The 135581-nt window shown below is 40.2% G+C and overlaps 10 protein-coding genes and 1 long non-coding RNA gene across 17 annotated transcripts; 6 read left to right on the top strand and 5 right to left on the bottom strand.

Annotated features, from left to right (window-relative positions):
- Window positions 1–15839: 15839 nt before the first annotated feature.
- On the top strand, window positions 15840–17651 carry LOC133726846 (FKBP12-interacting protein of 37 kDa-like). The gene is made up of 6 exons (XM_062154493.1): window positions 15840–15846; window positions 16329–16387; window positions 16792–16859; window positions 16919–17018; window positions 17296–17386; window positions 17542–17651. Exons 1-6 carry the CDS (start codon window positions 15840–15842, stop codon window positions 17649–17651), a joined length of 435 nt encoding a protein of 144 aa, XP_062010477.1.
- A 9775-nt stretch (window positions 17652–27426) lies between these two features.
- On the top strand, window positions 27427–30117 carry LOC133707899 (uncharacterized). Its single transcript, XR_009845402.1, has 2 exons — window positions 27427–29107; window positions 29508–30117. It is a non-coding gene; the product is annotated as an uncharacterized LOC133707899 (long non-coding RNA).
- A 3925-nt stretch (window positions 30118–34042) lies between these two features.
- LOC133707877 (ankyrin repeat protein SKIP35-like) lies at window positions 34043–38442 on the bottom strand. 3 transcript variants are annotated; one of them, XM_062133347.1, is made up of 5 exons: window positions 38310–38442; window positions 37838–38091; window positions 37106–37764; window positions 36307–36739; window positions 34043–35142 (listed from the first exon to the last, which is right to left on the bottom strand). In XM_062133347.1, exons 3-5 carry the CDS (start codon window positions 37741–37743, stop codon window positions 34336–34338), a joined length of 1878 nt encoding a protein of 625 aa, XP_061989331.1. In that variant the 5' UTR covers window positions 37744–37764; window positions 37838–38091; window positions 38310–38442; the 3' UTR covers window positions 34043–34335. The 3 variants fall into 3 exon arrangements, with proteins under 3 accessions (XP_061989331.1, XP_061989332.1, XP_061989329.1); XM_062133348.1 differs by lacking the exon at window positions 38310–38442 and having other exon boundaries at window positions 37106–37754; window positions 37838–38276; XM_062133345.1 differs by lacking the exon at window positions 38310–38442 and having other exon boundaries at window positions 37838–38275.
- A 20337-nt stretch (window positions 38443–58779) lies between these two features.
- On the top strand, window positions 58780–59448 carry LOC133726895 (uncharacterized). Its single transcript, XM_062154529.1, has 2 exons — window positions 58780–58943; window positions 59138–59448. Exons 1-2 carry the CDS (start codon window positions 58824–58826, stop codon window positions 59393–59395), a joined length of 378 nt encoding a protein of 125 aa, XP_062010513.1. The 5' UTR covers window positions 58780–58823; the 3' UTR covers window positions 59396–59448.
- A 4410-nt stretch (window positions 59449–63858) lies between these two features.
- LOC133707871 (guanosine nucleotide diphosphate dissociation inhibitor 2) lies at window positions 63859–68506 on the top strand. Its single transcript, XM_062133338.1, has 13 exons — window positions 63859–64082; window positions 64606–64668; window positions 64807–64890; window positions 64995–65102; window positions 65202–65374; window positions 65693–65804; window positions 65915–65995; window positions 66084–66146; window positions 66293–66394; window positions 66752–66876; window positions 67645–67855; window positions 67940–68014; window positions 68192–68506. The coding sequence occupies exons 1-13, from the start codon at window positions 63996–63998 to the stop codon at window positions 68240–68242; spliced, it is 1335 nt and encodes a 444-aa protein (XP_061989322.1). The 5' UTR covers window positions 63859–63995; the 3' UTR covers window positions 68243–68506.
- A 1425-nt stretch (window positions 68507–69931) lies between these two features.
- LOC133707859 (MLO-like protein 1) lies at window positions 69932–76664 on the bottom strand. Its single transcript, XM_062133331.1, has 14 exons — window positions 76228–76664; window positions 76078–76135; window positions 75721–75995; window positions 74622–74738; window positions 74390–74450; window positions 74183–74277; window positions 73636–73710; window positions 73386–73474; window positions 71886–71935; window positions 71691–71731; window positions 71141–71350; window positions 70971–71038; window positions 70737–70797; window positions 69932–70577 (listed from the first exon to the last, which is right to left on the bottom strand). The coding sequence occupies exons 1-14, from the start codon at window positions 76339–76341 to the stop codon at window positions 70272–70274; spliced, it is 1620 nt and encodes a 539-aa protein (XP_061989315.1). The 5' UTR covers window positions 76342–76664; the 3' UTR covers window positions 69932–70271.
- A 22412-nt stretch (window positions 76665–99076) lies between these two features.
- Window positions 99077–106010, top strand: LOC133707806 (histone-lysine N-methyltransferase ASHH3). 4 transcript variants are annotated; one of them, XM_062133297.1, is made up of 14 exons: window positions 99077–99277; window positions 99664–99793; window positions 100110–100224; window positions 100693–100792; window positions 101303–101381; window positions 101479–101650; window positions 101737–101817; window positions 101985–102111; window positions 102889–102916; window positions 103046–103142; window positions 104778–104826; window positions 104973–105056; window positions 105652–105707; window positions 105807–106010. In XM_062133297.1, exons 1-12 carry the CDS (start codon window positions 99080–99082, stop codon window positions 105042–105044), a joined length of 1248 nt encoding a protein of 415 aa, XP_061989281.1. In that variant the 5' UTR covers window positions 99077–99079; the 3' UTR covers window positions 105045–105056; window positions 105652–105707; window positions 105807–106010. The 4 variants fall into 4 exon arrangements, with proteins under 4 accessions (XP_061989281.1, XP_061989277.1, XP_061989290.1 ...); XM_062133293.1 differs by having other exon boundaries at window positions 101985–102159; XM_062133306.1 differs by lacking the exons at window positions 105652–105707; window positions 105807–106010 and having other exon boundaries at window positions 103050–103142.
- Window positions 106011–106931: 921 nt separating this feature from the next.
- Window positions 106932–111716, top strand: LOC133707796 (methylenetetrahydrofolate reductase (NADH) 2-like). Its single transcript, XM_062133285.1, has 10 exons — window positions 106932–107600; window positions 107688–107748; window positions 107841–108097; window positions 108761–108934; window positions 109043–109143; window positions 109253–109364; window positions 109632–109712; window positions 109805–109982; window positions 110907–111241; window positions 111324–111716. Exons 1-10 carry the CDS (start codon window positions 107196–107198, stop codon window positions 111405–111407), a joined length of 1788 nt encoding a protein of 595 aa, XP_061989269.1. The 5' UTR covers window positions 106932–107195; the 3' UTR covers window positions 111408–111716.
- Window positions 111717–112132: 416 nt separating this feature from the next.
- On the bottom strand, window positions 112133–115766 carry LOC133707849 (uncharacterized). Its single transcript, XM_062133323.1, has 3 exons — window positions 115209–115766; window positions 114187–114393; window positions 112133–112481 (listed from the first exon to the last, which is right to left on the bottom strand). The coding sequence occupies exons 1-3, from the start codon at window positions 115668–115670 to the stop codon at window positions 112338–112340; spliced, it is 813 nt and encodes a 270-aa protein (XP_061989307.1). The 5' UTR covers window positions 115671–115766; the 3' UTR covers window positions 112133–112337.
- A 219-nt stretch (window positions 115767–115985) lies between these two features.
- Window positions 115986–119502, bottom strand: LOC133707832 (bifunctional protein FolD 2-like). Of its 2 annotated transcripts, none has more exons than XM_062133318.1 (5): window positions 119305–119502; window positions 118892–119211; window positions 118542–118778; window positions 118300–118467; window positions 115986–117278 (listed from the first exon to the last, which is right to left on the bottom strand). In XM_062133318.1, exons 1-5 carry the CDS (start codon window positions 119435–119437, stop codon window positions 117108–117110), a joined length of 1029 nt encoding a protein of 342 aa, XP_061989302.1. In that variant the 5' UTR covers window positions 119438–119502; the 3' UTR covers window positions 115986–117107. The 2 variants fall into 2 exon arrangements, with proteins under 2 accessions (XP_061989302.1, XP_061989297.1); XM_062133313.1 differs by having other exon boundaries at window positions 118892–119214; window positions 119305–119500.
- Window positions 119503–127260: 7758 nt separating this feature from the next.
- LOC133707787 (E3 ubiquitin ligase BIG BROTHER-related-like) lies at window positions 127261–132953 on the bottom strand. Its single transcript, XM_062133276.1, has 7 exons — window positions 132529–132953; window positions 131703–132033; window positions 131552–131592; window positions 130232–130273; window positions 130029–130150; window positions 129845–129953; window positions 127261–127538 (listed from the first exon to the last, which is right to left on the bottom strand). The coding sequence occupies exons 1-7, from the start codon at window positions 132778–132780 to the stop codon at window positions 127491–127493; spliced, it is 945 nt and encodes a 314-aa protein (XP_061989260.1). The 5' UTR covers window positions 132781–132953; the 3' UTR covers window positions 127261–127490.
- Window positions 132954–135581: the final 2628 nt, after the last annotated feature.

Genomic DNA, 135581 nt, shown 5'->3' with positions numbered 1-135581 from the left:
TCCGGAAAGCTTGAGGCATCTACCACCACCACCGTTGCCACAGCCAGTACAGAATATTCCCCCGGTAACCGACGCAAACACGGCATTACTTGTGCAAATGAGCAACTCTTTGCATGCTCTGCAGGCAAGGGTGCAGGCCACAGAAAACAGGGACACATGGAGGGCCCTGGCCACCTACGAGGACCGCCCGGGTCCTTTCACCCAACAAGTCAGAGGAGCCATTCGAGCGGATATGTCGAAGCCACTGAAGATTGACTACACGGGGGTTGGAGACCCCTATCAGCACCTACAGGCCTTCCGTTCGCAAACAAGCGCCAAGGGATATACGGATGAGGTGTGTTGTAATATGTTCCAAGAAACTTTGTCAGGGGAGGCTTTGAGTTGGTTCTACGAACTGCCGGTCGGTTCTGTAGGGAACTTCAAGGAGTTAGCTGACAAGTTTGTGGCTCGATTCATCTTACGCACCGATGGGATACACACACCAAAGGGCCTGTTAAAGGTCCAGCAGGGAGAGAATGAGACTTTGAAGTCTTTTGTAAACCGGTGGCAGGCGGCTACCGCCAAGTGCCGGGACCTTAATAAGGAACTGGCCGAGCTGGCTTTCAGGAGAGGCTTAAGGCGCGGAGAATTTCTCTATGGGATTAACCATAATCCTCCAGCCAACTACGACGAGCTGATGGCCACTGCCATCAGACACGCCCAGGCCGAATTCGAAACCTACGGAGACACCCCCAGACCAGAGCTAAGGGTGCCAGCCCCGGCTTCAACTGTCAGGGATGAGCCACGAAAGAGGGAGTGGGCCCATAGTCATGACAGGTGACCCCATACCTCGGGCAAAAGAAGCAAAGAGTCCTCGTCAAGGACTAACAGTTATGGAACCACTCACCATCAGCGGGAGCCAGGGGTACAGCAGGCCCCGCGAACACCACCACCCCCCCCGGTATGAGGTGTTCACAATCCTTAACGCTTCATACGAGACTATTTGGAACGAAAGTAAGGATGAGATACCGGGCCCACCCCCAAGGAAGTTCCCGAAGAGTAAACTTACCCAGCAAGATACCGGAAAGTTTTGCACTTATCACGAGGATGCTGGACACAATACCAATCTCTGTGTTGCTTTAAAAAATACTATCGAGTCCCTTATCCAAATGGGCAAGCTTCAGCGGTACCTGCCTGCTAAGGAGATAGGAGCGGTGGACGTGTACGGCCAAATCTTCACGATCCACGGTGGGGGCCCGAAGGAATTACATCCCCAGAGGAAGAGGCGAAATTCTAGTTTCGGTCATCCGGAAGTTTTCAACTTCCACAAGGCCCCGCGGCAGGACGGGGGTACCGGATGGACATCGGTGACATTCCTGCAAGAGGAGGAGGCCGATCTGAAAATGCCCCATGATGATCCCTTCTTAATCACGCTCCAAATGGACCATTATATAATGTCCCGGGTTCTCGTGGACACCGGGGCCTCAGTTAGCGTATTATTCCGCGATGCGTACAAAGCTTTGAACAGAGGGAGAGCCAAGCTGTCACAGGATAATGAGCCCCTTATTAGCTTTTCAGGGGATATCGTTCAACCACTCGGATCAGATTACCTATCGATCACGGTAGGCGAAAGCCCAAATTGTTCAACCATCCAAACAGAGTTCATCGTGGTGGACTGCGTATCATCCTATAATGCTATCCTAGGCCGTCCGGCACTTTGGCGTCTGAAAACCTTCATAGCAGGTCACATGCTGATGATGAAAGTGCCAACCCCGGTCGGCATTGCTACGATCCGGGGTGACCAGGCCGCAGCGAGGAAATGCTATTCATTAACCGTATCTCGCGGTAAGGGAAAGTCTGAGATGTTGCCCGTGGCTACTAACCCTCTGTCGGAACGGTACGAGGATCCCAGGGACGATACCGATTCAGACGAAGAACGGCCCGGTGCCGTAGAAGACATTGAGGAGGTGGTGCTATCAGAGCAGTTCCCGGACAGGACTGTTAAGATAGGTACTAAGCTCTCTCCGGTTATCAGAGAAAGGTTGATCTCGTTTCTCCGCTCAAACTCATCTGCATTCGCCTGGTCATATGAGGACATGCCTGGTATACCAATGGAGATAGTCACGCACAATCTTAGTATTGTCCCTTATTCAACACCGGTAAGACAGAAGAGGAGGGCCTTCACACACGATAAGTACCGGGCTATCCAGGCTGAAGTAAAAAAGTTGATGGCCATCAACTTTGTCAGGGAAGTCACGTATCCCCGGTGGTTAGCCAACGTGGTCATGGTGCCAAAGAAATCTCAGGGATCATGGCGCATGTGTGTGGACTACACAAACCTCAACCGGGCATGCCCCAAGGATAGCTTCCCGCTCCCGCGGATTGACCAATTAATCGACTCCACTGCTGGGTACCGGTTACTCAGTTTCATGGATGCGTTCAGTGGGTACAATCAAATTCGAATGAACCCGGCAGACGAGGAGCACACTGCCTTCACCACAGACAAGGGTCTCTATTGTTACCAGGTCATGCCTTTCGGATTAAAGAACGCAGGTGCCACTTATCAGCGACTCGTCAACTCTATGTTTGAAGAGGTTATCGGTACTATCATGGAAGTTTACGTGGACGATATGCTGGTAAAAAGTTTAACTCCGGAGGACCACGTAACCAACTTGTCAATCGTTTTCACCATCATATTACGCAATGGTATGCGGCTTAACCAGCAGAAGTGCATCTTCGGGGTCGAGGTAGGAAAGTTTCTCGGGTACATCATTAGCCACAGGGGAATCGAGGCCAACCCGGAGAAGGTGCAGGCTATATTAGACATGGTATCCCCAACTTACCGGAACGAGGTCCAATCTCTTACAGGCAAGGTGGCCGCCCTGTCAAGGTTCATCTCCAGGCTGACGGACAAGTGTACTCCTTTCTTCAATCTGCTAAAAACCCAACACGTCGAGGTAATAGCCTGGACAGCTGAGCACGAGACTGCTTTTATTGGCTTGAAGGCGTACTTATCAGCGGTACCTCTACTTTACAAACCTGTTCCAGGAGAAATGCTCTACATATATCTGGCGGCATCTTCGACGGCTGTAAGCTCAGCTTTGATCCGGAAGGACTCCGATTGCGAGTACCCGGTGTACTATGCGGGGAAGGGGTACACTGGTGCAGAATCCAGGTACCCGGACATTGAAAAAATAGCACTGGCCCTCCTGGTATCGGCCCGGAAGTTAAGGCATTACTTCCAAGCACATTCAATCACCGTTTTCACTAATCACCCGCTGAGGCAGGTTTTGCAGAAACCGGAGACATCGGGCAGGTTAATTAAGTGGGCCATCGAGCTGGGAGAGTTCGATATCAAGTACCAACCCCGGACAGCTATCAAGGGCCAGGCAGCGGCAGATTTTATTTCTGAGGCGATTCCCTCCCATAACCCTTCCCGGGAATCATCTGAACCTCCAGCCCCGGATCCGCCTCCACCGGGCACTTGGCGATTATATGTTGATGGCGCATCCAACAAGAAAACAAGTGGAGCCGGTATCTTGCTCATTAGCCCGGACGATCAAGTGTACGAATACGCCCTCAAATTTGCCTTCAAGGCATCCAACAACACTGCAGAGTACGAGGCACTCATAGCAGGTCTGCAGATCGCCCGGGAACTAGGCGTGCAGCACCTTAGTATTTTCAGTGATTCCCAGTTAGTCGTAAACCAGGTCAGCGGTAACTTCAAGGCAAAAGAGCCCCACATGTCCTCTTACCAGGCTCTGGCTCGGGCATTAGTGCAGAGGTTCACCTCCTACATCTTTACCCAGATACCGAGGGCAGAAAACGACAAGGCAGACGCCCTTGCTAAGCTTGCATCAACTTCCCCAAGTCCTACCTATGGAGCCACTAAGGTCGAAATACTCGAGAGACCTAGCACCTCTAAAACGGTGTCAGAAATATTCGCTGTGGATCACACAGCTTCGTGGATGGACCCAATTTTGAAATACATGATCGACGGCCTGGCACCGGATGATAAGGTCGAGGCCAGAAGACTGCAGTTAAGGTCAGCTCGATACACGATCATGAATGGCAAGTTATACCGGAGAGGCCACTGCTTCCCCAGTCTGAGGTGTGTAACACCGGAGGAAGGTCACAAAATAATGAAGGACATACATGCTGGTGTATGCGGTAACCATGCCGGAGCCCGGTCTCTTGCACACAATACCCTAAGGGCAGGATATTTCTGGTCAACCATGTCGGCCCTAACCCAAACAATATCCAGTTCTTGCCACAAGTGCCAAATGTATGCAACTATCCCAAGGGCACCGCCCATTGCTCTCTCCATCCTCCTGGCACCGTGGCCGTTCTGTCAGTGGGGTTTGGACTTGATTGGTAAACTTCCCACTGCAGTGGGACAATTCAAATACGCCATAGTCGCTGTGGACTATCAAACAAAGTGGGTTGAAGCAGAACCTCTTGTCGCCATCACCACGGAAAAGGTAAAAAATTTCCTGTGGAAGAACATCTACTGCAGGTTTGGAGTCCCGGACACCATAATCACGGACAATGGTACCCAGTTTGACAATGATGAGTTGAGGGCTTACACAGAGAACCTGGGCACCAGGATTCTATATGCATCTCCGGCCCACCCCTAGACCAATGGTCAGGTCGAGGCTGTCAACAAGATTATCAAAAAGATACTGAAAAAGAAGCTCGACGATGCCAAGGGACTTTGGGCTGCTAAACTCCCGGAGGTGTTGTGGGCTATCAGGACCACGGCAACAGAGGCCACCGGAGAGACCCCATTCTGCATGGCTTTCGGGACAGAAGCGGTACTCCCTATTGAAACACAGGTCCAGAGCCCCCGGATTGAATTCTTCGACGCGGGTACCAACTCGGAAGGTCTAGAACTCGATGCCGATTTACTAGAGGAACGAAGGGATGTGGCACACATGCATAACTTGGCTAACAAGCGGAGGATAGCTCGCTACTACGATGCCAAGGTACAATCCCGCACACTGAAGTTGGGGGACTGGGTCATGAAGCAGGTCTACCCAGAGCCCCGGGGACTGGATCCATCCTGGACAGGCCCTTACGAGATCATTGAAGAGGTAGGCCCCGCAACCTTTTTCATCCGGGACATGGACGGAGTCGTATCTCGGCATCCATGGAATACCCAACGCCTGCGGTACTATTACAAGTAGTTCCGGGAGCATCTTGTCCTAGCTTTTGCTTTTTGGCCATACAGCTATGGCAAGCTACCCATCGGGTACTCATTCTGTATTTAACCACCATGTGGTATTTGAATGGAAAAATGAATTATTCAGACCATTTCTAGCCTTTTTTTTTACCTACTCCGGCCATGCCCGGACATAGCTATTGTCAGTTACTCTATTCCGGTAATAAGTGATGCAAGTAAGTGCTTAAGGTACAAAATCCTAGAAATTTTAATTCCTTTCCAATTCCCATTCAAATTCAAAAAATTTTAATCCACAAAAGCCTGGACTACCAAGCACAGGAATTACGCCATTGTTCAAGGCAAGGGTAACTTAAAAAAAAAAAAAAAAAAAAAAAAGGAAACATATACAAAGAAAAGGGTATCCAGGTATTACTGCCCCCCACCGGTACTCTGGGATCCACCGGCACCAGACCTGGCCGCGGCATCCTTGTCTTTCTTCTTCTTCTCAAGAAGGCCCCGCCTGAATTTGGCCTCGTCCAGGTACCCGGCCGCCACCCATTCCTTGAACTTCATGATAACAGCTTTGTCTTGGGCAGCAGCCAGCATGGCAATGAGCTCTTCGGAGGCCTTGTACTCCTCTACAGCCTCGTGCTTCTCACCGGGAAGACGCTCCTCCAGGTAGTCTGCTTTCTCCTTCCAGGATATGGCAGACTCCGCAGCCTCTTTTTCGAAATCTCGGGCACTTTTCACCTCTTCCCGGGCCTCAGAGATTTCAGATTCAAGCTCCGCGATCCGCTGCTTGGCCGCGTCCATCTCGGCAACCAGGGGAGTCAAAGACTCAACCTTCTTCTTCAAGGAGTCCCGCTCCTTCTCCAGCTTGGCCTTCTCGCCATGAAGAAACTTCACCTGCCCGGAGAGATTGCTAACCTCCTCCTTCAGTTGAGTATCTTCCTCGCTGGCATCCACCGCGTACACATTGAAGAGTGCCTGCAAGTGCACCGATTAAAATATATATATGGTAATAAAAGGCTACAAGGGTAAAGCAAACTCGTACCCGCATCATGGATTCCCGGGCAATGCGGCGATTCTCTTTGGGAGTATTGTCTTTGGCCCGCACCCGGTCGAGATCAATATCCTTCAGGTCACTAAGCATGGCCCGCACGAACTTCTCATCAGCAACCCCGTACTCACTCAGCAGCTGCTTGATGGGCTTTTTGGGGATTACCGGAAGAGCGGGGGCGAACAGGGCAAGCGAAGGCGACGACTCGGGTACCGAGTGATCCTTCTTCTGTCTCTTGGCACCGGCTCCCTTAACGTCCCGGCCGGTGTACGTCACCTCGTGCTTCTCACCTCGGTGCCGATGCTTGTGAGATCTCTTCTTCTCACCCGGAAGCAAGGCCTCATCACTCCCAGTGGAGCGGGAGGAAATAGATACGGAGGCCGGCGCTTTCTCCTTTCCGGTATCAGCAATTGTAATGACGTCAGCAACTGACGGCTGTACGACTTGGGTCGCGGGAGCTTCAGGATCAGGTTCCCCGTATCCCGCATCAGTAAGCTCCAGCAGGGTCTCTTCAACGGACCGACCTGTAGTTTTCGACCCTAGGTCGACTTCGACGTGAAGGGCGTCTTCTCCCTGCCCCATCAGCATATCCATCAGCTGATTATCATCCATCTTGTCCTCCTCTTTGCCTTTCCGGGGTTTCCTCTTCGGTGCTTTCACTGCAATCAGTTCGAAGTTAGTCAAGGGAAAAGGATAGGGTGTCAAAAAAAAAAAAAAACACAAAAAAAAAAAACCCTTTCAGCCTCACCGGGAAGCCATCCTAGTCCTAGCCTATAAAGTATAGAGTGCCGGATGAATCTATAAGAGCTCCTCTCCTTCTCACTCCAAACGGCATATACCCGGGCTATCCTCTTCCTTTCTACCTCAGACAAACTGTAGGCCTGGTCCCCGATGGCTTGGAAGGTACCGGTCAGCTGCCACTTCTTATTTTTGATTTGCCACCGGCCCCCGGCTAGAAACACTTTGTTCCTCCACCTTTTGCTCATCGAGGAAGGCATATCGGTAACTAGCGGTTCGTAGTCCCTAGCAGCAAATGTCACCGTACCCGCACAGGACAGCTTCCTCGAGTACAGGACCCTGTGCACCGCGCGGAATTCGTTTATGGAAGGCCACCCTTGTTGGCACAAGTCCCACATGGCCAACATACTGTATATTTGACGAATAGCATTCGGGGTCAACTGCCCCGGTGACAGGTTCAGCATCCGCAGCAGATACTGTAGGCACCGGGGTAGAGGTAGCGATAATCCTTGGTGGAACTGGTTCTCGTGCAGCGCCACCCACCCCGGGGCAGGATTTGCGGCCATCTCTCCATCCTTGAGAGGCCTAAGCTCCACTGTATCCGGTATTCCCCACTTCAGTCGCATGGCGATGATCTCCTTCATCGTCATGCTTCTCCGGGGTTCGTCGCATACGGTCCCGTCCGCAAGTGTATACCTAGGCTTCGGTATGCCCTCGGGAATTGCCACTGTGACTACCGGGGCCTCAGCCGACCCTCCCTCGCTCTCACCCTCGTCGGACTCCTCACTGCTCTCCGAGAACACCCCAGTCGAGGATCCGGTATTCTCTGCTAATTGACTTACTTGCGCTAAGTACCGATCGATGTCCACTTCAGCTTGCCTGGCGGAGGACTGGTACGACGATCCCGCATCCCCACCCTTGGTTTCTGATTCCATCCTAACTACGATACCGGGGACTTCAAACTCGATGTATCTGGAATCAGAAACACAAGGGTTAGCCTAGCCAGATCTAAGACCATGGTGAAGCGCGGATAATTCCCCACTTCAAACGAAAAACCCAGAAAAACCAGAAAAACCCAGAAATTCAAGCAAAGTCCATAAACACCCAATCGGCTGTAGCAATCCCTACCCACTTACACATATTGCTTTTCTGAAAAACCCAGAAACGCAAACAAACTAAAACCCAGAAGCGCAGCACCAAAAAAAAACAACCCAAGAAAAACAAAAAAAATCATGCCAAACGAAAAACACATTCTCTTACCTCTTTTCCTGCAGTCGCTAATCCGGCCAAGGCCTTCTCTGTGATAGCACCTCAAAGCTTTCGTCTTCACTCCTCACAACAACAGAAGCACACAGAGGGAAGGTGAAAAAGCAAACTCGCAAATTCTCAGAATTTTGGAAAAAGTGAGAAGGGAAACAGTCTGTTTCCCTCTTAAATTCAATCTCCAAAGCATCAGGGCCGTTGAAGACAAAAGGACCTCAACCGCAAGATCACTACACGTGTCCCACGTCTCGAAAACCGTCAGTGGAGGGGACGGGCATTTATTGCACTCAATCTGCCCCACGTGGCTGACATGCACCGCCTACCCCATCGGGTACAACGAAGCCCCTCCTCTACCCCATTGGGTATCGGAGTCTCACTTCCTCTACCCCATCGGGTATCAGAGCCAAGTCCTCTCTGTACCCCATCAGGTATCGAAGTCTCACTCCCTCTACCCCATTGGGTATCGGAGTCTCACTTCCTCTACTCCATCGGGTATCAGAGCCAAGTCCTCTCTGTACCCCATCGGGTATCGAAGACTCACATCCTCTACCCCATCGGGTATCAGAGCCAAGCCCCTCCTCTACCCCATTGGGTATCGGAGCCTCACTTCCTCTACCCCATCGGGTATCAGAGCCAAGTCCTCTCTGTACCCCATCGGGTATCGAAGACTCACATCCTCTACCCCATCGGGTATCAGAGCCAAGCCCCTCCTCTACCCCATTGGGTATCGGAGTCTCACTTCCTCTACCCCATCGGGTATCAGAGCTAAGTCCTCTCTGTACCCCATCGGGTATCGAAGTCTCACTCCCTCTACCCCATTGGGTATCGGAGTCTCACTTCCTCTACCCCATCGGGTATCAGAGCCAAGTCCTCTCTGTACCCCATCGGGTATCGGAGACTCACATCCTCTACTCCATTGGGTACCGGAGTCTCACTCCCTCTACCCCATCGGGTATCAGAGCCAAGTCCTCTCTGTACCCCATCGGGTATCGAAGTCTCACTCCCTCTACCCCATTGGGTATCGGAGTCTCACTTCCTCTACCCCATCGGGTATCAGAGCCAAGTCCTCTCTGTACCCCATCGGGTATCGGAGACTCACATCCTCTACCCCATTGGGTACCGGAGTCTCACTCCCTCTACCCCATCGGGTATCAGAGCCAAGTCCTCTCTGTACCCCATCGGGTATCGGAGACTCACATCCTCTACCCCATTGGGTATCGGAGTCTCACTTCCTCTACCCCATCGGGTATCAGAGCCAAATCCTCTCTACCCCATTGGGTACCGGAGGCCCAACCCTCACCCTATCGCAGCGTGTAGATTAGCTACCTACTACGTAACCCGCTCAAGATATCCCTTGAACGGGAACTTGGGGGACTCCCTATAGGCACACTAGTGCCAAACTTCCGAGACAATAATAAGTCCCCACCCAAGAAACATCTTGAACGGGAACTTGGGGGACTTGTACATACTAGGGAAGTCTCAACTAAGTTTGGCACTATCTGCTGGGCCCATCGGTACTCCCATGTACTATGCCATGGGCCGGGTTCACGACCCATCATGGCGGGGCTCATTGGGGATGCCACCCCGGGCACCCAGGAGGACCCTGGGCAAGGTCAGCACAGCCCAATTATTTACACACAGGACTGATATGGCATCAGAAGAACAGCTAGTGTCCCACATCGAAGATGGGGGAGACTTCCTTCACATGCTCGAGTATAAAGGCATTAGCACAACCACCTTTTACGGGTAATAACTCCTTTGTCTACTATTTACTTACTGTACACCTATATTAGCTTCTCACTCAGGCATCGGAGAGGTGTAAACCGTCCGGTACGGTTTACCCCTCTAAGCGTGTGTTCTTGGTACAGGATTTAGGAGGTGCATCGGTACCCCAGGCGGTATAGCATTCTGTGTGAGGTACCCGGAGAAAGCCACCAGAAACAACAGTTTATGGGTGGGGCTGTTTGTTGGGCTCTCTGTGGATCGGATACTGGGCTGCCTAGGTGTCTTGCTGGGCTGAGGTTGATTGATACTTTTCCTTTTGGGCGGCTCTGATGAATGAAGACGGAGTGGATGGTGATACATCATCATCTACTCCAAATACTGTTTAATTTTTTATCTTGGTCGCAAAGACTAGTTTCTCTGAGGGTTTTTTTATTCTGCTTCGGAGTTTCTAGGTCTTTGTTTGAAATAATGGTGCGTGGACTTTCTAAAAGGTGGGTGTACTGGGGGCATCCTGGGTCTTATTCTTGTTTTCAGAATAGGTTTTAGGGTTCTCTAATGAACGATTCTTTCTGTCGACCCCTTAGGGGTGTTTCGTTTTTGTACTGCTTGCTGAATCTATATAATGGGCTGACCTCTTTTGATAAAAAAAAAAAAAGGCACTAGACTAGATCAAATTAATTGACCAACCATATCTGTCAAACATGAACCGTTCATATTCATAATTGAAAAATGGAAAATGCTTGGGGTCCCAAAAATTTTTGCCAAATATCCATCCCAAATGATGTGGCATTGACCACGTCAGCACTTAAACATCCAACCTGTTTTTTTTTTTCTTTTTGTTTTTGTTTAAACATATGTCGATATTAATTTGCTCATTTCTAACAAATAATAAAAAAAGAAACTTATTTAGTTAATCAATCCTACAATTGCCCAAACTCATGTCTTGAAGAAAACCTAAAATCTCTAAAACTCATCCTCCAACAGCCACCATATCCATGCCACCACCACTAAATTCTTTGTCTTCTGTTTTAATTTTTGGAATCATTCCAAAGGATGTAAACATGTTGGTCAGACAAGGTTCTAAAAAACGCTAGGCGCTAGTCGGGCGGTGACTCAAGGCCTAGCTCCCAGGGGCCTAGGCGGGAGCCTAGACGGGGACTAGGCGGTTTTTATTTTTATAACATATAATTATATAAATAAAAAATATAGATAATCTTTGAAAATATAAGAATGGCATGGACCAAGACATAGCTCATTGATTCGGGTTGGGCCTCCACCTAATTTGTTGGTTGACATTTTTCTCCTAAAAAAAAAAAACAAATAATAATAATAAAATTGTTCAGTTTTCCTTAAACACGTTATCAGCACGAGCCCTAACCTTAGTTTCAAGAAGCCAAAAACCCAAAATCCTTTTTCTTGTTCGCTGCCATTCGCCGTGCACCTCTCCTGCGCGCCCGTGCGCCTGTTCCTGTTGCAAGCTTCTGCCGCTACTAACCTACACACAAGTTTAGTCGCTTTCCCTTGCAGCACCACATCCACCTAGCACCGACTTCGTCAACTGCCTTGACCAGGATTGCAAACCAATTGCAATCCTAACTTAGGATCGATAGCACATCTCTGCAGCCCAACGTTGCAAGCCATCACGCACGCTAGCAGCACACCGCGCCTGCCCAGCGCGCAACCTGTTAGCAGCAGCCCCGCTTGCGTCTTGTTTGCTAGTTTCAGCAACTAGGATTGATAGCAGTCTGCAATCCTATAACAAGGATTGAAACCACACTGCAATCCTACAAATCGGTTCGCCTACACTAGAACTGAAGTTCGTCTGCAATCCTACAGGTTTGATTTGCCTAGAACTGAAGCTCGTCTGCAATCTTACAACGAGGATCGAATACTCTCTGCAATCCTAAAAGGTATGGTTTACTAAAAGTTCCCGTTTTTGAAGTTTTTATTCTTTTTCTCGGGAACTTGCAACCTCCCTTCTTCTACCCCATTTTCTTCATCATAGGGGAGACCTAATTAAGTCGAACTGTGGGGGTTTGTGCTCACTCCAAGCTTGGAGCTTGTTGAGATCTCCTAACTTAGAGTTTATAGAGAATTTATGATCGACCACTTACGTCATTGTTTCGATCTAATCCAATACCTCTTGGAATTGAATTTCTTGGAAGCGATTACGCTCAGAAATTTTATATGTTTTCGTGGTAGCATTTTACGCTCCGAAACTAACCCTAATTTCTTGCTTTCAGGATGAATAACCTGAACAAACTGGACTTTGCTCCATTAGGAACAACTGGCTCTGGATATCACAAGTGGGTTCGTGATATTCGCCAGCATCTCAAGGCCGATGGAATCCTGGATACGATTCTCGAGCCTAGCCAGGACGTGCTAACTGTTGAGGAAGCTTAAGCTTTGAAAGCAAATAGAGCAGCCTTAGAGGCAAATAAGGCGAAGCCATCATCCTAATGACTCGTCATATGGATGATTCGCTCCAGTACGAGTATATGAATGAAGAAGGACCCCAGAAGGTTGTGGGTCTCACTCGAAGAAAGATTTGGTAATGTCCGTGACTCCATGCTTCTTGAACTAGAAGTGAGATGGCATAGCCTCCGCTTCTGTGATTTCAAGTCAGTTCTTGACTACAACTCGGAAGCACTTCTCATTAAATCCTTAATGGAATTCTGTGATAAAGAGATCACAGATGCAATGTTGATTGAGAAGACTCTCTCTACCTTCCCCGTCTCTGCATTGATGGTTGCTAAGAACTATCAAATCGATGTTACTGCAGGACGAATCACAAGGTTTCATGAGCTTATTGGAGCTATGAATGTCGCTGAAAAGCATGACAACATCCTTGTGAAGAACTATAATTCGAGATCCGTGGAAACAGAGCATATTCTGGAATCCAATTATAGTCACGCCCCTAAGAGAGGGCGCCAAGAGCAAAACCCTATCCTTAGGGATAATTCTGGACGTTCTGGTCCATATAATCGCTCTAATTGGGAAGGTAACCGCCAAAATAAGCGAACACGGAACCAAAGAGGTCAACGTGGAAAGAGAGAGGGAGGCAACGCCTCTGGCCATGTTGGTGGCGCCACCAACACTAAGAGCCATCTAAATAACACTTTCAAAGCGCCTCAATCAATGGAGTCTGAACAAAGAGTTGTATGTTCTCGATGTGGAGTATCCGGTCATTGGGCACACATTTGTAGAGCTCGTGAAGAAATTTTCACCGCCTACAAAGCATATTGTGAAGCAAGAGAAACTCACTATGTGGAACAAGAAGATCAAGAAGATAATCAAGAGTGAAGGGTTGAAGACTACAAATCTGGTTGGGATTAATAGATCGCCAATTCTGTTTAAGTCTTTATTTTTCCAAGAGATGTAATAAGCAATTGCTATATACTTTGTAGTAAATGCCATTGGTTTAATTTTTCTTCACATAGGCTCATCCAAAATGAGTATGATGTTTAGAAAGGTTTTGAGATAAGTGGTACTTAAGCGAGCTTTGCTCCACCAACATCTCTCTACTCACCTGGTCATATTTATTTTGGAGTTACCGAAAGAAGTCAAACGACTACCTTTGTTTTGCATTAGCTAGCATTTGGATTAGATTCTCCTAATGGTTAAGAGACAATGATGTACTCTGTTGGCTTATGAATAAAATTTCGAGTTCTTTTCATTATAACTCCATTTTGATTCTGAGCATATTTCTTTGTGACTACGATGGCTGGGCCATCAGTATTAATTCAAGGACATGGAATAGCCCAAGTTCCCCTTGCCAAATGGTACCTTGATTACTGTCACAGAAACTCTCTACGCTCCTAAGGCAAAATCGCACATATGAATAGCCAACGGATTCCATGCGAAAACTCATGTAGAGAACGAAAATGGGTTCCTTTGCAATACCTCTAACGATTGCGAACAAAGGCGCATCTTAGAGAAGCTTATGTGTCTCTCTAGTGGACTCTATGTCACTATTCGAGCTATTAAATCCAATAAAGTTATGAGAGAATATTTCTTGGATTTAGACACATATTGGCTTTGTCACGATAGGATAGGTCATTATAGTCATGATATGATGATCCGTTTACTAAAGACTTCACATGGACATCTTTTCTCTAGAGCGAAACGAAGCATGAATCAAAAGTTGATTCCTAGACTAAGTGTGACCGCCGCTGCTGCCTCTGGCACCGCCACTGTCCACCACCAGCCTAAGGCTGGCACAGTCCCTATCCATGATGCCATGGTTAGCGTCCATTATGGTGATGGCGCCCAAGGTGATGTTGCAATCACCAACTTTGCTTCAAATAGCGTCTCAGACGCTTAGGCCCAACCAAAATCCTCATTGGTTGCTTCTAAGGCCTCTCGCTCGTTTTACAAAGCCTGTTCCTTAGAGAAATTAGGACTGAGACCGTCCTATACAAAGGATATGAAAATACTCATTTTGTTCTTACATAGAATCCATGGGGATTCTGTGGACTAATTCAACCAACTTGCGGACGTTTAAATATCTCATGATGTTGGTTGACACGCAAACACGCTGGTCACGTGTTGTGCCATTGTCCACCTGTAAATGCTGCTTATGCTACACTCCTAGCACATATCATTTGACAACGGGCTTACTCCCTGGATCATCATATTCAGTCAATTGGATTTAACATTGCTAGAGAGTTTACATCGAAGTCTTTCGATGGTTATTGCACTGGGACTGATGTTGGACATCATATTCCCATGTACACACCTAAATGGTCTCGCGGAAATGACTACAATGGTAGTCCAGACATTGGTAATGCGCACCAATCTCCTTATATCCGCTTGGGGTGATGCAATATCGCATGCAGCTATGCTAATTCGTTTACAACCCACCGTCACTCAATCTACCTTTACGTTACAGCTAGTGACTGGGTACAAGTATCGTTCTTACGCATATTTGAGTGTGTCATTTATGTGCCAATTGCGCGGCCATAACGCTTTTTGATGGGTCCTTACTAGGGCTGGCCTGGCGAACCGAAAAACCGAAGGAACCGCACCGAACCACACTTAAAAACCCGGTTCGGTTCGGTTTTAGGGCATATATATTTACATTTTTCTCGGTTCGGTTCCTGATGAAGTATTATCGGTTCGGTTCCGGTTCTTGTTTTTAAAACCCCCTTGGAACCGAAATACAGATGTCAGTGTATAAGTGGATATAAGGGCCGAGCTTATTTTTGTAAAATAGACCCATTCTCATTTGATCAGGCGCCAACATCCGATCTATCCATTCGATCAAAACCCTAAAATTTCTCTAGTTCTCTCTATCGCTCACTGCCTCTCTCTGTGTGTCCAACTCTCCATTCTCTAACCCAGACGACCAAGACGATCAAAACCCAGACGAGCAAGACGATCGCCCTCAAAGATCGGATGCAGCCCCGACGAGCAAGACCATCGCGTCTTCGATTTGTGTTGGGCTGTTAGCCATCTGCGAATTGGTTGATGCATCCCCGTCTTCGACCTCCATCAATGTAAGTCTGGACCCCAGTCTCATGCTTTTCTTTCACTCCCTCTCTTATCCTTCTCCTTCATCTTCTTCTTCTTCTTCTTCTCTCTTCAAGTTTCAGTCTTTGATCTTTCAGCCGTCTTCTTGAAGTCCGAGGCCAACCCGGAAAGCAGGTGCAGGCGTGCAGCTATTGGAGTCCGAGATCCGACAACTCTGCTCTGCCTCTAAAGATATCTTCTTGCAACAACCCAATTTGTTAGAGCTTGAAGCACCCATCAAGATTTGTGGTATAAAAATTCAAACTTTGTTCTTGTTTGTTTCAAAGTTTCAATTTTTGATGGTTTTTGCTTACTGGGTTTTGTTTACTTGGTTGAATTTGGAATCCTATGTGGTTAATTTGGCAACCCATTTATTCGATTTGATTAGGCAATTACTTGGTCATGGTTGGTACTTTGATAATTCACAAAGATCATATAATAATTTGCTGATACTAGTTTACCGTGGTCTAAATGGATATTATACCAGAAAAGGAACTGTAAGTTTACCATGCACTCGAGCTAGTACTAAAGTGTTAACTCAGAAAATGTCCTTTGCAATCATTATTTTCTTTCTGATACCTAATGAGATATGGATTGATCATACAAACAAAAAGCAGGTCAATGTTTGCCAAAATCTTGTTTTCTCTGAACATTCGCTTTTCTTCTGTTGTGGTTGAATATTATCATGCATTGATATCTGTTTTCTTCCTTTTAATGTCTGCATTTTTTATGAGATTAGTGCTATCTTCTTGAGTTATACGTAGAGAACATTCCTAACGCCCCCAACTCTTGCCTTTTTTTAATTTCGCTGTGACCAAACACTGGCTCTTAATGTGTGATTGAATTTGGCTATTGATTTCTGTGTTCTCGTTTTGATGTGTGGAAATTAAGGTAACAAGAGAAGCTTTGGGGAGATTGAGGACGAAGATGATTTCTTTGGCTCAAAGCAGGTATCTTTATATTCATTCATGGCATTCATTTGGAAATTTGAACAATTGTGTGTGAATTGTGTGAATCCATTGTTTCCATTACTATCTAAGGTGGACCTATATGATACAATGTTGCGAAATTTTATTCGTTTTCGATTTACAATTCAGACATTAGGGTTTTTGTGGAAGGCATAACTTAGATGATAGTACATTAGCGCACTTCAACAAACCATTGCGTAAATTTTATCCAACGTAAATGTATAATGTTATAAGAGTAGGGTTTATGGTGGAGTCCGAATTTGGATAGTTTTTAATAGGATATATAGGAAGGGAACTTTAACAAGTTACATCTGATATATGCATTGCTTATCGTTCAGTTATTGTTTAGTCCCTTAGAGAAAGATAGTGATTTATTTACAATGTAGGTTAAAGCAAAAGTCGAAGAAACTGCTCCCGGTGTTCCAACAGGAATGATTTTGTCTCTGCGTGAGAGGTACTCTGAAATCTAGAATGGTTTATAGTTTACTGATCAAACTTCTATACCTTGGGCAGTTGGTTTTGCATTGAATATTCAGGAGGGCCTAAATTGATTATTACAATGAATTTGTTTTGCAGTCTTCAGACCTGTAAGGATGATCTTGCAAAGTGCCAAGTATGTATCATATTTCATTTTCCCTCGTTTCTATCTCTTCATTATCCTTCTACAGTTAGTGATATATCACTCATGTGACATCAAATTCCATCTAGTTGGAAAATCTAATGCTTACTAGTGTGTAATTTTAAAAATCATGTCAAATGTAATTCCTTCTAGTCACATGCTTGATTCATGGCACCTCCTGATGCATGCACCACCATTATATGTGTTATATGGTTGTACCTACATTCTAATTCTTCTCTCATATATTAAATTATGATCTTCTTGGTTACAGATAATGAAATATGATGCTGCAAAATCTGAGGTTCAGAAGTGGCATTCTGCATTTCAGAATGAACCCTTTATAAATCCGGGGACTTCTCCTGGTTAGTTTCACAATATCATCAGTGTTTTCCTTCTTTGCATACCATTATATTATGTAATTTACATTATACTTGTTATTCTATGAGAATCAACTTACCTTTTTTAAAAAAAAATTATCCTAATATCATTGATTTCAGATTTGTTATTTTGTATGCAGATTTGGTATTGAATCTATTGATGGAAGGCTGGAAGCCTTGTTGCATTGGTGAAGAGGAACTGAGGAAGCCATGCTGGAAATGTTTGATTGTTTGCAGTAATGCACTTTGATGAAATATTGATCATTCATGAACTTTTTCAATTTTAGTTGGTTTGTTTCAGTTTGTTTCAATTTTAGTTGGTTTGTTTCAGTTTGTTTCAATTTTAGTTGGTTTGTTTCATTTTAGTTGGTTTGTTTCAGTATTTTAGTTTGCTGCAAATTGATGCAGTTTCAATATTTTGTGTGTTTGACGGTTTAATGCTTTGATCAGTTTCATGCTTTGAGAGTTTGGGAGTTTGCTAGAAATTTCTAATTTGTTATGTTGATGTTGATTGTTGAGTTTTATGAGTGAATGGTATTTGCAATATTGAATCATTTGAATGTATGTATGGAAATCAGGAAAACTGGAAGCTGCAGACTAGAAAATGCTGAAAAACAGTTTTTCTGTATGGAAAAACCGAGGAACCGAACTTGGAACCGAAAACCGAAAAACCTTCACAGGACCCGAACTGATCTTGGAACCGAAAAACCGAGAAACCGACCCGAATATGGTCGGTTCGGTTCTATATCGGTTCTTGATAAAAAAAAACAGCATACCCGAACCGATTATGTCATCTCGGTTCCGGTTCCGGTTCCGGTTTCTGGACTTGAAAGTGTAGAACCGACTCAGGCCAGCCCTAGTCCTTACAGATGAATTGGCAACTACGTTGGATTTGAGACTCCAACAATAGTTCGCCACTTAATGCCCATGCAAGGCGATCTCCTTACCGCTAGATTTGCGGGTTGTCACTTTGATGAGACAGTTTTCTCATCGTTAGGGGGAGATAAGAACACGGATGTTCAGCAGGAACGACAGGAATTGTCTTGGCCTGTCCCCACTATGTCTCATCTTGATCCTTATTAAAGTGACGAGATCACACATCTGCTGCAAATATGTCTGCAAGGAAGGACGTCCCGACGAGAGGACGTAGCACCACCCAACATGGAGGTAGGCATGGCGCCAACGCCAAAGAGAGTGGCACTCAGGCGTTATAGGCCATGGCTCCAACTAGGATGCGTGGGAGACCCGTGGGTTCGAACGATACTTTGGCACAACTCAATCCTTGGATCATCAACACTCAAAATCCGTCTCATGAGAATCTTCTGGATTATGGTTATCGTTGAGGGACGCCTCAATGTCAAATCATATTCCTGAGAATATAGAGCTCTTTGAAAATTACACTAGTGTACATGAGACGTGGGATAGAAACTCCATCATAATTGATGATGTAGTTGCGCATGAGTTTGTTGAGTCCGATGATATCGAACCACGCTTCGTTGATGAATGAATGCCAACGTAGACAAATTTGGCCTAAATGGAAATATGTGATCTAGCTTAAGTTGGATTCTCTAACGAAGAGGAAAGTTTTCGAGCCAGTGATGCCAACACCTCCTGACATAAAACCTGTTGACTAATGGGTCTTCGTTAGAAAGCGTGATGAGAAAAAGAGATGGCAATCTCGCCTTATGGCGCAAGGCTTCTCACAAAACGCCCTGAAATCAACTACGATGAGACATATTCTCTCGTAATGGATGTCACTGCACTCCACTACCTTGTCAGTTTAGTAGTTTCCAACTAACTGAACATGCAGCTTACAAATGTGGTCAACACGTATCTCTATGGGGATCTAGATACGGAATATACATGAATGTTCATGGTGGACTTCATTTACCCAAGTCAAGTGGCTCTAGACCATGGAGCGCGTTTGCAATAAGGTTGAAACGCTCACTAAAGTGACTACTTGATTGGGAAGGGATATGCCCGCGCGTTTTCATAACAAGTTTCGGATTCTATCGCGGTTCATGTTGGACATGATCTTCTATGGAAGCCCTTAAAGAGTTAAGGGAAACCTGATGTGCTCATATTATCCTATATTTCTATGCCTCTTAATCTTGATTTTTATGTTTAGGTCTCTTTATTTATGATTCATTTACGTCTTTTAGTGTTTTTGTAGGTTTGTTCCGTAGAAAGAAGAAAAGAAAAGCCAAAATGAGCTAAGTAGGATTGAAAGGCGATTGCAATACCATGTTCCAGAATCTGCCTGTGCAGAATATCCAACTTCACCGAATTACTGGGAGTTATCCAGATCGAATCAGATAATGAGCCTTATATCATTGGAAAGCTACGGATGTCTACTTTCTGTAGAATTTTACAGATATCGATTTCGATACTTCTGGAGAAAGTTATGATTATTTGAGTGAAGATAGGTCGGACAGTAAATCTGCTCGGGAGTTCACTAACATTCATGGAGAACTCAAGTTTTGCGATGCAAGATTGTCAATCCTAATGTTTCAAGGAAGTTAATTCAGTTGAGGATTCAATGAGAAACTTATTCCTACTTCTACAAGAGATATTTCAAAGTTTTCCCATTCCAAATGAAGAAATGAATCTAAATCCAAGTTTTACAATGAAACATGAAGCCAAAGATGAGCAGAAATCTTCTCTATATAAGGGAGCACGAATTTACATGAGAAAGGAGTCTCGGGAGCACAATGTAGATGCCTAAGGAGCAGAGACGACTCATCCATCTTCCCCATCTTTTCCCTTCCATTCTTTTTATGTTCTTTCTATGTTTTACTTAGTTATCTTTTGCTAAACCTTTTTCTAGGGTTAAGATGATGCTCTATCATGATTGTTTATGTACTTTGATATTATATTGATGGATTTATAGTTTTTTTATGATGAATTCTTAGTCACTATTTGAATTGATGCTTTATGTTTAAGTTCTTTGATTGATCACCTTAGGGCTTTGCATCTAGTAATTAGAAGATGAATTTGAGGCGTACCTGCAATATAATTCAAATTAGCTTCTTGTGATTAAGAGTTGTGAATTACATTATTGTCGTACCTGATGTAATGGTTTGCATGATTCTCTTGTTCTTTAGAACGTAATGAGTCTTATGTGTTAAATTTATGCCGTACCTGGATAAACTGCATGTTAGATATACGACATCTGCCGTACCTGGAGAGAATCATACACTTAAGGAAAACTATGGTCTAAGTGCCGTACCTGGACTTAGATACGAGAATTGTCATTAAAAGAAATAAAAGAATCTGTTAATTGCATCGAAACATAAATAGGATTGTTAGTGGTTGATTTAGAAACCCTAGGTTTTATCATTATTTGTTTATTTGTTTGCTTCTTTAATTCTCAAATTATTTGTTTATTAAAAAAACCCAAAAATCAATATCTTCTTTTGCTTGATTGTTTATGTGATTTTGTGTTTGGATTAATTGAGTTAGGGTTTACATTGATTATCAATTCTCAGTTGGAACGACCTCGTACTTGCACACTATACTAACGACGATTCGTGCGCTTGCGAGTTTTAATTAAAATTTCACAACAAAACCGCTGAACACTTGAAATCCGATTTTGAGATGAAGGATTTTGGGAGAACACGATTATGTCTCGGTTTGGAACTTGAGCATCGCGTTGATAGATGCTTAGGCATTTTGACAATGTCAAACCTTCAAGCACCCCCATGATCGTCCGTAGTATTGATCCTGAAAATGATCCTCTTCATCTGAAGGATGATGACGAAGATGTACTAGAGGCAAAAGTGCCTTACTTGAGTACAATAGGCGCATTATTGTACTTAGCTCAATGCACAAGACCGGACATCTCATTTGTAGTGAACTTGTTAGCTAAGGTATAGCTCTGCGCCAACACAACGCCATTGGATTGGTGTAAAAGATATCTTTTGATACTAGAGATGTATGACTGATATGGGCATGCTTTATCCCTACAGAGAGATGATGGATTCGAACCCATCACACACCAGGAACGCTGCCACCACTGGCCTGCGTCTTCTATCCTCATCCCAGAACGACATGTGTTTTGGAAGGTTTTGCTGATATTGGGTATCTCTCTTACCCACACAAAGGTCATTCCCGAACTGGTTAAGTGCTCACCATGGGTAAAGACCGTGATATTTTGGAGGTTTACAAAACAGACCCTAGTCGCTATATCTTCGAACAATGCAAAGATTATTGCTCTTCACGAAGTGGTTCGTGAATGTATATGGATTGGATCCATAATTACGCATGTTCGAACAATTGTGGTTTGAAGTCTACCACAGATGAGCCTACGAGCATTTAGAATAATACTGCTTGTTTTGAACAAATGAATTAAGGCTACATCAAAAGCGATAACACCAAACATAATCAGCAACAACAGACTCTCCTCAAGATCAAAGTGAACTAGGTTCAATCTGAGAACAGTGTGGCAGACTTGCTCACTAAGTCATTGCCTAAATTCCACTTTCGAGAAACATGTTGGTAGCAACATTTGCGGAAGTTATCCGAACTCCCATGACCGTAGTCATCAGGGGGAGATGCAGATATCAGGGAGAGATGTCTACATGTACGGTCTCGAAACGTGAAGGATGTGTTGTGCTCTTTTTCCCCTTCGACCGAGGTAATTTTTGTCCCACATGATTTTTGTTACTCGGCAAGGTTTTTAATGAGGCAACGAGAGGAGCACCACGTTTGGGCGACAGAAGGGGGAGTGTTCAAGTAAATCCAGAATATGTGTCTGGCCCAAACTATAGGTTACTTGACCTAGTTGTAATAGGGTTTTGAATTAGAGATATTCTCGGAGATATTCATAGATATCCAATTAATTGTACGATTATTTTTCCTTATACAACTCTGATTCTATGTCTTGTAATGCTCTATATAAAGAGACCCCTATTATCAATGAAAACACGACTCAATTCTCTCCCAATTCAGTTTTCCTTAAACAAAAATAAAATTAAAAAACCCCAGCTTGAGACTTCAGCTCAATTCCAACCTCCCACTAAACCAAACCAACTACTTCTACTCTCTCTCTTTCTCTCTCTTCCAGCGCTCTCTCTCTCTTCCGTTCCCTGCTTCAAAACCCAAGGCATGGCCACTGCAGATCTGAGACCTCCATGATCTCCACCTACCTCAACCTAATTTCCAATCTTTAACATGTAAGCTACTACTCTCTTTCTCTGTTTCGTTGCCCAGAAAATGTGTTCTATTGAAGATTTTGCTTTTCTTGAACCAAAGTGCAGAATCCCATGTTTTCTTTGCACCCAAATAGATGATTTTGATTTTGAATTGTGATTTGGGATTTGTGTGCTTAGAAAATAGATATTTCAGTTATGGGTTATCGGTGAACAGAGAATGAGAGGAGAATTAGTCGATTTGACGAATGATGATAAAAAAAAAATAAAAATAAATCAAGCGCCCAGCGCCCTGCCGACTCCGCCCAAGCCGCCTAACCTCCGCCTAGCTCGTCTAGGCGGGCGCCTAAGAGGCCAGCGCATAATACTTTTGCCCAGGCCAAAATCGGAACAGTACGCCAGCGCCCTGGGTCGTTTTTTAGAACCTTGTGGTCATATATGATTCTTCTATGTATTGTAATTGCTCTAACAAATGACAGGACCCGCTCCAGATTTCACCCTAAAATCCGAAGTGGCCCTGCGGGGCCTACCTTAAAAGAAATTCTACCAAAAATTTGGCAGAACTTTCCCTAAAAATGGACTACCAAAAACCTGTAGAAAGACTTTTACACTTCTAAACCATCCATTCTTATTCTCCTGGAGCCACCTTGCTCCCCAAATCACAACATTCTCCAATTCACATTACACAATTCCCAACTTAATAACATTAATTCCACGGTTATCAGAGCAATTCTAAAACAAAAGGTATAACAGAATAAAAAGTAAAGAGGGTAAATGATCAATAAATCCTACAATGCGGAAGCAGTGACAACTATGCCTCAACTCCATGTACGCCCGACCTCAACTAATCTAGCCTGCAAACTGGGCATTTGAAACCGAAGGGCCCAGGGGAAAAGTATTGAAAACACGTTAGTGTGAGTGGACAAAAATAAATAATTAAGATGATTTAAATGAAGCAAACTTGAATACTTTCCCACTTATTTAAATTTATAAAATCTCGATGCATGCAACGTTTATAAAACATATTTCTTTAAACTCAAAATCTCGTGAAAACATATCAGCCCCGCTGGTTAAGAGAAATCATACTAGCCCCGCTAGTCAAGTAATAATAGGATATGGGGAAGAAATATCACCATAAGGGTAAAGGAGCCCCTTAGGCTCTACCTACCCTCGACTGCCACTCACACATAGATTGTGTGAGGATGAGAACTAATAACCTCGACTACCACTCACGTGAGGAGGAGAATAAATCACCTTGACTGCCACTCACAAACACAAAGTAATTGAGGAGGAGACACAATCCGAACGACCCGAGTATGGTGAGGAAAACAATCGAAAACTAGTAAATCCATAAATCCATAAAGCTTCCCCAATATCTCACGAGAAAAATAAGTATATTCCAATGACGTGGCCCCGCACGCCAAAATATTCTCAAAATCATAACAAATAGGCGAGATCAAATTATAAATTGTAACTCAGAAACAAAACCAAATCCACAATCATCAATAAGGCATTCCCAATGCCAAAACCAAAAGTCGATGAGTAAATAAGAAAAATATCTCCATCGAAATCTCATTTCGAAAATCTTTTAAAAATCTCAAATCGACGAATAGAAATATAATATATAATTCTAGAAATCACAATGGAAAATAATTCGTCGAAAAATCATTATAAATTGAAAATTCAAATTCGAGCGTAGAAAACTCTCGTTCTAAAATCATGATGGAAAATCCGATCAATATACCAAATATATATTCCAAAACTAAAAATAATATGCTCGACAAAATATTATGATAATTAAATAAAGCATTAATTCAAGAAACAACGCATGCATCAACATTTAAAACAAAAGTCCACTCACAGTATATGGCTAAGCTTGCCGTTCATTCAAAGTTTCCCCGTGTCGTTCCTCCTCACGTCCTGTATAATATAAAGCTCGTAAATAAATAATTACGGGACGGAAATCTAAATTTACAATAATTATATGTCGAAATTCTAAACGTTTCCCTTAACCTCAACTCCTTCAATTCACTTAGGATTCCATCCAAACTTCATCAATAATTTCTATTTGTCGATTTACAAATTCTAAAGTAAATTCGAGAGAAATGCGACTGTCGGATTCTCGTAAATCGATAACCGAAATTCTAAATTTTCAGGAATTTATAATCGATTCAAAGCTTCCCCAATCTTCACCAAACTTCATATATAAGCTCTACAACATTTATAGGATTTAATAGGCTAAAAATTGAAACTAAAAAGCTGCCCTACGCGCCTCAACGCGCGACCTACAGTGGCAGCGCGTGGGGTTCACGCGCCACCGGCCACCACCTCCGATGGCCACCAAATTTTGGCAACACCACCTACTCAACAAACCCAACATTTTTCCCAACTACAACAAATTCCAATTTTACCTTGAAGACCTCCAATTTGACCGTTGAACACAAGCCCAGAAATTTCAAAACCCTAGTTTCGAAATTTCTTCGATTCTGTCTCCACACTACAAATCGAGGTAAGAGGCTTGGGGGGAAATGATCCACAGCTCACGGCGCTCCGATTAGACCCGGTTTCATCGCCGGAGATGGCCGGAATTGGGAGAATTGCCAGAAATTGACGAATTGCTACAGTGATCTTCCATAGCTCGTATCTCTCTTCTCCGGCCAAATTGTCGTGAACCACGACTACTAGCGTGTGCGGGAGGAGGAGGCGCGTTGATGACGACTGGTGGCTCGTTGTTTGGTCGTCGAACGACGGAGAATCGACGGAAACAAAGGAGAAGGCCGAAAGGAAAGAGAGAGAAGAGCTCGGTAAGTTTCCGAAAATGGAAACTTACCACAGTAGTTCCCACCTTTTATAGAAACTTACTATGAACAGTAACTTTCGTATTTCGCTCATAACTTTCGCATACGAACTCCGATTTTTACGTACCACATATGCACGCGCTCGGTTTAACGTCCTCTACAATTTTCATGAAGAAAATTTCCTCAAATTTTGACCCGATCAAAAAGTCGACTTTTAGGACCACTAAAAGTACCGAAACGACAGTAAAAGTGAAAGTAAAGGTCGTGTACTGTCCAAATGACTAGTAGACCGGCAAGTTCAGGTTCAAGACGTTACAACAAAGCTATGATCTTTGGAGATGATGATTGACGAAGATTAGATATAAAAGTGCAGAAATAAAGGATAAATCTTAATTCCTCTCAACTCACAGTTGTTTATCATAATTCCTAGAGATTCTGATTTTCAAAGCCATTGTATACCTTGTAGTTTCTGTATCTAACAGTCATCTTCTTTATTTTGGATTTATTTTGATACACTGCAATTTATTTTTATTCCAATCTCAAGTGATGATGGTTTTAACAACCCAGATATTCAGGACCTATCTCAAGAACAAAAGCATGTTTAGAGAATTTGATCATGGGATTATTGAAGGGCTTATGCACCAACAACCATTTAGACCAAGTTTCCTCAGTGATTACAAATAGACTTTCGCATACATCTGTAGATGTTGGTGCCGCATGCGACAAGGGCGATGGCGGTATATGAAGATCCATGATGTTGTAGATCAATTTTGGGATTGCAGATTCACAATATTATTTTTGTCAATTTTTCTTAAAAATAATAATATAGCAATTAGTTGCAACTGTAAATCAAAACTAATTGATATAAAAACATGTTAGAAATAATTAGGGATGAGGTGACAAATGCCACATCATTTGGGATTGCAATTTGGTATAGTTTTTTGGGATCTCTAGCATTACTCTGGATAAATCATAATTATGAATATCTACACATAAATATCTAAATATCTAACGATTGATTTATGGAAATATGGTCGAAAAGTGAATCTAACACAAAAGTCATCAATTAGTCTTCATTTTAGTAATCATCAATTTAATAATGTTAGCTAAATTATCTTTTCATATACCACTTATTTCACCTTACAAAACAGCTGATATTATTTAATGTCGCAAGTCGATTTACGTATCATTGGTATGTGGGCAAGTTGTGGCTTGTAGTGGTGGATTTGTTTGCTAAAAGCCTAATAGGCTGTGCTAAGGTGGAGAAGGGAAGTGGGTGGAGCATGGAAGTGGCTGCAAGGAATCCAATCCTTGAAATTCAAATTGAGAATAAAAGATTGAGAGTGGCAAAGGGGGTGTACCAACCTAGCTTTACGAGGAAATAAATTAAGGATGTGAATTGGGAAGAATGGAAGGGAATCACAAGTTGGCTTAGGCCTAGCTCTAGGCTTAGCTAAATAATGGAATTAGAATGAATTGCATATACATTGTATGCATGAATGGCATTTTGGTGGAGGGATGAATGAAGATGCATTAAATTGAATTGAATCCACGAAAAATTCTTGCGTACGGCAGCCGCACGGCCACTCGAAAAATTCTTGCGTACGGCAGCCGCACCGAGTGGCCGTGCGGCTGCCCAATCATAACCCACAAAAATTTTACTTCATTCCGAAAATGTCCCTGATTTTTAAAGGTGAAATACCCAAAATACCCCCCTGCTAAGGGTCTGATTGGTCAGCCCGTACCACGTGTACTTTACGTCTGCCGTACGCAAGACTTTCTCTTGAATTGAATTAGTCAATTAGCCGGTGAAGAGAAGATTAGAGATTAGAGAAGGTCCACATCACATGCCACATGCCGGTATGCCGCTGCATAATGATGCATCTGACATCCATCTCCCTGGCGGGCCTGTTGTCACATAAAATGCACTACACAATCCGGTCCACTTTATGCCATTTGCCCTCACCTCCACTCCATTGTTTTCTCATTATTAATTGACTTATTTATAGGCATCCTTCTTCCTCTTTTCTTTTTCAAATTTTTAAACAAAATTTAATTGTATATAATTGTTCAGATAATAAATAATATTTTATGTTCGAACAATTTTTATATTAACATACATCTAGATGAGACAATTCGAGTTCTTTCTTCAAGTAAGTATCATTTCTCTAATTCAATTATTAAGGTTTTAGATTATGAATTTTTGGTGTTTGTGGTTCTTTTCGGCACAAGTATGAATGTTGCCGGAAACCTCCCTATTTGGTGGGGGCGGCCTCGCTACTTCCCTACTTGTGACGAGGCTGGCCATTGAAATCTCACCATTCGTGCTCCACTATCATTGTTGTTCTTCTTCTTCTGGTCGCTCTTATGCACCTGCGTAAAAAAAATTAGTCCAATGGATTTGAGTGTTGTCTTGAAAAAGATATTGTTGAATAAACTGTAATTGAATGAAAAAAACTCATTAAAAGCTTATGACTTAAAATTTGAATTCTTGGTATGAGTTCTTTGAGTTACGTGTTCAACTATTCTCAGAGGAAAATGAAATTAGAGAGTAGTATAAATAATCAACATATCACCAGTCAAATAAATAAAGCACTTGAATCCCAAAGCAGGTCAAATATATTACTTTTGCTGCCTTTGTCTGAATTAGAATACAGTTTAAGTTATTCTTCATGATAAGTATCATTTCTCTAACTCAATTACTAAGGTTTTACCGTTTTAGAAACTGAATTTGTGGTGTTAATTTGTAGTTCTTTTTGGCACAAGTCTGAATGTTGTCAGAAACCTCCCCATATGGTGGGGGTAGCCTCGCTACTTCCCTACTTGTGATGAGGCTGGCCATTGCAATCTGAGCCTGCTTCGTGCTCCACTATCATTATTGTTATTCTTCTTCTGGTCGCCCTTATGCACTTGCGTAAGAAAATTAGTCCAAATGATTTGAGTGTTGTATTGAAAAAGACGTTGTTGAATAAGTTGTAATTAAATAAGAAAACTCATTAAAAGTTTATGACTTAATAAAATTTGAATTCTTAGTATGAGTTATTTGATTTACGTGTTCAACTATTTATTCTTAGAGAAAAAAGAAATTAGATATCAGTACAAATAGCAAATAATCAAGAAATCACCGGTCAAATAAATAAAGGACTTTGAATCCGAAAGCGGGTCAAATAAATTACTTTGGAGCCTTTGTCTGAATTAGAATACAAGTCTTAAAAGTCTTAAAAGGTAAGATGCCGAAGTTGGGCTTTGTCTAGAGAGAGAAAAGGAAGAGGCCAGGGGTGAAGAACCTGGGGGGACACATCCCTGATTTTCCAAAACCAGCAACTTGCATGTCAGCAAACCCCACTTGATTCTGGGATTCACTGAACCAAACCTTATTTCTCTCTCTGGCTATACATAACATAATAATGAATAATGAATAAAGTACACTGCAACAACCCGGAACCTATCAAAATTCATCCCATAATTCTCCTTCCTTGGATTCATTTTCTCTGTCACTCGCTCGCCCACACCTTTCAAATTAAACTTGTGGTGCATTGAACTTTGAACCAACCAAATTCTGAATTCAGATTCCTCTCATGAATTTAATCTGCCATAGGCCGGTGAATACAGATCATCTTTCACTGATCATCAGAGAAGAAGACAGAGCCTTTTGTGGCTGAAATGCAACAAGCGCACAAGGAGACCTCTCTTTCTTGCTGCCTCATTTGGAAATTCTCTTACCAAGATCACCCAAATCAAGCACGAAACAACAACAGGTATCTAACTCTTTGTGGCTTCTCCTAATTCTCTTCTTCAACTTGATCTCAAGTCCCTAGCTTTTCTATTATTGATTTGTCTCTAAGAAACAAGAAAAGCAGAGACTCTTTATGGATTAAAAAAGAAGAGTAGAAATTTGTTAATTAATTGCAGGGCTCGTCCTTCTTGTCTCTCTGTATCTCTTTACTTATTATGTTGGTAATTAGGCTTGTTTCAGGGCAGAAAGCATAAGCTTTAAAAAGAAAAACTTGCCACCTTCATTTTAGGATTGCTGATCACCGCTAAAGTTGATATCTGAACGGATCGGAGCATGTGTTGTTTGCTGCACCAAATGCATGAGTCTAATTTTAGGATAATTTCGCTTTCAAGTTTTGGTTTTGATTGAACTTTTATCTCCAGTTGGCTTATTGGGGACGGCGTCTCATGGTTTGTTCATTGAGGGATTAGCTAGTGACGTTTTCTTTCGATTTGGGGTTTGGATCTGGTTCACGTGTTTCGTATCTTATAAGTTTGGGCGTGCTTTTGGAAACTGAGGTCTTAGAAGCATCAAGAATCAGTTTGATCCATATTAGCAAAGAGAATTTACGGTTCCTTGTTGGTCGAAATTAATCGAGTCTCTCAGGTTTGGCCAATCGATCACTGATCGCTGTGTTGCCAGTGTTGGCACTTGTTTGCTGTGATTTTGATTTGGATTTGGGGGGAGCAAAGACATTAATAAATGAAATTTGAAGTTCCTGAAGCAGACGTAAGACTTTCAAAAGGCTTTATTGACTTGCAAGCTCATTGTTCAAGTTGCCTTAATATGGATGTCAAAGCAAGACCCCAAGGGGATGAAGGACATAAAATAGAGCATCAGCATTACCATCAAAGATCATCTTTGTATCATCGATCACTATCACACGGCAGAGGTAGTGGCAGAAGACTGCTTCCAGCAAGCTACTTTAGCCTCGAGTCGTTGCTTTTGCTTGTATGCCTCACGGCGACTCTGCTGATCCTGCCGTTGATACTTCCACCATTGCCTCCCCCGCCTTTCATGCTGCTGTTGCTTCCCATTGGCATTCTAGCAGTGCTTATGATCTTGGCTTTCATGCCTTCTAATGTGAGGGATTTGACTTATACATACGTGTAAGTAAAGTAAAATGGTGGTTTCTTTAGATTATGCACATCTTCTTTAGTACTATTAATGTCTTTCTTTTGATCATTATACAATTTTTGTAATTCACTTCTCACTAAAATGTTCAATACAACAACACTTCCTTATGACCTGATTATGATCGAGTCGCTGAAATTCCTGCTTGTAATTCACTTCTCACTATTAGCTCCATGTTAATAAGACATGAATAGATTACATCGTGACAATATCTCCAGACTCCGACACCTCAGATGGTGAAGACTTTCCAGAAATAGGCCGCTGCTAAAACATTTTTAATGCAGGTCTTGTGAGGGGTGATTATTTAATTTCCAGACAGGCAGCATTTGATATTTTAATAATAGGGGGATATACGGCCTTCCTTAGTGAGGATGTGTGCATATTAATTAATATTTTCATTTCGATAATGAAAGTATGAAACATAGATTTCAATACCCGCGTAGTTCATTTGGTTAATTTGTCTATAATGATGAACTCTGCGAATGATTTTTTTTTTTTTTTTGAGGGGAATGAATTATAGCTAGTTTGGAATTGCGGTGACTTTTAAAAAAACTGAATAATCAACTGTGAATTAAAACAGTTTTATGTTTGGTAAACAATACTTTTAAAAGTGTTGTCAATACATAGAATAATTTAAAAGCGTGTTTTGATCGAAAGCAGCTTCTAAAAGTAACATTTTGGTTGCTTCCAAAATCTATTGCTACTTGTAATTTTCAGTTAAAGCTGTTTTTTATTTATTTACCAAACACAATAAAATCTAAAATTTTATGCAAGAGCTGATTTTTTAAAAGCGAAACAATCTCAAACGGAGCTTTAAATTCTTAGATCTAGGAAAAAAGTAATAAAATAAAATAAATAATCAAGTTTCAAAGCTTCCTCCACAAACGTCACTGCAAAACTTTAGTCATGTTAGAAACGGTTTAATCATGCCGCCTTCTTTTTCGGCTGTGCCTTAGCTTTGGCGTTGGCTTCTGGCCTTGCCGACGCACGATGAGTGCAGTCAAACATGATTTTGTTTTCTTATACTTGTCCGGCGCTCAGAGGCTGGGGTCGGGGATATGTGTTTCTCTTCTCCCTTAGTTGCAAGGGGAGACTGCATCAGGGCAGATCTAAGCCTGATACATGGGTGGATCCACGACGATGGGCTTGGGCAAGCAGTCGAGGCACCTCGGGTTGGTGGTGGGTGGAAGGAGATCGATGATCTTTTTAGTTTGATAGACATATCTGCTGTCTGATCCGGAATCAGACAATATAGGTTTAGGGGTGCGATATCCTTATTGGTCCGACGGGGGTGAGGGTTCAACATTGGAGGTGGTGTGGCGGGTGTGGTGGCGCTACGATGGTGTTAATGCTAGTGCGACCTTGGGTTGAGGGAGGGCATAGACTCCTCATTATCTGGGCCTATTGGGCCAAGACATTGTATTTGGGTCCCATGTGGGCTTGTGCTATTATTTTTTTCATTCGTGTTAGTTTATTTGTTGTTTCCAATTAAGTCCCTATCAAAATATGGTAGGCAATAGTGGGCTTAGTCTCGGTGGTCTGCACACTCAGTGTGCCTTGCCTAGCATAGTGAGACAGCTATCTGTTTTAAAATATAAACAACTTTCTAATGGCAAGATAAAACAGAGTGTCGCCGGATTAGATTTCGTGCGGCAACATATTTGGAAAGCTGTGTTATTTGTTTTGATGTTTCTCCCTAGTAGATTTATGTTTCCGTTATGTCACCGCTTTGTCAAAGAAAATAAAGTAGCAAGTTGAGTACTCTTTGCTAACTGGTACATGTTAGAATACATTACTTATTATAATATGGGGTTTAGGCTCTATGTCTCCCCCTTGTGTTCTATGGTTTCATTAATCAAGATTTGAGGGCAGCCACATCGGTCTTCCTTATAAAAAAAATACGGTTTAATCATTCAAAATTGCAATATCATTATATACACACACAAATCGTGAGATGTATAATTTTGACTACCAATTTATTTATTATTAAGTGAGGGCATTCTTAAAAAGTATGAAGAGTGGATGAAGTAATGAAAGAAATAAAACACCAACATGCGGTTTTTTCAGTTAATATGGGTGTGCTTGTGGTTAAGCCCCAATCCAAATTCGAGCCCCGCTGGCAGCAGTTCTGTGTTGGGTCGAGCGATCAGTAAATCTCCTGCGGAAATCCATATCTAGAGGCTGTGGTACAGGTACGTGTCCCACGTCAGTCCTTCATAGTTAAGATTATAAATTTGTCCTGACGCGGATGTGTAGGATATCCTTCCTCTCTCTAAAGTTTTTTTTTTAACCAAAAATAATAATACAAAGTGTGTGACAAAGAAGGTCTTGGGTCAGACAAGAGTAGCTGTGTGCGATGAGTGCCCATTTTATTATGGGTCCTTGACCCAAAGCCCCAAAATGAGTAAACATTATCCCACTTACCCCAACAACAGATTTTTGTTCCCACATACACAATTTCACATCAAATAACCATTTTACCCTCAACTCAATTAAATAATTACAACCACTGCCACTATCACCACTCTGCAATTTGCAGTCTGCACGAACCCGACTCTCTCTCTCTCTCTCCAGACGCCGGACGCCGGAGCTGGAGCCAAAGCCGGCTTTCTCTCTCTCCTCGTCGCTCCACTCTTCGTCGACGATGGTGTCGAAGGTCCAGGAGGCCACTCGTGGCCTTGATGGCACCGACAACCGCTGTCTCCTAAAACTGGTCGACCTCAACTTCTCACCGGATTTCGAGACTCCGGACCGTCAAGTTGGCCGGGTTAATAGGTTTTCAACCTTTCTTCGACGGCGAGGAGCGGACAGAGTCCGAGATCCGGCTTGAGAAGGATTAGTTGTTGCCGGTGGCCCTAACTGACTGGATGTCAGAAGGCATTTTTGCCGGCCGGGTCGACTCGGGACCATCAGGTGGTGAATGTGAGTGGACCGAATGCGGTGGAGCTCTGTTCGATGCTACCTGAAGGCGACGAAGAAGCTTCGCTCGAAGCTACCTCTCCGGTTGAAGCTCCGATCGGACCACAGGCGAGGAACGCAGCTCTTGACGTGGGTGCTCAGAGCATTTTCTGGGTGCCCAAATCATTTTTGTTTTTAAGTAATGGGGCAAAAGGAAATGAAAAAAAAAAATTGAATGTATATTAGGGGCCAATAGACGTCTATTGGAGGGCAATATAAGTTTTGAATTGATGTAATCTCCTTATTTTTTTTCTGTAATTAAACTTTTATTTGTCTAAATTTAGGGAGATTAGTTCCCATTCTGGCGACTGAAAGTCCTATTGGAGGGCAATAGACTTCTATTAGGGGGCAATACATGGCTGATAGACGTCTATTAGGGGCAATAAACTTTTCCGGTGAGGTTTTCAGAAAAAGTCCTGCGGGCAGCGGCCGGTGACCGGAATCCAGCGAAGTCTCCTATGGTTTCTCTCTTCCATTTTCTCTCTCTCTCTAAGTTGGCCGGATTCTCGCGGCCAGTGACCAGGCTCCGGTGAAGTCTCCTATGGTTTCTCTCTTCCATTTTATCTCTCTCTCTAAGTAACAAAGGGGTGATGATAAAATTGTATTAAAAAAAATATAAAAAAATCTTAATGGGGTATTAGTGAATACTTCCTTAGAGTGTTTTAGACTTTTAGGTAAGAGGGAATTAAAAAAACTTAATGGGGTAAGTGGGAAAAAAATATCTAGAAATGGGGTAAATAGACAAAAACATCATGGGGCAGCATTCCAATTGAAGATTGAACTTGGGGCCCACTGTCCTTGGAATCCTGCCATAACTAATTGGAGATTAACAGGAAAACAAAGAGGGGCTGACAAAGTGAATACATATGATAAGAGTAGTCAGATATACAGACCATGATATTTCAACTGTTTAGTTGATACAGCAATGATAGATCAACACGCGCTCCAGAATCGTAGAATATGTTCATGAAGACGTGCAGTAATCTAATTGCATATACGGAAAATTGGCAAATCTCAGCTTTGTCACCTGACCCCGCTAACATGTTATTATCCATTACATATGCCAGATAGTGACGGAAAATACAGAAGCGAAAACCAAAACATTGGGGAGAAATCTTGCTACACAATGCTCGGCGGTTCAAGTAAAAACGGAGGAAGATGGTGCTCCAGAAAAGCCAAGAGCTCTTTGCACTGGCTCACCCCTTCTAAGACCCCACCACCAAGCGCTCTCACAGCTTCAATAAGCTGCCCTCTCAGCCTTTGTGACAACAAACAGCCACCTGCCTTAACACACTCCCTATACAGTGGCAGGTAAGCAATTGTTATCCTCAGTGGGGATGGAAGATCTCTTAAGCAAATTGGAGATCCACCCCACTTTAAAATCCTCACAAGGTTCAGGTAATGTTCTTGTTCTTGTCTTCTTCCTTCCAAGAAGGCTTCCTCGGACCAGTGCTCTCTAAGAAAAGCCCTTAGCTCATGAGCTACTCCCTCATCATCAGACCGAGCAATATTGTCAGCAACAGCATAAGTAGCTGCAGGGTCTCCTAAGAAGTCAGAATGGAGAAGAAATGCAACACCATCAAGAGACCCACCACTTCGTTCACCAGCAGCCTTCAGAATTTCAATGCTTAGTGCTGCAAGAACATGATGAGGAACATGAGGAAGGAGATAGGCAGCAACATCAACTTGGCTGCTAGATGTTGCAGCTGTCAGAGCAAGGCACAGCTCCATGTCTCGGCAACCCCTTTTCACAAACCACTCAACAACCTGCATACAGCCCCTCTCTGCAGCTCTCATCAGAGGGCCCAAGAAGGCTATGGCATTACCCTCTTCCACAAGACATTCCATAGTACCAATTTTGCAGTAGTGAGACGCAAAACCCAACGCCAGGTCAACATCAACATCCAAACTGTTCCGTTGGGCAATCTACCAAAACAAAACCCAGATACCAAACAGATATGAGACAAAAGATGCCACTAATAATATGTCAAAAAGTAAATTTTCAACAAAGATCTTCTTATCAAATTCCCCAAGATTTGATACATATGCATTTCATAGTATCAGATCCGTTTCAACATAATGCGAGCAACAATAAAATTATGTGTTTGTGGATGAATATTTCAATCTTCCAGATCTACAGAAATATTGGTAGAAATACAAAAGGAAAATAATAAACCTGGACTTGTTAATAAAATCTAGGCAATGTTAAAACAAACAATAAGGCATAGATATGTAAGGGAAAAACAGTACGCACCACTAACCCATACAACAAAGTAAACAATAATGATTATAGGCATTCATATAGTGACTATAGGAAAACAGCCATTTATATAATAATTATAGAATCTAATATTATCATCTAATTAAGGTTTATACTAGCCACTGAATAAGTTCTATTAGAGAGTGGATATGAATAAGCATATTTCATTGGTTACAGAAAAACTGTAATGTTTAGCAACAAATGTGTTTCTACTTGGAAAAAAAAAATATATATATATAACTATACATATACATAAATATATAACTTCATTCATAAGAACTTTTGTTTCTACTTGCCCGTTGACATTCTAATTCTCTCCAGTTCTGATTAAGAGTCAGAAAAATCACTAACAATTCATTATATTACACTAAGAAACCACTTCAAGAGAAATGACCTTAACCCATATATAATGGAGATTAAGGGAAAGAAGCTGATAAAGTGTCTAGATCACAAAGTTTTTAAAGACCTTTTGTCATCAGACTGCGCAAAACAAAAGGAAACACCTAGGATTGCTAATCTAGACTATGCCTTTATTCAGCTTCAAGCGAAAAAAGATTCTGCAATGAACCCTTACTGACCTGAGGTTCCTAGGGTTCTTACTTCCATTTTTAGCTTGTGTGGCATTGGCATTCTCATAAACTAGCTCATGATAATGCCAATCTTTTCTCTAAGGTCACCAGATGGTGTGTTATAGTGATATACTTTACAGCCTTTTAGGTTCAAAAGACTAGTATGACAACCATAACATCAAAGTGCTAGAGGAAAAAGTAATATCCAAAAGCAAGGGCAACTTAATATATCATGGAGTTTAGATGAAATACTAATATCACCTGCAATAAGATGCGCACAAGCTCTGTACTCCCAAAACGAGAGGCTTCAAGGAAACACTGATTAACATTGTCTGCACCCCCCTCCACCAGCATACCCAGCAGACCTTGAATTGCAGTTGCTGATATCCCAGATGCCCAGCCAGGATAGAACGAAGTAGAGAAGAGAGTTAGGGGAAAGCAAGCAGCATCAAAGGCCTCCGTGAAGTCTTTCCCAGATAGCTGGTTACCAGCAATATCTAGGAATATCTTAAATGCAGATAACTGGAGTTGAATTTCAACACCTGAACTGTTATTAACTCTATCTTTATTACCCTGACAACGAGAATGGAAGCCTATACATTTCAGAGCCCATTCGGTAAACTTTTGAACCTTGGCACCAGCTTCTGCCTTTAAGACCTCATCTCCATTGCATTCCTGGAGACGCTCATGCAACCTATCAAAACAAAAGGCAGAAATTAAGCAAAATGGTAGGTCATTGAAAGGATCAAGAGAAAGATGCGCATTACACCATAAATAATTCCTTGATATACTCTTACTTGAAGGAAATAAATAAGATGAAAAACGACATTTACAAGGATTAACATTTGTAGGGCCAACTGTACAGAGGTTTTCAACATGATTTTTGCTTATAGAAGGGAACTGTAAATTTGGTTGCTGAGGTCCTATCATTACAAAAGATATCAACACAAATAGTTTCAAGTATCTCATTAACTATAGTTTTGCAGGATTTGTAACAGAGAGATGGTAAAAGTGGAATTTAATCTTGTCATAAAATTGCTACACTTGAGGAGGTTCTTACCTTTGGGCCATTAGAGTGACTGTATCTGCAAGACTCATTGTTCGGCTCTGACAAGCAGAAACACATGAAGCAAGAAATGAAGTCCTCAAGGCAGCTCTTGTAAAGTCATATGCACCATTGACAATGATTTTCTTAATCAACCCCGTTATCCCATAAAGCTCTTGTTGTGTGGTCAAAAACCAAATTGAATCCAGAGTAGTGCACAAAGCATCATTCAGAGTTTGTGGATCGGCTAACAGGATCAGACTCTCTGCAAGTTCCCAATCATGGGAACTCACGGCGCTCTGAAACAAGCGGCCCAATTCAATCCTATCTTGTCTACTGAGCTTTTTCTCTTGCCCAGGTTTCTCCTTCTTCTCCGGGTTGGAATCCATCATGGCAACGCGAGATTTGAGTTTCTTGGTACTGCTGCAACTACAGGTAGTGGACATTCTGGACTCTTTCCTTACAAGGGGTGGTCCTTCTCTAGAAAATACCACATTACTTGCTTCCGCTTTGTCTGATGTAAAACCTTCAAGTCCATTCGTTGCACCATCAATCCCAATCTCTTCGGCTTCCATATCGATATAGACGGGGTCTTCGGAGTTAGTCTCGTCCGCCACCACAATCAAACCACCGTTGCCCTCAACAGATACCATCGTCTCACACACTATGCTCCCCTATTTACTTTGTTTTTAGTTTAGTACAAAAATTAAAAGATAACAAAATAAACGAATAACCCTGTAAACATACCTAGCAAAATTATTGCTCGAAGATTCTAATTCCATCAAATACCAACTGGTAAATGCACAACTGGGAGCTCAATCTCGATTTCCTGTACATGCTGGCATTGAGCAACGATCGAAAACAAGCAGACCGGAGAACCCTTGACAAGCTCAAATCCACCGATCGTAATCAAATGTCAGTAACACTGGAAAACCCTTGAAATCCTCCTTCTAGCGAATCCAAAGGGATTCCAGCAACATACCAGGGATCGAGGACCAACCCTACAACACCCACAACCTCTTTTATCAACAATTCACAATTTCTCTATACAACTATCTATAATCTCAACAGAATCTGTTAGAGATGTGAGGAAAATAGAGAGGAAAGGAAACAGTGGGCGTGTATGGAAAATGAGTGCTTAAATAGTAAGAATCATAAGAGGCGAGGAGTAAAATGAAAAATGAAAAGATATGGAAATGAAAAAATAGGTAGTCGCTACCTCTGATTAATTGTGGTGGAGGAGAGAACTGCTCATCCCAGGGCAATATTATTCATTCTCTTCACTTTTCTTCTTCTCTTCTTTTTTTTTTTTCTCTGTACCAAAATAAGTGTTTTCGTTTTCGTAATTATTGACATTGTCCAATAGTGTATCTCAACGCAATTTTATTTCTAATTTTTTTAAGAGAGGAATCTGCATAATTTTCTTTTGTTCTTTTCATATTTTACTAGCTAAATAGGCTGCGCCATGCTGCACTTTTAATTTTTTCCTTAATTTAAAACGTAATAGATAATTCTCATATATATTTGAACAAATTCATAAATGTTGTAGAGAAACTGAAATTGAGATAAATTTGCTGTGTATTCTCATTGATAATAGGGGCCTCTTTATATAGAGGATTACAATGCATAGAATCTCAATCATACAAGGAAAGTAATCGTACATTGAATAGGAATCTAGATCCTTCTAATTTAACCCTATTACCACTAGGTCAAGTAACCTAGAGTTTGGGCCAAACACAAATTAGGGTTTACTTGAACACTCCCCCTTATGTTGCCCAAACGCGGTGCTTCTCTCGTTGCCTCGTTAAAAACCTTGCCGAGTAACAAAAACTCAATAGGACAAAAATAACCTCGGTCGAAGGGGAAAAAGAGCACAACACACCCTTCACGTTTCGAGGTGAACATGTAGACAACTCCCCCTGATGTCTGCGTCTCCCCCTGATGACTACTATCATGGGAGTTCAGATAATTTCCGCAAGCCAATTCTTGCCACATGTTTCTCAAACGTGGATTTGGGCAATGACTTAGTGAATAAGTCTGCCACATTATCCTCAGATCGAATCTAGTTCACTTTGATCTTGATGAGCTTCTATTGTTGCTGATTGTAGAAGAATTTAGGAGATATGTGCTTGGTGTTGTCGCCTTTGATGTAGCCTTGCTTCATTTGTTCAATGCAAGCAGCATTATCCTCATAAATGCTTGTTGGCTCATATGTGGTAGACTTCAAACCACAATTGCTTCGAACATGCGTAACTATGGATCGAAGCCATATACATTCACGAACTGCTTCGTGAAGAGCAATAATCTCTGCATGATTCGAAGAGGTAGCGACTAAGGTCTGCTTTGTAGACCTCCAAGATATCGCGGTCTTTCCCATGGTGAAAACATAACCAGTTTGGGAGCGACCTTTGTGTGGATCAGAGAGGTACCCAACATCAGCAAAACCTTCCAAAACACTTATATCGTTTTGGGATGGGGACAGGGAACGCAGTCCACCATATGTGGCGTCCCTGGCACTTGATGGGTCCGAATCCATCTTCTCTCTGTAGGGATAGAATAAGCCCATATCGATCGTACCACTTAGGTATCGAAAAATATCTTTAACACCAGTCCAATGGCATCGTGTTGGCACAGAGATATATATAGCTAGCAAGTTCACAGCGAATAAGATATCCGGTCTTGTGCATTGTGCTAAGTACAATAATGCGCCTATTGCACTTAGGTAGGGCACTTCTGCCTCTAGCACTTCTTCATCGTCATCTTTTGGATGAAATTAATCCTTCTTTGGGTCAAGACTACAGACGACCATTGGGGTGCTTGAAGGCTTAATCTTGTCAGTGTTGAAACGCCTAAGCATCTTTTGGGTATAATCTGATTGGTGAATTAGGATACCATCTCTACGGTGCTCAAGTTCTAAACCGAGGCAAAACCGAGTTTTCCCAAGATCTTTCATCTCAAACTCGGATTTCAAGTGTTCAGCGGTTTCCCTTAACTCTTTAAGGGTGCCAATTATGTTCATGTCATCAACATAAACCGCTACTATTCCAAATCCGGAACTTGTCCTTTTTATGAACACACATGGGCATAGTTCATTGTTGACATATCCCTTTCCAATCAAGTAGTCACTTAGACGGTTGTACCACATCCGTCTGGATTGTTTCAATCCATATAGTGAGCGTTTCAACCTTATAGCAAACGCGCTCCGTGGTTTAGAGCCACTTGATTTGGGTAACTGAAGTCCAACTGGGACCTTCATGTATATTTCTGTATCTAGATCCCCATATAGATACGCAGTAACCACATCCATAAGCTGCATGTTCAGTTTTTCGGAAACTACCAAACTGACAAGATAGCGGAACGTTATTACGTTCATTACGGGAGAATAGGTCTCCTCGTAGTCGATTCCAGGGCGTTGTGAGAAGCCTTGCGCCACAAGGCGAGCTTTGTACCTTACAATCTCGTTTTTCTCATTACACTTTCTAACGAATACCCATTTGTGACCAACTGGTTTGGTGTTGGGTGGTATTGGCACAACTGGTCCGAATACCTTTCTTTTCGCTAGAGAATCAAGTTCTGCCTGGATCGCATCTTTCCACTTTGGCCAATCAGCTCTATGTTGGCATTCATCAACGGAGCGTGGTTCGATGTCATCGGTCTCAATAATCTCACTGAATACGCGAATACATCATCAATGATGATGGAGTTTCTTTCCCACGTCCTATGTACACTAGTGTAATTTACCGAGATCTCTACGTTCTCAGGGATATGTTCTGACATTGAGGCGTCCCCCAATGATGTCTCTTGGACATAACCATAATCCGGAACATTTTCATGGGACGGATTTTGAGTATCGATGATCAAAGGATTTGTTTGTGCCTCATTCGCTCTCTTTCTAGGGCGAGTATCCTTCGAACCAATTGGTCTACCGCGCTTCCTTGCGGGACCTACGGCCATAGATGCCACATCATTGCCATGCTGGGCAATGGCGCCATCTCCTGGTGTCACAGGAGTGGCGTGATGTCCAGTATTTGGAACATCAATCCTTGCAGGCACGTTTGCAGCAGGTATGTGTGATCTCGTCACTTTGGCAACATCAGAAATCGCATCAGGCAGAGTGTCTGCTACGTTTTGGAGGTCGATTATTCGTCGCACTTCAAGTTCGAACTGTGCGGTACGGGGATCGAGATGAGACAAAGTGGGGACAGACCACGACAATTCCTGTCGTTCCTGTTGAACATCGGTGTTCTTATCTCCCCCTAACGATGGGAAGACTGTCTCATCAAAGTGACAATCCGCAAATCTAGCGGTAAAGAGATCGCCTGTCAAGGGTTCAAGGTAGCGGACGATCGTTGGAGATTCATATCCAACATAAATGCCCATTCGTCGTTGTGGACCCATCTTAGTACGCTGTGGCGACGTAATAGACACATAAATGGCACACCCAAAAATGCGTAAGTGCGAGATATCAGGCTCGTACCCAGTCACTAGCTGTAACGCAGAGTAAGATTGGGTGGCAGTGGGTCGTAGACGAATTAGTGTCGCTGCATGCAATATTGCATATCCCCAAGCAGAAACAGGGAGATTGGTGCGCATAACCAATGTCCGTGCTATCATCTGTAGTCGTTTGATAGCGGCTTCTGCGAGACCATTTTGGGTATGAACATGGGGAACTGGATGCTCTACATCAATCCCTAGTGACAGGCAATAGTCATCGAACGTTTTCGATGTAAACTCCCCAGCATTATCAAGTCGAATTGACTTAATAGAATGGTCGGGGTAGTGAGCCCGTAGACGGATAATCTGGGCGAGGAGTTTAGCATAAGCAGCATTTCGAGTGGACAACAGCGCGACATGTGACCAGCGTGTCGACGCATCAACCAATACCATAAAGTATTTAAAAGGTCCGCATGATGGTTGAATTGGTCCATAGATATCCCCTTGGATTCTCTGTAAGAACGGAATGAGTATTTTGGGATCCTTTGCGTAGGACGGTCTCTGTCCTAATTTCCCGAATGAACAGGTTTTGCAGAAAGAGCGAGGGGCCTTAGAAGCAACCAATGAGGATTTTGGTAGGGCCTAAGCGTCTGTAGCGCTATTAGAAGCAAAATGTGTGACTACATCTCCCATCATGGCGTTGGAGCCATGGGAATTGCTGTTTATGGCGTCATGGCCATTGGGAGGAACAACCATGGCGTCATGCTCATGGTTGGCGCCATTGATGGCGTCATCACATGGGACTTGGGCGGCCCTATGGCGCCCCAAGACGGTTGCAGCGCTAGATGCTGCAATTGTTGCGGTCTTGCTAAGTCCAGGAATCAATTTTCGATTCTTGCTTCTTCTCACTCTGAAGAATGGATGTCTGTGTGAAGTCTTTAGTATACGGAGCATCATATCACGACCAGGATGTCCTAGTCGGTCATGCCAAAGCCAATATGTGTCTGAATCCAAGAGATCTTCTCTTATGACATTATTGGATTCAATAGGTCGAATTGTAGTGACATAAAGTCCACTAGATTGACACATAAGTTTCTCTAAGATGTGCTTTCTTCCGCAATGATTAGAGATAATGCAAAGGAATTCTATTCCGTTCTCACTATGCGTTTCCGCATGGAATCCGTTGGCTCTAATATTTTTAAAGCTCAATAAGGTTCGATTTGCCTTAGGAGCGTAGAGAGCTTCAGTGACTTTAATCAAGGTGCCATTGGGCAAAAGGAATTGGGTCATTCCATGTCCTCGAACTAAACCTGATGACCCAGCCATCGTAGTCACAGATGAATATGTAGGCAACATCTCCAAGAATAATTGCCTATGTCGTAGAATGGTGTGCATAGTCGCACTATCCGCAAGACATTGAAGTTCATCCATTCCTAAAAGAAAAGCTCGTAATTAAAAAAAGGAGTCATAAAGAAAAGAACTCAACTTTTATTAATAAGCCAAACGAAATTACATCATCGTTTCTTTAACCAAAGAAAATCTAATCCAATAAACTAGTTAATGCAAAACAATGGTAGTCGTCTAACTCCTTTCGGTAATTCCAATGTAAATGTGACCAGGTGAGTAGAGAGATATCGGTGGAGCAAGGCTCACTTAAGTACCACTTATCTCAAAACCTTCCTAGACATCACACTCACATTGAGTACGCCTACTTTGAAGAAAGACTAATAGCATTGGCATCTACTACAAAAATAATATGGCAATTGCCTACATCTCTTGGAAATAAAAAGACTTAATCAAAATCGCCAGTTTCTGGGTCTTGATCCTTGTAGTCTTCCACCGGCCCTTAGATCGAGATCTCCATCTTGATCTTCTTGTTCCATGTAATTTGCCTCCCTTGCTTCACGATACATCTTGTATGCGTTTGCAACGTTCTGGGATGCAGTACACTTCTTTGCCCAATGTCCACTTGATCCACATCTGAGACAAGCATCATTATGGTCAGGTTCCCTTGATCGAGGCGCTCTGGGAGCGTTATGAGGACGGTTATTGCCTTTGGTGGTTTTACCACCATAACCGAAGGCTTGGCCTCTCTCTCTCTTCACACGTTTACCTCCACGATTCCGTGTACGCCTATCTTGGCGGTTTCCTTCCTCTTTAGGGCGAGAATATGAACCAGAACGTCCAGAATTATCCCTATTCTTAGGGTTTCGCTCCTTGCGTCCTCCTTTGGAGGCACGACTATAATTAGACTCCGGATTTGACTTGGTTCCCACGGGTCTAGAGTTATAGTTCTTCACAAGTATGTTGTCGTGCTTTTCAGCTACGTTCAAGGCACCAATTAGCTCATGAAATCTTGTGTTGCGTCTAGCATTGACATCAATCCGATAGTTTTTGGCTATCATCAATGCAGAGACGGGGAAGGTGGAGAGAGTCTTCTCGATCAACATCGTATCAGTGATTTTCTGTCCATAGAATTCCATCATAGACTTGATACGAAGTGCTTCTGAATTGTAGTCAAGTACAGACTTGAAATCACAGAAGCGGAGGCTATGCCACCTCACTTCTAAGTTTGGAAGCAGGGAATCACGGACGTTGCCAAAACACTGCTCGAGTTCTACCCATAGTTTTCTTGGGTCTTCCTCATTGAGGTACTCATTTTGGAGCGCGTCCTTCATGTGCCTTGTCATGAGAGTGATGGCTTTAGCTTCATTCGCCTCTCTCGTAGCTCTATTTGCTTCAAAATCAGCAGCTTGTTGAGGAGTAAGCACGTCCTGACTTGGCTCTTGGATCGTACTCAGGATCCCATTAGCCTTAAGATGCTGGCGCACATCACGGACCCACTTGTTGTATCCTGCGCCTGTTGTCTCTAGTGGAGCGAAGCTCAACTTGTTCAGGTTACTCATCCTGAAAAACAACAAGAAAATAGGGTTAGTTTCGGAGCGAAGAAGGCTACCACGAAAAACTATAAAATTTCTGAGCGTAGTCGCTTCCAAGAAATTAGGGATTTTCTGAGCGTAGTCGCTTCCAAGAAAATCCGATTCCAAGAGGGGTTTTGGATTAGATCGAAACAATGATGTATGTGGTCGATCGTTTTATTCTCAACAAACTCTAAGTTTGGAGGACTCTACAAGCTCCAAGCTTGGAGTGAGCACGAACCCCCACAGTTCGGCTATTGGTCTCCCCTATGAAGAAGAAAGGGGGGGTAGAAGAAGGGATGTTGGAAGTCCCCGAGAAAAGAAGAAGAAATTGAAAAACTTCAAAAACGGGAACTTTTAGAAAAGTTTACCTTGAAAAGATGCCGGAATTCTTGACTGGAAAAGATGACGGAGGTGGCCGGAAAAAGGTCGCCGGAAAAGTGGCCGAAAACTAGTGGCCGGAGCTAGCTAGGCAGGGTTGCTGCAGGGGCTGTGCAGGGCTGGCAGGCAGATGCTCGGCAGGTGCTAGGCAGCTATCGGCAGATGCAGGCACAGGGGTGCGCAGGTGTCGGCAGGGGCTATGCGGAGCTTTCAGCAGATGTCGACAGGGGCAGGCACAGGGGTGCGCAAGGTTCGGCAGGTCTCGGCAGAAGGCTTGCAGGGGCTGTCGGCAGGTCTCGGCAGATGCAAGCACAGGGCTCGGCAGATCTCGGCAGGGCTTGCAGGGGCAGGCACTGGGCAGGGGCCGGTCCGATTTTTCCGATGGCCGGTTCAGGGGTGTGCAGGTCTCGGCAGGTGTCGGCAGGGGCTATGCGGAGCTTTCAGCAGATGTCGACAGGGGCAGGCACAAGGGTGCGTAGGGTTCGACAGGTCTCGGCAGGAGGCTTGCAGGGGCTGTCGGCAGGTCTCGGCAGATGCAAGCACAGGGCTCGGCAGATCTCGGCAGCTGCTCGGCAGGGCTTGCAGGGGCAGGCACAAGGCAGGGGCCGTTCCGATTTTTCCGATGGCCGGTTCAGGGGTTTTCCGACATGTTCTGATGGTTCCGCCGCAGGTTCTGGGCTCCTTGGGAATAGGGCTTCGATATGTGGGGCGGCGGTTGCAGGATTTTGAAGGTTACGAAATTAGGGTTTTCAGGGTAAGGGCTTCGTGCTGATAACGTGTTGTAGAGAAACTGAAATTGAGATAAATTTGCTGTGTATTCTCATTGATAATAGGGGCCTCTTTATATAGAGGATTACAATGCATAGAATCTCAATCATACAAGGAAAGTAATCGTACATTGAATAGGAATCTAGATCCTTCTAATTTAACCTTATTACCACTAGGTCAAGTAACCTAGAGTTTGGGCCAAACACAAATTAGGGTTTACTTGAACAATAAATTATTATTATACGCATAGAGTCAAAATTAGATCATTGAATAGATGATTGTTGGGTAACTATTATACATCAACAGTTTCTTTTAACACAAAAGAAAAAAAAAAAACTACAGATCAAACAAGAGTTCTTTGGCCATCTCAACTTCAACTTCAACAATTCCGGTATCACATTTCATAAATATCATAAGTCAAAAGTGTTGTATCCTAAAATAGAGGGCAGTGCTATATACAACCGATGTTTTAAACAATCATTTCTCATTCTAGCCAAGAGCCAAACATATAGAACAACAATTTCATAAAACCTAAAACTCATCACTTCTTCAAGAGTTCCTTGGTAGAGCTTGTGGCATAAAATTTTGTGGCTTGAACCACTTCAACCAAGGTAGCATGAAAAGGCCCCTTGAGGGCTAGAGATGACACATGTTGGTTGTTGAATCTGTGGAACTGAAAGAGCAGATTGAATGTTATAATAACATAAATTCAAGGGCAAAATGGTCCTCTCACTATTTATTCAACAGTACCACCCTTCATTTTGCTTTAGTGTGTGTGTATCTATATGTATAGTATATAATTTTCAATTATGATTTTTTTTTTTAAGATAAGAGAGATTTCATTAACCGACCGAAGCCAACATAGCACATACAGAAAGATCTCTATACTTGTACCTAAATCAGTGGTCAAGTACATAAGAAGGACATACCAGCATCATCTATATATATATTTTTTTAATCGGCCCGAGGGGCAATAATATCATTCATCACAAGCCAGAATAGGCCGTTACATACCCTTCCGCTGCCAGTTAAGCACATAGGTAGACAAGAAGATAGTAGTAGTACCCACAGTGGTACATAGAAATAGACATACTCATTAGACATCAAATACGTAGAGATAGCGAGGATCCTCCATTGGTACTACGCCGGAGGCGCTAGAGATCTAGGTTCCTAATACAAGAAACATTATTGTAATTAGACAAAAACTAAAAACATAGGGTTGGGCCAAGGGCCTAAACCATAGCCCAACAGGGGTAGTCCACCAAGGAAGCTTGCTCCAGGCCCAACTGCCTGATTCTGGCCCAGTCCACCATCTTCTTCCATTCCCTATTCGTCCGTCACCTTCCGACAGTGTTCCAACCGATCCATACCGCCGACCCCCGTAGACGCAATCCACGCCGCTGACCATTGTCTTCCCGAGCCATGTCGTCGATCTGCATCATCATGGAACAACCCCGTCCTCGTTCTGGGTTCTCACAACCCTACACCACCGTCGATTGAAACTCCAGGCGGCGCTGGCGATCCAAGAGACCCATCGCAGGGACCGGTTACAGACCGGTAACAGCACGATTTGATCCTCCACCACGAGCTCAGCCAAACCGAAACTGACCAAACTGGGATCACGACCCCTCCGACAAAATCCTATGGGTGTTAGATATTGATCTCCCGTCCGGCAACAACCCCATGACGGTGGGGAGGCCGGAGGCGACCCAAATGTAGAGGCGCCGCCGGACGAGCACAACGTTGCACTAAACGGAGAACTCCCGGCTTTAGGGTTTCTCTAGGGGAGAGAGTTGTGAATTTTTAATAAAAAATTACCAGCATCGATCATCTATTGAAAAAAGCTAAAGCTCACTTATTCAGAGAGCTTATTAGACAATGACAGTTTCCTACACATAATTAAAATATATTAAATCTTCTTTCGCCAATATCTACTCGGATCATCTCCCACGTTGTCTCCAGTATCTTATCGTCCGCTCTAATGGTTACTCTTTTATCTGGTGATGGCATGCTCTCCGATCGTGCTAACCGTGGGCTACCTTTTTTTCTTTTTCTCTTTTTTTCAATAGCACGATTTCGTATTTATAATTGTCAATTGTTTTTTTTTTTTTGTAATTTACGTGGTTATCGCTGCTTGATATTTTTCACTTAAGTTGAACTGTTCTGTATACCATGGGTAATATGGGGACTTTCAAAAATTAATGAAGCCTTTGACACCAAAAGAGGGCCTGCCTTTATAGTAGTAGAGATATATATAATATATAATTTTCAATTATGATTTTTTTTAAGATAAGAGAGATTTCATTAACCGACCGCAGCAAACACGGCACACACATAAATATCCCTATATTTGTACATAAATCAGTGGTCAAGTACCTAAGAACATACCAGTATCATCTATTGAAACAAGCTAAAGCTCACTTATTCAGAGAGCTTATTAGACTATGACAGTTTCCTACACATAATTAAAATATAATAAATCTTCTTTCGCCAATATCTACTTTGATCATCTCCCACGTTGTCTCTAGTCTCCGATCGTTCGCCCTGACGGTTACTCTTTTATCTGGTGATGGCGTGCTCTCCGATCATGCTAACCGCAGGCTACCTTTTTTTCTTTTTCCCTTTTTTTCAATAGCATGGTTTCATATTCATAATTCTCATTAGTTTTTTTTGTATTTTACGTGGCTATCCCTTCTTGATATTTTTCACTTAAGTTGAATTGTTTTGTATACCATGGGTAATATGGGGACTTTCAGAAATTGGTGAAGTCTTTGACACTGAAAGAGGGCCTGACTTAGAGATATATATAATATATAATTTTCAATTATGATTTTTTTTTTAAGATAAGAGAGATTTTATTAAACGACCAAAGCCAACACGGCACATACAGAAAGATCTCTATACAATGGTCAAGTACTTAAGGACATACCAATACCATCTATTGAAACAAGCTAAAGCTCACTTATTCAGAGTGCTTATTAGACTATGACAGTTTCCTACACTTAATTAAAATATAATAAATCTTCTTTCGCCAATATCTACTCCGATCGTCTCCAGTATCCGATCGTCTGCCCTGACAATTACTCTTTTATCTGGTGATGGCGTGCTCTCCGATCGTGCTAACCGCAGGCTACCTTTTTTTCAATAGCACGATTACGTATTTATAATTCTCATTTGTTTTTTTGTATTTTACGTAGTTATCCTTGCTTGATATTTTTCACTTAAGTTGAATTGTTCTGTATACCATGGGTAATATGGGGATTTTCAAAAAGCCTTTGACACCAAAAGAGGGTCTGGCTTTACAGTAGTTATATATATATATATATATATATATATATATATAATTTTCAATTATCATTTTTTTTTTTGAAAATATTATAAATTTTTTTTTAAGATAAGAGAGATTTCATTAACCGACCGAAGCCAACACGGTACATACAGAAAGATCTCTATACTTGTACAGTTGTACCTAAATCAGTGGTCAAATACCTAAGGGCATACCAGTACCATCTATTGAAACAAGCTAAAGCTCACTTATTCAGAGAGCTTATTAGACTATGACAGTTTCCTACACATAATTAAAATATAATAGATCTTCTTTAGCCAATATCTACTCCGATCATCTCTCACGTTGTCTCCAGTCTCCAATCGTCTGCCCTGACGGTTACTCTCTTATCTGGTGATAGCGTGCTCTTTGATCATGCTAACCGCAGGCTACCTTTTTTTCTTTTTCTCTTTTTTTCTATAGCACAATTTTGTATTTATAATTCTCATTTGTTTTTTTTGTATTTTACGTGGTTATCCTTGCTTGATATTTTTCACTAAAGTTGAACTGTTCTATATACCATGGGTAATATGAGGACTTTCAAAAATTGGTGAATGTTGAAGGATATCGACATTGAGTGTGCCTCTTCAAACTAGGGTTTAGTTCTAGAGTTGTAATAGGAGAGAAGGTTCTAGATTTCCTAATTATATTCGGATTCTATTTCCTTGTATGACAAGATTATGTACTCTGTAAATCCCTATATAAAGGGCTCCTATTATCAATAATAGAACACACACAATTCTCTCATCAATCTCTCTGCAAATCATATTTTCCTTAAACACGTTATCAGCACGAGCCCTAACCATTTAACAAATAACCAAAACCCTAAAACAAGTCGAAACCCTCAAACCCTAGTTGCCTCCGCCTCCCAACTAGTAGCCCCCGACCCAAGGAGTCCGAAACCGGCGGCAACACAACCAAAACCGGCCGGAAACTTACCGAACCGGCCGCCGGAAGCCACAAACCATCCGCTGCGATCTCTCCACCGGTTCACCACCTTCCGGACACCCAATTGCCACCAAATTTTGTCAGCATCACCGTCTCTGTCCTAGGATTCAGGAACCTGAAGCAGAACACCAAGAACCGATCCAGAAGCCCCTGAACTGGCTCTCAAACAAACTGGTCCTCCTGCAGAAAAATTGGCAGAAACGACTTTTTGCCAAGTTTTTCCTGTTTCGGCCAATACCAACTGCCGCAAGCTCCTAGCCTTAGCTATCCATACCGTGCGCTGCCCCTGCAGCCCTTGAGCACCCGTGTGCCGCCTACTGCCCCTGCAGCATCGTCGCACGCCTACTGCCCTTGCAACACGCTCTTTCCTGTGCAGATCAGCCTGTTTGCACGCCCCGAAACGTCTTGATTGGGACCTCATATCAAAATCCTTCCTTCATTAAAGTTGTTCGTATATGTCTCTTCTATCTGACCTCAAAATTTCAGCCCTATTAGAGTCGTTTTGAGACGTGTACACCATTCGAAGTGGGAGCTATTCAGAAGCGAATCTGCTCTGAATTTCAACAAGTAAGTTTTAAAGATTAAAGTTCCTGCTTTCTTGTCTTTTCAATTTCTTTATTTTATTCAGGGATTTGCAACCTTCCCTTCTCCTCCATCCCACCTTTCTATAACGTGGGTTCGATTATTCAATAAGCGGAATTGTGGGGATTCACGCTAAACGGACTAAGAGCGTTCGTAATCAATGAACTAAGAGTGTTCATAATCTTCGGACTAAGAGCGTCCGCAAGCATCAATTTTTGACCATATTAAACATCATTATTTCAGTCTAATCCAAATATTCTTGGAAATTGATTTCTTGGTAGCATAGCTCGGAAATCTTATTATTTTAGTTTTCGTGGAAGTTTAGCTCCGAAACTATTTCGTTCTTGTTTCACCCTTTTTCAGGATGTCAAACACGAACAAACTCGATTTTGTTCCATTGGATTATGCAGGCAAAGGGTATTTAGACTGGGTCATTGACATTGAGATCCATCTTAGTGCCTGAGATTTATTGCATACAATCCAAGAGATTTGTCCTATAGAAACAGCTCCTGATCCTCAAACTGAGAAAGATAATTCCAGGGCACTTGCCTTCATGAAATGTCACATGGATAGTGACCTCCAATTTGAGATCATAAATAAGGATAGCGCCATAAAGCTTTGGCAAGCACTTCGTGAACGTTATGGCAATGTTCGTGACTCCATCCTTCTGAATATAGACGCATAATGGAATGATCTTCGCTTCTATGTCTTGATCACCAGGATGCGGCTACCTTCTTAGGTACATTGCAAATTCGGGTCCATTGATCAGACGTTCCATATCAGAAATAGACACCATAAAGAGGATTCTCCCTTGATTGAGGCGCATTGGCGCAATTTGCATGGTCCCTAGGATCGGTGGCATTCGAAAGTGATGACCATGGCCAACGTTGGCTCCATAGTTTCCAACCCTTCTTCCCTCAAAATCACGGCTCCTACGGTCGAGTGATTGTCGCCTTGGGCGATTACCTTCTCGAGCATTTCGATCGTATGGATCATGACGTCGATGGCGACTTTCTCTAGCCATGGGACAATGCTCTTGATGGCCATCTTGAGGCCTATCAATTTCTCTGTTCATAGCTTCAATAAACTGTTGAACACTTGTGATCCGTCTTGCATTTACATGAGTCTGGAATAATTTTGAGGACCTCATAGCATAGACAGGGAAGGTATTGAGGGTTTTCTCAATCAATTGGTCTTCTGTGATTGTCTTTCCACAGAGACGCATCATTGATCTGATGCGAAGAGCTTCCGAATAAAATTGCATGACCAAAAAGACTTTAAATCTGGCGATGAAGACAAAATGCCGCAGATTTTTATTTCGAATAGTCTTTTATTTTTCTAAGAATTATGTAATGGCAATTATGCCTTAATCAATAAATGACAATTTTGTATTAACTCTTTCTCAAGTGGCGCATCCAATGAAGTATGATGTCTAGGAAAGTGATTAAGATTAGTGGTACTTAAGAGAGCCTCGCTCCACCGACATCTCTATCTACTTCCATATATGGTCATATTTGATTGGAGTTACCAAACGGATTGAGTGACTACGATTTGTCTAAGTTTGATTTTTATTTTGGATTAGACTTTGGTTAAGAAACTTTGATGTAATCATTGGCTATTAATAAAGTGTCGATTGTTTTACTTAATGTCTTGGACATACCTTAATTCGAACTTTATTTGAAAGATATAAAAGCCAATGGTTTTCATGTGGAAACACATTGTGAGAATGAACAAGAGTTCCTTTGCATCACCTCTAATGACTAAGGACATAAACGAGTATTAGAGAAACTTATGTGTCGCTCTAGTGGGTTGTATGCAACCACTATTCGAGTCATTGAATCCAACCATGTCATGAGAGATGACTTATGGGATTCTGACACATATAGGCTTTGGCACGACCGCTTGGGACACCCAGGTCATGATATGATGATCTGTGATACTAAAGACTTCACACGGACATCTTTTCTTCAGAACGAAGAGAAGTGAGAATCAAAAGTCGATTCAAAGAGAGCATTGCATCGCCGCCACGCCTTGGGATGCCGCCGCCATGCACCACCGGCCGGCCAACGCCGGCGCAATGATCCCCCTGCGGCAAAATCATGGCTTTGACGCCATGTATGGAGACTTGGCTCCTCTCTCTACATCTCAAAGTAAATTGTGACATTGTGGCTCAACCAAAACCTTCATTGGTTGATTATAAGGCCAATCTTTCGTTCTGTAAAGCCTACTTTTTTTAGGATCAAGACCATCCTATGCAAAGGACACTAAAGAAATAATTCCATTCTTACATAGAATCCAAGGGGATTTTGTGGATCGATTCAACCAACTTGCGGACTGCTTAGATGTTTAATGGTGTTGGTTAATGTGCGGACACGCTGATCACGTGTCGCGCTATCATCCACTCGTAATGCTGCTTATGATGAACTCCTAGCCCAGAACATATGGCTACGGGCTCACTACCCAGATCATCACATTCAGTCAATTTGACTTGATAATGCTAGAGAGTTTACATCGAAAATTTTCGATGACTATTGCATATCATTGGGTATTGATATCAAGTATCATATTCTCATGTACACACCCAATTGGTCTCGCGGAAAAGCCACCGTTAAAAGACTACAATGGTAGCCCGAACTTTGGTAATGCACACCAATATTTTCGCTTGGGTTATGCAATATCGCATGCAGCTATGCTAATTCGTCTACGACTCATAGCAGCCACTCAACTTTTATTTGCGTTACAGCTAGTGACTGGGTTCGAGTCTAATATCTCGTACTTATGCATATTTGAGTGTGCGGTTTATATGCCAATTGCGCCGCCACAACGCATCAACATGAGTCATTGTAACGAATGGATATATATATATATATATATATATATATATATATATATATATATATATATATATATATTTGTGTTGGACATAAGTCTCCAACTATAAGTCTGCTATGTAGAACCCTTGACAGGCGATCTCTTTTTCACTGGATTTGCGAATTGTCACTTTGATGAGACAGTCTTCCCGTCGTTAAGGGGAAATTAGAACGTCAATGTTCAACAGGAACGACATGAATTGTCGTGGTCTGTCCCCACTATGTCTCATCTTGATCCCCTAAAAGTGACGAGATCACATATACGTGCTGCAAACATGTCTACAAGGATTGATGTCCCCACAAGAGGACATGGTACCACCCAGAGGAGATGGGTACGACACCACTACCATGGATGGTGGTATGGTGACGCCACAAAGGTGGCATAATGATGTCACAGGCCATGGGTTCCGCTAGAGAGCGTAGGAGACCCATAGGTTCGATGGATTCTCGCCCTAGGAAGAGAGCGAGTTTGGCACAACTTGATCCATTGATCATTGATACTCAAAATCCATCTCATGAGAATATTCTGGATTATGGTTATGTCCAAGAGACATCGTTGGGGGACGCCTCAATGTTAGAACCAATTCCTGAGAATATAGAGATCTCTATGAATTACACTAGTGTACATGAATATGTGGAATTATTGAGACCAATGACATCGAACCTTACTCCGTTGAAGAATGTCAACGTAGAGAAAATTGGACTAAATGGAAAGATGCGATCCAGGTTGAATTGGATTCACTAACGAAGAGGAAGGATTTCGGGCCTGAGATGCCAACACCTCCTAACATAAAACCTGTTGACATTAATAGGTCTTCGTTAGATAGCATGATGAGAAAAAGAGATGATAATCTCGCCTTATGGCTCAAGGCTTCTCACAAAACGCCCTGGAATCGACTACGAGAAGACATATTCTCTCGTAATGGATGTCATTGCACTCCACTACCTTGTCAGTTTGGTAGTTTCTGAATAACTGAACATGCAGCTTACGAATGTGGTCACTACGTATCTCTATGGGGATCTAGATAAGGAATATAATGAAGGGTCTTGTGTACTTCATTTACCCAAATCAAGTGGCTCTTGACCACGGAGCGCGTTTGCAATGAGGGTGAAACGCTCACTAAAGTGACTACTTGATTGGGAAGGGATATGATGAACTATGCCCCTGCGTTTTCATGACAAGTTATGGATTTGCAATTGTCACGGTTTATGTTGATAAACATAATTAAATGGAACCCTTGAGAGTTAAGGGAAACCGTTGAACACCTGAAATCCGAGTTTGAGATGAAAGACCTTGGGAGAACACGGTTTTGTCTAGATTTAGAACTTGTATGCCGTGTCAATAAATGCTTTGCATTTTGATAAAGTCAAAGATGCACTCCCATGGTCGTCCGTAGTCTTGACCCTAAAAGAGATACGTTTCGTCCCAGGGATGATGACGAAGACGTGTTAATTGGCAGAAGTGTCTTACCTAAGTGCAATATGCGCATTATTGTACTTAACACAATACAAGACAGGACACCCTCATTTGTTATGAACTTGTTGGCTAGATGTAGCCTTACGCCAACGCAACGTCATTGGACTGGTATAAAGACAATCTTTCGTTACTTAAAATGTACGATAGATATGGGCTTGTTCTATCCCTGCAGAGAGAAAATAATGACGGAAGAATGAGAACAGATCTCATTAGCCCAAGTGGCACCGTCCAAGACGCTGTGATCGGCAAAAAACCGCCGGCCACCCATCCTCCTCCCTTACATCAAAACGATGATGATGTTTTGATGGATTTTGCTGATGTAAGGTATCTCTCTGACCCTCACAAATGTCATTCCCAGACCGGTTATGTCTTTATCATGGGAAGCACCGCGATATCTTGGAGGTCTACAAAGTAGACCCTTGTTGCTACTTCCTCAAATCATGCAAAGATTATTGCTCTACATAAAGCCGTGCGTGAATGCATATGGCTAAGGTCTGTAATTATACACATTCGAGGAGCTTGTGGTTTGAAGTCTACCACAGATGAACCTACATGCATTTATGAATTAAGCAAATGAAATTAGGTTTCATCAAGGGCAACAACACCAAGCATATATCGCCTAAGTTCTTTTACAATCAACAACAACATTAATCACTTCTAAAGATTGAAGTGAATCAAATCCGATCAGAGGATAATGTAGCGGACTTATTCACTAAGTCGTTACCTAAATCCACCTTCGAGAAACATGTGAAGAGCCTTGGATTGAGAAAATTATCCGAACTCCCATGATTGCAACAATCAGGGGGAGATCAGGGGGAGGAATGATGTCTACATGATCGATCTCGAAGAGTGAAGGACGTGTTGTGTTCTTTTTGTCCTTCGACCAGGGTTATTTTTGTCCCACAGGGTTTTTGTTACCTGAAAAGGTTTTTAATGAGGCAACGATCAAAGCGTCATCACCAAGTTTGAGCGGCACAAGGGGGAGTGTTGAAGGATATCGACATTGAGTGTGCCTCTTCAAACTAGGGTTTAGTTCACTACTACAGAAAAGGCTTCACACGACACCTCTCATACGACGCCACACTGTTTTCCGTGGTGTGAATCATTTCTCATTTTTGAGACGACGGTTTTAAAATTTCCGTCTTCTAATATGAATTCAACCAACGGGTATTTTTCATGCTGAAATTATGAATTATTTCAGAAGACGTTTATAAATAGAAGCGTGGTGTGAGGTTAAAATGGTTATAGGGGCGGCAAGTTTCCCACCATTTGGCACCACTTAAATTTTCTCAGCATGTAGTGGTTATATGACGGTTAGTTTAAAACTGTGGTATGACTTTATAGATTTGCAAGTGCGGAACATGTCCACCTACATTCTCCCCAACTATTTCCCCCCACTCTCTCTCTCCCCAAACCTGATTCCCTCCACCCAATCAACAAAAGGAGGCAAACTGAAAATTTAAAAGTGACATTCATACAACATTTATGTGGAAAACCATTGTGTGATGGCTTTGTACGTATGCATCAACTAATTAATGTCTTATACATGTATCCTCAGCGCTACTACTAGACAATATGATTCAGACCAAATTTGAAACACTTAAGAAGAGGCCCTTCACACAATAGCATTCACTCCACAGCTACACCCACTCTGACACATCACTCGACCCCGACTCTCTCTTTCCAAATCTCCTACGCCGACCCCGACTCTCTCCCCCCACTCCGAACCCTAAATCCATCGCCTTCCGAAGCCCCGACTCTCTGGTACTAATCCGAAGCCCTAAACCAGTCCGAAATCCAAGATTTGTCTTCGAATCTAGTAAGTTCGCGTCCTCTAGATTGGGTTTTTTATTTGGGGGTAAAAATTTGGGGGTTTCGGGTTTCTCTTCTTCTCGCCCTAAATCTCCGACACTCACTTTTGATTTTGGGTTCTTCACACTTTTAATGCCGAGTTCTTTACTTTTTTGATATGGGGTTCTTCACAAGGCGGCTAGGGTTATGGCGAAGAGGGTGTTCAGGGAGCGACGGCGGGAGAGGGGGATGAGATTGGGGTTGGGTAAGGGTTTGGGTGGTGGCAGAGACGCAGAGGCGTCGGCGGAGAGAGAGACTGAGCTTGGGCATGAGATTGGGAATGGGATTGAGCTTGAGGGAGGGACATGGAGCAAAGAAGGATTTGAATTTGGGGTTGGACTGTAGCTTTACTCTAAATATTCTTCCATGCTTTTCGATCATCTTCTTCAGCTCAAAATCGATAGACTGGATTGCAGCAAAGATTCTGGTACCACCATGTGGAGCCTCATTATTTGATGCTCGTCTATTGGATTCCCAAGTCTGTTCATACTCTCCCTGAAAACACTACACACCGGCTCAAAATTGGTGCTTTTGTAATCAATCAAAGCAGAGAGGTATACCCTATAGATAGTTGCATTCATAATATTAACTTTAATATCAATATTAGTATGTAGTATCTTTCTCTTTTATCATCCAAACAGGCATTTATTCTTGCCATGTCTGCTTAGTAATTGTGTTCCACATAAACTGATAGTAAAGCAAACCATCAGTTTGTAGTCTTGAACAATTCAAAATGTTAGGAATTACATGTTAATGTTGCCTTTTGGTTTGGTTAATGAGTGAGGAATTTATCCTAAGGAATGATATGATTTTGCGCAAAATAAGTGTTTGTACCTATTGTTAGGAGAGAATTTTAAGCAAAAAGGAGGAAAGGCATATGTTAGATAGGTGCTTTGTGTAGTTTTTTAAAGTCATGGAGTTGCAATGAATTCATTTAGGAATTGGTTCTGGTTTTGTTTCTATTTCGATATGCTGTTGAATGACAGTCGGAAGTCTGGAGAAATGGAGGATGTTATTTTAGCTCTCGGTGATGACATTATAGTTTCTAGTGCTGCATTGACACTTAACTTTAGCTATCGTGTTAAATCCCCACTCAATTTCATGTCTTGCATTGACATTGTAGTCTCAAGTGGTATGGTTGCATGTGTTCTGGACTTTCATGGTCATTTAAAAAGCTTGCTCACACTGACCAATTCCTAGATTAAGTGTTGAGGTAAACTAAAGTTACTTTAGTAAGTTTTAAGTGTTTATGTTTAGTAGACCTTTGCATTTTGTATTTGGTATATGACAAAAAGTTTTTTATTTATTTTTATGGTTGATATTCCTTACCCAGGTTTCATTGTTAATGCCCAACACATTGTTTAAGATGACTTGATTAAAGCTTAACCGCATATGTTCATAGGATCATCTTTCTGGCTTTCTCACTCTCTCTGGTTCTATCTGGTTGATGTTCAGTTTTTATCTAAGTTTTGTTGCTAATTGATAATTGGGTGGTTTTTGCAGAAGTAGAAGATTGTGTGTTCTTGTTTGAAAGCTGGCATATGAAAAGGGCTGCCCCTGTGGTGTGGAAACCTCAATTTGAGGTATAATGTGCTGAACTTTTACATAGAGGAAGTGGAATTACTATAGTAGTTCCTTCTAATTGAGTTTAATTGTCTGCAAATCACATTAGATGGAGAGTTGGAGACTCAATTGGCAAATTCACTAGCTTGTTATACTCTATGGCTTTTTGTGCAGAATTCACTTGACTATGCAACCTTAGGGGCATCATCGAAAGTTGCTGCCATACCTCTATCATATCCATTCCAGGTGGACATATATTCTTTGCATTCCTTTTTGTGGGACTGGTTTTGCTTTCAGAATTTGTGATCTGGGCTGTATGATTTGTTTTTTTGTAGCTAACTGCATATAAATTATTATTTTTTGTAGTTTTAATCACAGTTCTTTTCTAGTAACCCCTTCTATCTTGCAAGAAAGTGGTTTGCTGCAGGTAGAACAAGTGCAAGCTGCTGGAATCCCTTGTCTTGTCTCAAAAATCAATAAATCAACTCCTTAAAAACTTTGTTTCTATTGAAAAGTATGCTCATGGAAAATTCTAAAGGCATTATGATTGTAAGGAGATTGTTTCTGTAGCTTAGATGCTTTTTTAAAGTTGTTTTGCAACATTAATCTGTTTCTGATGGTTGATATGAGTGCCTTCTGCATCAGGCTATGTCAAGAATGCCAAACTTTGATTGAAAACCATGATAACATAAAGCTTCTCAGCAATGCGAGGAATAACTTGAATACAACCTTAAAGGTTTGTGAACTTTGTTCTTATGAATTTTCAATTTTCTTAGTTGCTACCTTTCTCTATGTGTGGACCTTTAAGGACTCCAATGGACTTTATTTCTTCCCTGTAATGTTTCTTTATCTCTCCTTTGTTGTATCAAAGGATGCATCAGTGAAGATGAGAGCATGGACATGTCATTACCTTTTATATTTCTTTTGAAGGATGAAGTCCCAACCAAGCCAAGATTGCCATCAAGTCCATACCAAAAGCCTCTGAAATCAGTTGTGCCACCACTGATTCCAACTGAAGATGAGCAGGAGAAGCAAGAAGAAGTCTTCATGGGAACTCTTGTAAAGCTTTTAGTCGACGCCTGTGCATCTGTTTTGAAATTCTTGGGGAAAAGCATTCAAACTATCAAGAACAAAGCCAGCAGAAATAGCAGCATAAGAATTCAATTGGGTTCATGTTTAAACCCTTAGAACAATAGAATACATGTTTCAGTGTATAATGTACATAGCTGTTTTAATAAAACAAGCCTAGTTTTGATGCATGAGATTTGAGTTAATTGATATCACAACATGTACATATAATTTTCAGTCTTCACACCACATTACTATCAAAAGAACTGTCGTATGAATAAAATATGCACAACAATTACAAAACAAGAACCGTCGTATGTATATAATAGATACGACGGTTACAAAATAAAAACTGACTTATGAATCTCAAACAGACAACAAATGTTCATAAAAACCGTGGTATGAATAAATGTCACACCACGGCAAATTGCTGTCGACAGCTTGTCGACAGATCTGCCGATCCCATCAGACGACGGAGTTAGCTGCACACCGTCGACCCAATGATCGGTATACGACGGTTGAAAACCGTCGTCTGACAACGTTTCATCAGACGACGCCTCGATAGACCACGGAAATGTATAACGTGAGACGACAGTTTTAAACCGTCGTGTGAAGCATTTTCTGTAGTAGTGGTTCTAGAGTTGTAATAGGAGAGAAGGTTCTAGATTTCCTAATATATTCGGATTCTATTTCCTTGTATGACAAGATTATGTACTTTGTAAATCCCTATATAAAGGGCTCCTATTATCAATAATAGAACACACACAATTCTCTCATCAATCTCTCTGCAAATCATATTTTCCTTAAACAGTGAAGCCTTTGACACCAAATGAGGGTCTGGCTTTATAATAGTAGAGATATATATATTATATAATTTTCAATTATGATTTTTTTTTTTTGAAGATAAGAGAGATTTCATTAACCTACCGAAGCCAACACGGTACATACAGAAAGATCTCTATACTTGTACAGTTGTACCTAAATCAGTGGTCAAATACCTAAGGACATACCAGTACCATCTATTGAAACAAGCTAAAGCTTACTTATTCAGAGAGCTTATTAGACACAGTTTCCTACACATAATTAAAATATAATAAATCTTCTTTAGCTAATGCACGCAATTGTGGTGCTCTAAGAGATTCTTTAACAAAGTGTACAATAGTAAGCAAGCAAAGCAGAAAACAAAACTAGCTATCTAACTTCTTCTTGCCTGTACTCATGCTAGGAGTCTTCAGTGGGTTGGTAAGACGCAAATTACCAACCACCTCTTTCTTCTTCTTGTCATTTGGAGAGTTTTGTTCTTGACACCCAACGGAAAGTAAGGGAGAAAGAAGGATGCTCAAAACTAAGGCTAGTTTTATGCTTAACAGATTCAAATCGTAGAACTACCACTCATAAGGACAATGAGGTTTTGATCCCTAGATATTAATAGCTTTTAGTGATCTATGCCAGTAGATGGAAAGCTAGTAGCAGTCTCAACTATAGGGCGAATCTACTCTTCGTAGAATCAACCATAGGATATCTTCTTTTTTCAGTATATTTGCATCAGGCTTAGCCCCTACTAGTAAGAAGGTGTTCCCGAAAGGGGTGGAAACCTGTCTAAGATCCATAAGTCCCCATCATCATCGGAGTCACCCCATTCATGATTTGGAACATTCCATCCTTGAGTTCTCCCAACTCTTAGAGAAAACACCATAACTCAAACGACCGCTTGTCTTATCATTAACCACATCACCATCATTAGCAGCATACGACACCATAACACCTTTAGATGTCTCAACTAGGCCTAAAGAATTAGCAGAAAATTTGGAACTAAATTCCAGTAACTTTAACTTTTTAGGTTGAAGTGACAAACCTCTCTTAGCATCAATTAGCGGCGTCCCATTAGGAACCTTCAATTTCTCTGGTGAAGCAGTTAGAGTGGTAACCCTACCAGGCTTACCTAACTGTAGATCTTCCTCTGATGCAACCACAACAAGAGCCTCGCTCATTTCATCCAAATTCTGAATCACTACAACTCTCTTATCCTTCCTAGGAAGCATGACACGCTATAGGTTAACAAAGGTAGGACTCAGAACAAGATTAGGTACTTGCGAAGAGAATTTAAAGGAGAAGTCCTCTATACGAAACAATCCTTGCCCCAAAATCAAAACTGGCCTTATGCACGGTTGAAACCTTCGTCATTTTACTGACTGCCAACCTCTATTCGCACTCCCCATGATGATGAAAAATCAAACCTCAAACAGAATACCTCCCATCCAATTTTTCATAGAAGAATTAGATATCTTCTTCCACACCAGATGCAAGTTTCAGTAGTTTCTTGAGAATTACAGGTTTAGAGATGTCATGACAAACTCAAACCCTAATATCCCTTTTACTATTAAACAATTTCTCATCCAATTTAATATAGGTACCAACAATGGAGGCAATAAGGAAATGATATTCTTATCCTCAAAGAGTGGAGGAATATTACGAAGCCAAACCCAATAATTCAAAGAATTAAAAGAAATCTTACTGAAATGAGTTATATATACCATCATAATCCAACAAAATCATTGGAGCTCTGGAATAATTCCAAGGTCCACCATGAAGAACCTTGTGCTTATCGTCGCGATCATCAAAAGAGAAGAGCAGAGTGTTTGTGAGGCTTCTCCTGCACTCGAAAATTATTATCCAAAACCCTTATGCTTCTGAAATGCCAATGAGGTCTTGAAACTATCCGTGATGTCATCGATGAGATTCATTGGAAAAGCAACGCACTGAGAGCGAGATAGGGTTTTACATTGTCTAAAGTTGTAGCATGTTTTTCTGGCTTTGATTGAGATTCGATATATAATTGACAAAAACGCTTTCTGATTACTAAAATCATTTTTGGCAATGTTTGGCAAAAATATAAAAATATTTCTGTTTTTTTATTTTATTTTTATTTTATTAAGGAGCAATACAAAAGTAGTTCCTAATTTTAAAAGCACTTAAAGTCTTATATATAATTACTAAAGCACTTAAAATGCAATGAAAACACTTGTGCATAAGCAATCCATAACAAAACTTGAAAAATTATTCCATGGTTCCAGATCATGGTACATGTGGTGGTTCAGGTTAATGTTACTGGTCCATATGATATGTATTTGTTGCCGATTGGTTCTCTTAATTTTTTTTAACCCCTTGCAATGGTCCCTACCTAATTCGAGTGATATTATTAGCTCAGATCACCACTTTGCAAAATTACGTGACAGTTACTCACACAACTTATGTATATTTAGTCTAGTTAAAAAAAAAAAAAAATTGTTGTTTGCTTAAAAAAATAAATTAAACGCACACATGTATTCTCTCTTGGAAAAAGACCCTAGAACGCACCGCACTGCATCTAGGACTTCGTTATTTGTTTTTGGTGCTCGTCTGGCGGCACGTCCTTGCGATGGAGTCATCGGATGGGTTGCTCTATATCTAGAGTTAAACCAGTGGTAAGTGGTGGTCGTTCGTTTGGTTAGTCGGGTTTGTGTTTGAGCTCAGTCGGAACGAGATTGCAGGTGCAGGGTAGTGATATAACGACGGAGGGCCAGGCTCATGGCGTCCTTTGTTCTATGGGTGGCTAAGCGCGCAATCGAGGTGCGATTTGGTTGGAAGTATTTGGAACCGTGACCTGGGTTGCAAGGGATTAGGTTCGGACTCTCCTGCATACTCTGATGGGTGTGGAGCAGGGTGTGTGGGGCGACAGCGGTTGTCTAATAGGGCAATGCTGGTATGGAGGTGGTGTGACTGGATCAATAAGGCTACGATGGTGCTTTTGGTGCAGGGTTTGTGGTTTGGGCTTGTGGGCTGCTACAACTCCATTGCTTATTGGGCCCAATTGGGCCAAGGCTTTCTTTCTTGTTGTTTTACTAGTTTCGCTCCTTTAAAGTGTTTAGTTTGTCGATGGCTTCTGTCGGTAATAAATCACTACCACTTTTTGGCAAAGCGAGGTGGGTTTGGTCCTGGTTTGTGCACTCTATGTTCCTTATTTGCTCTAGGTTGGTGGTGAGTTCATTGCATTGGCAATGGTCGCAATCTCTTAGTGGTAGTAGTGTGTCCACTATAGGTAGGAGGCGAGTTCCTTACTTTGTCAAATTATCGCAATCTCCTAGTGGCATAGTGAAACTAAGTGTCATTGGATTTATGTTCATACGGCAACATAGTAGGAAAACTGATCTTATTAGTATATCATGGCTTTGAGTAAGCTTTTATTTTCTGGTATGTCACCATAATAGTAAAGTAAATGGAGTAGCCAGTAGATAGAGCACTCTGCCTAGTTGTGCTCGTTAAACAATGTGTTTTAGTTGACTCTTGTTATTATCTCAGAAAGTTCTCTTAATGAGTATTCTAATCTGATGGTGTCTATATCCATCTCTCATATATTTTGCAATTTTATTAATCAAAACTGAAGAGTAGCCGCACCAACCCTTATTAAAATATATATATATATATATATATATATATATATATATATTAAACCATCCGCTAGATCCCATTGAGCTTTTCCTACTAAACACACAAAGCATATATTCACCAAAAAAAATATATATATATATATTCGTTGGGTAATTTTACCTTATTTTATTTGGTTTGCATCTCTTGCGGAGGCAAAGACAGAGATAGACTCGGTGAGAAAGAGAGAAGAGAGGTGAGACCAAAACCCTAGAAAGTCTGTGTGATCTGTTAGATCAACGAAACCAGGGGAGCAATGGATGAAGAGTATGACGTCATAGTGTTGGGAACTGGTCTGAAGGAATGCATCCTCAGCGGTCTTCTCTCGGTTGACGGCCTCAAGGTACTAGTCTTCTTGCCTTACCAATCGGGGATCCATGAGATGAGATCCGTTTGCAATTGCAATCGGGCAGATAGATCTACATGATTCACCCCACCCCACCCCCCACCTTACTACTAGTGTTTTTGCTTTTCACTTGATCTTAATTAGCATACTTCTGGCTTTGATCCGAGCAGCTAAACTGCCGGTCAAAATAGGATTGACTGGATTATCAACTTGATTTTTAACGATCCTCAACCGCCAAACATTTGGCAAAGAATTTTCTCATTTCTGTTGCGGATTCTATACTCAAGTTGTCCTTTGTCTGTGCTTGAAACTTGGAATTGTGACCTACCAAGTTTACTTATACTGAATAATTCTTCATTTCTGTTCGGATCATTTTTATGTAGGCCTCTTCTTCCTCTTTTCTGTGTATATATTTACTACCCGTTTAAAGAATAGTCTGCACGTTTTTTCCGCTAAATATGTTCTTTTGCCAAAGATCACTTAATGCTTATATGATAGCTATTTGCATCTTGTGATCCAGGTTCTACACATGGATAGGAATGACTATTACGGAGGAGAGTGTGCATCACTTAATCTTATTCAGGTCCAATTTCTGCTGCTTAATCTTTAACTTGTGACCAAGTACTAGTTTTATACTTCTATTATGGTGCCTCACTGTTTTACTTGACCTTTAGTTTTGAGTTTTTTTTTTTTTTTTTGTCTTTACACTATTTTCTGGCAGCTCTGGAAGAGGTTCAGGGGAGATGATAAGCCCCCAGCACAGTTGGGCTCTAGTAGGGATTATAATGTGGACATGGTCCCTAAGGTACGTTTTGTCTGTCATATTCTACATTGCTTTGCACTGTGCTTTGCTCACAAGCTACGGGTTAGTTTTAAGTTTCCCTAACCTGTTTTATTTTCTCTGTGTAGTTTATGATGGCCAATGGAACTCTAGTGCGTGTCCTCATTCATACAGATGTTACCAAGTATTTGTCCTTCAAAGCTGTGGATGGCAGTTTTGTCTATAATAAAGGAAAGGTAAAACTTTTCCCGACTTGCGATACTTCTTGATTATTCTTACACATTGATGTATAAAATTGATCTCAATCATTATGAGTGGTATATCCATTGCAATAGGTTCACAAGGTTCCAGCAAATGATATGGAGGCACTTAAATCTCCACTCATGGGTCTATTCGAAAAGCGCCGTGCCCGCAAGTTCTTCATATATGTTCAAGATTATAATGAAAGCGATCCCAAAACACATGAGGGAATGGACTTAACAAGAGTGACAACTAGAGAATTGATTGCGTAAGTGCCTGGATGTTACCCTTTCTGAAAATGATTTCTGTGATGCAGTTTGACAGGATTCTAAAGAATTAATATTGATGGTCTCAACAATATTTAAAAAAAAAAAAAAATTTGAATCTTCAGAATGCATATTAGTTGGTGGACATAATACTTGACGGATAAATTTAATTGACCAATGGTTACCTCTATTTTATAGGGTATATAGTTAATTACTCTAAAGAAAGAGGTATTCAATTTTGGTTGATAACGTACATGTAATGAATATGCTAAGCACCCGAGAACATTTGTTAATTCTTTGTGTGGTCAATGTTGCAACAGAAAATATGGTCTTGATGACAACACTATTGACTTCATTGGGCATGCTTTAGCACTTCATAGAGATGATCGCTACCTGGATGAACCTGCACTGGATACTGTGAAAAGGATGAAGGTAAGTACTGGCTGAGATGAGTTGGTTTTTGTATCTAGATCTTTAGTTTTGTGTATCAGATGTATCGTCATTGTCATGCACTTGAGTTTTCCCTATTGTTTCTGTCATAGCTTTATGCGGAATCTATTGCACGTTTTCAAGGAGGATCTCCATACATTTATCCTTTGTATGGACTAGGAGAGCTTCCACAGGTCTGTCACTCTGTTTTTATATTCGAGTATAACTGTTGTGAAAGTCAGTAAGGATATTCATTTCTTTTCTGAGTGGGGCTTTATGCAGGCATTTGCACGACTTAGTGCGGTTTATGGTGGTACTTATATGCTTAATAAACCTGAATGCAAGGTACTCCTACTTTCCTTCACATGTTTTATGGATTTAACACTATTTGCAACTATTGCATCACTTTTTTTTTCTCTACTCTATAATTGGAAAGTGCTGTGCTCATGTTATTTGGTCTAGACACTGAGTTGTCTCCTGCCTGATGCCAGGTGGAGTTCAATGAGGAAGGGAAAGTTATTGGTGTCACATCTGAAGGTGAAACTGCCAAGTGCACAAAAGTTGTCTGTGACCCTTCTTACTTACCCAACAAGGTAAATTGTTATGATTCTTCTGAGTTTGCATAAAATTTGAGGTTCTGGTTTTCTTAATGCGGTAAATTGTTAAGAAACAATAAATATTTTGAAGAAAGAAAGTGCAAATGAGATGGACGAGGAGTCTTCTGGAATTAAACAGAGTGAAGAAACTGCAAATAGATTGATATAATCCCATCCTACACCTAGTGATGGGATTATAATATCAATATATTACATCTACTGTTTGGAAATGCAGATGCTTCTATTTATTTATAGGCCCCTATATCTTTGCATTTCTTCTATATCAAACTTTGAAGGGTTAAGAAAAATGCTGTTATCTCGTACTTAAACTGAAGATTCAATGCATTTCAACAGGTCAGAAAGGTTGGTAAGGTTGCAAGGGCTATAGCCATTATGAGCCACCCGATTCCAAACACAAATGATTCTCATTCAGTGCAGGTTATCCTGCCACAAAAGCAGCTGGGTCGCAGATCAGATATGTAAGTTTTTCTATATACTGCAACGAATGCTCTTATGCATTTCATTTCTGTGATATTGTTACTGTTTTATTAAGTAGGAGTAGAACTGGATGTAAATTTTGGTTTTTTTTTTTTTTTTTTCATTTCTTTGAGAGGGCCTAATGGTGTTAAAGAGAAATAACTTCTAGTTGATTAGTTGAATATGCTAAACAAGTCTGATTAGTTGAGCATCTGGACATATCATGGCTCAGTAAGTCTGGAAACCTTTGAAACTCTTTGAGTCCTATTTTTCTTCCCACTCAACATGGCTAGTTGGGAAGGTTTTTCTCAGTATAGGTCTACCAACAAACAATTCCATGACTAGCTTCTGTTATCCATGAGAAAGAAGTGGCTTTCATTGTATCCTTAATTTTTTTTTTTTTTTTTGGGACGATGGAAATTGTATAATTTGTGTGACATTAAAATGCTAATTGAGCCCGAGTTGTTTTATTTATGCTATACTATTGGGAATGGAATGATTTTCTCGGAGGGGTTTTTCATTTAGTCATCTATACATCGTCTTACTCAGTTACTGTTAGAAGGGGTCCATGACAACATTTGTGTAATGCATAAATTCATCCTAATACAACTTCATGGCCAAAGTGCCTACCAGGAAGGGAAAAAGTTGGCATGTAGAAGAGGCCTCTCTTGGGATCTTATATACCTTAGACTATGGCTTTTCTACTCTCTCTCTGTGTATTCTATTTTATTTCTTCAGGCTGCACTGTGATGTTTTAATGAATGAAACAGGTATCTCTTCTGTTCCTCTTACTCTCACAATGTTGCTCCGAAGGGAAAGTTTGTTGCGTTTGTGTCAACGGAGGCGGAAACTGATAATCCACATACTGAGCTAAAGCCAGGAATTGACCTTTTAGGGCCTGTTGAAGAGATATTTTTTGATATTTATGACAGATATGAGCCGGTCAATGAACCCTCTTTGGACAATTGCTTTATATCAACTGTGAGTCATGTTCAAGCCTTGGCCTCTATTTTCAAGTTTTATGGATGATGTACACTTGACAAATGCCTTTTTTATGGTCCACAGAGTTATGATGCCACAACACACTTTGAGTCCACTGTCATGGATGTACTCAACATGTATACCTTGATAACAGGGAAGGTAAGAAATTCAATCATACAAGGATAAATTGGTTCAAATGTTTTTCCTCGTCATTACTTATAGAGTTACTGCTCCGCAAACTGCTGTTGACTAACAAGCCCTCGTATCTTTTCTCTGTGTTCCGAGTGTGTTCTCTATTTAACAAGGGTTAACTGGTTACATGGAATGCTTCATCAGGTTCTTGATCTTAGCGTGGACCTAAGTGCTGCTAGTGCTGCCGAAGAATGAGTGGAACTGCCTGTTCAGTTTGCAGTTACAATAGTCCTTTGTTCCAAGTACTTTGACTGCTTAAGTTGCTGGGCGCAGGTGGAGGACTGTATGGGTTTTTTACTTTTAATCATAGACTCATATGTAATGTAATGTTGTTTTCTGTTCTTTAAACATCCTTTAAAAGAAAAAGAAAAATTGTACCTTAAAACATGTCCAGATTTTGGACATGCACTTGTGTGGAGGCATTTAAATGATGCGTGCCATATGGCATATTTTCTGCTTTGTGTTTGCCTGTGTGCATATACTTGAAGAGTTTTGTCTGTGTCCAGGCTCGGCCTTATTTCTTACCTTTGGGCCTGCCCTTTTAGGCCCCGTTTGGGATTGCGCTTCGCTTTTAAAAAACTAAGCTTTTGTTCAAAATTTTAGATTTTATTGTGTTTGGTAAATAAAAAAAAAGCAGTTTTAATTGAAAGTTATAGGTCACTAGCGTCAGATTTTAGAAGCAGCCTAGATGTTGCTTTTAGAAGCTATTGTTGATCAAAACACACTCTGTAGTTGTTTTATGTACTGACAACACTTTTAAAAATATTATTTACCAAACATGAAACTGTTTTAATTCACAGCTGATTATTTTCACAACACAGCTGCTGCAATTTTTTTTAAAATCACAGCAATCCCAAACGCTTAGTCTTGATGAATATTATTTTCAACCAAAGAAAAAGCTTAGTCTTGATGAATATTATTTTCAACCAAAGAAAAAAGCGAAGATATGAATCCCGGAACTGTCTCAGTGTTCCAATATATGGTATGAAGTCATCAAGGGATATATCTTTTGGGTGCATTCTGAAGGTTTTCGTTTAGGGTCGTATGTATGAAAAATTAGCCCAACTGGAAAGTATTTTTGCCTGCATGTTGCAGAGCAAGTGTGGCATGTTGAGCAACTAGCTCTGATTCATCACTAAGAAACTTCCAGCAGGCAGTTATAAAACTGCATAAGAATAAGTTCCGGCACCTAGACTTTACATTATATTGTTAGAATAACAGAAGTATAAATGCAGTAGAACAAAATTCATTATAAATTAAGCAGCTCGGCTGGTAGTGTGTGTGTGGTCCACATTCCACAATACATGATGCCAGAACCCAGATGCAGGTGGTATGAAATTCTGTAGAGTTGAGGAAATGGGCACATAAAAGGAAAAAGAGGGACTTGTGCAATGGGAGGGGGAGGAGTGGCTTAATTAACAAGAGAACATAAATGAAAGGTTATACATAGCTAGCTGCTTCTCCTGGTTTCTTTAATTCCAATTGCAAGCATGTAGTTTACGTTGTATCACTGATTGAAATCATTCAGACATTTTGGTCGGTCGGAATATTAAGCAGCTCGGCTTAGTCTTGATGAATATTATTTTCAACCAAAGAAAAAAGCGAAGATATGAATCCCGGAACTGTCTCAGTGTTCCAATATATGGTATGAAGTCATCAAGGGATATATCTTTTGGGTGCATTCTGAAGGTTTTCGTTTAGGGTCGTATGTATGAAAAATTAGCCCAACTGGAAAGTATTTTTGCCTGCATGTTGCAGAGCAAGTGTGGCATGTTGAGCAACTAGCTCTGATTCATCACTAAGAAACTTCCAGCAGGCAGTTATAAAACTGCATAAGAATAAGTTCCGGCACCTAGACTTTACATTATATTGTTAGAATAACAGAAGTATAAATGCAGTAGAACAAAATTCATTATAAATTAAGCAGCTCGGCTGGTAGTGTGTGTGTGGTCCACATTCCACAATACATGATGCCAGAACCCAGATGCAGGTGGTATGAAATTCTGTAGAGTTGAGGAAATGGGCACATAAAAGGAAAAAGAGGGACTTGTGCAATGGGAGGGGGAGGAGTGGCTTAATTAACAAGAGAACATAAATGAAAGGTTATACATAGCTAGCTGCTTCTCCTGGTTTCTTTAATTCCAATTGCAAGCATGTAGTTTACGTTGTATCACTGATTGAAATCATTCAGACATTTTGGTCGGTCGGTCGGTCGATCGAATTTCTATACTTGATCATTGGCTGGCGGCAGTTGATGAGGCTGAATTTCTCCCACATGCACGGAAGACTCCTTATTTCCAGCTTGAGCCAGTTCAAGTGTCGCCGATGATGTCTTGGACACAGAAGTTGCCTCTTCTCTGTGCAATTTGTATTTGCTGCTATGACTTACTTGGCTAGAACCATTACTACTGCTGCCATTAGTAGCCGCCTTTCTTAACGCCGCCTGGTGCTTTTTTGCCGATTTAGCCCACCCAACAAGGCCCTCTTGTACGTGTTCGTCGAATATTGCCTTCTTAAAAGTTGTTCCCATCTAATTCAATACACAATTAAGTACTCGAATATTATATCATACATACAAGTTGATCTCGACCTATCATTATATGTCTCTCCTCTAAAATCTATCTAGCTATCTTCAAACGCTAACTATATATAAATTAATTATGTTAATTAATCCTTCAACATTACTCACCTGTGTGACAATTGCGTAGAGTGGTAACGTACTGTAGCTGCAGACGAACTGGACAAATGCTCTGACATAGATATAATTCCCCGGGCATATATTACAGGAGAGAACAACAAACATATCAGATAGATTGATATAGTTTCATCATATGTACACAATCAATGCAATTAGTATGTACGTACACATTATGCGCAGGCATACAAACACACATATCTCGACAAGTATTAGTTAGTAGTTTACCCGATTATAAGTCTTGGGATAATGTAACCAATTTTCCCCATCATGCAGGAATTAAAGGAATATTGAATCTGCATGCAAGAGATCGATTGATGATCATTACCTGGCTATAATATTAGGAATAATATCAATTAATTCTTATGTACGTACGTAGATGTCATGCAGGTACATACCCATATCCAGAAGAAAAATGCTAGTTCAAAAGAATTTTGGAACAAGATGATATGAATCAGTAAGAGAACCAATCGAGGCCTGTGGAACCAAAAGTGATCGTCTGAAGGTTGAACCACCAAGTCTCCTTCTATTGCAATGTGCTTCTCGGCAACATCATGGGCTAATTGGATTATAACATGCTCCAACTTGGTGCCAACAGCAAGTAAAAGCTGTACGTATACATAGTACGTATGTTCATTTATATAGGAGAGACGACAATTAGTAATTAACTATTAACATAATATAAAGGTATTGATGTATATTTACACAATTTTATATAATTAAGGATCAGAACTACTGGAAACGCAGGCATGCATGCATGTGAAAATTAAGAATTGCATGTCATTCATAAACTGCTACTAATAATTAAGCATCTGTACTTCTGTAGTGAGAGAAATACTGGTATAGTACCAAAACGTACAGAGACACACACACACACACAGAGTAATCAGTCTGGCATGCCTGCATTTGAAGTAGAATAAGGAGTTTTGGTCCTTATGGAGAACTTACAAAGAAAGGAACGAATGCTATCCAGAAATAGGCATGCCAACCTGTATAAGATAGACATGTTTAGAAACATCGTAAGTACTTAGCTTCATGGTTTAAAAATCCTAGCTCTACGCAGGTTGCAGATTAATGGAGATGATATTATGGTTGATTATGATCCAAATTAAACAGAATAGAATAAAGTAAAAGGTAGCTTACCAGCGACATTTAGCAACAAGAAGATGACCACAAAGATCCAAAGGTACCAACTGCAAATCATTGTTAAGGAGTTAATATAAAGCTAGCAACTAAGAGTGATAATGGCAGCAGCTAATTAAGAATTTAAGGTTAATTTATGTATAATAGCAAGTGTCAAACGGCTCCTCCGTGTATATATATATATACTTAATTAGCAAGTGCATATACATATACATATACATATACATATACATATACATATACATATACATATACATATACATATACATATACATATACATATACATATACATATACATATACATATACATATACATATACATATACATATACATATACATATACATATACATATACATATACATATACATATACATATACATATACATATACATATACATATACATATACATATACATATACATATACATATACATATACATATACATATACATATACATATACATATACATATACATATACATATACATATACATATACATATACATATACATATACATATACATATACATATACATATACATATACATATACATATACATATACATATACATATACATATACATATACATATACATATACATATTAAGAATTTAAGGTTAATTTATGTATAATAGCAAGTGTCAAACGGCTCCGTGTATATATATATATATATATATACGGAGCCGTTCGAGAGCGGACGTCCGCAACCCATAAAAAGTGTGAACGTCGCTCCTCCGGCCTCGATCAAGCGTCGACGGCGCGGCGCGGCTCGTCGGACGGAGGCCAGGGGTCTGCAAAGCCAGTCTGCCGTCGGGTGGAGTCGCCAGCAACCGGTTTGCAACGCTGCCAAGAACTTGCAGTTGCAGGTGAGGTCGCTGCCCAGAAACCTGCAACCCCAACCTCCTCCGACCTCGATCGCTGCCCAGAAGCCGTCTGAGATGCCTCCAGCCTCCGTCCGGCAAGCCCCGCGCCGCCGTCGCAGCCTGAAAGCGGCTGCTGTGTCGACGTCCGCACTTTAGCGATAGTGCGGACGTTCGTCTATGATCGAGCATGTCTATATATATATAGACACACACACACACATATACACACGAAGCCATTCAGAAGAGGACGTCCACACTATCGCTAAAGTGCGGACGTCAATGCTTCTGTTCTGCTGAGGCCGCGACGGCGCCGCGCCGCTTGTCGGACGGAGGCCAGGGGTCGGACGGACCAGTCTGCAGTCGAGTGGAGTCGCTGGCGACTAGGTTGCAGCGCTGCCCAGAACCTTGCAGTTGTAGGTGAAGTCGCTGGCTAGAACATTCAACCTTGATCTCCTCCGACCTCGATCGCTGCCTAGAAGCGATCTGGGATGCCTCCAGCCTCTGTCCGGCAAGCCCTGCGTCGTCGCTGCTGCCTGAAAGTTGCTGCAGCGTCGACGTCCGCCCTGTTATCGGGCCTCTATATATATATATATATATCCATGATGTGAGATTGTTTGTAAATATTGCAACTGACCTTATTCCAACGACTTTCTTGAAATCCGCTTCAAGGGCACGTACCATGTACTTGTGGAAATTAAAATTTGGATTTCCCTTGCAATGTGTCTACGTGAAAATATACACAGAAAAAAATACTTTAAGATCTGAAACAGGAGTATAACTAATTGTCTGTGAAAGAATTAACTTTTCACAAAATTACTAAGCACAAAGAGGCAAAAAAGAAGCAAGATTAATTTTTAACAGCAACTAATGTACTTATGGCTTACCTTGATGAAGCCTAGTCGCATTGTCATATAGTCTGTTTTGGTCACAGACCCATAAAATTGTTTGAAATATGCAATCTGAAAAAGGAGATAGGTAGGAGGAAGAATATTATTTATGAATTGTATATGTGTCCAGCACCACATAATTATGTAGACTTTCACACGCTGAAATTGAAGTGCTATTTTCTTCAAACATTTTGAAAAAGGTATAAACCTATTAATAAGACCATTATGGTGCCAACTTTATAGTTCCTGGCCGGTCTGCATTTATCAGGTACTCACTAGAGTAGCGAGCGATAGATATACAAGATCTATCCGGTTTATTACTGATGAATGGAAAATTAATTATGTGAAAAAGAGAGCAGTATTTGCCCCTAATCCCAATCGATGAGATTACCCATTAGCTAGGTACATTACTATCCAGTGTTATCCAAGTTACTAAGCTCTTTTTTTTTTTTTTTTTGGAAAATAGCTAAGTTACTTTCTGCTGAGTTTTAGTAATTAATTACTAGCTAAATTACCAATTTACTAAATTACTAGCATGACTCACCAACCAACCCAGAAAAGCTAGATTCTTTCCGATACCCAGAAAACGACCTCTGATAAAATCATGATCTTGGACGGCGGTGAACTTCTGTGTCAAAACTGCAAGAGCACGCACGTAACAAAACATATAGATTAATTGCAAAAAAATTTTAACTATACCACATTAATAATATACATACGTACGTATACCATATACAAAGAGAAGTATTACCTTCTTCTGGATTGTACTCTTTTCTTACTATAGAATCTTCCCATTGTTTCCATTGACGTATCTACCTCCGATAAATTGGAAACCAGAGCTTAGTTAGTTGGCACGTGTATATGCAACAAGAATTAAGTAAAAAAAAAAAAAACATGCGTATTCAAAAGCATATGCAAGCTAGCTATCTAGCATGCAGAGAATCTTGGTGGTATATATACGTTAAAAGCGCTTGAGAAGTTACCTTAATTCCTCCAAAAATAATGGTTAGAACACAGAAAGTCACATGCACCACAGCTAGCACAAAGATGAAGATATGCAGATGGTGCAATGCAGTCGTGGATAGCAATGAGACCTTCCCCTAGAAAATAAGATTGCATAAAGCAGATCAGTATTCAGAATAATTTCAAGACTGTAAAGGAAGAAAATTTCACAAATGGTCACTCAACTATAACTTATTTTTCATATTGGTCACTCAATTTTCAAATATATCTCTTTGGTCACTCAACTATTATTTTGTCAATCACTTTAGTAACGGAATGAGCATTTTGTCTCGCTTTAATCACTTTTCTCAATTATTCGATTTATTCCAATTCAGATTTCTCAATTTTTCACAATTTGTTGGACGAAAATATCATTTATATTGTGACAAATGATGTTTTTTTTAATGAAAAAAATTAACAGAGTGACTAAAGTGAATAACAGAGTTAAAGTCGAGTGACCAAAGTGATATATTTAAAAAGTGAGTGACTAAAGTGTCAAAGATGTAAAAATTGAATGACCATTTGTGATATTCTACAACTTGATTGAATGAAACATGTATGGACTATTTCACTGTGATGTAGTCAAATGACTCAAATCCCAAACTTCTTTTAGAGAGCAAGGAAATGAACTAAAGCACCCACAAACTAGGGACAGAAAACTAGTAATAATTGGTGGTATGTAGAAATACAACAGATAAATTTTTCATGGATCTAAGTATGTAACACGTCACTCGTTTATTTTGTTCGTAAATTAATTTCAGTTTTGCCTCATGAGCTTGATTCTCGTGGCACTTAATCTGAAACGTTCTGGTTTCTCAAACTATGATAGATGGGTCTACCTCGCACGTATTAAAATCGATTTGGCTGCTATTATATGTTGTTATCCGGTTGGCTACTTAAATAATATTGTTGGCTAATTAATTAATATCAAGAAGGGGGTACAGTTTGCAGTTTTAGACCAATAAGGACAAGAATGGAGCAGGTTGGTTGAATAATAATACAAAAAAAATCCAGAATTAATATCAAGAAAACTCTTAGGATTAAAAATGAAAATTAGGCCAATTATTGACATTGACCTACCTCTGGACATGAGCCGGTGGGACCAGATTCAGAGGTCTCAGCGTCATCTGCAAGAAGGCGACGGGCAGTCCCGGCTGGAAAAACCAGCAGCTGCCGAGAATAATAATTACTACTGAAGAAGCTGCTGGTCTGGAAATGGGCAGTCGTTGACGTTGACTTCGACTCTTTTTTGCAAGGCAGCCAATGACTGGCCAGTTTCTCCGATATGCAGATCTTTTCTATAGGTCCTTGTAACACCGTCAGCAGGAGTGATATAAACCCCAAAAGCATCAGCTCTGCATTAAACTATCACTTCAGACGGATCAATAAAAAGAGAAGAAATTAAAAATGGACGGATGAATTGATGGATCGGAGGACCTTCTTTGATCTTCTGCAAGGCCTCGAAGAGAGGTTTCTGGTTCTTTCTCTTGAGATACTGTACGCAGTGAAGGAAAAAACAAATTAAACATAAAAGGAGATTAATTTTAGAGAGGTGGAGCTAGAGGTGCAGGTAGACTGTAGACATGCCTTGCCAGTGTAGTGAAGTAATCGCTCGACTACTAAAGATATGAAGACTATAACGGAACACACAAAAGCCACCACCCATGTCGGCGTGTACTCCAACGTTGTTCCTCCGGCCATGATCGATCGATCTCTGTCGCTGACAAGGATGTGGCGCGATCGTGGCTGGTGTTGTTGGTCCTGCCTGGCTATCTAGCAATTAAGCACCAGAGACTAGTACTCTGGTCGCTACCTGACCTCGACCCTGCATGTTCTTAATTTCTATCATTCTATGTGTGTGTGTGGATCTGTCTCTCTCTGTTTATATAATATTTATAAGTAGTTTATTTGCTCAATAGTACTGATATTTATTTATGATTAAACGGGAGGAAGGCCGAACAAAGACTGGACAACGACGCCGGCCGATCGATGGGAAACGAGAAGAAGAATATTATATATGTATAAGGACTTGGACCAGGATGATAGAAATGGTCATATATAATTATATATTTGTGGAAGAAGCCGTGGCTGCGGTTGTGGCAGGTACGTAGGGTTTACAGCGCAGTCTTAATCTTGACTGACTTACTCTAGCTACTTCATCATCGAGAGACATCGACTACAAATGCCTCCCTTCATTAGTCTCCCTTCATATACTGTATATTACTATATTATAGGATGTTTTGTTGACTCGCAGTCGCGGCCGGGCCATATACACCTAGCTAGCTAGCAGCTATCTTCCTTGCAAATACATTATAATCTGCTAGCTAATTAATTTGTATCGACTCGTTTACCACTTTACCTACACTATATACGTCCTCATCTAATTGATATTATATAAATATGAAGCAACTCAAATTGAGTTGGTCGATGGAACAATCTGCCATATTACGATGGTTTTTAGGCTCCCAGTACGTGAAAAACAACACGCAGCATATCATATAGTACGTGAACAAGGTGGCCAATTAGTTAATTAAGATGCTTCAATCTGCGTGCATCTGCCTGCGCGCTGCAGCGCTAGCTATAGTCAAGACCATCATGCTACTATATATATAGCCATGTAGGGCAAGAACTAGAATTTACAATTTAGCTGTAAATTACGCGTTTAATTGTTTCTTTGTTTGGGAACCTTGAGACTTTGGAGCATTGGAAGCTTCTATGCATTATAAAACGCGTATTTCTACCTGTGTTGCTCGATCGCTCCTATTACAAATAAGGAGACTCCTTTTCCATTCATCATTTTAGCAAGGCATGCATGCATCTTATATATATGTTGGATTCAATTTCAAACCTCTACCTGTCATTGTTTGTACCTGATTTTGGTAAATCAGTCTTTAAATTTTTGGCCGATAAATGAAGAAAATATGGTGATTTTATTGTTGATACTCAATCAAATTTCATATTTATAAGATTTTATTAGATATTAACTTTTGGAGAAGGAAAAGAAATAACGGCGATAATTATTCTTCAGAATAATTAATGCCGAGATTTTATTGAGTTTGAAGGCATTGGAGACAGTATTGCACAATTAAGAGCAAATTAATACTAATGGCCGGCACCACAATAAGAAAGTTATTATGCTTAATCGAAGCAGTGAAGCAATATGGAACGTATCTTGATTTCGGTCATTAAGACCGAAATATTCATTTAATCTAATTTCTGAAATATTCATTTAATCTAATTTTTCTTTCCTTCCTAAATATCATGTATGTAATTGTATAAATAGGAGGCATCTAGCTCATTGTAAGAGGTCCCCGACCAACACAACTCAAAATTAATACATCAAATTCTCTACAATATCAATCTTTTCATTCTTTCTCTTGCCTACTTTAATTTTTATCGCTTTCTTTACCTTCCACACTTTATCTTTCCTGCAATTTACTCTTTAGTCTCTTTAAATTTCATGCAATTGAATTAATTCGCACTTAGATTCTTGCTCTTTCACTTTTCGCACTTTACTTTCTGCAATCTATATCAAAAAATAAAAAAGAGAAGCAACATAAGACGCCGAAAGTCCTTGCAACAAAGGCAAGAGAACCCAGCAGTTGAGACGGTTCCTTCCTCGGCCCACAATCACTTAAAAGAAGTCAGATCAAGCGCAAATCTTATCAAAACCTCGCTCGGCCAATTGGCCGCGAGTTGGCACGCCTGTGAATCAAGAAGGACAATTGGACTTCAAATCCATCGGCTACTAATTTGGGCCGAGACGATTTTGAGGCAAACAGTCATGCTCAGATTTCTTCACCTTGATTAATCAACTACTTAATTATTTAATATACGCACGTTAAAAATTGTCTGAAATTAGTACTGAATTACATAATATCACATATTGTTTAATTCATAAGACATATAGGCAGGTATACAGAATCCATATCTAACTATTTACATTATATTATTTGGTCGGTTTTATTTTCTAGAGTAAAACCCACCACTAGGGTCAAAACTTTCTTGCACCGGACAAAATGATACCTAACTTTCAAAAGTGATCAAAATGATACCTAAATTTTTAAAAACAAATCAACTTGATACCCAACTTTCAAAATGGATCAAAATAATACCTAAAGTTTTAAAAACAAATCAATTTGATATTCAGTTTATTTTTTTAGGGCTAAATACTGGTTACTATCCTGTGGTTTAGGTCCAAAATCAATTAGTCCTTGGACTTCTAATTTCATCAAAAACACCCCTGTACTTTCAATTTTGATCTAATAGGTCCAATTCATTAATATTCTGTTATGATCGAGTTCAAGTTATAGTTGGATTATTTGTTGAAAAACTATTTATTTGATAGATTTCTAATAGTGGGACTCACTCCAAAATTGACTATGCAGGCCACCTCAACACCACATCATAAAACATAAGCCATATATGAGCTACGTCAACAAGTTAAATGACTCAATTGTCAAAAGACTAACAAATTGGACCTATTAGATCAAAATTGAAAGTGCATGGGTGTTCTTGATGAAATTAGAAGTTTAGGGACTGAATTGATTTTAGACCCAAACTACAGGGTAGTAGTCAGTATTTAGCCTTTTTGTTTTTAACTTCTTTGTTAAATCAAATGCAAAATCAAGCACAAAAAATTGAAGTGATTTGTGGTAAGAGGACCATTAATCATCTATTACCCAATCTTCTTCTTCTATAGAATTAAAAAAAAATCTTCCATTCAATTTCAATTCTACCATCGATCGTAGAAACAAATAAAGTTCGGATGTTTCCCAACTTCTAAAGAAACAAAGAAAAATGGGAAGAGAGAGAGAGAGACAGAGATAGAAGAAGAAGAAGAAGAGAATTAACAAAGTAAAATAAAAAATAATTGAAAAATAGTTTTTTATGTAAAATATTATTATAACCCCACAAAATACTGCACCACACGTGATCAATTTTAACAAAAGTTACAAAAAAATAATCTGAAATATCAAATTGATTTTTTTTTAAACTTTAGGAATCATTTTGATCATTTTTGAAAGTTGGGTATCAAGTTGATTTGTTTTTTAAAATTTAGGTTTCATTTTGATCACTTTTAAAAATTTAGGTATCATTTTGATTACTTTTGAAAGTTGGGTATCATTTTGTCCGGTGCAAGAAAGTTTTGACCCTAGTGGTGGGTTTTACTCTATTTTCTATACCAACTATATGACTAACAAAATACATTGATGGTGGCCGGGCTTGTCTCCTGTTGTGTAGCGGCGTTCTACGCCAAGTTTGAATGACGTAGTCAACGGGTTCCTTGGGAGTTCGGCGCCGACGATAGACTTTGGTGAAAATCTGCGGGTCGTGACGGTGAGTAAATGTGGTTTTGCAACGGGGTAGCACTTCTGTGTGGAGGACGTCGTCTAAGTTGGCTGTTGCGTAGGTACAATAGCGGGCTGTTGTGTAGGTACAATTGTTACGTCCCGTATCTCAATTTACCGGTCTACTAGTCTTTTGGATGGTAAACAGGAATTACTTTCACCTTTACTTTGTTTTAATACTTTTAGTGGCCCTAAATTTTTGACTTTTGTTCGGGTCAAAATTTGAGAAAGTTTCCTTCATGAAAGTTGTAGAGGACATTAAATCGAGCGCGTGCATATGTAGTACGTAAAAAACGGAGTTTGTATGCGAAAGTTATAAGCGAAATATTAAAGTTACTGTTCACGGTAACTTTCTATATATATGGAAAGTTACTGTGGTAGGTTTCCATTTTCGGAAACCTACCCCCCCCCCCCGAGATTTTCTCTCTCCTTCCTTCTTCCCCCGCGTCGGCCCTCTGCCTTTTTTCCTTCGATTTGCCGTCGTCCGGTTAATCTTGACTGACTTACTCTAGCTACTTCATCATCGAGAGACATCGACTACAAATGCCTCCCTTCATTAGTCTCCCTTCATATACTGTATATTACTATATTATAGGATGTTTTGTTGACTCGCAGTCGCGGCCGGGCCATATACACCTAGCTAGCTAGCAGCTATCTTCCTTGCAAATACATTATAATCTGCTAGCTAATTAATTTGTATCGACTCGTTTACCACTTTACCTACACTATATACGTCCTCATCTAATTGATATTATATAAATATGAAGCAACTCAAATTGAGTTGGTCGATGGAACAATCTGCCATATTACGATGGTTTTTAGGCTCCCAGTACGTGAAAAACAACACGCAGCATATCATATAGTACGTGAACAAGGTGGCCAATTAGTTAATTAAGATGCTTCAATCTGCGTGCATCTGCCTGCGCGCTGCAGCGCTAGCTATAGTCAAGACCATCATGCTACTATATATATAGCCATGTAGGGCAAGAACTAGAATTTACAATTTAGCTGTAAATTACGCGTTTAATTGTTTCTTTGTTTGGGAACCTTGAGACTTTGGAGCATTGGAAGCTTCTATGCATTATAAAACGCGTATTTCTACCTGTGTTGCTCGATCGCTCCTATTACAAATAAGGAGACTCCTTTTCCATTCATCATTTTAGCAAGGCATGCATGCATCTTATATATATGTTGGATTCAATTTCAAACCTCTACCTGTCATTGTTTGTACCTGATTTTGGTAAATCAGTCTTTAAATCTTTGGCCGATAAATGAAGAAAATATGGTGATTTTATTGTTGATACTCAATCAAATTTCATATTTATAAGATTTTATTAGATATTAACTTTTGGAGAAGGAAAAGAAATAACGGCGATAATTATTCTTCAGAATAATTAATGCCGAGATTTTATTGAGTTTGAAGGCATTGGAGACAGTATTGCACAATTAAGAGCAAATTAATACTAATGGCCGGCACCACAATAAGAAAGTTATTATGCTTAATCGAAGCAGTGAAGCAATATGGAACGTATCTTGATTTCGGTCATTAAGACCGAAATATTCATTTAATCTAATTTCTGAAATATTCATTTAATCTAATTTTTCTTTCCTTCCTAAATATCATGTATGTAATTGTATAAATAGGAGGCATCTAGCTCATTGTAAGAGGTCCCCGACCAACACAACTCAAAATTAATACATCAAATTCTCTACAATATCAATCTTTTCATTCTTTCTCTTGCCTACTTTAATTTTTATCGCTTTCTTTACCTTCCACACTTTATCTTTCCTGCAATTTACTCTTTAGTCTCTTTAAATTTCATGCAATTGAATTAATTCGCACTTAGATTCTTGCTCTTTCACTTTTCGCACTTTACTTTCTGCAATCTATATCAAAAAATAAAAAAGAGAAGCAACATAAGACGCCGAAAGTCCTTGCAACAAAGGCAAGAGAACCCAGCAGTTGAGACGGTTCCTTCCTCGGCCCACAATCACTTAAAAGAAGTCAGATCAAGCGCAAATCTTATCAAAACCTCGCTCGGCCAATTGGCCGCGAGTTGGCACGCCTGTGAATCAAGAAGGACAATTGGACTTCAAATCCATCGGCTACTAATTTGGGCCGAGACGATTTTGAGGCAAACAGTCATGCTCAGATTTCTTCACCTTGATTAATCAACTACTTAATTATTTAATATACGCACGTTAAAAATTGTCTGAAATTAGTACTGAATTACATAATATCACATATTGTTTAATTCATAAGACATATAGGCAGGTATACAGAATCCATATCTAACTATTTACATTATATTATTTGGTCGGTTTTATTTTCTAGAGTAAAACCCACCACTAGGGTCAAAACTTTCTTGCACCGGACAAAATGATACCTAACTTTCAAAAGTGATCAAAATGATACCTAAATTTTTAAAAACAAATCAACTTGATACCCAACTTTCAAAATGGATCAAAATAATACCTAAAGTTTTAAAAACAAATCAATTTGATATTCAGTTTATTTTTTTAGGGCTAAATACTGGTTACTATCCTGTGGTTTAGGTCCAAAATCAATTAGTCCTTGGACTTCTAATTTCATCAAAAACACCCCTGTACTTTCAATTTTGATCTAATAGGTCCAATTCATTAATATTCTGTTATGATCGAGTTCAAGTTATAGTTGGATTATTTGTTGAAAAACTATTTATTTGATAGATTTCTAATAGTGGGACTCACTCCAAAATTGACTATGCAGGCCACCTCAACACCACATCATAAAACATAAGCCATATATGAGCTACGTCAACAAGTTAAATGACTCAATTGTCAAAAGACTAACAAATTGGACCTATTAGATCAAAATTGAAAGTGCATGGGTGTTCTTGATGAAATTAGAAGTTTAGGGACTGAATTGATTTTAGACCCAAACTACAGGGTAGTAGTCAGTATTTAGCCTTTTTGTTTTTAACTTCTTTGTTAAATCAAATGCAAAATCAAGCACAAAAAATTGAAGTGATTTGTGGTAAGAGGACCATTAATCATCTATTACCCAATCTTCTTCTTCTATAGAATTAAAAAAAAATCTTCCATTCAATTTCAATTCTACCATCGATCGTAGAAACAAATAAAGTTCGGATGTTTCCCAACTTCTAAAGAAACAAAGAAAAATGGGAAGAGAGAGAGAGAGACAGAGATAGAAGAAGAAGAAGAAGAGAATTAACAAAGTAAAATAAAAAATAATTGAAAAATAGTTTTTTATGTAAAATATTATTATAACCCCACAAAATACTGCACCACACGTGATCAATTTTAACAAAAGTTACAAAAAAATAATCTGAAATATCAAATTGATTTTTTTTTAAACTTTAGGAATCATTTTGATCATTTTTGAAAGTTGGGTATCAAGTTGATTTGTTTTTTAAAATTTAGGTTTCATTTTGATCACTTTTAAAAATTTAGGTATCATTTTGATTACTTTTGAAAGTTGGGTATCATTTTGTCCGGTGCAAGAAAGTTTTGACCCTAGTGGTGGGTTTTACTCTATTTTCTATACCAACTATATGACTAACAAAATACATTGATGGTGGCCGGGCTTGTCTCCTGTTGTGTAGCGGCGTTCTACGCCAAGTTTGAATGACGTAGTCAACGGGTTCCTTGGGAGTTCGGCGCCGACGATAGACTTTGGTGAAAATCTGCGGGTCGTGACGGTGAGTAAATGTGGTTTTGCAACGGGGTAGCACTTCTGTGTGGAGGACGTCGTCTAAGTTGGCTGTTGCGTAGGTACAATAGCGGGCTGTTGTGTAGGTACAATTGTTACGTCCCGTATCTCAATTTACCGGTCTACTAGTCTTTTGGATGGTAAACAGGAATTACTTTCACCTTTACTTTGTTTTAATACTTTTAGTGGCCCTAAATTTTTGACTTTTGTTCGGGTCAAAATTTGAGAAAGTTTCCTTCATGAAAGTTGTAGAGGACATTAAATCGAGCGCGTGCATATGTAGTACGTAAAAAACGGAGTTTGTATGCGAAAGTTATAAGCGAAATATTAAAGTTACTGTTCACGGTAACTTTCTATATATATGGAAAGTTACTGTGGTAGGTTTCCATTTTCGGAAACCTACCCCCCCCCCCCCCCCCCCCCCCGAGATTTTCTCTCTCCTTCCTTCTTCCCCCGCGTCGGCCCTCTGCCTTTTTTCCTTCGATTTGCCGTCGTCCGGCCACCAATCGGCGAGACACCGGCGGCTGCCGACTCGCCTCCTCCTCCTTCACATGCTGGTGGTCGTGGGTCGTCGCGATTTGGCCGTAGAAGCATGAATTGAAGCTTGGAAATCTACTGTAGCAATTCGGAAGTTTCGTCGATTTCTGGCGGTTCCGACCGTCTCTGGCCACCAAACCTGCGTCGAAGGTGCGGTTTTCGCCAAGGATCATTTTCCCCCTAGCCTTGAGCCACGATTTGCAGTGTAGAGGGAGAATCGATCAAAACCCGATCCTAGGGCTTTGAATTTTCTGGAAATTTTTCACCGGCCGAATTGGAGCTCTTCAAGGTAAAATTGGAACTTGTTGTAGTTGAGAAAAATGTTAGGTTTGATGAGTAGGTGTTGCTGCCAAAATTTGGCGGCCATCGGAGCTGGTGGAGGCGGCACGTGAATCCCACGCGCCGCCACTGTAGCAGGCGCTTGGCGGCGCCTCCGGCTGCCATTTGACTTCAGTTTTTAGTCCATTAAATCCTACAATTGTTTTATAGCTTGTATATGAAATTTGGTGAATTTTGGAGAAGCTTGGAATTAATTATGAATTTTTGAAGTTTAGGGTTTCGATTATCGAATTATGAGAATCCGACCGTCGGATATCTCTCAGTTCTGAATTGGAACCTTTAAGATAACGAATTGGTATTAGTGGTAGAATGTGGGTTGAATCCGAGAAGAATTGGAGAGATGATTTATGAGGATTCGATTTTGAGAATCGTATTTAATTAGAATAGTTATTCACGAATTATATTTATGTACAGGGCGTCGTACCGAGCAATTGTTCGACGAAGGAACTCGTACGCGTGATCGCCTAAATAGTACTGTGAGTGGACTTTTGTTTTAAATAATGATGCATGCGCTTATTTTCTTAAATTAATGCTTTATTTAATTAACAAATTACTTTTCGAGCATATGAATTGATTTCGGAATTTGATTTCGGTTTATCTCGTGGATTTGCTTTCATTAATGATTTTCAGAGATTGATTACGATTTATCTCGATTATGACTTGCGGATATTATTTTGTTATGCTCGGATTCGAATTTATAATTTATGTTGATTTTTGACGAATTATTTTCCAAGGTGATTTCCGGAATTTCATATTATATTTCTATTCGTCTATTTGAGATTTTTAAAGAATTTTCGAAATGGGATTTCGATAGAGTTATATTTCTTATTTATTTATCGACTTTCGGATTTGGCATTGGGAATGCCTTGATGATGATTTTGGAATTGGTTTTGTTTCGGTTTACGGAGATCATGTTTTATTATTATTTCTCTTCTATTTATTTTTGAACTCGAGATTATCTTGGCGTGTGGGACACGTCGTTGGAAATTCATTTGCGAGAGTTGGGGAAGCTTTATGGATTTATGTGGTTTTCAGATTTTCTTTTGCCATACTTTGGGTGACTATTATCATTGCTAGCATTGATCTTCCGCCTTTGTGGTGAGGTGATGGGATCACCGAAGCCCGTCCGCCTTTGTGGCGCTGGTTACTGTCTTTGTGACAGTAATGCTGAAGCCCAGTATCCTAATCGCTACACTTAGTGGCGTGTGGGTGTATAACGGTAGTATATGGGAGTACTTTAGCCTGGGAGGCTCATTCGTATGGCTACCTTCTTCCCCTACTTTTATATTATTTCTGGGCTAACGGGGTCTAGTCCGATGATACGATACTCAACGGATTTGATTTACAGTTCCCAGTTTCCAGTTTCCTGATTTTAAGAAATAAATGTTTTACCATTGTTGCATGCATCGAGTTTTTAAAGAAATAAATGTGGGAAAGTATAAAATCTTTTTTTTTTCAATTATTTATTTTTGTCCACTCACGCTAACGTTTTCATATACTTTTCCCCTTGGCCCTTCGGTTTCAAATGCCCAATTTGCAGGCGAAATTAGTTGAGGTCGAGCGTACATGGAGTCGAGGCATAGCCAACAGCATTGCTTCCGCGTACTCATTCTATTTCTATTTTCTTTGTTACCTAGTGGATTAGTATTGCTCTGATAACCTGTGGGATTAATATTGTTTTTGGGTTGAGACTAATATTTGTGAAATTGGACAATGTTGTGATTTGGGGAGCAGGGTGGCTCCAGGAGAATAAGGATGGGTGATTTAGAAGTTGAAATTTCCTTTCTACAGGTTTGGGTAGTCCATTTTAGGGGAAGTTCTGCCAAATTTTCGGAAGAATTTCTTCTAAGGTGGGCCCCACAGGGCCAGTTCGGATTTCAGGGTGAAATCTGGGACGGGTCCTGTCAACAATAGTGGTAGCATGGGTACGTTCAAGGCCGTAGGCGATTGTGGTTGGTTGTACCTGTAGAGGTGTTAGAGAGCACCAGCTCTTCTTGTTTCGTTAGTTCTATCGGACAGATCGACTAATTTGATTGTGGAGGGGAATGGATTAGAATGGTTGAAAGGACGCGTCCGGCCACCAAAAAGTGGGGTGTGGCTGGCGGATCTCTTGGACGGAGGTGCTTCAACTCTAGGGCTCAGGTATGGGACGGGTTTGGGCCATGTCTTTGAGCTTGGACCAAATCCGATCCTTCTAGTCTTCTACCTTAGGGCTAAATACAAATTACTATCTTGTGGTTTAGGTCCAAAATCAATTCAGTCCCTGAACTTCTAATTTCATCAAAAACACCCCTGCACTTTCAATTTTGATCTAATAGGTCCAATTTGTTAGTTTTCCGACAATTGAGTTATTTAACTTGTTAATGTGGATCATATATGGCCTATGTTTTATGATGTGGTGTCGAGGTGGTCTGCCTTGTCAATTTAGGAGTGAGTCCTACTATTAAAAATAAATAGTTTTTCAACAAATAATCCAACTATTTGAAAGAATATTAACGAATTGGACCTATTAGATCAAAATTGAAAGTGCAGGGGTGTTTTTGATGAAATTAGAAGTCCAGGGACTGAATTGATTTTGGACCTAAACCACAGGGTACTAACTAGTATTTAGCCCTCTACCTTATTTCATGGGTTGGTTTAGGTGGCAAGGGAACAAGACTTGGGCTTATTTCGTACCACGTACAATTACTTGCCGAGCTTCCTTGAGTGAATTGTGAAGCAATATATTAGTTGATTAGTTGTGTTTATATTTAGTCAAATAATATGAGAGAAAAATAATTGAGAGAATAATTTTATGTGTACCTTTATTCAAATACAATTAGCATTAACAATACAATTAGGATCCAAAATATACAAATATAATTACAATATGACTCACGCTAACACTCTCCCTCAAGTTGGAACATACAAATCACATATGCTCAACTTGCCAATTGAGTCATGAAAGGTCTTACTAGCTGTAAACGATCGTAGTAAAAATATTAGCAAGTTGGTACTCTGTGTTGACGAAAGAAAAGGTTGTAAGCTTGGCATCAAGATTTTCCTTGATAAAATGTTGGTCAACTTCAACATGCTTAGTTCTATCATGTTGTATTGGGTTATTAGCTATGGCGACTGCTGCTTTATTGTCACAATACAAAATCATAGCTTGTTTGGACTTAAACCTCAAATCTTGAAGTAAATTTGGCAACGATAGAATTTCACACACACCATGTGTCATTCCATGATATTCGATCAACTTCTGCACTAGACCGAGCTACCACCTTCTTCTGGCTTCGCCAAGTAACTGATTTCCTCCAACAAAAGTAAAGTAACCTGAAGTTGCTCTCCAATCATGATACTTCTAGCCAAGTTTGCATTAGTATATCCACTAATATCTAAGTGCTTATGCTTAGAGAACATAAGTCAACTTTCCAGGTGCAGACTTTAGATACTTCAAAATACGAATCACTGCATCCATGTGAGCCTCACCACTGATATGGATGAACTACCTAATAAGTAACAACACCCACGAGATAAGCAGTATCAAGTCTAGTGTGAGCAAGGCGGTAAATGAGTTTTCCAACAAGTCTCTGATATCGATCTTTGTCAATGGGAACCTAATCACAATACTCTGCAAGTCTATGATTATGTTCAATAGGAATGTCCACTGGTTTACAATTTCCTTTGGCACAAGGAAATTCCACTATTCCCCTTGGCAACCTCAATCCCCAAGAAATATTTAAGAGGACCAAGATCCTTCATCTCAAATTAGATGCTAGTAGAGATTGCAATCTTTAAATCTCTTCAAAGTCATATCATCTACATAGATAATTAAAGCTGTAACTTTACCTCCATGATGCTTAATTAAAGAATAGAGTATGATATAAGTTACTCTGTTTATATCTAAACTGATGCATAGCCTGAGTAAAACGACCAAACCAAGCTCGTGGTGATTGCCTGAGTCCATATAAAGACTTATTCAATTTCCATACAACTCTTTGAAGTTGATCCATATCTTGGTGGTACATGTACATTTCATCAAAAAAAATCTCATTGTAAAAAAGCATTCTTCACATCAATTGTTGTAGAGGACAATCAAGGTTTGCGGCTAAGGATAGTGAGACTCGAACACTGTTGATCTTAGCCACATGAGCAAATGTTTCTTCATAATCAACTTCATATGTTTGTCTGTAACTTTTGGCTACCAATCTTGCCTTGTACCTAGTCACAGTTCCATTAACATTATGTTTGATTGTGAATATCCACCTACAACCCACAATTCACTTGCCAGTAGTGCGTGCTTGGCTCTATGCCTGAGTATTTGTGGTGTTTATGTTTGATACATAGCTGGTATATATGTACAAGTCGATCCCTCAAGTTCCTGGTCAAGAGCTTTCTTGGGTGGGGACTTTATTTCTAAAGTAGAAACGACATAATAACTCGGGGTATTTAGCAGGAATCGTTATAGTGTTACGACCAGTCTCCCATAGTAGTCCCTCAAGTCCTCAGCTAAGGGAGGTCTGGACCGGATCCGATTAGGTAGGACGTTAGGTGTGTTGTTGTGACACTGTTACAGCATATGCCATGGTGCTTTTGAAATTGCAGAAACAGAATTACCCAGCCTAATGGGATGTTGTCAGTGGGCCAACATTTTGAGTAGATCAACAACACACGATATGTTGACGCAATAAAACCCTCCTAAGAGGTAAACAACTGCGGGCACTATGCTGGTAAATAATCCACTAATAAAAGATTACTCTACTTACTAGAACCTTACTACTTACTAGAAAGGCAGCTTGATCTTATCTTTGCTACTGAATCTGGAAAGTGGATCTGATCACCTTCGTCAATCTTGAAATGACACAACACTGGACTCGGTTGTCAATCACCTCAAGGCACGAACCATGCATGAATGCAGCACACAAGGAAGCATAAAACCAAGCTTTGAAAGAAGGTATTTAAGGTGTTATAATTCCTTCAAAAGTTAAACATGGAACAACTCATGAAGAAATATCCAAATACTCTTTAGGCTGAAAGTTCTCTGAAAAGAAGCTGTAACCCTAGCATGCTAAACAAACATGTATTTATACTGGTGAGACACTGGAGCTACGCTAGGGTTCCTATTGTGCATGGGATTTTAAAAACGTTTTTTAATGAGCATGGATAATAAACACTATCTCATAGCAAGCTCATTCACTACACTAAGAAACACGTCTGACTTAGCAACTCAGTAAACAGAAAACTATGCTATCCTAATCTAGGATAGAAGAACTTGTTCACTCCTAAAAGTAACATAACAGACATGAATGCAGACTTACCATTTGAAGATGCTGAGATGAGTTGAGTAGCGAGTCTTGTATGTGATCCAAGCTTATGAGTTCCACAATTAAGGACTATAACAACACATATGACTCTTGATTGTTTAGTTAGGAAATGCCAATTACACAAATATGACACTAATTAACAACTTTTGCTTCAGACAAGTTAAGTGTCACGCCCCGAATTTCGAATAAAGATATTCGCATCCGAAATGCAATAACTTAACCAACTTCCCGAAATTACATAGAAACTTTTTCAATTTAATCTAAGCAATAACAATAATCCAAAAGCATAATCTTAATAAAGACTCGCACACTCGAGTTGAATATTACATCCACAAGTGTTTATCAAACTCGAAAGAAATAGAATACAAATGTCAATGCTCGCTAGGAGCATACTACCTATAGCAGCATGATAACAAAATAGGTTATGAACCTAAACTGCTGCAACTACACCTCAAACTCAGCCTTGGCAATCCTGACATGCAGGAATAACCCCTACACCATGGAATAGTGCACCGGGTTGTAAACAACAAACCCGGTCAGCTTTTTAAGCTCGTATGAGTAAACTCTAGTTAAATTAACACAAACCCGCATACTTGACAATTTCACAACTCAAGAGAAATCAAAGCAATCCAAAACAATTCCATAAATAATAAGAACACAAGTCTCTCAATGGACGATAAAAGAAGGGCACCACATGAACTCTCTTTAACAACGCGTACTCGTGGGCCCCAAGTAACCTACATGATACTCCTATGCAATACCATGACAGACAAACTAGAGCTCTAACTAAATCGTAGCCCGTCACCCGGCCAAGGTTATGGCATCCGATACACTCGCCTCAATCGTAACCGGTCACCCGTCAGCGTTATGGCATCCGATACACTCGCCTCAATTGTAGCCAGTCACCCATTAGGGTTATGGCATCCGATACCCTTATCTCGATCACCAATGTGATAAAAGATCCTTAGACCGAACATTTGACAGTTGATTACACGCATTTCTATGCGCGTAATGACACTCTAAATACTAAAATTAAGCTAATCTTTAAGTCAATTATTATGTAATTAATCTATTTTTATTTATTGTGTAGAAAATAAGCGGAGTTGTAGAAACGAGAGAAAATTGTGCGAATTGAAGCAAATTGAGTTTCCCGACAAAAGGAGGAAAATGTCAACTAATCACGGTCAATCCGAACAAAGAAGTGAAATCACTGCCCATATTGGTGCTTGCAAATATATCTTGAGAGTTGAGATCGAGGTGGTAGAAAAGGACGAGAGAGAAAAGAAGAAGAAAGAAAGAAGAAAAAAAAAAGAAAAGAAAAAAAAAAGAAGAGAATTAGATTGAAACCTGTTGCATGCACGTGGTGGTCTTAATTAAGCAACAATTGACCCATTGCTTAATTATCTTTGTTGACCAAGTTCAGATCATTTTTTTTCTTTCTCTCCTAAGCCAATTACATGCTGCCACGCCACCTCCCCTCATCCATTACTTGTTCTCTCACGAAGACCAGCCAACCATGACCCCTATGTATACTATCCATTCTCTTTGGTTAAGAGGAGAACCCTACAGACAACAGTAGCGCCGCACACCACAAAAACAGGGCAGCCCTTTGGGCTGCTCTCCTCCTCCTCCTCCTCCTCCATTCTTCATTTTTCCTCTTTTCTTCATAATTTCTTTTGAGATTTGAAGAACTACTCACACAAAACTTCAAGGATCTATCAAGGAGCTCAATTTATACAAGATTCAAGATTTGGGTATTTTGTGGGGTTGTAATTCAAGGCTAGCTTCATAGCTATTTGTGACTATCCTTGTTTTCTCTAGGGCTGGGCACGGGCCGGGACGGGCCGGTTATACGTTGATACCGAGCCCGGTACCGGAAATAATTTTCGGGACGGGACGGGACGGGCCTTGATTTTTTTGAAGATGGTACCGACGGTACCGAAACCGATCGGGATCGGATCGGACCCGGGCCCATTTCGGGATTAAACCTCATTTCAATCTGCAACCAATTTTCCAGATTTCAAAATGCAAAATCTGGATTTCTAGGCTTCTAGTTCTAGCTGTTCTAGCACCAAAACCTGCAAATTTGAACCATTCAATTCTGCATGGAACAAATCATCAATTAAACAATCTTTTCAATCACAAAGAAGAATGAAGAATGACAAAGAATCTGCAGAGGCGGAGGAAGAGCTCGGCCGCACATAGAAGAGGGAAGACCGTGTGCTTGTTGACATCAGCTATGCCGGTGGACTGGAGGAAGTAAAGGGTGGGGAGGAGGCGGTGCTTGACGCAGGAGGCGAGCAACCTGAGTCGATGAGGAGGCTGAACTCGGGGGTGGAGAAGCCCATGGAGGTGCTTGTTGAGTGTAGTGATGCTGGCGGTGTAGTGAGATGGTGGTCGAAAATCGAAAAGGGAGGAGGAACAATGGCATCACAGCCATGGTTGTCGCGTGCGGAGGCCGGAAGCCGGAAGCTGTGGTTGTCAGTGATTCTTCTTGGTGTAGGATCGGATTTGTGCTGTGGTTCGATTGGTGGTGGCGGTGGAGTGTGGTGGTAGCTGGAAATGGTGATTCAGGTCTAGCCTCTGAGTGTGTTGAATTGGGGATTTAGGGATCTAGCCTCTGACTCTCTGAGTGTGTGTTGAATCAGGTGTTTCAAGCTTATGTAAAACCATGTATAGCCAATTACACTCAGCCATGTAGTAGAAATAACAAAAAAATATAGTTTATTTATTAAATTCGGGACGGGCCGGGCCTGATCGGTATGTGTTGGGCTGGTACCGGTCCCGGGCCCGTTTCTTCGAAACGGTACGGGACGGGCTTAAACAGTATTTTTTTGATTTTCAATCCCGTCCCGTCCCGACACTTTTCGGGCCGGTATCGGTTCGGGATCGGGCTTTCGGTTTTGGGTGCCCAGCCCTAGTTTTCTCCTACACTTCTCTACTCTTTGCTATTTGAATTTTGTAATTTTGATGTTTATGAATATGAGTTGTGAGTAGTTACTTTTGGGAGCTAGGGTTTCTAACTCTAGCTCAATTTTGATGTAATGGACATATTTTCAAGTGATAAATAATGTATTTTCATATGGGTGCATTCTAATTACTATGTTAATTGATTCTTGATGCATAAATTTTAGGGAATTAACCACTCTCTTTGTTATGTGTTGAGATTTGTGATGTGTGATACAATTGGTGGTTCTTTTGGTCACTAGCTTCATGTAATTAGTGTGGTGTGTCAAGTAGTTGCTTAATCGAAAATGAATGATTGCCTAAGTTTCTATTTTCTTGTGCCCTTCGCCTTTAATCCTAGACGTTGTGGCCCTAACAAGGCATAATGATTAGGGTTAGAGAGTTCATTCTTGCCTTAACCGGAAGAATGGATACCAAATAAGAGAAATTGACTTAGTGGCCTTAACCGGCATTAGGTAGTAATCGTTACATTTTAGGTTGTAACTATTGCATGCTTAAATCCCTAATTTCTAGAGCTCTACGCCTTTAGTTCATGTTTTGGTAGCCCTACTAAGGTACTAACTCATGAATTAGAGAGTTCATATTTGTCCTAACCGAAAATGTGAATACCCTTAAGGAAATTCGGCTTAGTGGCCTTGACCGGCATTAAGTACGGGATTTGGTTCTCATGAAAATATGTTTGTTTTCTTGAAATGTGTTCATTGCATTGAAATTGCTAGAGAGTGATCCCTAGTACCCAAACCTATCTCTCTTTTATTTTTATTTTATTTGTTTTTAATTGTTGTTGTTAATTTAGTTTTTGACTTAGTCTTTTAGATAAATTAAAATCACAATTTTGAATGACAATTTCTACCTCATTGTAAATAGCCATCACTAGGCTCTTAGTTTTGATTAGGCTTTTGGTGCAAACCAAAGCCGAGCATTGCTAAGGCTTGGTGCCTTAGATTAGCCTTTTTATTTATTTTCTTTTTCTTTTCTTTGTTTGCTAAGTGTCTTTATTTCCGATTACCCAAGGATTGTGGGTTAGCCACTAATCCCCGTGGTACGATAACTTTGGGCATTAATACTTCCCTATCTTGACAATGATACGTACGCTTGCGTAAATGTTCATCAAGTCAACAGTCCACTTGACTCAAATACTTTCCTCAAGCAAAACACACTTTTACACAATAATCAAACATCATGATAATTGTATGCCCGTAAGAGAAATGCTTGAAATAACAATTCAATCAACTCTCAATCATTACCTCACCCAATGTCACACCATCCAATATATATATATATATATATATATATATATATATATATATATATATAGTCATTCACACAGGAATGACCACTAATATCAACTATAGTTCATACGTATTAAAACCAAGAAATTCATTTTATACTTAAATTTATTTTTTTACCTGTGAGCCGTATGTGAGACCCCTGAATTTTTCAGTGACGTAATTGGGAAATTTCCTAGTCCCCAAGGACATGAGGAAGTGATAGCACCATTTACTTAGTGGAACCTTAGTAATGATTTCTTTTAGATTTATTTTGTGAAATTAGTTTTCAACAACCATATACTTGCTAAGGTCCTTCTAAACTAACTATGCGAGTTTTACATTGTTGGAAAGTTATCGATTTCACTAGCGTGTACACCTAAAAGGTTCATGAGCTGGAATTAGACAAAAAATGTTACGGGTTAGCAAAGTGCAAGGGGGATTGGGTAAATTGGCAGCCCTGCTTATATTCAAGACCAGTTAGACCATACTAGTTAGATTGGCATAGGTTCATTCGCCGACCCGCTTGATCCATCGGCTTCACCATTCCATATCTATGTTGTCGAGAGCCCGATCACTGTAAACTTAGTCTCCAAATTTTCGTCTCAGTGATGCCAACGTTTCTGTACAATGATTACGTTTGAGTCTATCAGTTGCTATGGAGAATGGATGCATGAAAACTCAGATTTTTGGTGAATTCTTACCGGTGTTTCCAGCCAATTTTTGGGTTGATTGAGGTATCAATCTTCCTCCTTTCCTCGATCTCTAAGTGTGTAACCAAATGCATTATGCTTTTAGTCCAATGCTACTGTAGCAGTTCGTCCAATGCAAGTTCATATTCGAAAAGGGAGATTCTGACCTCTTCCCGAATTGCTGCTGTCAGCCAACTTCAATGGCCAAAAACTGCAAGTTTGAGCCTTTTTATCAGTACGACTTCTTCATGAAAGTTGTTCAAAATTGCGTCTTCTATACCTTGCTCGAAAATCCAACGGTTAATTCGTTCTCAATCAAGGTGAGACCGCTTACAGTTAAGTGAAAATCCTGTTCTAAGATACCACTGATATTTGATTCTAATTCGTGTTTGCATGTCCAATCCTCTTTCAAATTCAGTTTCTACTAAGATTGGGTCATGTTTCTCCATCAACATTTGAGTTAATTTCATGAAGTTTACATCTCCATCTTGAGTTCACACAATTGATTTTACAATTGGTAAGTTTTGCCTCAATCTGTTGAATTCCATCTCTTCTAGTTCAATTATCATATAGAATCTCATATTCATCAAGTTTTGTGATACTTAAACTTACCATTTGCACCTGTTATGACTCAGTCTTTCCCTTTATCTCATATCAAAACCTTGTTATGGCTTATTCATACTCAGAGTTCATTCATATCAGAACCTGACCTTTTGGACTTTTACTTATCAAATCCATATGGCTCTTGATTGTTTTTATGCTGAGATTTTAGTTCATAAACCTAGACATGTCAAGAATCCATCACCAGCTGGTTTGATGTCAATCGGAGTCAAAATGAATCTTTGACAAATTTTCTAAGTTGATAGAATGTAGCTGGAATTTTTAAGAAAAACTGAACAGTTCAGGCTGTTTGCATTCATCTTTTCCCTTACTTCTCGAACTCTAATTTTCTTGAAATTTTAGTATGTTGTACCTTGATATGTCAGCTTTAGTTCTGGAAAGTTTCAAGTTCACTTCTGTTCAGATGAATTTCTAATAAATCTCCAAGCATCATCAGTTCCTACCTCAAACTCACTCGTATCTGCATTCGTCTTTTTAATTTTAAGGGCTATATTAATTGATACTCAAAGGTGCAGACGTATATGGAGTCTTATATCAACTTATCTCATCTCATGTTTCGATAAGTTAGTACTACTTTGAAAAAGGTTGTTAAGTTGGAGATGAATTATAAAGACCGGTCAAGTGAATTGATGATTTATCCAACTTGGTAATTGGATGACGAAGCAAGGAATCTGGTTGCACAAGCCAAAGGTAGAGGTATTGCTTGACCTGGAATAACATTCGAAGCACTTTGATTCGAGGTAGGGAGGCTTCACCCTAGTTAGTGCTCTTTTGTTTTCCACACTGTTTTTATGGTTTGAAGTGGTTTTTAAGATTTAACACTTTGAGTTAATGAGATGACTTGAGAGTGAGCGGGGCATAGTGACTTCCTTGGGTTTCGATCCCCTAAACCTCCGGAGGGGCTGTACGGACGGGATAGTGTCTGACATCCTTTGAGGTGTGACACTAGATCTAGGTGGTACGGCGTAAATGGACACTCTCGCTACTCTTCACCTGTTGTTGAAGATTTAAATCTTCGGTGAGGATGTAGTTGGCTAGTATTAGACCGGTCATCAGGTTTGATTTTACCCGGGTACTCATTCGTTTTCGTATGGTTTCACATCCGGAGTTCTTTATTTAATTTTGTTATATGTTACTCAACTGGCGCCAATTACTATTTGGTTTTCAAACCTAGCTAGGGCTGATGTTTGAGCAGCGAGGACGAAAGCTCACCCCTACTATAGTTGGTCTTGCAGGTACTGTGCACGAGGATTGAGGAGGATTTCGGGATTGAGCTGGGTGCTACATTTTTCTTTAACTATTTGGTATATTTACCTACACATTTTATTCACCTCTACTGAATTGTTATTGTTTGATCGAGGTTGAGTGTTATCTTGTTTTTGTCAATGTTTGCTAAGCTTCTTAACTTTGTATTCAAATGGTTTGAACCAAACTTGAATTTATTTTCAATGTTGTAAGTAGTTGATTCAGCTTTGTTTCACTTAAGTAGTTATGTTTGGAAAACACTCAATTGTTTAGTACGTTATAATGTCATCTTAACAAGTAAGAGTAAAGTTTTCAATTTCACCTCGCTATAAACTCTACGTTTTCCGCCAACTCTTGCCATTTCATTTCATTTTTTTTTATAGTAAAATTCCCTTGCGTCTCTTTAGGACATGAGTTAAGCTTGCTTAGCTTATGCTTCTAAAGGTTCGCGGCACTGTAACGTAACCAATTTGGAGAGGTGCAAATTGGGGCATTACACCGTAGCCCTATGAACCGTAGTCGATCGAGTTCATATTATTTCAAACAAATCTTTATTTTCGAAAACGATTTACAATTATCAATCAATTCCGACCATTAAATAACTCGGTTCGTAAATGAACCACGTGAGATTTACTCACCTCTAAATCCTGCTGCGTCTTCTCTTACAGCAGAGATATAGTATCGACTACTCTCTGTCAATCACTTAAGGAATGTATATCACAACTTAGTACACGAATCAAAAATCGATTATGTTTCGAATCCCCGCTTGAACTAAAATCCCAAAAGTAATGCCAATAGAGGCGAAACTTCATCTGAGACCACCCAAGGTCTCCAGAATACTTATACAATCAATATATCAAAACTACAATCGATCGGACCGTCCTCACAGATAGAAAACTGAAACGAATCGAACACCCTAAAACCCTAAAAATCATAACTTGCTCATACGATTTCCAAAAATTATGTATTGTACATCGACACGTTCGTATCGATATGTAGATTGAAAAGAGGGACAGAAACTATACATGGGGTGGCCGGAAGTTACCGAAAACCACCACCACAGACTGCGGCAGCGCTGCTGCCAACCACCGTGAATGGTGGTGAAACCTATATGCATCTCTTCTTCTCAACAAGACAAACAACTTTCCCAATTAGCATCAAGTCAAAAACAAAGCGGAAGGTGTCGAAAAGTACCTCCAAAGTCACTAAAATCGGAAAATTCCCAGTTTTCCGGCGAGCTTGATTTCTCCAGCTACGCTTCAATCCAGATCTGATCCTCCTCACAGCATGATCAACATCCTCAAGCGATCCTAGGGTGCCCAACAACTTGAGCAATGGTGGCCGGAGGAGGGAGAAAACGATGTTGACTCGAAATGGAGCTCGGATCGGGTTTTCGTTCCACCGCCGTGTAGCTGCCGCGAAAGGGGGAAAGGTGACCACTAGTCGACGCAGGAGGATCAGAGGAGGCGAAGCCAACGCACTTGGTTTCATGTCCAACGGTGGCCGGATGGTGAAGAAATCGACCGGTGAAGATTTGGGCGATTTTCGGCTCGGGGGGAGGGAGAGAGAGAGAGAGAAACAGGGCCCGATTTCTAAAATTGGAAATTGTGTAATTTCTTGCAATTTTTGGATTTTTTTTGGACTTTATACTAAAATGGAAAGTTTTTCCAAAAGCCATAACTTCTTCATACGAACTCCGCTTTCCGCGTTCCGCATGTCCACGAACTCGTATCGATGCGCTTTACAACTTTCATGAAGGAAGTTTTCACAAAATCCTAACGTCTAAAAAGTCAACCCTTGAATCGAAGCATTCCGAGCGACTAATTGTTTGAAATAATTTCCGCTCCACCCTCAAACCACGAAATCGTACAAACGAACACTTTATTAATTCCAGGAGATTCCACGAAATTAATAACGAATTTCTAGGGTCTTCCATTAAGATAGTTGTCTTGTTATTGTGTTTGAAGGTAGTAGTATGCAAATTGGGCTCACTGGGAGTATTGCTCCCATACGGTATTGTTGATATAAGGAATTTTATTGGGAGTCCTGCTTGGGGCAATGCTCTTGCTCCGAGTTAAGTAACTTGGGGTGAGCGTCTCGTTCCGCGTTGTTCAAATGCCTTGTGGACTTTTGAACTATTAGTGCAATATAATTTTGCCTAAGAGTCTAGGTTATATTTTTTATGTGTTTGTATTTTGGGATTGAAATGAAAGTTTTAAAGGGATTATTATTCACAGGGACTCCAAACTCGACCGGGAAGGCTAGACCTGTGAAATTTTGACTGGACAAAAGAAACTTCTGAAAAATATATATAAAAAAGAAAAGAAAAAGTTGAGGAAACGAAATTCCGAAATTACCCAAATTGGTTTGAAAAGATATAAAGGGAAAGGAATTCCGTCTAATGTATGTATTACCCCGAACGGCGTGGTCCCGTCGCAGCCACGATTTCTGGTTATCGTCCGTCCAGTCCAGTCCGTCCAGTCCAGTCCAGTCCAGTCCTGTCCTAGTAGCAAATAACACAAATAGAGTAGTAGCACCTCCACCGTTTCTCCTCCCAAATCAGTCGGCGGTTCTTGGTGCGATGCCTGCTATGAAGAAGGTTGTGTGTATCTCCTTTCTTTCTTTCAAATTTGATCTTGATCTGAATGATAATGTGGCTTCCTCACAACTGTGTTTAGATTTCGCCTCTGATAGTCCTTAGTGGGATCTTCCTTTTCCAATATCCAATATGCTGGTTTATGGCTTCTGGTTCGTTATTACCTGTTTGAATTCTGAATTTACAACAAAGCGTGGACAAAGGTCTCTGGTCTTTCCATTAGTTAATTCATGATAATCTTGACAGATTTTTGGTTTTCTTTCTTCTTTGTTCCAGTAATTTCTGCACTCTCTCTCTCGTGTGGCTTTGATCGGATATCAGTGTAATTATTGCTTTATCGGTACTATTTCCTCCATTGCTTATGAAATTTTGTGTTTTGTGCTTATCAGCATACTGAGCGCAGTCACATTGGGAATGTATTCAACAAGTTGCTGAAGCAGATTGGAAGTCCTGTGGATTTTGAACTTCCAGATTGGTTCAGTAAATGGAAACCCATGAACTACACTTTTATAAAGCGCAGTATCCTTTTATATTTGCGACTTAAATCTTTACTGAACAGATTTATCATTTAGAAAATTGTTTTGTGATTTACTGTTTTATTAGGAACTTTGCTGCAACTCAATCATTCCAGACACTGTCTGCCCATTTTTCTGATTTCTTTTTCTTTTTGTTTTTTTAAGGAAAAAAAAAATATCCCTGTGGTAATCTTACATAACTCATAGGTTCAACTTGATTGTTACTTACTGTCTGCATTTTCATTCAATGATTTAATCCATATTGAAGTATTTTCACTTCAGTTCTCTCTCTACTTTTTAGTTTCTTTGACAAATTTAAGATATATATCTCACTAAGAGGATTAAAAGACGACTTGAAGATGATGGAATATTCTGCTCATGCTGCCCATCATCACCAGGGTCTCCTAGTGTTTGTGGTAGAGATTGCCATTGTGGGTAAGGACAGTCTTGGTCAATGATGTCTATATCATCTTGATGTTTCAACATGAATCCTCAAACATAGTCTCTTTATCTAATGTCAGATTTTTGAACTCTCATTTTGATAAAGTTTGCTTACATGTAGTAAGTTCCGCATATCTTTAGTCTTGGGCAGTGGTCCACTCTAGTGAGTGGTGCTTGTCTTTTGGACATTGATTCTCATCAAAGTAGTATGCACACATCTACATCAATAGAATGATGCATTTTGTTGGTCTCTGATTCTTATTATTTATTCTTTTCATTGAATTTGATTAATGGATGAGGTAAGCATGTGACACCTGTCTACTTTTAATCTTAGAAATATATACTTTTGGATGCGGGCAGATTTAGGAAAGGGTCCTTAGATTTCTATGTGATAGTATAGTGGACATTCAGGTTATATATTTTAACCAAAACTAAAATAAGTTGATTGTATAATTTCTGCAGGATGCTACTGTCTAGCTGCTCCTCAGGCTGTAAATGTGGAAGTTCATGTCTGAACAAACCATTCCAGCACCGGCCTGTGAAGAAGATGAAACTGGTGAAGGTATCTGCCTTATGTTGTAGTGGTTAAAATGTTGTGAATACATTTTCTGAAAAGGGAATAATTTAAATAGAGAAAGATTTCATAGACCGGAGATTGCAACCTTGCTACTCTTGTTTTCAAACATACAATCTTGCATAAGTTGAAGGATAAAAAGTTCATTGTGTAGATAGCTGACTGTCTAATCAGATGTTGATCTCTTATGTTAGTGGACATTTATTAAAACCTTGGATCCTGGGCAACTAATTAGGTGCTATGTTACTACATTTGACTATTTGAACAACATTCACCCGATTTTCTGTGATAAACTTTTGAATCTGAGAAGATCGATTCTGGGGCAACCTATTTTCCACATAAGGGGTTGACTGGGGTATTGATTGTTGGGTAGCTTTGTTATGAATTTTTCTTCGCAATTCAATACTTTAGATATATAAATGGATATTTTGTTCTATAACTTCTCTTCTGTCTTAGTCACTTTTTGTGCACTGAGTTAAAGTAAGGTATTTATTGTAGACTGAGAAATGTGGTTCTGGAATCGTGGCGGATGAAGATATTAAGCAAGGAGAATTTGTGATAGAATACGTTGGAGAAGGTAACTATTTTTTTTGAGTCATTTTTGCTTTCTCTTTGAGTAAACATAGCTTGTTTCCTATTGAAGGCTATTAATCAATGGTGTTTCTTTCTTTCAGTTATTGATGACAAAACATGTGAGGAAAGGCTTTGGAATATGAAACACCGTGGAGAAACAAACTTTTACTTATGTGAAATCAATCGAGATATGGTTATTGACGCCACGTACAAGGGGAACAAATCAAGATATATAAACCATAGCTGTTGTCCCAATACTGAGATGCAAAAATGGTCTTCTACTGGGCCTTCATACTGATTTAAACATTGTAATCGTTGTATTCTATCTTGCATAACTTTTTCGCTATTTCTTTGTGAAGGATAATCGATGGTGAAACAAGAATAGGCATATTTGCAACTTGCGACATAAAAAAGGGCGATCACCTCACCTATGATTATCAGTATGAACACCCACATAACCTTTAGTTGAGTACTTTGATTAATTGTTTCATCTTTGCTTAAGAAGCATATGTTTCTAGAATCATCAACTTGATGTATTTCCATCGCCGTACAACACTACTAGCTGTTAATGTTATATCACTATAGTCCAGTCTAATAAATTCAGCAGGTTTGTTCAATTTGGTGCAGATCAAGATTGCCATTGCGGTGCTGTTGGTTGTCGTGAAAAACTTGGTGTACGACCTACCAAACCAAAGATGTCATCAGTTGCTGCTTTGAAACTAGTAGCATGCCAGGTGGCTGTGTCCTCTCCCAAAGTGAAAACAATGCTCTCTGCAAAAGATGTTAGTGTTGGTTTGCTTTTAATATTCTTCCAAATATTTTAGTTTCAATTATTTTACGGTTTCGTGTAATTATTGGTCCTTTCCTCTACCATAAAGGTTGTAATAACTGGTCTAAAGAGCATGCATGCATTTATAATACATGCTATTTTGTGTTTAACTACTATGTTCTGCTATGTTGGGGTATGCTACTGGTTAGTGCTTACTTCACATACATGTTTGTAGATATAGAGTAATTTTCGTATGAGTGTTTAGGCACATGGTTTGTATCATTCCAGAAAGAATATACTTGATGAGATGATGAGGTAGGGATACAGAAACTAGACATTTTACAGAACTATAGTAACATGTACTTTGAAAGAAAGAAGAGGAAGGTAGGAACGACAGTGTTGCACACAGAGAAGGTTCAATTTTCGAGTACTGGTAACATATTTTTGATTTCTAAATTAGTACCTACAGTTTAGTAAGAATTCATATAATGAGTCTCGCTTGAATTTATAAAATACTAATAACTAAAAGTATAAGAATCGTAAGAAGATACTGGGAGCTTGAGAGGTGACAATAAATAAATGTTTTTATCTTGGCACCTGGCAATGATTTAATGCACTTTTGGCTTTGTGAAGTTTTAGTTGCCGAAATGTTTTTTTTTTTCTTTTCTTTCTTTTTGTGTGTGCCTGTGCATGGTATGGTTTTGCAAACTTGGACTAATTGTGGGACTATTTTCTGGAAAAGGTTTATCCGAATGGTGGTTTTCCTATAGGTGAGCTTTCTTCTATTACAGTCAGTGTTTGCATAAATTACATTATCAATATTGTCATCTATTAGTGATTCAAAGTTTCTGAAATTCTTTGTTTAAACTCTTATTACCTCCTCTTACTTTTTCTTTTAGGAAGTTCTCAACCTATCCGTAAGGACCATAACCAAGGTGGTACTGCTTGTAATTGCATTGATGAAGTGATTCGAATACATCGTCCCATAAATCAGAGGTAATTTCAGGATGTCTATGAACCATGCATTCTAAGGAATTGTTGTGCAATACCAGGAATGAAAAGTGTATAACTGGTTCTGTCCTGGTTTTAAGTCTCTTATTTCCAAAAGATGGATGTGAGTTTTTGTTAGGCCTTTTGGTGCTTTCTAGAATTTCCTTTCCTTTTTGTGGACGAATTTGGTCCTTGTAATTTGAGTCAGTTTTCACTTGGTTCCCTGTTGTAATGCCAGTCTCACATAGAGTGTTACTGCAGGGACCCAAGTGTAAATGACCTATCTCGAATAGAATGACCAAAACTGAATGAACTAAATTTGCCAAATTAATGAGCCTTATAAACTGGCACTCACCATGCACACAAGCCTCAAGTGACTATTCTGTCTTCAGAAAAATGACGAAATCCTTAATTCTTCTTGATTGCTACTGTTAGCTAACTACAAGAACATGATTGCAAAAACTAGAACTACAGGGAACATGAAAATGACCCAAAGTAGAGGGTGCCGATGAATTTTCCCTTTGTTTCTTTCATATTAGATCAGAAGTTTCACTTTTTCTATGATTTATTTATGGTCACTCGGGAATCTCAAAACTAGTTGGGTCGGTGCTTTGTGAGAAGCGTCTTACCTCTTGTAACCTGCTTGGCCACATATTCTACTAAGAAAGCCTCTTGGTTTCTGCACAATAGTGAGTCTCTTGGAAGTTATTTGGCTTGTTCACAAATCCCAACATTGTTGAGCACAAGGAACCATCATGGTCCTATGTTCTGCTTACGTATCAGAACTTGTTCTTGCCTGGCTTACTTTTAGTTATTTTACAAATTTAAATAGCGTTAGAGGATCAATAGTGATTAATGGTCGATCTACTTGTTGCTTTGTCACTTTTCTCATGTTAAGGAACAGTTATGCATATTTTATGTATAATAATTTTGGTAATAGACTGTCTTTAGTTAATATGACCGATGTTCTTTGCATACGTGTTGGCCACAGTTGAAATAGAATATTTGATACTTGCACTTGTAATCTTTTTGTAAACTGTTGCTGAAATCACGGGTTTAGTTTAGTGGTCTTGATGGTGCCAACCTGCAATGCCTTGGGAAAGTTTAAAGATGATAAAACAAAGACAAGGGGCCTAAATTGAAAAAAAAAAAAATTGTATGTTTTTCACATATACAGTGGGAACAGTAGGAAAAGGTTTGGGTTCTTAAAGAACTTATATGAAATGTTTTGGAGTGATACTGGGTATCATATCCCCTCTGTGGCTCTCGGTACGCGAACCTTGGCTCAAGGATGTAAGTGTTCTTCTGGCTAGATCAACAGAAGTTAACAGTGTCAAAAGTCGTGTTGTTATGGCTCTCTCTCACAGACACGTATTGAATTTGACCTTAAACAGATATTTACAAACTTCTTCCATTGACTTATTTTCCGACCGAAAAGATTAGGTGAACTGAAGTCCTGCATTCACTGTTGAGTGTCTGTTAAAGTTATAATGACTCATTGTGCTGCTACTTTTCCTTTTAATTTCTTTCTGATAGGAGTTTTCAGTTTCTACAACTATTGTGCAAGTTTAAGTTTACATTGTTTTGTTGTAAAAGAATTTTATATGCTCAGTAGTTCTTTTTGCTGTCTGTACATTGCAGGTCATTCGGGGTTATCAAACGGTTTGATAATCATTCCAAAAAACACGCGGTAAGAGCTGTTGATCTTTGTAGATAAACTTCCAGAGTCATGTCACACCTAGGGTTTAGGGTATTGTAAAATTAAGAATTTGGAAATGGGCATGTGTATTTGGTTACAGAGCATGTTTGAAGATGGATATGTGTTTTTGGTTGCAGATCATGTTTGAAGATGGTGGCATTGAAATCCTGGACATGTCGAAAGAAGAATGGGAATTTGTAACATTGTGATAGTATTCTGAGGCAAGTACATAATTTTCTTAACACACATATATCTAATATATATATGTGTGTGTGTGCGCGCGCGCATATATATCATCACCATCATCATGGTTATCCCAGTGCTTCTGATGTCTCTTGATCATATTTGCCAACTCTTCACTTTCTAAACAAAATTTTAGTCTAGAGATGTTCTTTATTTTGATCAAAGATGCTCACTCGGTTCACAGGTATTAGAGTTTACACTTAATTACATTATATAAGATTGTACTTTCATATCTTGAAGTAGAAATGGAGTGCTTAACTTCTATCACAGTTTATAACGTTGGGGAAGAAGGGGTGTTTGGGAGGACAAAGTTTCACATATGGTTCATTGCATCTTGGGTATTTGCATGGATATGTTGTCATTCCTTTGCTTTAATTCCATGGAGAGGTTGCAGCAGTCACTTCTATGCCACTGTGCGATGGACATTCATGTTCCCGTATTTATTTTACAATACTGCTACTTAACTGCCAAAAAGCAGTGTGTTGCATTACTGCTTATTTCTTTTCTGCATCACTACTTTCTTTGTGGCATGTTTGGTGATATCTTTGCTCTGGTTGTTTTTAATGGTTGAAGGAATTTGTTCAAGCAAGGATGACTTGTGGTCGTCAGCAACTGTAACATGTAGAACAGTAAGTGCAACCCTTTATGAGCCATCATGACTAAAAATTGCTTTAAACTGAATGCACAACTAGGTCACTCTAATATTTACCAACCTTGTTCTGTCGCAGGATCAGTAACCGGTAAAGTTAGTAACGCTTGATTTACCTTTCCTCTGCTGTTGCATTAACCAAGGATCAATTCTTTGCAATGCATGTTGTAACAAATTTATGGATGAAAGTTTATAATCCACCCCCCTTCCCCCCCCAAAAAAAAAAAAGGAAAACAATGTACGAATGTTGTATCAATTATATTTCCATTTTTTTTTTCTTCAACGAGTGTAAACTGTTCTCGTATAAGCATGGGGAATTAGTGGTTGGTGAAATTTTTTTGGCTGGATAGACTGGAATAAGGATATTTGGTTGTGAGAAAGATAGTTATGGACACCAAGTGACGCACGATTGCTTTGCTTGAGCCCTGTGATAAACTTTTTTCTCCTTTTTATTATATTTTTTAACGTTTGAGAGCTTGTTGTCCAAAAAAAAAAAAAAGACTACATGAGATTATGAGGGCTTCTGAGCTTGGGGATATGTCGGTTTTGCCGAGAAATTGGGTGAGTGATGAGGAGTGAGTGGAGGTAGTAGGTATGGTAGGTCCAATGGCACCAACCCAATCCGATTAAAGAAAGCGTCTCACCATTTTTCTCATTTTCTGGGTGTGAGTGGGGACCGGGGGTGTAGAGAAGGATGTGACGTATACTTGTACGTTTCTGTTTTTCGCAATGTCATTGAAGGGTGGCCTAAACTATTCGTTGCTGCTGGCATGTATATTTCCTAAAGGTAGATGTACAACTAATTGTATGAAGCAAGTATGGTTCTCAATTTCTCATTATTTCTATTAAAAGGTCATTCACCAACTAATCAGATTTTTCATTGAGGAGATTATTAATTACCGTGTATGAGCGTCCATATGATATTTTCGAAAGAAATTTAGTTCGAGATGCGCTTTCAGAAGTAAAATATTTATCGTTATCAATTTCAAAATGAATTATGTTATATGTTATTTGAATATTTTAATGACGTAAAATTTAAAATTAAATCTCTGTTTTTTTAAAGAGCCAAAATGAAACTCTTTCAGTCTTTTTTGACAAAAGAAACTAAAATGAACTTTTCAAAAAATAAAAATAAAATAAAAACTCTTTTAACACTTAATTTTGGGTAAAAGTCGTGACGGAGAAAGAATCCGGTCGTGGTTGGTGCAACTATTGGGGTTGGTATGATCTGGGGATGTATAAATACATGAAAAAAGGGAGGGAGATGGCACCAATTTGTTACTCGCTTCGCTTGTGTTCTGGATCTGAATCTAAAAGCGGAGAGGAGGCGACGTCGTGTGGTGTCGGTGACTCTGAGCTGGTGGGAGTGAGTGAGTACAGATCTAGGATTGTAGGGCCATAGTGTCATCTTAAATACAGAGAGAGAGAGAGAGAGGGTTGGGGTTCACAATTCAGAGAAGATAGAAAAATGAAGGTGATCGACAAAATCCACGAGGCATTGGCGGATGAGAAGAAGGTGGTGTTCTCGTTCGAGTTCTTCCCTCCGAAGACGGAGGATGGGGTGGAGAACCTGCTGGAGAGAATGGATCGGATGGTGGCTCACAATCCGGCTTTCTGCGACATCACTTGGGGCGCCGGTGGCTCCACCGCCGATCTCACTCTGGACATCGCCAACAAAATGCAGAACATGATCTGCGTCGAGAGCATGATGCATCTCACCTGCACCAACATGCCCGTCGACAAGATCGACCACGCCCTCCAGACTATCAAGTCCAACGGCCTCCAGAATGTTCTTGCTCTCCGCGGCGACCCACCCCATGGCCAGGACAAGTTTGTTCAGATCCAAGGCGGCTTTGCCTGCGCCCTCGACCTGGTATTGCTGCTATCTCTCTTGTTTTTTTTCGAGAATGCTCTTACTCTTGCTTAATCTAATTACTTAATGCAAATGCAAACTCATCAGGTCACTCATATCAGAGCCACATATGGTGACTACTTTGGTATCACTGTTGCTGGTTATCCAGGTACTCGTATCTTGCCTCTTGTTATTTGTTTCTGATATAATTCAAGAATCACCAAGCCAATGCATGACTTATCCTCTTTTGATTTTTTACAGAGGCACATCCCGATGCCATTGAAGCCGATGGCCTCGCCACTCCAGAGTCCTATCAAAGTGATCTGGCTTATCTCAAGAGAAAGGTTGATGCTGGTGCCGATTTGATCGTCACTCAATTATTCTACGATACTGATGTATTCCTCAAATTCGTCAACGACTGTCGCCAAATTGGAATCACTTGTCCCATTGTTCCTGGAATTATGCCTATTAATAACTACAAAGGTTTCATACGCATGACTGGTTTCTGCAAAACAAGGGTATTGCCTCTTCTTTAATTTCTCTCCTTGTTACTGACTTTCACATATACTAGTATCATATGCTAGTCCTAATTTAACTGATTGTGATTTTTTGTATACATCTTCACAATCTCTGTAGCAGATCCCATACATTATAGGTTTCTTATCTTTTAATGTCTTATAAAATTCTAGAAGATGGGACAAAATCTGGTGAGGGATGAAAAATATTTTCTTGACATGTATATGCTAAATGCTATATATTCCGGCATTATTCTGTCCTTGTTAAAAAGTGGTCTGGTTGTTTCTGTTGGACAACCAGCCCACACAAGATCATATGTCTGGCTAGTATAAGGTATGGGGTTGTAGAGGAAGAAATTGGGGTTTTGTACAGTGATTTAGAGTTCTAAAGATTGGATTCATAATGGCTGATGGAAAGAGAGTGGGAAAATAGGGACTCAAACACTGTAGGAAAAATTCCTTAACTCGTAGACTCCTTGCTGATATAATGTACAATTCCGTAAGTCAATTAGCTGTTGCCACACATTGGACACACACGAAATATAAAATGCACAGTTACGAAATTCGAAAAACTGTATGTGCTACTTTCCCTTTTAATTTCATTCAGCCTTTTTTCCCCCCCTCTTGATATCAATTTTAATGTTCACAATCGATGACATACTGTAGATACCAGCTGAGGTTACTGCTGCCTTGGAACCTATTAAGGACAATGAAGAAGCTGTCAGAGCTTATGGAATTCACCTTGGAACAGAAATGTGCAAGAAGATTTTAGCTCATGGGATTAGGACATTGCATCTTTATACACTGAACATGGAGAAATCAGCATTGGCTATACTAATGGTTTGGTCTCATACATTTCTATGTGTCTGACTTAATTTGTATAATATACTTTGGATTATCATTATTTGCCCTATAGTCTCGTCCCTTCTGATTTGATTAATTTTACAGAATCTTGGTTTGATTGAAGAGGCCAAAATATCAAGGCCCTTACCTTGGAGACGCCCTGCAAATGTTTTTCGTGTTAAAGAAGATGTTCGTCCAATTTTCTGGTATGCAAACCACACCATACTGTTATCGTCCCTTTACTTCGTAAAGAAAAACATAAATTAAAGAATTACATCTTTCTCACTGTCTAATCATCCTCACAACTGATGGTAGGGCTAATCGTCCTAAGAGCTACATATCAAGAACCATAGGCTGGGACCTGTACCCACATGGGCGGTGGGGTGATTCTCGTAATCCTTCATATGGCGCACTAACTGATTACCAGGTACCTAAGTCACTGAACATTTAGTCTTGGTTACTATTGTTCTGTGATTTTTTTCGATGAAACTTATCAAAATTTGGAAACAGTTATATTCTTGAATTTTGCCATGATGTTCTCTCAAAGAAACATTTACTTTTAACAAAAATCCAATTTACTTTTATTTGCTTAAAGTTTCTAGCCATCACTTTTGCTGAAAGGCATGTCCTTTCAACGCTTATATTTCCCCTCTGCACTAGAGTTAGTTATGTATGACTTTAAGTTTCTTAACAGTTCATGCGACCACGTGCACGTGACAAGAAACTTGTTGAAGAATGGGTTGTCCCACTGAAAAGTGTTGAAGATATTCATGAGGTGAAGTACCATCCAGTGTATTTTTTTTTTTTGTGGCTTTACACTCAGCCATTTAGATATAAAATTGACATATTAAATTTTCTACAAATCAGAAATTTGAGAAATTCTGCCTTGGAAAGTTGAGAAGTAGCCCTTGGTCAGAACTCGATGGGCTTCAGCCAGAGACGAAGATCATAAATGAGCAGCTGGGGAAAATTAACACAAAGGGTTTCCTTACCATCAACAGCCAACCAGCAATAAATGGGGAAAGATCTGATTCACCATCTGTTGGTAAGTAGAAACTTATTTATGCATGCATGGTCATGATAAGTATGTGTGTGTGTATCCCATTTCTGTGAAAGCCTTTTGAGACATTACTTGAATTCTAATGAGAAGAGATTGATTTAAATTACTGAAAGTAACCTAATAATTATAGTAGTGACAGTCTTATTGGAGCCATAAATCAACATAACTTAAAGATTCCACATGATATGGGTTCATTTTGATCTTCATTAAGATCAAGTGGTAATTTTTCTCAGAAGGGACAACATTGAGTTCAGAAAGGTGATGACAGATCCCTTAGAGGTTTAATCAATACTGGTAGTACCATTGTGGGATTTCATGAATCTAGTGATATCTGTTAGATCTTCAATCAAGAGTCTGTGACTTTCATCAGACCTTTGTACCTCCTTTGTTGTGTGAAACTGATCTTATGGTTTTGGAAAATCTCCGCTTCTGTACATCAAATTTCACTAGACAACATTGAGTTCAGAAAGGTGATGACAAATCCCTGAGAGGTTTAATCAGTACTAGTAGTACCTTTGTGGGGTTTCATGACTTATATTGATATCTGTTGGATCTTCAATCAAAAGTCTTGACTTTCATCAGACCTTTCTTCCTTTGTTGTGTGCAACTGATCTTATGGTTTTGGAAAATCTCTTCTGTACCTCAAATTTCACTAGTAAACTTTTCATCTGCATTGGAAAAATACTCTGAAATTGATAAAGATCATCGTAGAAGCTTTTTAGTTTTAACGAACGATAGAAGGTCAAATCTCCTTGCTTAAAGTGTACCTATTCCTCCTTCCCTCCCTCCCGCATATTTTAAGGATGTACTTGAGTTTGTATTCTTCTTCATCCTCTAAATGATTACCCTCACCATGATTAGATGAATACTAAATCTGGAAATGTTTAATGTATCTGACTTGTAATTCAGGATGGGGTGGGCCTGGAGGATATGTTTATCAGAAAGCCTATGTGGAGTTTTTCTGTTCCAAGGAGAAGTTGGGTGCTCTTGTTGACAAATGCAAGGCACTTCCATCTCTTACATACATGGCTGTTAATAGAGAAGGGAGTTGGATATCTAATATCAGTCAAACTGATGTAAATGCGGTAACATGGGGAGTCTTCCCAGCAAAGGAGATAATCCAACCGACTGTCGTGGATCCTGCTAGTTTTATGGTTTGGAAGGATGAGGCATTTGAAATCTGGTCAAGAGGATGGGGTCGCTTGTACCCTGAGAGCGACTCATCTAGGAAATTACTTGAAGAGGTTTGCTTTCTTGCTTCATTTCTCTTTACTGAAAATCAGTAGCCATTTATTGTAGTTATGTTGACACAACTTACCTTTGCAGGTGCAGAATAGCTACTTCTTGGTCAGCTTGGTAGATAATGACTACATCCATGGTGACCTTTTCACTGTTTTTGCTAATTTCTAGAGGGGCTTGCTTGTTGTCTCTTGCATCCCATCAGCCATTAGGCTGGTGCTTTCCTTGCTAGTCCGGTTTCATTTATTGTCAGTGGGATGTGTAATAATAACTCATTGGGATTTTGATACCTCCCCTGCGGCCCTGCTTCAGTGCAAATTGCATCTGCATTCTCTGCTTATACCAAAGTTCGTCAACGTCCCGGCTTCGTAATTGGTTCTTTATGGATTTGCTTATACCAAGTTGTGGAATTTACATTTTATTTGAAATATAATAGATGGTCATTCTCTATTAATATAATTTATTGGGTATGGTTTTCAAGATGCAATTAACAGTAGTTAACATGATTATGCTAGTTGAATTACTGGGCAGTGATTGGCATTCTCAGAAATCATTCTACAGTACACTTTGCACCACCTTTATTGTGGGAGTGCGGAATGCCAGTATGAAATCCTAATAACAAATTTATAAATAGCAAAAGATGAGTAAATTGTTGAGGCCAGTCTACGATGCTACAAGTATCTGGCGAATTAACCCAAACGTCAACAAATGACCGAGACTTTGGTCTAGTAGCTGGTTCTCTCTCTACTCATGCAGCGTGTAGTCTGAGCTTGGGGTCACCTACAGTGACCTCCACAAGTCATTTCTGCTCCTCTTCTTTTGTCTGCTTTCTTTTAGGCTCCCATTTATCCAAAAATAAAATAAATAAATAAATAAACAAGTAAACAACCTCATAATAAGCCCCAAAATCAGATGTTCTAGTAATGGGCGCCTGGTTATCTGGTTATAACAAAAATACCATGTAATGTAACCCTCAGAAATGAAGCAAACATATAATGCCATTTCTTAACAAAACAGTTCTGAAGCATCATATGGCTGTTATGAACTTACAAATTGGTAACAAGAATGTGTGACAGTAATGGCATTAAGTTCCAGGTCTAATTAGGAGATATTTGCGTGTTTTAGAGATCTGCTGATTATCACACCTGCAGATGTCCGCATTATATGCATCCTAAGCATAGCCATACAAGTATCATCTGTCTTCAGATGAGGTTGCACCAGCTCCCATATCTTTTTCTTTTGAATCTGCCGAAAGTGATACAAGTGTTACAAAATGCAAGATAAAGTATATCACAAGGAAAAAAAAAAAAAAACTCTGCCCAACTCTTCTATAAAATTAAGTGCTCCTGGCCAAAGGCATATTCAATACCTGGAAGTTCTGCCGCCAAACCACACCAAAGATGTGAGTGACAGTATCTCATACATAATCATAGGTCGGGAGGAGTTGGGAGATGGATGGCAAACTGATAGTCAAGGTTGTTCACACTTTGCCATACTATGAATGAGAGTATGAAGAACTAGAGTAATCTTGGGGAAAATATCTCAGACCTTGAAAGATTAACAACTTGGCTTGGGAAGATGTCATGCTCAAAAGAGAGATTGAGAAGGAAAACCTTTAGATGGTGAGGGCATTGTGAAACACTTATGCTGTATGCATAGGCAGGTTAGCTTAAATCATTATCAGTAAAAAAAGCTCATGCACATAAGATGGGTATTGCAAGATCTGCTAGGGTTAGAAGAGAGCATGGTGGCGGCGAGGTCCCAAAGATATTGCACTCGGGTTTGGAGGCCAGGACGGGTTGTCGGAGGCCCTTGTTGACTCTTTGCTTTTCGCAAGTGTTTCCTCTAGTGAAGTAGGTTTACTTTCATTCTTGATGGGGTGGGGCTGAGGTGGCTGCCTTTGAGAGAGATCTACTGATCTCCTCTTATGGGTGCCTTGGCGAGTCTTCCTTAGTGAACATGCTGTGTTATAGGACTTTACTTTGATAATGTATTTGCGCGCCTAAAGTTTATAATGGGCGTTATTTGGTAGGGCCGTAGGGATGTACTCCTAATATTGGCCTTAGTGGCGTAGAGGATGTAGGCTCTGGTATATGTAATACTTTTGGTCGTTGAATATAATTCATTCCTGTCAAAAAGATAGGCAGGTCAGCTTTTTCTAAGTAAACATTCCTAATGGCTTCGAGCCTGTGTTCATAATTAGACAGTGAAGATGTGGTGTTGTAGGCGTTTACTTTGATAATGTAATAGTGCACCTAAAGTTTATAATGGGCGTTATTTGGTAGGGATGTACTCCTAATATTGGCCTTAGTGGCGTAGAGGATGTAGGCTCTGTACATGTAATACTTTTGGTCGTTGAATATAATTCATTCCTCTCAAAAAGATAGGCAGGTCAGCTTTTTCTAAGTAAACATTCCTAATGGCTTCGACCCTGTGTTTATAATTAGACAGAGATAAAAACTGCATTCTGATCCAATTGCACCGTTTGAAGTTAAATTAAAGAGAACTTTCCTCGCATGCATAGCCATGAAAAAGATATTGGAGAAGAATTTGCTGTATTTAGCCTTATCTTCGATTTACTTGCCGGAAAGGGGAGGTTCGCCAGAATTGCTTTTATGGACATCCCCTCTAGATCATGGTGCATTACAATAATATTATGAATATATATTAATAATATTATGAATATAGGAATACCATATCAGAAGAAATCGATCCATATGGCAAATAATCACTCTAAGGTGGCAGGTTATTATGTTCTATATTGTATCTCATCAAGATAGTCATACGAACTTACAAGGGGGAGCTCAGAGCAGCATAAACTATTGTAGATGTTTTAACCGAGTAATGGAGCTTAAATCTATAAATTCTAAATTTCAAGAATCGTTTTCAGATAAAGAAGGGTGAGAAAAGAAGTATCTGTATTTTTGGAAATAGGGAAGGAAAACAGTACCTGGTTAGGTGTGGCAGGAGGAGGCTGATTTTGATGATCATCTTCAGAGCCAAACCATATCCTTTGGCCAGGAAGTGAACCCTCAGGAGGCACAAGAAGCTCAACATTCTCATGGGAAGCATCAGAAGCGGCCATAAGCATTCCACAAGACTTGACACCCCGCATGTTCCTGGGCTTCAGATTAGCAAGGACAACTACTTTTCTCTCCTGTGTCAAACAAACCATTTTGGTAGTTAAAACATTTCTTTTGGAAGAAAGAAACTTTCATTACAACTCTAAAATTTACCACAGATCAGGAGTCGACTCCAAAAGAAATAAAAGTACAACAGAAGTGAACTCTGCACAAAAGCTCATAACTAGAAGAAAGACCAACCCCTACAAGCAACTGAAACAGAAGGCCACAACGAAGAGACTGGTCCACCTCCACCTCTCTACTATCTTCAAAAAATCGTTTGTTTCTTTCCTTCCAAATGAGTGCATGACCCAAATGATAGCCAAAAACCCTGCTAACACTAAGCAGGGGATAACAGCCCTTTGATCTTTCCAAAACCATCCCAGCGTCTGTGAGATTTATGCAAATCTTGGAAGCTACTGAACAATGAAGGAAAGACAGTTCCCCTAAAAATCTCTATACTCCAGCCTCAGAAGTAAAAGCCTATAGTTTTATGCCCTATAAAACTCAAACTCCAACAACTTCCCCATAATATTCTCTATAATAACTACTAAGGGAAGTTATTAATATTTTGAATATGACAGTGTAGTCACATAGTCTATATTTCTTACAAGGGGAGTTGTCAGAGTTGCTCACTCTCTCCCGCCTCCTACAGTCTGCATAAGCCACATAACTTTGGCTGTAATTTTTGCTTTCCAAATCAAAGTGTAGCTTAATATTCAACAGGATTTATCATTTCTGTGATATGATCATTTTTCTAACACAAAATACATTGACAGTAGCTTTTGCAAGGTACATTCCATAAACATGCTAATGTTAATGAAGGATTAAGTATGTGCTGTGTGCAAACCTGAATGTGATCAATAGGAATGTAATTGACAAGCCCACTGCAGATGATTCTGGGTTCAGGCTCTCCGATGTCAACCTCTTCCACGTAAAGAGAATCAGCTTCCTCATGCCTCCATGCCCTAAGGACTAGCCCAACCCTTATGTCAAGCAGGTCGGCTGCATCCTTTATCTTTTTCTGTTCCTCATCACCATCGCTTATCGCCTCTGCCTCTACCTGTGCCTCCTCAGCATCTGTGGCGGCGCAAAAAGAGACCACGCTTCTTCTTCTTGCCCATGGTGATGACGCATCAGCAGCAGAATCACAAACTTTCGGTTTGCTACAAATACTACGATAACTATTCGCAGTGATTTGGTGGAAATGAGCAAGTGAATGCCCAAAGGGCCGTGGAGATTTAGGAGACGGAGATAGGAATATCAGACGCGCGCCTATGCCCGTGCCACATTTCAAAACGTTCGCTGCCATTCCCTCTTCCTATCCGCACTAGCTTGCTTGCTCTCTCTCTCTCTCTCTCTCTCGTCTCCACTATAGTTTTTTTTTTTTTTTTCCTTTTTTCCTCTTTAGAAAATATTAGCAATAATTTATTATTTTGCGGAGAGTATATTTTTTGTTTTGTTTTTTGTACGGATCGAACAATTCATTGTATTAATGAAACAATCATACTCTAATACATTTTTTTTAACCTCATTCTTGATAGAGTTCGAACACATGACCTCATAAATAAAAAGTCATTGTCTTACCACCCCAGCAAACACACGCACCCATACATACACCAATACATGAACGCAAGCATTACGCAGCTATTTCTTGAACAATAAAACTCCAAAGTCTATAACTAAAAAAAGAACTTCGCCTTCAAAGAAAAAATACAGGCTGTTACCAATTCTTACCAAGCATGCAATTGTAGTACGAAACATTGACTCATAGAAGAGCTTCAGCTAGCATAGATTAGACAAATTAGACCAACAAGCTACCAAAATAGACCGGTGCGGAACCACCGGAAAATAGTGGGGATTTTTCGGGAAAAAAGAAAGAAAAAGGCAACAGTCTAGTGTGGCCCAAAAGGAAAGTCAAGGCCCAAGGTCCAACAAGGCTGACACCGCCCAGCCCCGTCTCCACTCAGTCACCCGGACACCGACTGCATCCACCGCCGCCACCAATCCAGGAACTCCGTTGCCTGTTGCACCATGTTCACGTCACCACCACACGTGGTGATCGAACCTGGAGTACCCAGCAGACCCGAACCCAATCAGATTTAGGTTACCAGCGCACCAAGCCGCTGTCTTGATGCCAACGTCGCTGCATGGTATATGTTTCGAACTGGAAAAGAAGGACGCCAGTCATCCACTACCATTCCGCCAAGCAAAACAATCTCATAGAACCACAACCCAAGCACTGGAAACAATCACCCGTCACCCAGCAACCGCACAACATCGGTGAGGCCAAAAGCCAACTTGACGTTGGGGCACCATCGGACAGAGGATAACTAGCAAAACGCTGGTTTTTTTTCGACTGCGGGTTTTTCTCTCTCTAGATTTTGGTTTGCCTTCCACTGGTCGAGCCGAGTTAGAAGTTGAGACTTCAAAATAACTCTTATTAGACCCACTAAATCTCTTAAATTTAGACCCGCTTTGTTAGATTGGTCAGATAGAAACAACTACTACAGGAATCACGACCAACCGGAACTAAACCAACCGACGAGCAGCTTATCAAGTGAAGGTCGGATGACCAAAAACTAACAAGCATAAAAGGTTTACCCCTAAGAGAGAGAGAGTGATGCTACAATTGAAAATGTGTTGTCCTCTAGCCATACAATTGCAGTTTTAATCACCCCCATCCCATCACTCTCTCATGTCCCGGCAGTCCCATATACATGTTTGCATTCTCTTCTTAGGGGAAAGGTCAAGTTAATCCGAAAGCTCTTTTAGCAGAGTCAAGGGTGTTAGAGAGGAGCATTGAGATTACAACAGGTCCTACTCCTCCTGGAACAGGAGTTATGGCTGACACCACCTTGATTGCCTCCAAGTAGCAAACATCTCCTGTAATACGAAAACCACGACGGCTACTGGGATCCTACATGTTACCACAATAAAATTCAATAACCATAATCACAACTCATGAGCAAGCAAGGATAAATATCCATAAGGTATTAACCAAACCCAAAACTATGAGACAAGATTTTATCCCAGTGGATCATTGTGTATATATATTGACATGAAGAAACATGCTTCTTGCTTCCATACGCAAACATGATCAATTAATTAGACATTGGTTGTGGTGGTGAAATTTAGTTCGTCATAACAAGATTGAAAGGTATAGACAATAGCTTCAGTGGCTTTCTCATGAAGTTGATGCATCACTTCCTAGAACGAATTTATCTTAAAATTGCAAAATATTCTCAGTCTCTTGTAGTCCAGTTTCAGTGTATCAATTATGGGAGTGAAAATTCATTATCACTTGACCTCACCGAACTGAAACTCTATGACAAAAAAAAGCCCCGATGTTGTGCAGTTACAGTTGTTGCAAAACAGCAGCAACCTCTGGACTCCTAGCTAGGAAATTAAAGTTAGGGAATGTTAAAATGACTAGTGAAATAAGGTTTGACTTGGTGAAAGAATTTGAATTGATTTGGGGTTTGAATGAGGGTTAACGGTGAAGAACCTGATCTATTAACACAAATCAATTGGCAGTCAATATGCGGGCAAGTAGGAAGAATGAATAGGAAAAGACATTAAGACTGGCTTAAACAGAAGCATGTTATTCAAAATTTTTTACTGCCAAAATGAGAGTAACATAGAGTAACTTTTGGTCAATAATACCGTAGTCAGTAGTGTATGAATTGCACTCAGATTGAAAAATACAGATTGATTGGCAAGAGAACGTTATCTTATATCCTCCAATGTGAGTGCAATTCATACAATAGAGACCATGGTATTATTGACCAAAAGTTACTCTACTATGTTCTCTGTTGCTTAGATTGAACTTGAAGGGACAGAGTGACTGATAAAGCTTTGATATAAACTTAATGCGTGAATCTTTATGACTGAAAATACCACTGTATATCCAAAAGAGTACACAAAAACAGAGAACTTACCTTAACTGGATTCGTCCCCATATCAACTACAACTGCCCCTGGCTTCAGCCAGTCCCATTGAACTAAGTTTGGAGTCCCAACATCTGAGATGACAACATCAGCGCGACGAGTCAATTCTTCTGGGTTCTTGGTGAATGAATGCAAGGTGCTAACAGTCGCGTGGTGCCTCTGTCCAGCACTGATGATCATCATTGAAATTTATTGAAACAAGTTATACAGTAAAGCACATAAATTTGTGTCACCTGCAATAGCAAAGAAGTGGATAACCCAACAATCTTGCTTCTCCCTATAACCACTGCATTCTTCCCAATAATCTCCACCCCATATCGGAGCAACAATTCAATGCAAGCCTTAGGGGCACAAGGGATAAATAAGGGTTCCCTTCCCCGCATGGCAAGATTCCCCATGTTGAGGGGATGAAAGCCATCCACATCTTTTTCTGGACTAACAAAATTTATAATCTTTTCCTCGTCTAAATGCTGTATCAGAGATTCATGTCAATGGTTAGAGTCAGCCAAACATCACACTAGGCTAGGAAAGGAGTAGAGAGAACAAGACAAAGGTTTCTACTTTGACTTCTAGGAAGTAGTACCTGTGGAAGAGGGAGCTGCACAATTATACCGTGCACCGACGGGTTCCGGTTAAAAGATGAAACAACATCAATAAGTCGAGCTTCAGTACAGTCTTGGGGCAGTTGAACAATAGAAGTCACTATTCCGACTTGATTGCAAGCTTTTAACTTGAGATGGACATAAGTGTGTGAATCCTTTCTGTTACCCACCAAAACAACAGCCAATCCAGGCAGTCTTCCTGTGGCAGCCTTCATTCTGCATATTTCAGCAGCTACTCTGGACCTTATGTCTTTTGCGATTGGCTTTCCGCTCATTATTTCAGCCTGCCCATTACCACTGGCTGCTGTTTTTGCAGCCCAAGCAATCGAAACCAATTAATCATTCAATTTTAGAGGAGGAGGAGGAAGAGTCAGATGTGAGAAAAGGCACTTACCAGAAGACAGCGGGCGACTGAGACCGAGAGGGGTCGACCATGACGATGAGAACGTCGTCGAATACAAGACTTCAGCTTTTGTACCCAATCTGCGCCAGACCCCCATTAACTCGATCGAGTTTTTCTTTTTCATACACCCCCGTCTCCACCCTCGTTCTCCACCAAGTACTAGCCTCGGAACCGCATGTATGCGCGGGCATAATCACGGTTAGACCCCAAAATTTAGGAATGTAAATCCTGCGGTAACTCGGTAAGTCGGTAGAAATTGCTGTAAAATAGAGAATCAGTTGGAGCTGGAGAAGAAAAGGAGGGTAAAGCTTTGATTTTTGTTTCCTTATAAGAGCAACTCCAACAAGATTTTTGTTTCCTTATATAATACAGAAATTATGGGGAAGCTATTGGAGTTGCTCTAAGTCTCTATCATCTGTATTATTTTTCTTAAAATAAGGGCTGATGCGGCAATCTTCGAGCCTGGATTAATGAAACAGTTGAATACAATGGAAGGGGACAGAGCCTAAACCCCAAATTATAATAAACGTCGAGAGAATATCATGAATAATAGTATGAGTCTCCACTACAACCAACTAGCAAAGAGTATCATATCGACAACTTCATTTGCTTTACAAAGACGGTGAAATATCGGAAAGATAAAGTAGGGATGGCCTCAATACTAAACCAGGCTTTTTTACTCAAATATTTGCTTAACCGACTTTCGTTGGTATAAAAACTTTCAAACCGTTATCGATCGGACTATCGGTAACCGAGATTTCGGTTTGGTTGTGGCCTGAAATCAACGATAATTTCAGTGTGGTTGACAACAGAGCTCATGGCTATGGCCGTAGCACATCACATCAAAGCAACCATTGACTCACATGGGCATATTCTTCTTCCTCCTCTATCGAAGATTCAGATATGAATCATCTAACGTTGGAGATGAGGATGATTTGATGATGCTGATGATGGAGAAAAGTAGGAGAGGAAGGAAAAAGAAGAAATAAGAAGAAGAGGAAGATGAAAGAACTGGAAGAAAGAAATGGAAGAAGAATCGGGTGGAATTAATATGAAGGGCTAAATACAAATTACTACCCTGTAGTTTGGGTCCAAAATCAATTCAGTCCCTGAACTTCTAATTTCATCAAAAACACCCATGCACTTTTAGTTTTGATATAATAGGTCCAATTTGTTAGTTTTCCTACAATTGAGTTATTTAACTTGTTAACGTGGCTCATATATGGCCTATGTTTTTTGATGTGGTGTCGAGGTGGCCTGCATAGTCAATTTAGGAGTGAGTCCTACTATTAAAAATAAGGATTAAATTATGTTTAGTCCCTGTACTTTGTCCCTCTCATCGTTTCAGTCCCTGACATTCTAATTTAATTTAAAAACTCTCTGACCTCACAATTTCCCTCCAATAGGTCCCTCTTGCGTCAAATTAAGAGTTGGCCTTAGGTGAAATGTCCAATATACCCCTTTGTTATTTCTTTTTCTTTTTTCCTTTTTAATTTCTTTTTTTCTTTTTCCTTTTTAATTTCTTTTCTCCTTTTTTATTTTTCATTTTTCCTTTTTAATTTCTTTTTTTTCCTTTTTTCTTTTTTCTTTTTCCTTTTTAATGACCATCGTATATATCCTGCTGCATCGGTAGTGCCACATCCGCGAACCAATCCAGATCGACCCGAAACCCCAATTCTTGTTCTCCACGCCGGCGGCCCTTTTTTTTTCTTTTTTCTTTTTCCTTTTTAATGACCATCGTATCCTGCTGCATTGGTAGCGCCACGTCTGCGAACCAATCCATATCGACCCGAAACCCCAATTATTGTTCTCCACACCGGCGGCCATTTTTCTTTTCCATCACTATTCGTCTTCTTCACTTCTGGGTTTGGTCAACTTGGCCCTCAAAAACCATCATTTCAACCAGACCCAAAATCCAAATCACCATTTTGAGCAAGACCCAAAAACCTCAGGGTCTGAAAAAATGGTAGTTTTCAGTAGAAAGTTTCCAAATTGAGGCTTGATGTGGAGAGATAAAGTGAGATTTGAGTGGGAGAAAGAGAAGTAGGCTGTGAAAACAAGAGGGGAGTGGTTTAGCGGCGAATTTCTGAGCTGATTGGAATCTGCTTGTGTTTGGGAGATGGCTTCAGAGAAGGTGAAGAAGTGATCGATCAGCTCCTAGCCTCTTGCTTTTGCTCGATGTCCATCTCTGCACCGCCAAGCTAGGTCTTTGCTGGGTTTGGTTTCAATTTGGGGAGAGAAACAGATGGGTTGTGGAGTTTGATCGGAATGGGATTGGTGGGTTGAGGAAGGAGAAAGTAGGCAAAACGAAAAGGAAAAAAAGAAAAAAAGAAATTAAAAAGGAACAAGAAAAAAAGAAGAAAAAGCAAAAAAGAAATTAAAAGGGAAAAAAAGAAAAAAAAAGGAAAAAAAATTAAAAAGGAACAATAAAAAAAGAAGAAAAAGCAAAAAAGAAATTAAAAAGAAAAAATAAAAAAAGGAAAAAAAGAAATTAAAAAGGAAAAAAATGAAATTAAAAAGGAAAAAGAAAAAAAAAGGAGAAAAAGAAATTAAAAAGGAAAAAGAAATAACAGAGGGGTATATTGGACATTTCACCTAAGGCCAACTCCTACTTTGACGCGTGAGAGACCAATCAGACGGAAATTTTGACGTTAGGAACTTTTCAGATTAATTGAGAATGTCAGGGACTGAAACGAAAAAAGGGTCATAGTACAGGGACTAAACATAATTTAATCCTAAAAATAAATAGTTTTTCAATAAATAATCCAATTATAACTTGAACCCATAACAAAATATTAACGAATTGGACCTATTAGATCAAAATTGAAAGTGCAAGGGTGTTTTTGATGAAATTAGAAGTCCAGTGACTGAATTGATTTTGGACCTAAATCACAGGGTAATAACCAGTATTTAGCCCTAATATGAAAGATAAGGAGGAGGAAAGAAATGGGAGAAGAATAATGAGGGCTGAATTTTTGTTTTGTTTAATTCTATCACATAAGAAGTAATAAATTTTAATTTTGTAGTATATATATTGAGAAGAACAATTCTCAGGTTCACCCCTTGGGGTGAAGCGGCATATTCACTCTCTCTTATGATTAACGCATAATAACTTTTTAATTTTCTAATCCAACAATTCAAGTTGTATAATGTAATACAAAGATTAGTTCTGTAAAAAATCATTCAAATTGAAGACCTTTTAATTATTCATTTATATGAAATACATGGACGGTTCATCATAATAGCAGTAAGTGTTGTTAGAACCGTCCATTTATTTGATTCAATTAGATAATTAAACGATTTCCGATTCAATTGATTTTTTACAGAGATGATCTTTAAATGCTAATTTAAGATATGGACCGTTGAATTATAAATTTATTAAGTAAAAGTGAGTTAATCAATAAAAGGGGTGAATATGCTTGTTCACCCAGGGGTGAACCTAAGAATTGTTCTATTGAGAATAGCTCGTGCTCTAGTGGTTGAGAGCAGAGCTTATGTGTAAGGATTAAGGTTGCAATCCTGCATCTTACCAAATTTTATCTATTTTATATATTATTCGGTATGTATACGTACATACGGCCAGTACAGTATATCGAGGGTATGCAAATCTTCATACCGTAACTGAGCCGAAAATACAATTCGGTACGACTTAGAGCCGAAAATCGGTAGGTCGAAATATACGGCCCATTTCGGTATAGAGCGATTTGAAATTTAGCTGGTTTGGCCGAATCGGCCCAAATTGCCAGCCCTAAGATAAAGCAATGCCATAAAACCAATAAAATAGCTTACCTAATATGTTGATGACGAAAATAAATCCAACGCCACGACATTTTGATCTTAACAATAGAAAGTTGTGTTCATTTAGCAATAGAACTAACTCGCTGATTCACTGGGGCAAACAAGGCAAACGAGATGCACCTGGCCCGACTCGTCCTACTATACTAATGTAAGGACTTATTATTACAATCATAAAACTAAACAATAGTAAATAAAGGTAATAAAAGAACAACAACCTAGTAGAGGCCAATGGAATACTCCCAGGCCCAAGATTTAGTCCAATCAACAAAGAGGCCAAACCTGCACGACCAAACTCTATGCCGCCCTTGCATCTTCCGCATCGTTGCAACACCACCACCGTTACTCCTCCACTACTGCCCAACCTCCACCAACTTCACACCAGAACAACCCTCACACCAGCGTACGTTGCTAGCAATCGCTTTCAGGACGAGACGACAATCACAAGTTGATGTTAACCACTCAAAGAACTATTGGAGCTGGGCCACCACCAGCCATGCACCCTAAACCCTAAAGAGGCCAAATCTGCATGACCAATCTACGCCGCCCTTGCACCTTCCCTATCATCGCAACACCACCACCGTTACTCCTTTACTACCGCCCACCCCCACAAATTTCACGCCACAACAACCCTCACACCAGCATACGATGCCAACCATTGCTTGCATGACGAGACGACAATCATAAGTCGATGTTAACCACCCAAAGAACGACTGTAGCCATACCACCACCATGATCATAGGGTGGCACCGATCTTTTGCAACAGTAAACAACATCCTAGTCCTCTCGACCCACCTAGCAACGGTAGTTCCAACAGGCGCATCAGATCGAACACTAGTCCTCGGTGCATCAAATCGCAGCAGATCAAAACGGGTTTGATGTAAGTTGGGTATATATAACCTCCCTACGACTACTCTTAGACCACTACGGGCACTTCGAGAACACCAAAACAACATGAGGACATAAGTCCCCATATCATCCCGTCAGACGACAACTCCCCAAGGATGCGCCGCCAGATGGAGTATCAAAAGCTTTTGAAACGCAGCAGACACTAAGGTTTTTTCTAGAGAGAGTTTCTTTGAGTCAACTATACTATCTTTTTTTTTTTTTTTGAAAGAAGGGCAGGGCGGCTGCCCTCAAGCCTTGATTAATGAAACTGCTGAATACAAGGTGGGGACATGGAGCCTAACTCTCTGATTATAATAAGCATCTAGAGAACATCCCGAAATAATATCAAAAGTCTCTACAAAATACATGTATTCAAACAAGCATCAATTAGCAAATAGTGCACTACTGGCTACTCTATTTACTTTGACAGAGCGGTGACATACCGGAAATATAACTCGATTAATTACAACGAAACATAATTACCAAAATCACATTTTACCCACTATGTTGCCGCCGGAAAATAAATCCGATGACACTTAGTCTCATCCTGCCATTAGGAGGCTGCACCCATTTAATAATGGATCGTTGCCTCGCTAGGCCAGACAAGGCACTTAGAGTGCATACACAGGCATGTAGCCCGGCTAACTCTACAAAATATATGTAGGGACTTATTTCATGCCAAAAGCGAGACAAAACTAACAAACTTAAACAAATAAAACTAAAACAAAAATTAAAATTACCAACCCAATATGACAAGAGTAAAACCCCAGGCCCAGGATAGGCCCAACATCGGACAATGGCCAATAGGGCCCAAACCTTGATTCCAGCCTAATACGACTTGGGCACAGTCGGCTTAGCCACCATCGCGTCTCCTAGACCAGCGCACCGCCGCCTCTTTCGGACCTCGACTGTCGTCGACCCACTATCTCCGTCACATTCTGGCAGATCGTCTCCTCCACCACCACAACCCCAAACCACGAGGGTCTAATACGAGGAACTGCCATCTCCAACAGAGACCCAGTACCAAGCCTCTCATCGACGCCTACAGCTACACGATTCGACCGGATCCACCCACAAACCCAAGCTCTAGATCGAATGCGAACAACGTCGGCCATGCAATCGGTCACCTCCTTCAACCACGAACCGTCCTTCTGTGCCTCCGCCACTTTCAACTGGAACCTAGGCAAGATCAAACCTCTCAGCCACAAACTCCGATTACCAGACCTACCTCCTACACCAACATCCCGTCCGGCTGCACTCGACGAACGTCGGCGAGGCTAGAGGCCTGAGCCCAAGCCGCGGCACAGCCGGACGAGAACCATTAAAACCAGCGACAAGTTTTCTAGAGTTTAGGCGCGTGGAGAGTGTACAAGTTGAAAAAGTCCATCTATACTATCTTTAAGAGAAAAAAGCTTACTCACTATAATTGAATTTTTTTCCTTTTATACCCACAAAATATTAAATATTTCTAAGAGTGCTTCTATTCAAACGTCCAAATTAGGTATTTGGACCTCACTATCAATTTTTTTACATGAAACTTTCTATTTTGCCATTTATTTTTTTAGTTTTTATGTATTTATTCTTCATTCTCTATGTTGAGGTACGAATCCGCTGAGGGTTAATTCCTCGATGCTATAATACTTCTCTCGGTTGAACTCTACGATCCGCTGAAATCTACTAAGAAAACAGAGTAGTTAGGAGGACGATCGGAGTTTTCCGGTCATTGCTCCTCCGACGCTCAAGTTAGAGAACATTGAGGCGGGAAAGTGAGAGAGAGAGAGTTGGAGTCAGAGTTCGAGGTTCGAGGTTACCGCAAATGAGGGATGCTTCTCTATTTATAGAATAATCAACTGGTTCTCCAGATAATACATCCTCTGCACACTTGAAGTCCAAGACTTTTGATGGTAACCGATTAATCAAGTAACACGCATGGTTAGCATCTACCCAAAACATGTTCGATAATCCTGCATGCCTCTTTCATTCTCCAAGAGAGTTTTGTTCATCCTTTTAGCATCCCTGTTTTGTTGGGGATTCTCCTTTACCGTGAAGTGTCTTGCAATTTTTTCATCCTTGCAAAATTGTCAGAATAATTTTATCCTATATTCACCGCCACCGTTACTTCTGAAATACTTGATTTTTCTGCTTGTTAGACTTTCTACTTCTGTTTTCCACTCCTAGGAATTGGTGAAAACCTCAGATTTCTTCCTCATGAAGTAGACCCAAATCTTTCTCGAAAATCATCTAAAAGAGTACTTGAAGCCTCCTGTAGACCTTGCTAGTGCTGGGCTCCATACATTTGAGTCCAGCAATCCTTTACTTTTGTTCTCAACTTAGGCATATCATGAGCCAATATCACAACAAAACCCTTCGCTATAACACAAATTTGTGGGTAAATTTCACTTTTTCAGGTCTTTATTTGTATGCTTTAGCAACTTAAGTAGAAGCGCATTTTGGAACTATGTACCAAACAAAAAGATGAGACGTCAAGCTGCCATACAACAACGGATGGTTACTTGACTCTTTCTGGCCGCACATTCTCTGTAGTTTGCTAATTATGAGTACATAAATGTTTAGAGAATAAACGTTTGAAACATTATCTTAGTACACCTGTCTGAAAAACTAAAAAAAAATTGCAGAACCCCATTTTTAGGGTTAAGCTCATCGGCAATGTACATACGCCATATTACTGGGCATATTCAGCTAAGACTTGAGGGCACCTCTGGTCACCCAAAGGCCTCGCCGGTGTGACCTCTGGGAACATCGAAAGCCAGAATTCCACCTGAGCCAGCCTCAAGCAGGGCAACACCCTGACACGCGCGCACCCAACATGACCCCTCAGAGAGGGTCCGAAAGGCACAAAATACATCGAAGATAAGGTACAAACCAACCTCAGCTCACTTATAATCAGTCGCATATGACAGACTTAAGCATCCCTCCCTCATTCCCTTAATACATTGACTGACTTAAGCATCAGAGGAGCGAAGATCGTGCAAACAGGCTCCCTCTTGACACTTAGACATTATATTTGATAGGTGACAGAAACACATGCCTCACTAAATCAACTGAGACTCCAAACCCACATCCCCGTTAGCTAGACCAGGCAACCCTCAGTTCTAGGCATTAACAGGCAATGTGAGCTCAAAGTGGCATCCCGTTTCCTCCACCTATTGCCAAATTGCCTTTTAGTTATCTTACGAATGTTTTACCTGAATAACTGGTGCAACCATTTTCCTCCGCCACTCAAAATATGTGCCAGAAGACGAGTAAAGAAGAAAATTCTTGCAAATTTCAGTAAAATGAGAAAATAATGATCATGTTGTATCAGGAGCATGACCTGGCCATCATGTTTCTCATTCCAAAAATCAGGAGCCCATATAATACAAATTTCTCAATGGTCAGAAAGAACAATATGAGATACAATAGATGAGATACAATATGAATAACCATGCAAAGGCTATCATAACCCTTGCTGTGCACATTGGCCACAAATTTTGCTAGCTGTTTCCAGATGTGGAGACTTCAGCACTGCAAACTGGGCAGACCTGCAATCACAGAATAATAATCACTACAGTATCTTTGACATGGAAGTCCTCTACAAGTCCCCACCTTTTTCTTTTTTTTTTTGTTGAGAAAAAAGGCATCTCCTTAATTCAACAACATCAAGCAGTAGTAGTACAAAGTGATGGTAATTGGCAACCCCACTACAGCAAAAGGGGTGCCCAAAGAGTAAATTAAATATGTTATTTTATGCTGAATTTTTAAATTAATTTTACTGTATAACTTCCAGGCAGAAAAATAAATGATAATACAATAAAAAACTAGAAATAGAATTAGAAATAAAACCAAAGCCCTAACATCAGCACCAGAATTCAATAACATACAAAAATGATTTATCTCCACCAAAAGTAATTGCATCCCTTATCCAAAAGCATGCCTACCCAGTACCCAATGACAGAAAAAGAATGATAAACTCAAAGAGTAGGGTTTTCTTCACGTCCTGGATAATATCTCGGTACATATATACTTCTCATATAATAACTATATGAGGCTTATTTTCTTACAACATGCACTTTGATTGATCTACCATTTCCCAAACTTTCATTTAACACTTAACCTCAGCCCTGCAAATTGACTTAGCAGAATTATGTCAATACACATCCCAAATCTGGCAATAAAGCTAGAAGGTTTGATGTAGGAAAACATAGGGGTATATGTGTTTAAGGACTTAGAGGGTAGAGTTTACAGTTGTAGCGAGTGGGGTAAATGGGATTGTGATCAAAAGCCTGGGATTGAAGGGAAAGGAAAGGGGAAATTGATAAATCTGGAATCATACCAGAGGAGTTCTTGGCATCGCACCAAATTCTTGGAATCACACAAAGACTTCTCACGGATCACTCGAGAGGAAACTGTTTATAACAAAACAAATCAATCTCTTCACTCGGATTTTCAGAAGTACATAGAGGCTCTTTTATAAAGCTATAGAAGACACTAAAACAAAACCAACATTAAAGATAGAGAAAACACTAGAACAGACCAAACATTAAATGCCCCACTAATGACTTCTAGGAAGCCTAACAGTTAATGCCTTAGGAAAACTAAACTTGACCAAAAAAAACCCTGGAAAAACAACAAGAAAACCCATAAAAACTCTAAAAGGCAGAAGTGAGCTCTTCATTCTCCATTAAGGTTACTTTCCCTTACTTTGGGGATAAATTGGGACTTCGATGAATAACAAAGTGCAGGGTGGAAGATACCCTAATATGCAGATTTCATCACCTTGAAGCAACTACAATTTTAATAGCGTAGAACTATTTGGCAGTGATTTCTACTATTTGGTGTCAAATAATGCTCATAAAAGTAAAACTGGGGAAATTATCTATAGGAATGCCAGCCACCATCCCCATTTACCTTTCTCGTTCAGTCTTCCCCACTCAGCTGCCATATGTATTCTAATTTAATTCTGATGTTTTGAAACACACAACTTTCTTTCCCCTAATTTTCCCCAACTAATAAAATTAAACACTATTTCTCATCGTCAAAACCCTTCGTCCTTTTCATCTTTTCTTCTCTAACCCTTAAAGACTCATTTGAAGGGTAGTGGTCACCAGGTCACCAAGAAATTAATGGTCACCAGGTGACCAAGAAATTAATGGTCACCTACCACTGGATTTAAATTCACTCGTTGTGATTAAAACACTTAAACTACTTTCATTAAATCTCAACCTTTGAATCTAAATCCAATGGTAGGTGACCATAAATTTCATGGTCACTGGGGACCAAGTGAACATCTCTGCTTATTTGAACAGCCCAAAAGTTTTCCACTTGCATCTAAATTTGATAAATGTCAAATCTAGAAGAAGGGTTAGCCTACAGAATCAAATTCGATAAATGCCAAACTGAGTAACAGTTCTTATATCTAAAACAACCCAAAAGAGCTAGTTGAATGAATTTTAAGGAGAAAATTAACAACAAGTATAGGTCAGTGGCACTCAAAACAAAAATCTACCAATTTGTTTAACAAATCTGAGCCATAGATTTACAAAAGCAGCAGTCTTTTTCTTGTAAACCACTTCCTTTGGTAGAAAAGTAGTTTTTGCATAACTCTGACAAGCTCTTATAGACCCAAGCAAAAGGCAAAGGTAACTGAGTGTCATTACTTGATAACAGAAAGTATTAAGAATAGAAAAATAAATACAAAATCTCCAAGTAAATATTTTAGATAAGAGATATGGGAAAACTATAATCTTTTCAAAAGGAACTAACCAAATACAAATTCCAGTCATGAATTAAATTAAGAACTGAGACAACTATGAAGTGGCAGTGCATAAAGCAACCTTTCAAAGCTTACCTTGTTTATTGTCAACCAATTATTTATGCAATCAGAATGATAAGAGTGTTTGCAAGAAAGTACTGTCAAGTTTTCACCATCCTCATAATCTAACCGACAAATGACACACCTGAAACAGTACTGCAAAATAAGAAACAAACAAAGCTTCCATAAAAGCGCGTAAAACTAAGTAACATGTGCTTACGACTCATTGCTTCCATTCTGATCGCTCCCCATCTTGTAGCTTACTGAAGGCAATGAAGCAATTGTATCAGCAGAAAGCCCTCTGCTCTCTGTTCCAACAACTTCACCCAATGCAAGTAACTCCTGAGATAGTTAAGTAAGGTTCACATAACAGGACAAAAACAAATACAAAAATGCAAGCAATAGAATCCAGAGCCAGCTTACCTCATACGAAAGCTCATCTGGGTCAACCTCCTCCCATGCATCCTACAATCCAACAGTTGGTGAGATGCATATTTTTTATTTTTAAACAGATAAAGATTCTTTAAGTACATGGACAAACTAGAGGATGAGCAATCCATATCCAAAACCTAACACAAAACAAATTTCAGAACGTAGATTCAATGCAGTGCAAAGCTTCCAATAATCGCAATGTACTGGAATTTCCATTTTAAACAAGAAAAACTCTTAGATCAAATCTTGTGAATATGAAGGCAAGCATAGTCCCATAGATATGGATTAATCAACAAAAAAGAAATTATTGGGCGTGAAACAAAAAAATTGTGGAAGACATTATTTGGTGATAATGCACTACAATCTTGAAAAATAGAACAGTAATTTAAAAGATGCATAATAAAACCAGCTAAAATACCAAGGTCCTATTCACATTTACTTATTTTGCAGAGATAAGAAAACTTACAGTCAGAACTTGTAAGTTATATACTAAGAAAATGCATTTCCAAATTCTTCACACACACACAAAAAAAAAAAAGAGCGTTTTGAAATTACAAAATAAAAGAGCACATCAGCTTCTTAATCCTATTACATTCACCTGGACAGAAACTCATTATGTCCACATTTTAGTTGAACCAAGATAATCGAATTAGAGTTGAAGAACACCGTTAGTCAATTTGTACATTCACATGAGTCAAATTGGAGTTCAAGACAATCTTCTGTTCATTATTCCTGTGTTTTTTTTCTTTTTCTTTTCTTTAAATAGAGAGGGAAGCTGACGATGAGAATGAGAAGAGATATGAGATAAAAGGAGAAAGGAGTAAGAAAGCATAAAACTTTTGTCAAAATAAAAACCAGTAACAATTACAATAATCTTTAGTGTTAATTCTATCTATTCTCTTCTCTTCCTCAGTCTTCTCTTTTCTCTTCTATATCTCTAATTTCTTTATCATCTCTTCAATTTTTTATAACCAAATGGGTCCGAAGTTTTCACTACTTCATCTTGCATTAGAAAGGAATCCTATATGACTCCTGAGAAGTAAAGGAAGAGCTTGTGGTGATCCATACTGTTCAAAGAAAACAATGATCTTTGGTACATGAAAAGAAAGATGCTGCAACTTAGGACAAAGTATAAATTAGGGAGCTTTGAATATGTGAAATGTCAAAAAAAAAAAAAAAACGATGAGTTTATTGAAATTTCTTATGTTTACAAAATAATATATACGCTAATCTGGTTGTGTGAATGGGTCACACAATGTAAAAACCTCTAGCTTAAAAAGAAACAAGGTTCAGATGAGCAGAATACAATACCTGAGAGTTACCTCCCTGATCCTCAGTGTCCTCAGCTTCACCTGACAACATAAGAAGATACCAGAAGCATAAACTATTACAACAGTTCAAGGATTTCAAAAGCGATAAAATAAAAGGCACTATAAAATTTACAGCGGTAACAAGCACTCACGGTCATCAATTGCAAGGGCCATCAGTCTAGCTGCCATATCTCTATCTTCAGCATCCTGCAGGGCTCTTGCATATGCCTCATCACTTGAAAAAACAGCAGGGTCATATACGACACTGGGGTTATGATCGTCTCCAGCGTCATCATGAGCGTGCACATCAAATGCATCTTCTTCATCATTGTCAGCATCAGTCCCATCATATTGCTCCTCATCATCATTTCCGTCAGTATCATCATGAAAATCATCCTCATCATCATGCACATAACTTCCAGCTTCCCAACTGCCATAATCACTCCCTTCATTGTTCATCCGCAGCATCATGTATGCCCTTTCCTACTTAGAATCCAATCAAAGCTGATTAGAACTCAGGCCATAAGCAGAACAAAAATGTTGAGAAAACAAGGATTGACCAAGGAAAGACATGCGCAATTTAAACAATGGCTATTCATAACATAAAACCAAGGCTCTTCCAATGGTTGAGAAAACAAGAATGTTATGAAAGGTCGAACATTACACCTTAGGCTGAACCATTCACTACTAATAAACAGCCTAGCTGACAAACAAGTTGGATATCAACTATGAAGTCTCTGACACACTCCCAATTCGTAAGGAACAAACACGTATCACAGGCGGGACATAAATTTGTAAGGAACCCTGAAGATAATATCAGTTTTGATATCCATAACCTGATTAAGCGGAACCTTCCCATTCAGATTCTACTGTGTTTTTGATTATAACAAACTTCCTAAGCAACCAAAGGTAACCTCATAAAAAATTGAGAGACCATCATGGAAAAGATAAGGAAACAACAAAAGAGAGTTCAGGGACCTGTTCTTGGAGAGTTCGAGCAAGAGCAAGGTCAGCATCGACCTGACTGAGATTAGTGAAGGGAGTTCTTGAGGACTGCGGGGCATTAGGTGAAGGAGGCTCCGCCAATTGCGTAGTTACTTCTTCTTCTTTTTCTTCTTCTCCGCAACGATTAAGAGTAGGGTTCTCTTCTTGTTCTTGTTCGCTAAGGTTGTTGCTGGGGTTAGGTTTGAGTCCACCGTTAGGGACCAATTTCGCGTTGTGGTTCTCCATTGAAATTGGAAGAAACTGAATAAGAAAATTGAATCACAGAATATTTCAGAAAGATTATTTCGAGGATGTTGAAGAAAGATCGGACTAGATATATGATTATCTGATCTAATGATCTAGGTCCTCAAACTCTTGTCTCTCTCCAGGAGCTTTCTCGATTTTCTCCCACGAATATATATTTTTTCTCCTATAATTATAATCCTGTTTAAGTAAAATATTATTCTGTATCTAGCCCAAACTCTAGCTTACTTGACTTAGTGGTAATAGAGTTTAATAGATTCATATTCAATGTATGATTATCTTTCTTTGTATGATTCAGACTATAATGCATAGAATCCTCAATATAAAGAGGCCCCTATTATTAATGAGAATACACAACGATTTTCTTTCAATTCTTGTTTCTCTAAAACACGTTATCAGCACGAAGCCCTAACTCTGAAAACCCTAATTTCGTAGCCTTCATATTCCAGAATCCACCACCTCACATATCGAAGCCCTAGTCCCAAGGAGCCCAGAACCGGCGGCGGAACCACCGAAACCGGCTAGAATCGACATGAACCGGCCGTCGGAAAATCCGAACCGGCCCCTGCCTTGCCTTGTGCCTGCCCTGCCGAGACATGACGAGAAGCTGCCGAGACCTGCCGACAGCCCCGCACAAGCCTCTGCCGAGACCTGCCGACAGCCCCGCACAGGCCCCTGCCGAGCCCTGCGTGCCTGCTGCCGACATCTGCCGACAGCCCCTGCACAGCCTCCGCAACAGCCCCACACAGCCCAGCCTAGCTCTGACCACCTGCTTCCGGCCACCTTCAACAACTTTTCCGGTCAAGATTTCCGGCATTTTTTCAAGGTAAACTTTTCTAAAAGTTTCCGTTTTTGAAGTTTTTCATTATTTTCTTCTTTTTATCGGGGACTTGCAACCTCCCTTCTTCTACGTACAGACCAAAAGCCGAACTGTGGGGGTTCGTGCTCACTCAAAGCTTGGAGCTTGTAGAGTCCTCCAAACTTAGAGTTTATTGAGAAGAAAACGATCGACCACATACATCGTTGTTTCGATCTAATCCAAAACCCCTATTGGAATCGGATTTTCTTGGAAGCGACTACATTCAGAAAATCCCCAATTTCTTAGAAGCGACTACGCTCAGAAATTTTATAGTTTTTCGTGGTAACCTTTTCCGCTCCGAAACTAACCCTAATCTTGTGTTGTTTTTCAGGATGAGTAACCTGAACAAGTTGAACTTTGTTCCACTGGAGACAACTAGTGCAGGATACCATAGGTGGGTCCGAGATGTGCGTCAACATCTTAAGGCTGATGGACTTCTGGAAACCATCCAAGAGCCAAGTCAGGACGTGCTTACTCCTCAACAAGCTGTTGCTTTTGAAGCAAATAGAGCTACGAGAGAGGCAAATGAAGCTAAAGCCATCATTCTCATGACAAGGCACATGAATGACGCCCTCCAAAGTGAATAACTCAATGAGGAAAACCCCAGAAAACTATGGGTGGAACTTGAGCAGCGATTTGATATCGTTCGTGACCCCCTGCTTCCTAATTTCGAAGTGAGATGGTATAGCCTCCGCTTCTGTGATTTCAAGTCTGTACTTGATTATAACTCGGAAGCCCTTTGTATCAAGTCTGTTGGTATACACATACCTCCTAGGCACAAGTATCGGAAGCACAAGACTCGTATAACCAATACACAAGCGAGGTAATTAAGCTCCTAGCCGAGGGCCCCGATACCCCTCAAGGCGATATCAGGAACCCCGAGCGTCTCACACCGAAAGAAACGGAACCAAGCTCCCACAAATTTGCTACATTAAGGTCATCTCCAACAACCCAAAGAGGTAACTGTTTACTATCAGTTTCCATTATCCTTATCTTATAACGATACTGACTTAGGCATCGGAGCGTTGAAGGCCGGCACACCCTGTCTTCCCTCTGACCTCCGTCTGTTTTGTAGATAAGCGAGACTGATAGCGATAGTAGAAGACCGATACACCCCATGTTTAGCTGGATCCGATCCCCTGCGAGACAGCTGAAACATTTGGCGCTAGAAGGACTCCCCTCGCTCCTTGCTGGCAGGACAACACATCCATGGCTACCAGTATCTCCGATAACGACGATTCGCGAGGTCCAGCGCACTCTCGAGTTCCAAAGCCCGAATGCCGAGTCTCGCTCAGTCATGACCACCGATCCAACCACCGAGCTAGAGATAGCGATGCGCAACCTCATGGAGACACGCGCACAGGTCGAGGCCGAGCGCGCAGTAGCTATGGCGGCTCGCCGGGAGGTCGAAAATATGACACACCAGAATCGCATCCTCCGAGAGGCACTCCAGGGGCGAGTCACGCATAACGAAGCATTGGACAGAGCCCATCAGCAGGAGACCCCGATACCAGCTATCGGTGGTGTCCCGTGTAACGTCCCGAACCTAAATTTACCCGTTTATTAGTCATTTGGACGGTAAACGACAACTACTTTCACTTTTACTGTCGTTTCTGTACTTTTAGTGGCCCTAAAAGTCAACTTTTTGTTCGGATTAGAATTTGAGAAAAGTTTCTTCACGAAAGTTGTAGAGGATGTTAAACCGAGCGCGTGCATATGTGGTTCGTAAAAATCGGAGCTCATATGCGAAAGTTATAGGCGAAAAAGGAAAAGTACTGTTCATAGTAAGTTTCTATAAAAAGGGAAAAATCACTGTGGTAAGTTTCCAATTTTGGAAACTTACCGGGCTCTCTCTCTCTCTCTTCTCCCCCGATCCCTTCTCCTCCGGTTCGGGGTTTTTTTTCGAATTTTCGGCATAACTTCC

Source organism: Rosa rugosa, chromosome 1, assembly GCF_958449725.1.
Source record: "Rosa rugosa chromosome 1, drRosRugo1.1, whole genome shotgun sequence".
Classification (NCBI taxonomy): domain Eukaryota; kingdom Viridiplantae; phylum Streptophyta; class Magnoliopsida; order Rosales; family Rosaceae; genus Rosa; species Rosa rugosa.
This window is presented reverse-complemented; position numbering and strand designations above follow the sequence as displayed.

Coding starts and splice junctions, on each gene's coding strand:
- LOC133707796 (XM_062133285.1), top strand. CDS start 107,196: ATGAAGGTGATCGACAAAATCCACGAGGCATTGGCGGATGAGAAGAAG. Junction 107,749..107,840: donor CACTGTTGCTGGTTATCCAG/GTACTCGTATCT, acceptor GATTTTTTACAG/AGGCACATCCCGATGCCATT. Junction 108,098..108,760: donor CTGGTTTCTGCAAAACAAGG/GTATTGCCTCTT, acceptor GACATACTGTAG/ATACCAGCTGAGGTTACTGC.
- LOC133707871 (XM_062133338.1), top strand. CDS start 63,996: ATGGATGAAGAGTATGACGTCATAGTGTTGGGAACTGGTCTGAAGGAA. Junction 65,375..65,692: donor ACAACTAGAGAATTGATTGC/GTAAGTGCCTGG, acceptor ATGTTGCAACAG/AAAATATGGTCTTGATGACA. Junction 66,147..66,292: donor TTAATAAACCTGAATGCAAG/GTACTCCTACTT, acceptor GCCTGATGCCAG/GTGGAGTTCAATGAGGAAGG.
- LOC133707832 (XM_062133313.1), bottom strand. CDS start 119,437: ATGAAAAAGAAAAACTCGATCGAGTTAATGGGGGTCTGGCGCAGATTG. Junction 118,468..118,541: donor CCACTTCTTTGCTATTGCAG/GTGACACAAATT, acceptor AGTGCTGGACAG/AGGCACCACGCGACTGTTAG. Junction 117,279..118,299: donor TGGGGACGAATCCAGTTAAG/GTAAGTTCTCTG, acceptor GGTAACATGTAG/GATCCCAGTAGCCGTCGTGG.
- LOC133726846 (XM_062154493.1), top strand. Junction 16,860..16,918: donor ATTTTGTCTCTGCGTGAGAG/GTACTCTGAAAT, acceptor TACCTTGGGCAG/TTGGTTTTGCATTGAATATT. Junction 17,019..17,295: donor ATGATCTTGCAAAGTGCCAA/GTATGTATCATA, acceptor TCTTGGTTACAG/ATAATGAAATATGATGCTGC.
- LOC133707787 (XM_062133276.1), bottom strand. CDS start 132,780: ATGGAGAACCACAACGCGAAATTGGTCCCTAACGGTGGACTCAAACCT. Junction 129,954..130,028: donor CAGAATGGAAGCAATGAGTC/GTAAGCACATGT, acceptor GTACTGTTTCAG/GTGTGTCATTTGTCGGTTAG. Junction 127,539..129,844: donor ATTGGTTGACAATAAACAAG/GTAAGCTTTGAA, acceptor CTGTGATTGCAG/GTCTGCCCAGTTTGCAGTGC.
- LOC133707859 (XM_062133331.1), bottom strand. CDS start 76,341: ATGGCCGGAGGAACAACGTTGGAGTACACGCCGACATGGGTGGTGGCT. Junction 76,136..76,227: donor TACTTCACTACACTGGCAAG/GCATGTCTACAG, acceptor CACTGCGTACAG/TATCTCAAGAGAAAGAACCA. Junction 71,351..71,690: donor TAGCATTCGTTCCTTTCTTT/GTAAGTTCTCCA, acceptor GTATACGTACAG/CTTTTACTTGCTGTTGGCAC.
- LOC133707849 (XM_062133323.1), bottom strand. CDS start 115,670: ATGGCAGCGAACGTTTTGAAATGTGGCACGGGCATAGGCGCGCGTCTG. Junction 114,394..115,208: donor TTCCTATTGATCACATTCAG/GTTTGCACACAG, acceptor TGTTTGACACAG/GAGAGAAAAGTAGTTGTCCT. Junction 112,482..114,186: donor CTCCTGCCACACCTAACCAG/GTACTGTTTTCC, acceptor CACTTTCGGCAG/ATTCAAAAGAAAAAGATATG.
- LOC133707806 (XM_062133293.1), top strand. CDS start 99,080: ATGTATGTATTACCCCGAACGGCGTGGTCCCGTCGCAGCCACGATTTC. Junction 99,278..99,663: donor CGATGCCTGCTATGAAGAAG/GTTGTGTGTATC, acceptor TGTGCTTATCAG/CATACTGAGCGCAGTCACAT. Junction 102,160..102,888: donor CAATGCTCTCTGCAAAAGAT/GTTAGTGTTGGT, acceptor TTTCTGGAAAAG/GTTTATCCGAATGGTGGTTT.
- LOC133726895 (XM_062154529.1), top strand. CDS start 58,824: ATGGTTGATATGAGTGCCTTCTGCATCAGGCTATGTCAAGAATGCCAA. Junction 58,944..59,137: donor ACTTGAATACAACCTTAAAG/GTTTGTGAACTT, acceptor TTTCTTTTGAAG/GATGAAGTCCCAACCAAGCC.
- LOC133707877 (XM_062133347.1), bottom strand. CDS start 37,743: ATGGTATCTGTTGAGGGCAACGGTGGTTTGATTGTGGTGGCGGACGAG. Junction 36,740..37,105: donor GTCACTCTAATGGCCCAAAG/GTAAGAACCTCC, acceptor TTGTTTTGATAG/GTTGCATGAGCGTCTCCAGG. Junction 35,143..36,306: donor TTGTGCGCATCTTATTGCAG/GTGATATTAGTA, acceptor TTGTTTTGGTAG/ATTGCCCAACGGAACAGTTT.